Source organism: Pituophis catenifer, unplaced genomic scaffold, assembly GCF_029215685.1.
Source record: "Pituophis catenifer annectens isolate HBS135680 unplaced genomic scaffold, rPitCat1.0.hap2 SCAF_1, whole genome shotgun sequence".
Taxonomy (NCBI): Eukaryota; Metazoa; Chordata; class Lepidosauria; order Squamata; family Colubridae; genus Pituophis; species Pituophis catenifer.
In genome coordinates, this window is record NW_027256881.1 from 149566187 (window position 1) to 149688971 (window position 122785).

A 122785-nucleotide genomic window follows, 5' to 3' on the forward strand; every position below is an offset into this window, starting at 1 on the left:
TTCCTTGAAGGAAGCTCTAGTCTAGATGGTTTCTGACAATGTCCTAAGAACTTAAGTCACATTTCTAACACTTGTTTTATTTATTTACAGTTGCATAAGCAGATCCTAATAAAGGCAAAAGGAATAAAATAGCCTGCATCAGGAATCTTAAGGCAACCTTACAGATTGCTTCCAGCCAGGGCTATAGTTTTGTTTCCATTCAGCTACTAAGTCCTCTGGCCTTCTATCCTATTCTTGTTTTTCTTCCTTTCTTCATCTTATTTGAAATACCATGTTCCATCTCTAATTAGTATTTATTCCAAAAAGCTGGAGTGAGATCTCCAGCTTACAAGAGATCATCCTGTATTCTCAAGGAACCATATTAGGCCATTCATCCAACAATCTGCTATACTATAATTTTAAATGTAGTAGAGTCTTCCAGAGCAATTTTGTCTGTAAAATTGTAATTAATGTATGTCCCGTCTTCCTTTCCATAGGGCACTGAATACAGTTACCAATTTTTCAAAGCAACATTTATGGACAAATTAGTTAAACTCACGAGTCACTAATTGAAACAGAACAAGCTGGGATAAAAATGAAGGAGTTTCCTAAAAGCACAGAGAGGTGGGGACTGAGCACTCTTCAAAAATGATTCAAAATAAGCATTTTGGATCTCATACAAATGGAAGGGTAGAGCTGGGCTTGCATGAGACTTGAAGCAATTCTTCCCAATCATTTTGAAAGTGTGCTCAGCCCTAGTGTGTTCCTTAACTTGACAGTAATAGAAGATCTTCTAGCAGTGGTGAAATCCAATTTTTTTGTACTACTGTGGGCATGGCTTGGTGGGCATGGTGTGGCTTGGTGGGCATGGCAGGGGAAGGATACTGCAAAATCCCCATTTCCTCCCCACTCTGGGACCAGCCAGAGGTGGTATTTGCCAGTTCTCCAAACAACTCAAAATTTCTGCTACTGGTTTTCAAGAACCTGTCAGAACCTGCTGGATTTCACCCCTGTCTTCTACCCAGAAGACAGATCTTTAAGAGCAAGAGCAGGGCCTTCTTTGCTGACCTTCTGATCTGGATAGCTTCATAGGAAGAGAAGCAAGCTTTATAATACGTTCGAGCAGAGCAAAGAACTTGAATGTGTATGCCATGACCCATCTTAAGAAAGTTAAACTATCGGGACAATTCTCTCTTAATGTCAGAGCTTGTGTCACTAATCTCAAGAATGACACCTGTCTTGACATGCCTTTCTTCTGTAAGAAATGTGCCTAATGTGTAAAATTCCCTGAATGCCACCTCTGATCTTCTTATCCATTAATAGATACAAATACAGATGAATGTACTGAAGCTCTATATTGCTAGGTGTTAAAGTGAGGAATTCAAGGAGCCACAGTATTTGAAAGATTCCCCAAGTAATGAACCCATATCATCAAAGCCAACATGTCACCAGATGAAACCCTAGGGCCATTTACAACTCCCAAAGGCCTGGGATATAGCCCTCAGGTACCAAAAGTTTTTCCCTAATTGCACTTTTATTTTATTTTTTAAAAAAAGTTTTTTATTTTGAACACATTAAAACAAAACATAAAGACACCACACACACACACACACACACACACACACACACACACACACACACACACACACACATATATATATATATATATATATATATATATATATATATATATATATATAAACTTATTCCTTCAGCTATTTCCAGGTGATCCTTTCTTGCTATTTACATCTATTTACACATATTTTAACTTTTGTCTTATTCAACAATTATTTTCTATCTTTCTTTATTTCTTCTACATTGCTCCTTGATCTTCAACATTTCCCCCCCCCTCTCCTTTATTCCTCTTTCTCATTTTTCCTATTTTCCAACCATTCATACCATCTACATCACACTTTGTAATATTCTGTATCCTCTTTCTCCTTGAGTTCTTTTGTTAATTTGTCCATCTCTGCACATTCTAACCTTTTTCTAATTAAATCTAATTAAATTTCTAAAAAAAAAAAAAAAAAAATTTCTACTAGGGATTTCCATAGAAAACCATTCCAAGGAAATACATTATTTAATATTACATATACTGACAGCAGCCCGCATAGTCTATGCGCAAAATTGAAAGAAGGAAAACCTACCATCAGAAGACGACCTAATTGCACTTTTAATGTGAATACAGGACCAGGGAGTAACCCTGATAATTATATCAGATATATATGAAATTAATCCAATTTAACTTTTCTCTTGGCTTTACCTACCTTTTTTAAAAATGTGCTGACCTGCATAGCACTAAAAAAAACCCAGATATGGCCATCTTACTCTAGCACACTATTATTTCGGCATTCATTTATTTTCCCCCCACTATCTATTTTATAGTTTTTATTGGCAGTCAGGCAGTGGAAACTCCAGAATACATGTCTCTCCCAGCTGCCCCTTCCTCCACTCCACTGATTACTCACCAGTTCTGATGGCTTGCTCCACGGAGTCATCTGAGTGATAAATTAGGGCCAGCATATTAAAATGAAAATTCAATTGGTGTGATTAACCCCAGACCAAGACTTGGGAATGAGCAGTCTCTCCAGAACAGCGGTCTCCAACCTTGGCAACTTTAAGACTTGTGGACTTCAACTCCCAGAATCCCTCAGCCAGCTGGCTGAGGAATTCTGGAAATTGAAGTCCACAAGTCTTAAAGTTGCCAAGGTTGGAGACCTCTGCTCTAGAATTCCTGGTGAACACAAAGTCTTAATCAAAGGACTCCCCAGTGAGGTATTGTGGTGAACATTCATGCTGAAGGTCTGCACCCACCATTCCTGATCTACTTACTGCCTGGAATGAAATGGGATCCCAATTAATAAAGAGAAGGAAGAGGAGCGGTAACTTATATGGAAAGGAAGAACCTGAATCCGAAAGGGGTAGATGTGGGACTTAGCTGGAAAGAGAGGTTTCTATAAGGAAAAGCAGTCTAAACAATAAAAATATAATGTTACGGTTTTAAGTAATTGTTAATTGATGCTTAAGTGAAAGTAAGAACAAACTTTTCCCCCTGCCTCAGGAAAGAGCCAACTTCTGGAACAGAAGAATGTATAGAATGAACTCACACACACACACACACACACACACACACACACACACACACACAGAGAGAGAGAGAGAGAGAGAGAGAGAGAGAGAGAGAGAGAGAGAGAGAGAGAGAGAGAGAGAGGCAATAGGGCTTACTCACCATAAATCAATATACATTTGCCATATAAAAAGACTTCCATTAGCCTCAAAGTTTCAACTTCATGTTCAAGGTATCTTCCCTGGCTAAATTTCCCATTGCTGGCAGGCAGAGAGTTTTCTGTGTTAGCTTTTCTGCAACTCTGAAAGATGTCACTTCTAATATTTGCATTTCCTCTGTGTGAAAGCCACCTTGCCATGTGGCACAAGGCCCGTCGAAATTAAAACAAACAAATGCATCAATTCCAAATCCTCTCGGGCGATTTGCCCTTGCTGTGCAACTCCTCAGAATCTCAGAATTGCCAGCCAGGCTTTGCCTGAATGGGAAGGGGGAAACCTACCCTGCATAATCCCCTTCTTAATGAAACTAATGAGAAAAGATTTCCAGGAGATGATAAATGTATTTTCCTTGGACTTTGCAGTTGCACAATGCTGATGTCAAGAGAAGGAGATTAGGCCTTCCCTTCTACTCTTGCTCCTGTCATGGCTTCCATTGAGGTTTAAGAAAATGAACGTGAGGCTCCCGGAGTGGTAACTCAAGCTGCCTTTAACAGGGCAATGGCTGTTCGGACCCTTCTCTATAAGAGCTGATGAAGAAGATCCATTTCAGAGTGTTGCCTGTGGCTCTAGAACAGTGATGGCGAACCTTTTCAGCAACAAGTGCCCAAACTGGATCGTGCGTGCAAGTGCGCACACCGGAGCACTGGAAACCTGAAGACCAGCTGGCCAGCGCGTGCATGCCTGTTTTTTGGCCATTTTCAGGCCATTTTCAGGCCATTTTGGGGGCACTTTGGGGCCATTTCAGGGCATTTTTCAGCACTCCAGCACCCACGAAGACCACCTGGCTGCTCTGGTGCCCACGAAGAAAAATGGCCCAAAAATGACCTGAAAATGACTTGGAAAATGGCCTGAAAACAGCCCGGAAAACGGCCCAAAAAATGGTCTGGTTTTTGGCCGTTTTTGAGGCCGTTTTCAGACTGTTTTCCGGCACACCAGCACTCACGAAGACCAGCTGGCCGGTGCACACACGCATGCCGAAAACCAGAAGAACAACTGGCGATGGCGCGTATGCCCACAGAAAGGGCTCTGTGTGCCACCTCTGGCATGCATGCCATAGGTTCGCCATCTAGAAAGTTGTGTGGTAACCAATGCAAAAGAAAGTTCCCCATTCTTCTGAGTGCACACACACACACAAATCTTTTTCTGCTCCCCTCCCCTTCCTTCCATTATACCGTCTGTCTCTCAAGCCATATATAGGGAAGGTTGGAACAGAACAAGACATTCATAACTGGCTGAAGCAGCATTTAGCAGTATGCGAGCAGGCTGCCTAGCTGATCTTGCCAATAATATCTGCTTGCCTCAAAGATTAATCCATGCATGTTGAAGTACACACAGGCCTCAAAATGAAACGGCAAAAAGGAGGCATAAAGGCTTCTTGGCCCAGGTCACTTCATAATAGCCCCGTCTCTGCAGATGCCAAAAAGAATCAAATTCAGTTTCATTATAGCCGGGTTAGATTTCCGTTTGGGCACAATGGAACAATCAAAATTGGAAAATAAAAATAATTCTGTAGGACGGAAAAGCCTGGTTTGAAGTGATGAGCTGTACTCCAATTAAAGCTTTTTTCTGTGTCAGGGGAAAAAAAAATAAGACTGGAACAAGAAGCAACTTTTGGAAATCAAAAAAACTGTTTGAAAAAGACTCTTGACTTTACTCCTCCATATTTAGCAACATGAGTCTTAGCCTAACTACTTTCGTGCAACTCCTAGTCAGCATTACTTGATGTAGGCCTAGATAGCCTTTCCCACATTCTATCATCTTTCTAATTTATGACCTTATCATCTTTCTAACTTCCTATGATGCCAGCACAGGAGTGAGGGATGACATCCCCAATGAACAGGCAATTTGAAGACAGAAGAGGGTTCGCACTGCTTTGGCATTCCCTGCCCTGTTTCTGGTGCCACAGTGCTATCATTGCAACAGAGAAGACTTTTATCTTTTCTAATATCCTGAGAAAACCCAGGAATACTTAGAGTTGGTCTCCTTAGATAATAGTTTGTACTTTGGTGATGATGCTATCTGATCAATCATGTCTGACTTTTGGTTATTTGATGGACTAACTTTCTCCACATTTTCCACTCCTGTATGGCTTCTTTCATTTTTTTAATGATAGCAATAGCACTTAGACTTATATACCGTTTCATAGTGCTTTACAGCCCTCTCTAAGCGGTTTACAGAGTCAGCCTATTGCCCCCAACAATCTGGATCCTCATTTTACCCGCCTCGGAAGGATGGAAGGCTGAGTCAACCTTGAGCCTGATGAGATTCGATCTGCTAAACTACTGGCAGTCGGTGATCAGCAGAAATAGCCTGCGATACTGCACTCTAACCACTGCGCCACCACTGATCTGGCATGAAACAGTCTGTTCTTTGCCTCTTCTTAAATATATTTTCTGTTTGTTTCTCTCTGATTCTATGTCTTATCCTACTACCATTATAAACTTTGGTTAATTTGGCCCTTTGTTGCTGAACTATCTAACTGCCTATAGATTTTATAGCCATTATGCATGCTGCCCATAGTTAGTATGCATGGCTGGGATGTAATTTTGGATCATTCCTTTCCCACCAGCATCCCACAAACACCTTGAGAAATGTGAGAGAAGCTGTGGTGGCATTAGCATCTTGCCTTTATTTTTATCTCCCCACTTTCCCTGTTTTTTTTCTCTCCCTCTTCTGCAAGGCTCTGCATTCTGCTCTTCTCGATCACCCCTGCCAATGCAGGGTGTTGTTTTTTTAAAAAAAATCTCGTAGGAAAAATTCTCACTGTGATATTTTGAGCCATGCTAAGTCTGTACTGGAGATTTGTATTCAAGTCAGCCTTGGCATCTGTTTTATTGACATTCACTGCCCCTTCCTAAAACTGGGCTTTTTACAGCTTCTCTATGACAAACAGCTTCAAACTGCTAGCCTTTGAGAGGAGGGATAAGTAAATGGCTCACTGGGATGTGGTAATCTGACAAACTATGTTTATTCCAATAATTTTAACATGGTCTCAAAGTCTAAAAGTATCATTGATAACAGATGGGTGCATGTGCTTCTGGAACCTTAATCATTTTTGTCTGAGCGAGACATTAGGTTGTGGCATTTGAAAAGTATGAGAAGCCTTAGAATATAGCAGGGATTCTCCAAACTTGGTAACTTTAAGACATGTGGATTACAACTCCTAAAATTCCTCAGCCAGCCATGGGAATTCTGGGGGTTGAAGTCCACAAATCTTAAAGTTGCCAAATTGGAGACCCCTGGATTATAGCATGGGGGAGCAACTGCAATTCCATAGAGATCCTCAATTCCATAGATATTTTTTATAGCAATAGCACTTAGGCTTCTATACCACCCCATCATGGTTTACAGCACTCTCTGAGTGGTTTACAGAGTCAACCTATTGCCTCCAACAATCTGGGTCCTCATTTTACCAACCTCAGAAGAATGGAAGGCTGAGTCAACCTTGAACCAGTCAAGGATCGAACTCCTGACTGTGGACCAAATTACTGCAATACTGTTATTGTTATATGTTACCACTGCACCACCATGTCCCAGAGACCCTCCAATTACACCCCAATAATTGAAAATTATTTCTATCTTAAATTCTATTAATAATTTAAGTAGGAAACTCCCTTAGAAGAGATTTTTGTCAAGGAGCCAAACATATTGGTCCCAATCTCTGGGAGTTTCAACTCAAGAGGTACCATAGTACAGCCATTCAAGACCAGTTTAGGAGCACACCTGTTTTTCCAGAATGAATAATGAGATGGCATTTCTTTTCCATTTCCCTATATAACTGGAAGCCAAGAAATGCTCTAGCCTCCTCAGTTATGTCTAGAAGTAGCATACCAGAAGGCAAGATGTATAAAAAAAATCTATTCTCTACTCTAATTATTTTTAGCCACCACCCAATCTGAGGCAACCAACTCATTCTGTTTACTTATCTCTTTTATAAGGCTTCTTATCTGATTCTTTGGATCTGTCTTAAGCAGAAGCCAGATAGGACTTATGCTTTTGTTCTGTGAAGAATGATATTTCTTTTTCAGAAGAAATCCTTAGGAAAACTGAAAATTACACTTGTCCTCATTGATTTTCTCTTAATTTGGGGGGTCCTGGTTATTTGCATTTTATACTAGTTTTATTTTAAACACATTGGAAAGCTTTTCACCCTTAAAGATAGCTCAGGATTAATTTATTCTGGGGAGATGACAAATATCTTCATTAAATAGTTACTACTACTGGATATGCTGTAGCATTTCTATTCTAATATCTTTACTGATGTTCCATAAGACAGGTCTGAAAATCTTTCTTAGTAACTGAAGCTATGCTGGTTTTTTTAAAATCAGTTCTAAATCTCCTTGAAACTAGGAGCACTGAGTATCCTTGAAAGAAAGGGGGAAAAAACCCACCTCTGTAGAAATTCATAATTCCTATAGGATTTTTCTTCAGTTTTTCATCTTTCAAATGTTTCATCATTCTAAACTTTTCTTCAAATTAAGGTACATTAAAGCACCCTATTTTGATTATTTTTGTTGCCTTTTGCTAGCTTTTGCATTTCTTTGGCCACCATATATACCTCACCCTAATTTTGATCTTGAGATATAAATGCTAACTGGATTAGGGATATTTAGAATGGGAAGTAAAGACAATATTGAGGGACTTTGAAATTTGCAAAAAAAAAAAAAATCCATAGAGATTCAAGGAGGTGGGATATTCTGATTCCTCTCCTTACAACCTAGAAATGTATTTGCCTGTAAATGAAATACAGGTAGTCCTCGACTTACAACCACAATTGAGCCCAGAATTTATGTTGTTATGTGAGAAATTTTTTTAATGAATTTTGTCCCATTTTATGACTTTTCTTGCAGTGGTGGGTTGTTAATGGTTCATCCCAGATCGGGTGAACTGGTAGCGGCAGTGGCGGGAGGCTTTGCCCATGCTTCTGGATGCTTCTGTGTATGCGCAGAAGTGTCACACGCTCACATGAGCGTGCGCGTGCCCATGAGCGAACCAGTAGCGATGGATTTTGAAACCCACTATTGTTTTCTTGCCACAGTTTTTAAGTGAATCACTGGGGTTGTTAAATTAGTAAAAATTCTGTTAAGTGAATCTGGCTTCCCTATTGACTTTGCTTGTCAGAAGCTCACAAAAGATGGTCACATGACCCCAGGAATACCATAACTGTCAAAAATATGAACCAATTGCCAAGCGTCTGAATGTAAATTACATGAACTATGGGGATGCTGCAACGGTCATAAGAGTGAAAAATGGTCATAAGTCCCTTTTTCAGTGCTGCTGTAACTTCAAAGGGTCACTAAATGAACTGTTGTAAGTCAAGGCCTACCTGTAGTTTACAATAACAATCTAGGCCAGCTGCAATTTATAGCCTGGTAGGCCAGGCATTTCCAACCAGCAATCTATCAGCTTTCTGCAATGGCTGCTCGCTTGGTCCTAGAAACTCAGGCAAGGCCTAGACTAGAGAAAGAGAGCACACGCTCCCGTTCTGCCTTCAACTTTATGATCACTATTTCTGACTTGACCTAAATTAGTCAATTTGCAGGGTCAGCTGTAAGGAAGCGTCTTATTATGGCATCTTGCATTATTCACAGCCTGCTATACTCATTCAGTTTCTGTCCTGCTTTTCCTCCAAGAGCTCAAGAGGAAACACACAACACACTGTGCTCCAATATGCTCTCTCCCCACCCCTGCTGCCATTTTGTGGCTGGGCTGAGAGAAGAATGATTGGTCCAGAGTCACTCAATGGCTTTCAGGGCTGAGGGCAGATTTGAACCTGAATCTTCAATGTCCTCACAACACATTACTGTGTGTGCAGCTAGACATGTAGCTAAACCCACATATCCTCCAATAAAATAGTGTGTAGCTCTGGATGCTTTATTAAAGGAACAGGATAGATGACACAGAGATGCTGTGCGTAAGGGATGTGGATTTTTGTCCTCGGATGAATATGCGCCACAGATTAGGCTGGATTCTTCCTCGTGCTTCTGTTTCCTTCTGAATGCTAAAGGAAATGGAGTCTGGCTTCCCAGGTTGCACTTGATTTGGGAGTGAGGGTTAATGGGTAGATAATCCTTAAAGGGCTTCCAACAATACAGATTGGTATTTGGCCCTGGCCACTAGATGGGGCCAAAGAGCAACAATATATACATAAATTATATACTGGGGCATGACACTCTCCCTCCCCCTGCTGCCATTTTGTGGCGGGGTTGAGAGAAGAATGAGTGGCCCAGAGTCACTCAATGGCTTTCAGGGCTGAGGGCAGAGCTGAATCTGAACCTTTAGTACAATGCTTTCCTCATTATACAGGTAGTCTTTGACTTACAACCATAGATTTAGTGACTGTTTGATGTTAATGGCACTGAAACAAGTGACTTATGACCAGTCCTCACACTTACAACTGTTGCAGCATCCCCATGGTCACATGATCAAAATTCAGGTGCTTGACAATTGACATATATTTATAACTGTTGCAGCATCATATGATTCCTATGTTTTACCTTCTCAGCAGGCGTTTGACAAGCGAAGTCAATGGGGGAATCCGGATTTGCTTAACAGCCATGTGATTCAATTAACAACCATGGGGAAAAAAAGTTTGTTGAATTGGATGTAATTCACTTAACTGCCTTGCTTAGCAACAGAAATTTTAGTTCCAGTACATTGAGAACTATCTGTACCACATTGGCTCTCTAGCCCGTTATTTCCATCTTTGGCCTGGAAGTTGGGCTATTCTAAAATATTGTGGTAGGAGAGGAATTTTTAGTACCACAAACCAGAGTGGAATTCCCCACTCATGACTAATAATTTGTTGACTCTCACATTATTGTCCAAAACAAAGATGGTAACTATAAGATGTCCATGATGTTGTTTCTTTGAAAGGGCTCAAACTTCACACAGAATTTCACCTGATACTATAAATCTGTGGCAGCTGCTCTTCTTCAATTACAACAAGAAGAGAAGTTTAAATCAATCAAACAAGTTATTATTCACCTTCCTGCAATCAAAGAAAATTTTGGAAGATTAAAATCAACAATTGTCACATAGACATACAGATGCATATATGCATAACACACACACATACACAAAAACATTTAAACCAGTATCAGTGGATTCACAGACATCACTGTTGGAAGAAATGTGCATCTGGGTTCAGTTCCAAGTGGGGAGAAAGTCACTGGAAACATGGAGGCTGGTTGGAAAGATGGTTTAATGGTAAAGCGGAACCACCAAACCCATGTGATTCTAGATAGCTGACCGCATGGAGTGGAGAGTGAGAGGTATTTATACTCTCTCTTGGGCTTTGAACTTGAGCGTCCTGTTCCTGTGCCAAGAGCATGTATTCTATTGGTTGCTGTCAGACTCCCATGTGGCCATGTGGGGTCATGTTTGTCTTGAAGTCAAGTTTGGTTGAACCTTGGGCTGATGTAATGTAGGGGCTTGGTTGTGCATGTGGTGAGCTCTGCTGATAGATAATCCTATTATGTCCTGGAGGGTCATATCTTAATCCCATCACCCTGGAGCTGGAGTTGGAGGCTTTTTGTCTTGTAGATAGGCTGGCCCAGTCTTTCTCAATGGGCTCTAAATATCTACTGGGGACAGGGGGCTGCAGAGAGCTGCTCTTTGTCTTTAAAAACATGTTTCTCCTTTTCTAATCCAGGAAAATACAACATTCAGCCTTTTTAAAAAATATTCCTCAAAATATTTTATTCTTCTAGGAGCCAAAAGCAAAGAAATGGCACTGTAATATAGTATTACAACCAGGATGGACTTCTGAACCTTTCCTATCCCAAGACAAAATATGCCAGTTCTTTAGGCACCCTGAGCAGAAAATCCAAATATGCCTCTTCCCCAGCAATTAAAACAAAAGACTAACAAGAGAGAAACATTTCAGCCCTTTCCTAGCTCTTTAACCAGCTGCCTAAGGGAGCTTCCTCATTCTGCCTAACAGTTAGGTAACCCTGTCAAGGGAGCCAATAAGGGAAAAGGAAAAGGAGAGACAGGATATACTGAAATATCTTCAGAAGCTGGTTATTATAAAACACCTCCACACAAAACTAGATGTAGTACAACGACATTCTTGATTGCTAAGGTGAGAGAACTAGGATTTTCTAAATAAAATCATAAAATAAAAAAATCAATGCCAGAACGAAATAACCAGAGATATACTACCAAGGTGGTTTCAAGGAGACAATATATAGGTGAATGTCAAAGGGAGTAACTGGCTTACTTACTTAGGGGAGCAAGGAATGAATGAGAGCATGGCTTTAATCATAGCAAGGCTGATTGCACTCAAGGCAGCTCATTCAGCACAGGTCAGGGCTGAAGTAGATAAAAGAGAAAGAAACAGGAGTAAAGGCTACAGGAAGCCTTTCAAATCCTTCAGGGAGCTGGTTTTGGAAAGCTAGAAGCCTCCGTGAATAGGGGAATTATTGTATTGGCTCTCCACGCTGCCTATAAGCAGGCAAGGCTGCTTGTAAGCAACTGCAGGGATTTCCTGCATTAGAAACATTGGGAATGATATAATCAACAAACTCTTGCTCTGCCCTGGGCAACAGACAAAGTAAGTTACCAAGGACCAAGGTGATGTTTCCATGTTGCTCATGAGTCTTCCCAGCTCTGTGCTTTGCCTTACATATTCTGTAGCGATTTTGAGAAAGCTTGCAAAGCCCAGGGAGTAAATGTCCTTCAAGATTAGTTGCACTTGAAGGTTAAGCATTTTGGGGGGGGGGTGCGGGGGGTGCACAGGCAGAAAAGTGATTAGGTGGAGAGTGGGATCTCAGGAGCTTTATGATTCAGCAATTGTTACTCAGTTGTTGGCTAGCTAGTCAGCATTCAGTTTCAAAGCAGATGCTTTCTTAAAAACACTGGATGTTTTAAAGAAGAGTCTAGACCACGGGTGTCAAACTCAGTGCGTCATGTTGCCGTCATTTGACGTATCGTGATGTTTTTTTCCCCTTCGTAGAGCTGGGGTGGGTGTGGCCTGCACATGATGCATCTGGCCCATGGGCTGCCAGTTTGACATTCCTGGGACTCTAGACTTAAGCAGGGGGCTGGATTAGAAGACCTCCAAGGTCTAGTCTAATCCTGTTCTGTTCTGTTCTGTTCTGTTCTGTTCTGTTCTGTTGAAAAAAAAATCAGATGGAAATACCATGGCATGGACTGACCTAAGACATGGTGTCAGTTGCAATTTCGACTGGCTTTAAACCAGCTATGCCAATGAGTTATAGCCATAATGGTAGTACAAGAAGTATATCTCCAAATACCAGTTGCTGGACAATAGAAGCAGGAAAGCATTCTTGCCCTCATTCCACTTATGGGGTTATCAGAAAGGTCTCTTGATCCCTCTGGGGGAACCGGATGCTGGCCAAGACAGATGATTCCAAGTGCTTTAGCAGGATACTTTTTATCCTTATCTTAGATTGATTCCAGCAGTTCGGAAACCTCCCTAAATCATTGTGGTTTCCCTAGTGGCTGCATGCAAATGTCATCCAAAAGTCTCCTGGGGATTTATATGAATCATAATCTCACTACTCCTTTGTTGTCTTTCTTCTCTGGCAGTTTATAGCTAACGTAGCATTTATCCACGGGCTACCTTTGTTAGTTTTGTCCTTTCACGGATAGAGGTTCTGCCTGTCCATCTCTCTTCTCTCTCCCTCCCCACCTGGCTAGTCAATGAAGCAATTCACTGCATCATTTCTGAGCACGAGAGCTGCAACAGAACAGGTCATATCCCTGCAGGATTGAATGGGTAAAGAAGAGAGAGAGAGAGAAGAAAAAAAGAAGGCAGGCTGATAAAGATTACCTGTATTCAGTCAGATCTGATTCCCTTAGGACAAAGTAGTAGAAACAAAAGCATGAAACGGGAGCTCTGGGCAATGTCAGAGTAGAATTTGTGGGGGGTGGGGGATGGGACGGTATCATTGTCAGAAATTGTTTGCTTCCCTACCTGCTTGGGAAAGGGATGCAAAAACTGCAATAAAAAGGAACTTTATTTCAGTTTCAAATAGCTTGATATTATGGATCTGAGTTTGGATGGTATGAAGCGGAGGCAGATAACAGAATAACAGAGTTGGAAGGGACTTTGGAGTTCTTCTTGTCCAACCCCCTGCTCAGTCAGGAAACCCTATACTACTTCAGACAAATGGTTATCCAACATCTTCTTAAAAACTTCCGGTGTTGGAGCATTCACAACTTCTGGAGGCAAGTCGTTACACTGATTAATTGTTCTAACTGTCAGGAAATTTCTCCTTAGTTCTAGGTTGCTTCTCTCCTTGGTTAGTTTCCATCCATTTCTTCTTGTCATGCCTTCAGGTGCTTTGAAGAATAAATTTGATCTCCTCTTCTTTGTAGCAGCCCCTTAGATATTAGAACACCGCTATCATATCACCCCTAGTCCTTTTTTTCATCAAACTAGACATACCCAGTTCCTGCAACTGTTCTTCATGTTTTAGCCTCCAGTCCCCTAATCATCTTCATTGCTTTTCTCTGCACTCTTTCTAGAGTCTCAACATCTTTTTTACATCATGGTGACCAAAACTGAATGCAGTATTCCAAGTGTGGCCTTACCAAGGCATTATAAAGTGGCATTAACATATGAGACCACTATTTCGGTTGGCTTTGGGGCAAGTGAAATTATTTCTGTTTTGTCCACCAATGGGGCTACCAAGATTGGGGAACCAGAAGAAGTCACCGTGTTTGATCTCTATGCATATAGTGGCTGGTCCTACTGTGAGTTTGGGGTGATTAAACCTTAGTTATAGGACTCAGTAGGATACTACGAGACATGGTCTGTGGCTTACTGCCACACACTTCTCCTGCCTCAAGATGGTTTCTTATATCATGCATATATTTAAGATTTTTAAAGATCTTTTAAATCCCACCTTTATTATTTTTATAAATAACACAAGGCTATGTACCAGTGGTGGGTTTCAAAAATGTTTACTACCGGTTCTGTGGGTGTGGCTTGGTGGACGTGGCATGGCTTGGTGGGCGTGGCAGGGGAAGGATACTGTAAAATCTCCATTCCCACCCCACTCCAGGGGAAGGTTACTGCAAAATCCCTATTTCCTTCCAATCAGCTGGGACTTGGGAGGCAGAGAATAGGTGGGGGTGGGGCCAGTCAGAGATGGTATTTACCGGTTTTCCAAACTACTCAAAATTTCCACTACAGGTTCTCCAGAAATGGTCAGAACCTGCTGAAATCCACCTCTGCTATGTACAAACTTAAAACTCCTTTCTCTTTCTGTCAGGGTTCCACGTAATAAATCCATATCAAGCAAAACTCCATGGCCAGTAGATTCCTCAAAGAATAGCTAGCTTTATTGGAAATATCGTATTGGCACAGATCTGGTGAAAACCAACTCTGAAGGTTCCCGTGGTTTTCACCTAATTAAAAGTAAAAGATTCTCTACTTTCTAGAAAAAGAAAGGAAAATAAAAATAAGGATACAAAAGAGAGGATAAAACCTACAGATAAAAATTAAGTACCAATTTAAGAAGACAGTAAATTTAATACGTAGATTAAGAAAATCCAAAGAGATGATGTATTAGGAATAGAAGTATAAAAGACATATTAGAAATATATATATATATATATATATATATATATATATATATATATATATATATATATATAATTTTATATATACATAGGTATGAGCATAAATATAATCTACCAATGCGACAAATCAGAAAAAAGTTGTAAAGACTTGATTTATGTTTATTTGTTGTGTATGTTTTATTGTTGTATGTATGTTTGTATGTACTTTTTAACTAATAAAATATATATATATAAAAAAAGATTCTCTACTTTCTCAAAAGAATCAGTCCCATCGTACAACCATGGTGGACGCAGTTTAGCAACTGGGTAGCATCACTCCGCCTTCCTCTGACCAGGTGTAAGAATGTCCTTGGTTCCCAAGTGAAAATATATTGTTTTGGCTACAGCATCCCCTCTATCTCAAATCCCCCCTCCCTATCCCTCAGCTCCAATGTGGCAACACTGAAGAGGTCAAAATGGTTTCGGTCAGGTCAGTTTCAGGGTTGACACCTTCTATTTATTTATTTTTTAATTTGATTTATATGCCGCCCTTCTCCGGAGACTCAGGGCGGCTTACAATGTGCTCAGCAATAGCCTTCATCCTTTTGTATATTTATACAAAGTCAGCTTATTGCCCCCACAACTGGGTCCTCAGTTTCCCCATCAGAACAACCCGGTGAGGTGGGTTGGACTGAGAGTCAGCTTTCATATCTAAGGCGGGTTTCATATCTAAGGCGGGTTTAGAACTCACCATTTTTTGGTTTCTAGCTTGATGCCTTAGCTTTTAGACCAATAATTACATTCTTCCAATAGTTGAAAAACTTTATACAAAAGTACTCAATTTGTATCAAACTCAGGTTGCAGCTTCATCCAGCTGCAATTTTCCAAAGTATTTGAGGAATGTTCAAGGGATGCAGTTCAATGGTGACAAAAGCAAGATCCTGTGCTTAGGCAGGAAAAATCAAATGCACAAGTATAAAATAGGTGGTAGCTGGTTCAACCCCAGTCCAGTACCTGTGAGAGGGATTTAGGTGTCCTAGGGGACCGTAGGTAAGTATGAACCGGCAATGTGCTGCAGCTGTCAAAAAAGCCAATGCATTCCTAAGATACATGAACAGAGAGATAACGTCAAGATGATGAGAAGTGATCGAGTAGAGCAACAAAGATGATAAGGGTTTTAGAGCAGTGGTGAAATCCAATTTTTTTTACTACCGGTTCTGTAGGCATGGCTTGGTGGGCATGGCTTGGTGGCCATGACAGGGGAAGGATACTGCAAAATCTCCATTCCCACCCCACTCTGGGGTCAGCCAGAGGTGGTATTTGCCGGTTCTCCGAACTGCTCAAAATTTCCACTACCAGTTCTCCAGAACCTGTCAGAACCTGCTGGATTTCACCCCTGTTTTAGAGGCTAAATCTTATGATGAACTGTTCAGGGAACTAGGTATGCCGAGCCTAGAGATAGGCAATTAATTTCTCCCAAGGGGCCATATGAGAAATTGGGACTGTTGTGGATGACTGTTCTGCCCCAGCTACGGGTCCCAAGAAGTGTAGCACACACACACAGCTCCAAAAACTCCATTTAATATAAACAGACCCCTTTCAAAATGCAGGCTTTAACCACAAATGTCCTTATCAGCCTGCTATGAATTACAGAGATTAAACAAAGTCCGACAAGGGTTGGCAATCAGCCCAGAAACCAAGTTGTAACAAAAAACTCACTCTCAAAATGTTCTGCGTAGGACCAAACGTTGTTTCCAGCAACGTTTGCTATCTGTGTGCGAACTTAAATAGGCTAAGGGAGTGGCCAATTAACCCCAAGCCTTACTCTCGAGGAGACCTCCTCCTGAGTAGCCACTCCTGCCTTTTGGCAGCCCTGCATGCTCGAGCATTGAGAAGTGGCTCCTCCACTTCACTCTCTTCACTTGAAGGAGCCTCTGGAGGTTCTGAAGGCCCTGGCTGAGTTTCTGCCTCTGGCACCACAGCCTCTTCAGCCTCCTCGCTGTCCGACTCAAGCGCCGGCTGCACAGGCTGCTGGCATGACACCCCACCAGACTCCTCGTCGTTGGGATCAGCCACAATCCGCTCAGGCCGCTGGCGGGCCACAACAATGACTAAACCAATAGGCTGAACTTAATTCTGATAAATTATGTGCCTGATATACACTTATTTACATTTTATTTCTAATTTCTGATTGACTTCATGCTGTTGGAACAGGGACAATCATAAAGGCCCAATGTGGATCAGAGGGCTGATCTAATCAACATAGAGAAGGATTAGGGATGACCTGATAGTTGTCTTCTGATACTTGAGGAGCTATTTCAGGGAAGAAGGGGTTCACTTACAGTATTCCCTAAAACACTTGAGAGCAGGGCAGAAGCAATGGTGGAGTCTCATTAAAGAGAGATCGAATCTGGAAGTAAGCAGAGAAATTTCCTGATGGTAAGAATGATCAATCAGTTGAACAGCTTGCCTCCAGAGTTGTTGGTGTCTCATTGCTGGAAGTCTTCAAGAAAATATTGGGCAGCCATTTGTCTGGGATGCAATAAAATCTCCTGCCTTGGGCAGGAGGTTGGACTAGAAGACCTCCAAGGCCCCCTTCAGCCTTGTGATCCTTTGTTTCTATAGAAATTTAAATTTCTACAGTTTAGGAACAGGCAATGAGATACCACTGAGGGACATTCTTCTTGCAAATAGCTTCCCTAACAGCTTCAGACTTTATTCCCCAACTAGTTTAATTTTAATTTTCTAAAGATGATTTTAATTAAAATGAATACATGGGAAGCTAGCAGGCTGCAAAGCACAGAACCGGCACCAGGGGTAACCCCTTTTTTCCCAGGAATATTTCTGAGACCTGCAGACTCCAGATCTACAATGTTTGGAGGTGGGCGAGGGGAGTGGGCAGACAGATAATGTGGGAATGCTTTGTTTGGAAGACTGCTGCCCTGCTTCCCACAAGGCAACAGCATGGTAGATAGCATTGGAGAATGTGTCAAAGAACAATTTCTCTAGTATCTTTCTGGTCATGGATATCATGAGCAGATCAGTGGTGGGTTGCTACTGGTTCACCCCGGATTGGGCGAACCGGTAGTGGCGGTGGCGGGAGGCTCCGCCCACCTGCCTGGATGCTTCTGCGCATGCGCAAACAATTAGTGATGGGTTTTGAAACCCGCCCCTGGAGCAGATATTTTGTATTGGTGCTTCCGGCATACTCAAAATCTCACATATTTTGAGTATGCCATCAGCCCCAAACGTTAGCCTGCCCTGTTTTAATTCATTCTTGCATGAGATTGCAGGTACAACACAATCCTGCCTGATAACAACACAAATTTGTAACATTCCATTTTTAAATTTTCACATATGTTGTTTAACTGGGGCGCGGGGGGAGGGGGGGTTAGGATCAACATACTAGTGAATTTAATGCCTTAGCGCTCATAACATGCAAAATCATTTGAGACCATATTTTAAGTGATTTTTAAACAATTTGTGCTGTTCCTGTATACCAGTTTATGATTCAGTCAGGGTCTTAGCTACTTTGAATGAAGAACTGATGGTGAAACTTTAAAACAAAAAAGATGTAGATGTACGCAACTCTTTGGATGACTGTTTCAGCCCCTGGTGTGGGAGAATTCCTTTCGGTTGCAGGTTTATGCTCGGTGCCCCGGAGGAGCACAAAAAGAAAGCAGAGCACAAAAAAACAGCAGAGCTGACGCATAGCATGGCAGCGATCCCAGCAGGAAAAGCACAAAGCCAAAAAGCTGAAGGCAAGCAATCATCAGGCAGGTTAGCTAGCTAGATCTGCCATTCAAAACGAAATGGACTATGGTGTATTAATACAAGGAGTACAGCTGCCTTCTGCGTCCGCCTACATGATCGTCTTGCTTCTGCATACCAATTGAGCTAAAAGAGAGAAAGAGAAGGAAGGAGGGGAGAGGGAGAGCATCAAAATGTCAGGCTATGTAAACCTTGTAACCCTTTGATCTCGGGATGCCTGCAGATGAGTAATATATGATGCATATTAAGAGACCTGCTGTTGGAGAGACCCAAAGTAAAAAGCTTAAAAGCCCCCATCAGCCTTGTATTGGAAGACATTTCTGTGGCAAGATGGATGATGTGTGTGTGTGTGTGTGTGTGTGTGTGTGTGTGTGTGTGTGTATAAAACAATTCTGGAGAACCGGTAGCGGAAATTTTTAATAGTTTGGAGAACCGGTAGTAAAAATTCTGACTGGCCCCACCCCCATCTATTCTCTGCCTCCCAAGTCCCAGCTGATCAAGTGCGGGATTGGAGATTTTACAGTATCCTTCCCCTGCCACACCCACCAAGCCACACCCACCAAGCCATGACACACCCACCAAGTCATGCCCACACAACCGGTAGTAAAAAAATTTGAAACCTACCACTGAGATAGATAGATAGATAGATAGATAGATAGATAGATAGATAGATAGATTATATTAAGAGCTGCAGGAACTCAAAACATTATCAATTTTTGTCAACCCTCTAAGGCAGGCCAGACCAAGAAACAGACACCATGTATGCCTAAAGCTACTTTTATTAGAACAGCTATAAAAAACAGAATCTTGCGAGTCTGACTGTGCTTCTCTTCCTGCCTCTTTCATCTTATATGAACTGTAATTGGAGTGATGGGAAAGGGGGGGGGGAAATGCCTGTCCGAGACATTTTTGCAAATCACTTTCATGGTTTGGGTTCAAACCTTGTTTATCTGATTGTTGCCTTGGTAACAGATCTTCCTTCTGTCCTTCAAGGCCATCTTTTATACTGTCCACAATATCATACCAAAACCATGTGAATCAGCAAAGCCAGCCAAACACTGTATACCTTGGGATTTATCTCTTTATCAAAGTATAGTGATTAGAGTACCAAACTTTGATGTGGGAAACGGGGTTCTACCTTAGCTGAAGGGGTCCTGGGACAAAAAACCCCTAGTTCTTCACCTATTTACCTCAGATATGAGAATGATATTAATTAAGAGAGTTGGGCTAGCTTGGACATCATTCAGATTAACAAGGTCCACACCAGATATTGAGAACCATAGACTTAAATAGGGGTGAAATCCAGCAGGTTCTGACAGGTTCTGGAGAACCGGTGGTGGAAATTTTGAGCAGTTTGGAGAACAGCAAATACCACCTCTGGCTAGCCCCAGAATGAGGTGGGAATGGAAATTTTGCAATATCCTTCCCCCTGGAATGGGGTGGGAATGGAGATTTTGCAGTATCCTTCCCCTGCCATGCCCACCAAGCCACACCACGCCCACCAAGCCAAACTCACAGAACCGGTAGTAAAAAAATTTGGATTTCACCACTGACTTAAACTCCTTCAGCCAAGAAATCACACATACTGGATAGAGATACAAGTTCAAGAGTGAAACTCCGATCAGCCACCTTCTCTACACAGATGACATCAAGCTGTACGCTAAGAGTAATAGGATACCAACTTGCTGATGCACTTGACACGGATCTGCTTTGAGAAAATTGGGGTGTCATTTGGACTCGAGAAGTGTGGCCAGATGGTAGTAAAGAGAGGGAAGGCAGTTAAGACTGATGAGGTGGAACTACCAGTAGGCCATATAGCAGCTACAAGTACCTATGTAGACATAGTCACATGATAAGGAGGCTAGGGAGACAGCAATATCCAAGTACTACCAGAAGATCAACAGGTCCTGAACAATCAGCTCAATGTGAAGAACAAGATCCACACCATCAACATATATACCGGTTATCAGATACCCTACTGGCAGTGGTGGGATTCTACCGGTTTGGACCGATTCAGGAGAACCGGTTGTTCACACTTCCTGCCAAGAGTGAACCGGTTCTCTGTTGCTATGAGAATGGCCCGCCCACCCGCATCCAGGTTATACTGACCTTTATTTCTTCTTTCGAAGCGTAGCTGATCAGGCATGGCAGATTGAATTGGGTCTCCTCAGCTGTTTTCCTTGCTCCTTTCCTTGTCTGCAACGTGAAAGTACAATTTTAAGGAAACTGCGCATGTGCACGGAGCAAACTGGTTGTTCAGCCGGTAGGATTCCACCCCTGCCTACTGGTATAGTGAACTGGCCAAAGGAGGACATGGAAGTTCAAGCAGAAGAAGCGCCACGGCAAGACCAGATCCTGTATGAGATGTACCATCCACAGAGAGCTCAGGTAGCTGACATTGGGAAATCCTACCAGTGGCTGGAAAGGGCTGAACTAAAAAACAGCACCTGAGGCATGAGCATAGTAGCAGCACAAGAACAGGCACTAAGCACCAAATCCATAGAAGCAGCAGTTTACCACACTTTATATAGGACCCAAGGCACAGACTGTACAGAGAGGTCTCAGAAACAGTCCAACACCTGATGTTAGGATATAAGATGCAGACATACACTGAATAGCACAACCAAATACTGTAGCTGGCATTATGTATTGGAACCTCTGCACAGTGTATGGGCTACAGCCAGATGGGAGATTCCACTGAAGGTCATGGAAAATCACAGGGATAAGATCCTGTGGGATTTCCAGATCCAGATAGACAGGCAGATACTGGCCAATCAACCAGACATCATAATAGTAAACAAGGACCAGAAGGTAGTGATGGTGATAGGCGTAGCGATGCCAAGTCACAGCAACATCAGGAAGAAGGTGTTTAAGAGCTGGAGAAATATCAAGGCCTAAAGGAAGAACTAGAGAGGATGTGGACAGTAAAGGCCAAAGTGCTCTCAGTGGTGGTAGAAACACTCGGGGCTATTTATTTATTTATTTATTTATTTATTTATTTATTTATTTATTTATTTATTGGTTCGATTTATATGCCGCCCTTTTCCGGAGACTCAGGGTGGCTTACAATGCGTTAAGCAATAGCCTTCATACTTTTGTATATACCTGCTTAGTAGGGCTTTCGCCCCCCCCCAAGCGGTGTTCTTTTTTATACAAAATCAGCTTATTGCCCCCACAAACCGGGTTCTCATTTTATCTACCTCGAAAGGATGGAAGGCTGAGTCAACCTTGAGCCTGGTGAGATTTGAACTTGCAGTAATTGCAGGCAGGTAGTGTTACTTAACAGTGCTTTAGACTGCTGCGCCACCAAGGCTCTTCTTTGCTATGACTCCTAAGCTGGGAGAGTGCCTCCAGCAGATGACAGGTACGATATCAGTGCTTTCTATTCAGAAGAGCACAGTGCTAGGAACAACTAAGATACTTTTGTAGAACCCTCAAACTCCCAGGCCTCTGGTAGAGGACCTGACATTGAGAAAGACAAGACAACCCACAAGAGTCAAGAAGGAATTAATTATATATATATATAGTCTCTCCCATACAGAATGTCCATTTTTTTATTATTAGGATTATAACTATCTAACTGTATTATAGTTATTTCTTCCTATATAACAGTATTGTAACTATCTAACTGCTACAAAAACCCCAACCCAACTCTCAAAGGGCTCCATAGTACAAAAAGGATAAGCATTCCTCCTTTAATAATGTGCATTTTATGTTCATTTTTTTTCAAGCCTTATGATTTTACAGCTACAGCCATCTGAAAATCCAAAAAGAACAGTTTAGTTTAAAAAAAAAAATCTTTCTTAAATTGGATTGAAAATTATGCAACCAACATTGCTATAGATTTGGTCTTTTCTTTTTCCTACGGTGCATGGGGGAAAAAAAATAACAGCATTTTTTAAAAGGAAAGGATATAACTCTTTTCTTCAAGGGCTCCTGATAGCCTTCCTACCCATTGGCTTTCTGCTACCCAGAAATAAACACCTTGATAGAATAGGGCTTGAACTATAGGAGTTCTATTGCAGCAAAAGGGCCAGGGACAGAATGTGCAAATTGAAATCTGAATGACTTCCATTCTGAGAACTGGCATTGATAAATCTGTGTTGATTTCATGATAAACTTACATTCTGCTAAGGTTTCTCGGATATTAGTCATTAGCTTTGCCAGGGACATTTTTCTAACTACCAGTTTGGAGAGGGATGTGAAGAATCTGTAAAAAGGCTTAAACATTCTTGTTTGACCTCGAACAGGCACTGAGATTAGGGGATCCCCGACATTAATTTGTAGAAGGACATTCAGCATCAGCTGGATACGTTATAGAGTGATCATTTGAAGTTCCGACAGACACACACACACCCTCCAAAGCTACTTACAACCTGATTCTGGAGGTCTACTGTCTACACACAGCCCTGCGATCATATGACCACATTTCACAGGCTTGGATACTGGCTCATTTTTCTGGTGGTCAGGTGACCACAGTTTACAATGTTTTTTTGCCAGTTTCTGGCCTTTTCAGCTAGTTTCTGGCAAAAAAAAAAAAATCTCCATATGGATATATGGATTTGCATTTGCTTAATGGCTGCTGCATTCGCTTAACAATTGCAGCATTTATTTAATGATTGCTGCATAAAAAGTCATAAAATCAAACCTGGTTATATGGGTGTGTCGACTTATGAATTACAATGGAAATTCTGAGCTCTACTACAGTCGTAAATTGAGGACTACCTGTACTCTTTCTTCACTTCAGTATTGCATCATTCCTTTTTCATTTACTTATTTATTTGTATCTTGCCCTTTGTTATTTTTTACAAATGGTTTTTTTTTTAAAAAATTGATTTATATGCTGCCCTTCTCCGGAGACTCAGGGCGGCTTATAATGCGTTAAGCAATAGCCTTTATACTTTTGTATATTTATACAAAGTCAGCTTATTGCCCCCACAAACTGGGTCCTCAATTTACCTACCTTAGAAAGGATGGAAGGCTGAATCAACCTTGAGCCTGGTGAGATTCGAACTTACAGTAATTGCAGACAGCTGGTGTTAATCACAATGCTATCAGTCTGCTGAGCTACCAGGCCCATTTAAAGAGCTGTGGTGGCACAGTGGTTAAAATGCAGGCTAATTCTGCCAATTGCCAGAAGTTTGATTCTCATGGGGTCAAAGTTGACTCACAGCCTTCCGTACTTCTGAGATCGGTAAAATGAAGATCCAAATTGTTGGGGGCAATAGGCTGACTCTGTAAACCGCTTTACAGCTCTCTCTGAGCTGTAAAGCACTAGGAAACGATATATTGGTCTACTCTAAGCGCTATTGCTATTCAAGTGGCTAACATATCCAAGGCACCTTCCTCCTCCTATTTTCAACACAACAATAACCGTGTGAGGTGGGTTGGGCTGAGAAAGAATGACTAGCTCAAAGTCACCCAGCTGGTTTTCATGGCTAAGATGGGACTTGAACTCAAAGTCTTCTGTTTCTAACCTGGTGCCTTAACCACTAGAGCAACCTGGATCATAGACCACACATGTTAGTCACATGAAGGAACTAAATATTCTGACATGGGCTGCTTGGGTTGTTATCTCTGAATGATGACAGGTGGTTCTATAGCCCTATCATCAAGTTGGGGATCTCTGAGCTGGGAACTCTTCATGACCTATCTGTGGGAATATATCTATATCTCAATCTATCTATACGCCCATATTTATGATAGATGTCTTTATGGAAATGGCTGGTCTTAGATACCTAATTTAATGCACGGATAGACTAAAGAGAATTTCCCATTATCTATACTAGAGCTACAGGCTTTTTGCAATTTTCCTCTTTCATGGAGTTATGTATGAAAGTGGATGGGGCGATTAAAGAATCTACTGTAAAAAATTGCATCTGATTCTGTCAATCTTCTTCCTATGAGTTCTAACTTTCCTACTTTTCCAAAAATGTAGACCAGCCTTCTCTACATTGATGATTTATATAGTTTGAACTACAGCGCTTGCAATAAATACAGGAGCTTGGGATTCTGGGGATTCTAATTTAAATATCTCTGAAGAGCACTAGACTGTGGAAGGGTATCTTTGGATGGGCCTTAATTCCTATGTATTCATGTCCTGGGCTTCTTCTGGAGGGGAGAGTTGGGATTGAGATGCACACTGGCTTCCTTCCCCAGAAAACCACGTGGCATGAGGAGAATCTGAAGTCCTGCAGTATTTATTACAGCTATTTCATTCTTATGTAACAATAATAATCTCCCTTGTGGTGTTATAAAGTGATGGCAGAGTAAAATGTAACACGAGACTGAATTGCATTATGAATGCATTCATAAGGAATGCATGATTATTATTTTTTTTTACCTTTTACACCACAGTTGCTATGTAAGTTTGAAGCCATTCTGCAGAAGGCAAAAAAGGGGTTAGGCCAAGCTAATTGGCCAAGCAGCCTTCCAAGCTAGCAATGTCTGCACGCTGTTGTGCCAAGGACAGATTTTTACTTCTGACTGTGTGAAACATGTTGCATTGGAAATATGTCCCATCAGTTTGAATAAGGCTTAATACAAGGGATCATACACACAGACACCCAAACATACAGAGAGAGAGAGAGAGAGAGAGAGAGAGAGAGAGAGAGAGAGAGAGAGAGAGAGAGAGACAGAGACAGAGACAGAGAGAGAGAGAGACAGAGACAGAGACAGAGAGAGAGAGACAGAGAGAGATGGAGGGAGCTCCCCAAGCAGAATGCCCTTTCTTGTGTTATTAGCACAAAAAAGATTTTTCTATTTCCCACAATACATAGTCAACATCTCATAGTCAACATCTCACAGTCTAGTTTAGGGTCAGGAAATATAGCCCAGGACTTTCCATTGATTAATTCAGTACAGCTTGCTGTACTCATTCAGCATCAAACATTTGTTTGTTTGTTTGTTTGTTTGTTTGTTTGTTTGTTTGTTTAGTATAAAACATGATTATGGATACAGGATAAGGATACGAATACATGGGGACAGTAGGACAGGGACGGTAGGCACATTGGTGCACTTATGCATGCCCCTTACAGACCTTTTAGGAATGGGGTGAGGTCAACAGTAGACCGTATTTGTTCATTTTGTACATGTTGTACATGTACATTTTGTACATACATTTTGTACATGTTGATGCAGAATGTTTGGGGAGGATTTAATTCTTGGTACCTATGGATTTCCCGTATTATGGGATGACATGTATAATATAATTGCCACTGAAAGAACAGATTGCAAAAGTGCATTATCTTAATGAAAAGCAAATTCAGGAGCAATTCACCTTCACCCTATCGATAGTTTAAAGGTATAGGACAGTGATGGCTAACCTTTTTGCCATTGTATGCCAAAAGCATGTGAAGCATGGGGAGGTTGTGCACGCGTGTGCCCACACCCATAATTCAATGCCACCCCGCACCCCTGAGCATGCGCATGTGACCCCCCCACGCTACCCTCGCTTTTGGCACATGATGGCAAAAAAGTTAATGGTGGGCCCGGTAGGCCCGTTTTTTGCCCTCCCCAGACTCCAAAGGCTTCCTTGGAGCCTGGAGAGGGTGAAAACAGCCTTCCCCAACCCCCCACAGGCCCTCCGGAGGCCAGAAATGGCTCATTTCCCGACTTCCAGTGGGCCCAGAAGGCCCAAAAATCAGCTGGCCGATGCGCATATGCATGCTGGAACTGAGCTAGGGCAACACTCACGTACCCACAGATATGGCTCCGGGTGCCACCTGTGGCACCCGTGCCACAGGTTCACCATCACGGGTATAGGAAGTCTTTTTGAAACAAAGCCATTGAGGCCACCACTAAACTTGAAGAGCAGAGACTAGAAATAAGCAACTTCTCTCATTTCAACTCTTGAGATCAAATGACATAAAAAGAGATATACATATGTGTACATGTATGGAAGTGCCATAATATAAAATGTACCATGGCTAAATTATCAAATAATCAATAGATCAGTTATGATTTACAGCACTTAGAGCGGTCCAACCATTTCCATACCCAAAAAATTGTAAAGAGGGAAGGCTTAATACCACTTCAACAATGGCTGGGTGGTGCTGCAAAATCACTATAAGCTGCTGCTGAGGCAATGGCCAATACAGGTAGTCCTCGATTTACGACCAGAATTGAGCCCACAATTCCTGTCGTTAAGTGAGACATTTGTTAAGTGAGTTTTGTTCCATTTTACAACTTTTCTTGCCACAGTTGTTAAGTGAATCACTGCTAAGTGATAAGTTAGTAACCCGGTTGTTAAGTGAATCTGGCTTCCCCATTGACTTTGCTTGTCAGAAGGTCACAAAAGGTGGATCACGTGACCTTGGGACATAAATATGAGTTGGGTGCCAAGCATCTGAATTTTGATCACATGATCATGGGGATGCTACAAAGATCGTAACTGTGAAAAAATGATCATAAGTCACTTTTTCCAGGACCGTTGTAACTTTGAACAGTCACTAAACAAACCGTTGTAAGTTCAAGGACGACCTGTATTTTACAACTCACCAATGTAATGTAACACATATTGCAGATATGAGAAAACTGACGTTATCATCTCAGATTGCCGAAAAACCCATGACGAATGTTTTTCCGCCAAAGAAATAAAATAAAATACAGAATCTTATTCCTGAATATCTGCTAACAAGACTGATGTTTGATTTAGATCAGGGAAATCCAACTTGAAATCCCAGATCAGTCCCAAAGCTTATTTGGTATCCTCTGTCAGCTTAACCTACTTTCCAAAGTTGCCGTGAGGATAAAAATGGAGGAGAGGCCGCATAACCACTCTCTGAGGACAAAAGGTGGGATGAGAATAAGAACAACCACAATAATAACAACTTTCTGTCATCAGAGAAGTGGGCGCTCTTGTCTCAGGCAGGAGGCAGAGACGGAGACAGAGAATTGCTCTCTATAATCAGCAATAAATTGGTACTTTGTGCTTATGAAATTCCAGCATGATTTTTTTATTTTTAAAGCCATTTGATTATGTGAAACTCTGTAAAGCAAACAGATGTACACCATACGGTAAATATTATTGTTGATATTAAGAATGATGCAATTGAAATGTTTTAAAAAGAGAATAAAGTAAAAAGCCGTTGGAAGAAATATCCTTCTGGGTTCAGTTCCAAGTGGGGAGAAAGACACTGGAAACATGGTGGCTGTTTGGAAAGACAGTTTTAATGGTGGACAGGATCACATGGCTTGAGCTCCTGAGCAGAAAAAAGGGAAGAGATGCTGGGAGTGCCTGGTTTTATGCCCTCTGCTGGGCCCCACCTTAGAGTTTCCTGCTCCTGTGTAAGAAATGTATTCTGATTGGTGGTCAGACTCCCAGGGGGCGGGGGTATTAGCTAACTTTGTAGGCTGTCTGTCTCCCAGGCTTGGTTGAGCCTTGCTGGCTGATGTAATCTCCCCAGGTGCATGTAGTGAGTCAATGGTGGGATTCAAATTTTTTTTACTACCGGTTCTGTGGGCGTGGCTTGATGAGTGTGGTGTGGTTTGGTAGGCGTGGCAGGGGAAGGATACTGTAAAATCTCCCTTCCCACCCCACTCCAGGGGAAGGTTACTGCAAAATCCCCATTTCCTACCAATCAGCTGGGACTCGGAAGGCAGAGAATAGATGGGGGTGGGGCCAGTCAGAGGCGGCATTTGCCGGTTCTCCGAACTACTCAAAATTTCCGCTACCGGTTCTCCAGAACTAGTCAGAACCTGTTGAAACCCACCTCTGTGGTGAGTTCTGTTGCTAGATGGGTAGAGGGGTAATCCTATCTTTGTTGTATGGAATAGACTGGCCAAGGCCTTAATGGCCCATTGACAAAAGTGGGGGGTTGAGTTTCTGCCTCCCTTTTAGGGGAAATACTCTGCCCTTTTAATATTTCCCAAAAGATCTCATTTTCCTAGGAGAGGGGTGAGTACTAACTTCCTACAAAGCCTAGGAAGCTATCTTGTATGTTAAATTATGCTAAGAAATTCCACCGGATTGCTCAAAAGTCCTCTTCCATGACTCTTCGTTGAAAAACATTTAATTCAAACATTGACAGACAACATCTATCAAACCATCCACTGCTGCAAACGTAAGGTAGATATTTTTTTCCCCATTCAGTTCTGCTTAATAATTCTTGTGCTATTGACTTGCATGAATTCCACAGTTCTTGATGTCTTGAAAATTCCCAACTGAGCCAAGCAGAACACATGCAGCCTCAATCTGCAACTGTTTGTTAAAATGTCAGCAGCGATGAAAAATTATATTGGAGAATTCAAGTGCTTTACTGTACGGGGGGTGGGAGGGGGAGGGAAATAAGGCTTAATGCAAGGAATCATATGTAGGACTGAAATCTAAAAAGCCACGATCAACTTGCCAGGGCAAGATAATGTCATGTGGAGGTCATGTTCCTAAGACAAGATAAAAACATGTTCTTCTTCCTAAGAAGAAAAGGATGAGCTTGTGGGAAGAAATATCCATCTGGTTCAGTTTGAAGCTGGGAGAAAGACACTGGAAACATGAAGGCTGATTGGAAAGATGGTTTATGGATGAACAGAACCACCAGGGTTTGTGGTTCTGGGCAGCTGACAAAATGGAATTGAAAGTGGGGATGTTTTGCACCTTCTCTTAGACTTGAGCTTCCTGTTCCTGTGGAAGAACATGTATTCTATTGACTGTTGTCAGACTCCCATGGGGTCATGTACAGAGGTGGGTTTCAGCAGGTTCTGACCAGTTCTGGAGAACTGGTAGCAGAAAATTTGAGTAGTTTGGAGAACCGGTAGTAAAAATTCTGACTGGCCCCACCCCCATCTATTCTCTGCCTCCCAAGTCCCATCTGATTGGGAGGAAATGTGGATTTTACGGTATCCTTCCCCTGGAGTGGGGTGGGAATGGAGATTTTACAGTATCCTTTCCCTGCCATGCCCATCAAGCCATGCCACGCCCACCAAGCCACACTCACAGAACTGGTAGTAAAAAAATTTGAAATCCACCACTGGTCATGTAGCAGTTATGTATGGGTCATAGCTGGCTCTATAGGCAAAGTACAAATCCTAGGTGTTTGTGTGAGCTACGTTTGGTTGAACTTTGGACTGCTCTGAGGGGAATGCAGTGAAGGGGCTTGTGTTCTGAAAGGATGTTGGGTAATTCCTATTGTGGCTTAATGGCTTTCATCCTCTTTTGGCTCTTGGGTTGAGGGCATTTGCTTATGAATAGAGCTATCTAGCTACTTGTCTTCTTTCAATAAGCTCTTTATCTCTTAAGTGCTGACATCTGCTGTGGGCTATTAAGGAAAGTGGGGGTTGCTTTCTGCCTCTAAAAAACATTTCTCTATTTCTCCCTTTGGGAAATATAATAATCTGCCTTTTTAAATATTTCTCAAAATATTTCATTCTTCTAGGAGGGGTGGGTGGGTGCTAACTTTCTACAAACCTTTGGAATTTTGTTATTTAAGATGTCTAATGGCAAAGGCAAGAGACCAAGATCCAATACCCAGAACATCCCAGATAAAAACCCAGAAATTTAGGGCAACAATAAACAATCCTAGCATTATCTTCTCTGGGCCAGCATGGAATTATGAATCCCCTGATTCAGCTGCTCATTGTTGAATCCTTGTGATACTATTTAAAAAACAAAAATAGTTTTAGACATTTAAAATCTACTTTAAAAATATATGTTATAGTTTGGACAGAGAAATGAGCACATATATACTCTAAACAGTGTATCACTTTCATCATCAAAATAAAATAGTGCTTTCCGTCAAATAATTTTGTATTGGGAAGATTCTGTTTTGTTCCTGGAATCTTGATAGTGCCATGATTTATGAGCTTAAAATGTGAAACTGCACATTACTGTCTTCTAATACATTGCCAGCATATTAGAAATTTTAACTAATTACAAAGCAAGAAATGGCAGATGAAGGGAAAATATTTTTAGATGCTTTACCATGGAAAGAGCAGGATAATAATCTAAGTGTATGTGCAATGAATCAAATCTGGATTCTTAAATTACTAAATTACATATTTGGCTTTAGAAGAACATAATTATTTTCACTGGTGCTCTGTGGAGAAAAAGTGGGTAGAGAGACATTAGTAGCCCTTTTACTTGAACCTTCCCATTACTCCATAGAGAGCACAAGGCCATGTTACAGCTTTAGAAAAACCTTGAGTATAATTCCCAATCCCAATTTTAATTTTTAAAATGACAGAAAATGATTAAGCATATTGGAAGCAATCCTACTGATGTGTACATTTAATTTTAATCAAATCGAGTTTAGTCCTAGCCTACCTCCTCCAGATGTGTTTATTTTGTGGTGGCCCCATTTACTTCCTGGACTGTGGTTCTTCACAGGGAATTTGAAGGCCGTGTACAGCTCTGGACCTACTAGATTTAATATGGAGAAGCTATTACTCAATTTCACTTGTAAATGCAAGAGAGAAATGCACCACTTGCTTCTCACAGGTCACTGCTGGAAATGGTGCACTGGAGCTAACAAACCCTTGATGAAATCTACCATCCCTGTCCAACATAGGAATTGAAATCCAACATATGGAAGGTTGGGAAAATCTAGTTGGAAAAATATGAGATAATTGGGGGAAGACAGGAGAGATTACCAAGCAAATGACCCTGACTAGCTTATAAAAGAATTTAATTAACATTCTCCTAATTTGTATAGCTGTCCTAGGGCTAGATGCTATTGAGTTTGTGGGCTATAGAACAAGCAAGATATAGAAGAATGGCCTAAAATTACTGGTAAGATGTTCTCTCTCATTCCCCTCCCCTTTCCCTCCCTCCCTCCTTCCCTCGCACACATGCACGCACGCATGCACGCACGCACACACATCATTATAATATATTAATTCTAAAAATAAATACATATGACAATAACGATGATGATGATGATGTCATTAATAATGAGGACCCGGATTGTGGGGGCAATAAGCTGACTTTGTATAAATATACAAAAGTATGAAGGCTATTGCTTAATGCATTGTAAGCCACCCTGAGTCTCCGGAGAAGGGCGGCATATAAATCACATTTTAAAAAAAACCAAACTTGGAACAGTTTATATCCTGCAACAAAATCTTATATCCTCCAACACCATCTATCTACAGTACCCAGGTCCTTGGGAAGGACTTGATAGGTGGATGCCAAATCTTGTCCAAACATCTGGCTGGCTGTACGATGGACCACAATAATATATTAAATCAATGATGAAGAGATAAAAACCCTGAAGAGAAAAATTCCATATAACAACATTTTAGTTATACTTTAAATTTGGAACCAGACGTTCTACCCTAAAGATGTATTAAAACAACATTAAGATAGGGGATACTGTAGAATACCTTAATGGGAAAACAAAGAACTCAAGTGCAATTGCTCATTGTGATTGGCAGTGGTGGAATTATGAAAAACTTGGTGTTTACAAATTTGAAGCCAAGGGAAGGAATGTAAAGTGATCTTTCCTCGGGAAATCCAAGGTACTCTGATGATCAAATACATGCTTTAGCTCTGACCTTGATTAACATAACTAAAAACCATATACCCTCAAATCTGTATGAAGAGATAAACATTAACTTTCTTTCTTGGGGAAAATGTCATTGGTGTCATTTCTATTCTAATGGAGCTTTTCCTATTCTCTGTCTGGCATTGGGTTTCATGGGGATAAAAAAAAATCATATTTGCTCTTTTTAAACTTAAAAAAATAATTTTCAGTGTTCAGGATTACATGGTTATTAACCTTTGTTTTAACATGGTTACCAGGTTGTACATACCCTAAAAGAATCCCCATTGACCACAGTGAATGTATTAATTAAATTTGAACTTCAGCAGGATCAAAAGTTAAACTACAAAGCTCTTCTGCTTTGATTTCAAGGGTTTTTTTTTTTTCTTTACAAAATTGTTTACACTGCCTATACATATGCAGTGAAGCTAGGAAGCTGGTGCTTATCTAATTTTAACAAAGCCGACAAAAATGATATCATCTAGCAAGCAGTTCTTAAAAGCATTTGAATGAATGTGACAACAAATAATTGCCATACGCTGTACTAGTCAAAAATAATACGATTATATAATGTTTGGATGACTTGCATTATCTGAAAATAATACAATTCTCCAAGTTGTGCAGTTTTTAACATAAACACAGTGATGCAAAGAATGCAGGGGCCATTGTAAACAACAAAGCTGGAAACCTTAATATTTTATGATCCAGATAATATTGTACCTGCTAAGTTCAAATTAAACAGACATTTCCTCCTTTATTGTGACACTTGCAAAATGCTTCATAATTATTATGGCAATAACCCAGGTGAGTTCTCCTAGCAATTAATATAGTCGGGCCAAGGGAAACTTCTGACCATCTTCCTTTCCTCGTGATTCATTTCCATTTCAGAAATAACCTACGAAACAGCATGGAGAAATGTTATTTTGAATGACTAATGTTTATTAAAATAAAATCCGATTTGACATTATTACGCCATTTTCTAGGATTATGGGCTGTTTTACTAATCCGCAATATAAACTTCTGTGAGATTGACCAATAATATTGCAAAGGAATGTTAGAAGCACAGCAGAGATTTCCTGTGAACATTGTCTAGGATCTCTCTTTTAAAACCTAAGTTATTTTGAAGTAACAATAGCCAGCCAGAACAGGCTTTCTACTTTTAATATGGTGGGCCATATTAATCTCTGGCTAAATTTCTGTAGGTCTAATGATACCTCTTTTGGGGATGCATCCAAGCAAGTCACATTATTTTCAAGATGTTTCCATTGTTGTTGCAGAGGATTCAGTTTGAACATTTGCAAATTGTTCATCTGAATGAGTAATCATCTGGGTTGTCCTGTTGTATGGACCGGTGTTGGAGAACTGAGCAATGAGTGTAAAATGTATATGGGCCAGGCTTCTCCCATTCAGTTTTCAGAGATACGGATTATATGTGATGTAGTTCAATATTCAAGCATCCAGAGGATGGCATTACTCTTATGTATCTGAAGCTCAAATATGCAGAGATTATAAATACTGTACTGGAATATAAATACCAGATTTTCTTTTTATTTTATTTTATTTCTTCTTCTTGGGAATCATCTCTCTGGCCTGATAAGACCTGGCCCCCAAATACTGTGCTCCAACCAACACCTACTTCCTGCTTCCTTTCTGGCCAAATCTGTTTCCTGTTTCCTCTCAAGCTCCCCCAGGATTGCTATCTCCCACCGGTCTTTGTTGCTTGGCAACAAAGCTGAAATCCCCGCCCCCCCTTAGTTTCTTCTCCCCCGCACAGCTGCTAGGCATCCTCAGCCATATTTTGATGTAACAAATGGAGACCAGATGGGATGATACATTTAATAACATTTATAAAAGAAAAAAAATGTATGTGCATGGGGCAAGCACTTGGGTGGAATAGAACCTTTACCCATGAAGAAAGAGGAGCATAGGTTTGCAACATCCATGCCGCCAAAGGAACAGTGTAAGGCAGGGGTGTCCAACCTTGGCAACTTTAAGATTTGTGGACTTCAATTTCCAGCATGGTTGGCTGGGGAATTCTGGGAGTTGAAGTCAAATGTCTTAAAGTTACCAAGGTTGGATATCCCTACAAAGGCAAAAGTGTGGAGGCATATGTTGGTGTGGGAAATGGGGAAATGGAAATAAATGGAAATCCACTATTAGTTTAGTTAGTTTAGTTTAGTTTATTTGATTTGTATACCGCCCTACTCCCGAAGGACTCAGGGTGGTGAACAGCCAAACAATAAAATACATAGATACAAAAAATTTAAAAACCAGATAAAATCGAATTAAATCATTTTGGCCCAGACAGATTAAAAACACCCCAATAATTTAAAAACAGATTAAAATTTACATATTAAAAGAGGGAAAAGATTAGGCCAAGCCCGCCTGGTGGAATAAAAAGGTCTTCACAGTGCGGCGGAAGGTGCGCAGATCCGGGATCCTCCGTATCTCCGGGGGGAGCTCGTTCCAGATGGTAGGTGCCCCCACAGAGAAGGCTCTCCCCCTAGGGGCCACCAATCGACACTGTTTGGCTGATGGCACCCGGAGGAGTCCCTCTCTATGAGAGCGTACTGGCCGGTGGGAGGCTATTGGTGGTAGTAGGCGGTCCCATAGATAACCAGGTCCTAAGCCATGGAGCGCTTTAAAGGTGGTAACCAAAACCTATTAAGGACATTAATAATGCCATATATCCTCACAGTAATAAACGTTGGCTTGGTTGCTTTGGTTTTATTTATTTATTTATAATTTATACACCACCCATCTCACAATTGAACAACTCTATTTGTGTCCTCATGCAGAGGAGGAGTTGGGCAATAGCTGTCATGGCAAACCTATGGCATGTGTGCCACAGGTGGCATGCGGAGCCCTCTCTGTGGGCAAGTGAGTCATAGCTCAGCTCAGCTCCACCGCACATGTGCATGCACCTCCCACCGGCCAGCTGATTTTTGGGTCTCTGGCACATGGACAGGGCACATGCGAAAGATGGCATGCATGCATGGGGGGGTGTCACATGTGCATGTCTGGAGGGAGCGGCACCCCCTGTGGCCCGTTTTTGGTTCCAGGAGGCTTCAGGGAGGCCTACTATGTCCAAAACAGGCCACGGGGGGGTCGTGCGTGCATGCGCAAGAGGGCAGGGGAGCATGGGGATCACGTGTGTATGCGCAGTAGGCAGGGGGGTTATGTATACATGCACGGGGGGCGGGGTGTGGGCACCCACGCTCCCCCCACTTTTGGCATGTGATGGCAAAAAGGTTAGCTATCACTGGGCTATAGGATATCTTATAACCATTCAACTCCCTGATATCTTTGCTACTCTCGTAGCAGCATAGGTGGCTCAGTAGTCCCCTAAGATGTTGCATGCAGCTCATCACCTGTGCTGGCATCTGTGACCTGGGCTACTGTTGATATGTCACCTTTCTGGGCTTGATTATGCTTGCCTATCAGGAGTATCCTGAACAAAAGCATTTCCAAGCTCAGTACAGGTTTCCCTTATTTTATGCTCTCTGAAAACCTTGCATAAAACAAACTCATATAAACAGAATCATTGAACCAATGGACAAACAGGAATAGGTTGTCACATTTTGTAACCCAAATGCATTGACAAATCTGCTCATACATTTTCAGAATCTTATTCTTCACTACTACATTATTCAAATGCATTTTCTTCCTTGTCTCATATTCTACGTAGCTATGTACTGTACAGGGGAAGCATTTTCTCCATCTTTTCTATTAATGCATGCGGTTATCATAGCAGACAAAGAGTAGAATGCATTTCATCATAATAGTACAAATTTGATTCTCATTCTTCGTTGTCTTGCTTGCAGTAGATTTGCTTGGTTGGTTAAAAATTCGTTCTAAGGCTGGGGATTCTTCACCACTTTTGAAGCAATGTAACAATCTAAGTTTGTTTTTAATGTTAGAGGGGCTTCTCCTTTGCATTTTGGGACTGTTTATTGGACAAGATTTTGAAGGCCACTTTGGTCCTGCAATAACAGTAATAACTATTGCAGATATTAAAATGAGAGACAGAACACACAACTAGAACAACAATTGTATAGGTGAAGGCAGAATGAGGTTTTGGTGGAAAAATATTCAAATCATTTTAGTGGGAAAAATAATTTTGGCAGGTTTTCATGTGCAAATTCACTGTGCTGACAACAATTGCATAATAGCATTTTTCCACATACAGTGAATTTTTGGATGCAAATTATAAATTACATGAAGGGAGGACAGCCTACTTTTGATAGTCTTATCATTATTTTGCTTCTGTTCTGTTTATAATTTCATTTTCTTCCTTTTTATTATTGTAAGCAGCCTAGAGTATCTTAAGGGTAGAGTGGCAAGATAGGTGGTAAATAAATTTAACAAATAAAATAATAATAAATAAGTTGTTCTTAAGCACAATTCCCCATTAATAATAGAGATAACTGGGCTATGTTGTGGTTGTTTGCTGTTTATATTCCTGTTTCATTGAATCGGAGCTTTGCTATTGTATTTATTAATACAGCTTGCCTTTAAAAAAAAAAGGCCTGGGTAAAATGTGCAATTAAACCACAATTAGAGTGGTTGTCTCAATTCCAGCCTAGCATCTTTTCCCCCTCAATGCAAGTCCTATAAAGGAAAAAGCAGAGTTTTACTGTTGATTTAGATTAGGGATGCTAGGGAGTTCTTGGAGTTGAAGTCCATAAATCTTATAGTTACCAAAGTTGGATTCCCTTGATATACAGGTTGGACTATCTGTGAATAGATGAACTTTTAATAGGACAAGAATTCCATCCCATTCTGGTCCCTTTAACACCTAGCAATAGCCACATTAACTGTGGAATGTTACATACACAACTCATACCTACTTCTGTGATCATCATTGTTTATTTTTCTTTTTTTACTTACCAGATATCCTCTTCACCTCATCTCAGAACATTTACTGGTATTTTTGTGAGGACAGAACTTTCTAAATATTCAGTGCATAGCCAATAATCAGGTTATTAGTGGGAAAAAAGGACATGGAAAAGGGAAAAAAGGACAAGGAAAGATTAAATAACGGTTGAATTAGGAGTAGAAATATAAGAACAAATGGGAAGAAACAAAAATTGTGGAAAGGAAATTGGGTACACGTTTATGTAAATAAAACAATTAGAATAATATAATACATTGTAGTGGTATATATATGATATATTAGAAATATATGTATAAAAAATATATTAGGATAAGAGAGAGAAAATGTATAAGTATGGATTACTGATGCGAAACTATTGAAAAGAAGAAAGTGTTAATATTTCTTTTTGTTTTTTTAAAAAAACTTTAATAAAAATATTTTTAAAAATAAAAAAAATAGAGGGACATATAACATTATTTCTACTTTCCTGCAGAGCTCCCAAGCCCACAATGCTTGATAAACTATTTTATTTTACTCAAGTATTTAATAATTGCTTTTCTCTCAGTTCTGCAACTCAGAATGGTCCTTTGTGAAAAATATGCCATTTCATGTCATCAGATTGTTTGCTTACTTACGGATGAGACAGAGATGCTTCATTATGATTGTTCTATAGTACAGGAAGATTTGGATTCATGTGTTTGAAGTCTACTTGTTTTAAATCATATCCTAGAAGTATTTTTTTATGCATCAGCTAGTTTTTGGTGTTATAGTTTTTAATAGCAAAGAAGCCTTCCTTTTAAGAAATAAGTTTCTGTTAACAGTTCAGCTTGCACTTTCAAGCTGAGTAAAATAAGTATAATTAGAGAGGATAAGATTTGTTCCATTGGTATACTATTTTTTTTAAAGGAATATATGTTTATTGAAAAGATTAGTTCTGAGAAAATCACATCTGGCAAAACTGCATTGTAAAGTACAGATTAACTACTGTATTGATTTAAGCAGTTTGATTCCATTGCTCGATGTAGAAAAAGATATCTTAATTTTTTGCACTATAACATGTTTAGAGACTCTCCTTCACTCTGTCAGAAAAGGTGATCTGTTGAAACATAGGAAACAATACAGAAGAAAAAACATACATAAAAATAGAAGCCCACGTCGACAGGCCATATATGGAGTTACTGGGGACTTCAGAGGGATACCCTTTCATTCTTTCTTTCAGGTTTTTTTTTTTTGCACCACCCCTTTGGTGAAAACAAATTACTACCGCATTATTTCTCCTTCTCTCCACTTTTCAATCAAACCTTCGCGGAAAAAAAAAAAGCTCCACATGGATAAGCAAAATCTATTCATATTATAGAATGCAGTCCAGGTCACTTCAAACTAACGTTCTTTACACAATTTGAAATGAATTTATCCTATTTAATAACAAGTGGAGCAAAATGCAAAGGATTGCGGTACAGTGCAGCAACAGCAGCTTCTGATGAGTCAAGCTCCCACAGACGCTAGCCTGCCTCCGCCTCCCCCCCGTCCTCTTTTCCTCTCCTCTCCTCCCATCCCCCTCTGCCTCTCAATAGATGTCTATTAAAAGCTGCTGACGTTGGGAACGACGGCCATCTTTGATGAGGGCACAGCTCCCATTCCATTGAAGAAGGAGATTTGGGGAGGTCAGGAGCGGCTGTTCTTACTTCCCAACTGCAGCAGCACACCCCAGTCTCATAATCCTCCACAGAGGCAACCGAGCAGAACTCATCTGGAGCCAAGGTAAGGAAACGCAGAGGCTGAAAGCCCCCTGCTTGCCTTCGGAAGCTCTTCCACGGCTAAAGCCGTGGAAGGAAGGGAGAACTATGGCAGGCTGGGAGAAACGGTGATATTTTTCCAACCATATTGTTGTTTCCGATAGAGCAAACGAGAGGGAAGGAGAAGAAAAGAAACGTTCGTTTCTGCGTTTGATTTGCTATTATTCTAAAAAGACTCTGGTGGTGCATTCTGTACACGTAAGAGTTCTTCTGCAGTATTTGTCTGTCTGTGTGTGAAAGAGTGAGTGCCCGCGAGGGAGAGAGGAAGATAGGGTTCAACTAAGTGATTGTGCTTTGCTGGCTGAAATCACTTTTCTTCCTCCCGCGTTTTGGTGCAGAATCGGTGTGACTAGCTATAAAAAGAGGCGGGGAGGAAAAATTGTAGATAGCGGAGGATTTTCTTGTACGCTGGGCAGCATTCTTCGACTACAGATTCCATTTCAGTACCCTGGACAGCAAACAGCACAGCTGCGGACTCTCGCAACGGCCGCAGAAATCCATCCAAGGCAAGAGTGCGCACCTAAAAGCCTCACTGCAGCAACGGGACTTTTGTTTCAGCACCTCGGACAGCTAAGGGCCATTCTCATGGGATTCCCCTGCAGGCAAAAGTTGTGATGATGAAGGGAAATCCGACGCCTTGGAGATACTTGCCTAAAGAAGGGAGACCGGTGACAATGCAAATACTGCAAAATGGGGGGGGGGCAAGGAGGAACGCCGGAGGCAGAAAACTGGCCAGAAGTTTTATATATGAAGAGGCTGCTCTTAAAGGGAGCGAGGGAATGGAGACTGATGCATTAAAATCGCTCGCGATTGAAGCTCATTATTTAGTTTCCAGGTTCCCTTGGTCCCTTTTGCCAATACTGATCTTCTCTGTTTGCACGCCATAGCCACCCTGCCTCACGACATCCGCATTCGTCGCCACTTAGGAAAGATGAACCTTTCCTGACTTCTTCACTGCAGAGACCTGCTGTGAAACAGTGGCACGCTTCCCTAGGCTGGGGACCTGTGTTTGTTTTGGAAAGAGGTGCTGTAACTAAACAGTATGTTGTGGTTTTGTTTTATTTTATTAAGAGGGAGGTTTCAAAGAAGGGAGCTTGAGTCTAAATCTTTTGAATCTATTTTTAAGAGGTAAAAGAGACCGTAAGAACAGACAAACAAAATCTTCCATCCTTCCTCGCTTAATGATCCCCAAAGACCACATTGCGAAAGTTCTGCTGAGTTTGGCGATCTCCCGTGAGCCCCAGCGATGTGCTATTTTCCTCCAAACGTGCTGGGGCAGTTTCATTCATCTTTCCGTTTTTGCCGCCTATAACGACGTGTCAAATGGCCATTCCTAAGTAGCACTGCGATAGGCGAGAACTCTCTTGAATGCGAGGAATGCTAAGCGAGGCAGTTTGATCAGTATCGAGAGCGCTTCAGGTACCTTTTCGTTTAGCGTGTTGATTGGGAAAGGTGGCAAAACAATTAGCTCTGTGAGCCTGCCATTGTAAAAACCTTTTGGCTGAAACGTATATGGTTCAACCCTTGCTCCTCTAGAGCCTCGCCGCCCTCTCTTAAACTGGGGTTATTTTGGAAGGTGTGGAAGGAGCAGGTCGTCCATATGCAAGTGAACTTCTGGAGAGGCTCACGTAAGAAAAAGAAGGGGGGAAGAAGAAAGGGGAACGTTGATATAGGTTTTCTCCATGCTTCGAAAGTGCTCATCGGGAGTCAGTGCGTCAAGGAAAAAGCTCTGCGTGTTGGAGCTTCAGTAATTGTTCTGCTGGTTTCCTCCCCCCCTCCCCTCCCCTCCCTTCCCCTCCCGGTAGTCTTCAGCTTTGCAAAAGGGGGGAGGGGAAGAGAGGAGGAGGAACCCGAGACTATTGACAAGGGAAGGCAGGAGATACAACGTATATGTTGTTTCCAAGAGATGGCTCTCGGATGGGAGGCCCCAAGGAGTTCTTTAGCGCTTCTTCGCAAACAACGCGGAAAGGGCGAAACGGGGCGGGTGGGAAGGGAAGTTGGTGGGGGAGGAAGAGAGAATCCAGGTAGCGTCCATTCACGAGTACAGGCGGGAGAAGCGCGTCTGCTCAACTGACGGATCAGAGCTAGGGTTGATTGAGATCAGCCCTGCGAGATCAGGCGGTAAAGCTCCCCTGGCGGAAGGCTTTTTGCTTTTTCGCAGTCACGTTTCCGCGTCTCCCTGCGTCCATCTGCTGTTTTAAAGAGTTGCGGTCGGAAAAGGCACGTTAAGCGTCGAAGCCGATCAGACTGTTTTAGATGAGATGGATTCACCCTTCCCCGCCCTTCGACCTCTTCCCTCGCCCCTGTATCCGTTCCAGCTTGGACGCCTTTAATCAGGAATCGCAGGATCCCTTTGGAAATTAACCGGAGCTACATGGATCGCGTGCTTCCTGCTGCTTCCGCCTCTTGGTTAATCATCAGGGGGCGTTATGATTCAGGTTTGCGGCGGCTGCCCAGCCCAGCATAGGCCACGCACGTAGCAAAATCCGAGACGGGCATGGCCTCGCTCCACGTGACTAGCTAAATAGGCCGAGGCAGCTTTCTTATTTTAAATCTTTCCCTGGAACTGCTGTCATGTTGGAGGAGGATGACAGGCCGTCTGGTAAAAGCAGCAAGGAGGGGGCCAAGGGGCCGAGAGCTGTCCAGATACCCTTGGAATTTTTCGTGATTTGGCCGAAGTCGGGGTCTGCATCCTGCGTGCTGCATAAAGCACCGTCCTTCCACTGCCTCGTGACAGAGCATGGAAACCCAAATTGTCTCGAGGAACAAGGAACAGTCAAGGAATTGGACTTCGTAGCAGTGAAAAAGCAGGGGGGGGGGAGCGGGAGAAAAAGCGTGCTGGACAATGCAGTGCTTACAGAGGATCTTGGTCTACAGCAGCTCCTAACAGCCCCCACCCCCAAGCACCAAATTTCAAGCCACGATCCTATTTCTTTGGGAAATAATGCAGGTATCTCTGAACAGATGCAAAATGCCCTTCTTGTTGTGAGTAAAAAAAAAAAATCACAGGAGACAGACTTTGGGGAAAGTTGCATGCAGGATTGAGTCCAAGGAATTAGTAATCGAACCCTTAGCAAGATGGAATGTAGAAGTGTCAATAAGAGACGAAGAGGCAGCAGGGAAGGCGATATTTAATGGCCATGCAGAACGGAAACGGACATGTGGAGTTGGGGATCCTTTCTCCAAAAGAGACTGAAGGAATTTTCCATTCAAAGCCACCAAATCAGTATTCCAAAGAGCTGGTTCGTTTGATTACCAAAAACAACTGCAGGCATTAAGAAGATATGGCTTTTTCTCTTTTGCACCGTGTAGATTAAACAGGTAAATTGTTTCAAGAGTGCAGGTGGAAGAATCTCAGGGTTCCCCTTCCAGATATTGGAGATAAAATAAAGAAGAAGAAAAACCACCATCCTACAATCATCATATGATGGAACTACACCCCTGCTGATGACAGTGACAAATCCCTTACTGTTAGCAAGAAAACTGTATGGGTGTATGGGCCATCAGGGCTGGACTCTGAAGAAGACTTTACCTTTACAGGACAATATAGCTTAATTCAGTCCCCCCCCCCCACTAGTGACATTGTCCTGGTTTCTCTTCCAGAAGCCAGGAGAGTCCACAAAGAACTGTGTTTGAATAGGAATGAGACACTCTCTCTGTTTAGCCCTTCAAATGAATGTTATTAAAGATGTAAACCAAGAACTTCAGTAAAATGAACAGGCAAGCTCCACAGCAGCTAAAAATTGAATGTTGTATCTTGTGTATGCAAGGCAGAGCCTATTATCTTCCCACCAACAGCAACTCTGATGTAAACAAAAGTCTACCCAAAGCTGGGCTTGTAAGCCTTCCCAGTTCTCTCTTAGGCTTTACCCTATTGCTTTTAATTAAAAACCATCTGAATATAGTATACACATGGCTGTTAATGTAGCCATAATGCCCCATTCAGTACTTGTGTGCCTGTGAGACAGTTTCCTTTATTTGTATGGATTAGGCGTAAGTGCCATTCCTTATGTAACCAAAATAGGCAGCTTCTCCACCCAGATAGTAGGGATGAGCAAAAGGGGTGGGGAGCGCGGAGTTTTGCAGGTATCTTCTAGGGAGAAAGCCTATTTAGCTGCTGTAATTTTTAAGGAAAAACACAGGTGGCTGGTTAGAAATGGGCCTTTGCTATGAGTGAGAACAGTGAATAGAATTACATTCATTATACAATCTTTTGTAGAAGGTTCTGTTTAAAGAGCCCCACTGTAAAAACAAAATATCCAAGTTTAACATTTACAATTTTATGCCACTGTTCCTTTAATGTTTTACTTTGGACTCATTAAACTATTGTTTTTAGAAAATGTTACTTACAAAGAAAGGTTATAGTAATGGAAAAGTATCTATTAACACTTATGCTGGGAAGTCAGGAGCTGAAAATATCACAAGACAAAGCATTTTGGGTCTGATTTAAAAGTCAAGGAAGAACTTTTGTGAATTCTACTTAGATCATTTCAAACAATGTCGACTGGCGGCCCCCAGGGGGAGAGCCTTCTCTTTGGGGGCACCTACTATCTGGAACGAGCTCCCCCCGGAGATACGGAGGATCCCGGATCTGCGTACCTTCTGTCGCGCACTCAAGACGTTCTTATTTCATCAAGCTGGCCTGACTTAAGTTTTTCCCCTTTTTAAATGGAAATTTTAAATTTGGTTTTAAATTATCGGGGTTTTAAATTTTCAGCCAAATTATTTAATTCATTTTACTTTATTTTAAATTTTGTATTTATATGTTTTATTCTATGGCTGTTCACCGCCCTGAGTCCTTCGGGAGTAGGGCAGTATACAAATTGAAAAAATAAATAAATAAATAAATAAATAAATAAATTATATCCTCCTTTGAATTATACCTTGCTGGGTGATGCTATTCTTTTCCCAACCCATTTCCAGTCCAAAATAAATATGCCCAACTCTTAACTAAAGTGTATTGGGAAGCTTTGCTTCTGAACTGAAGTGTAGTATAGTCTAGGTGGCAAAAATCTGCAGAAGACAGTTTAATTCTCTGCCTAAGTGAGGTGGAGTGGCATCATGCTGGGAAGAGATTGATAAAATGTCTGAATTAGCTTAGTGTAGAAATTGTCATCAAAAGGACACGGGTGCCTTATGCTGCAGGATTGGGTGTGCAGGGTTTTTATTCAGGATGGACAAAGTAGGGTAGACTGGATTGGGGCTTTCAAAACCTGCCCTAAGTAAACACTAACATTTTACCCTAGTATCCATTGCTTGTAAATAGGCCCCATTCATTTCTTGATAGACTTAGGTTTCGATAATTTTCTGCAATGGGATAGTAAAATTGTTAATGGAACAGAATTGGAGGGGACCTTGTTATATACTTGATCAAGAAGGGAAGCATATGGATATGGTTCGGTTAGATTTTAAATCTTGAGTTGTGCAATAGCTTAAATTTATAGGAAAAACCAGCATTGGCAGCTTTATGTGATTGATCTGTTGCTGGAATGTACTATCTCGGATTGCTAGTGCCCCTGCTGGCTATATGGACCTTACTCAGGCATCCAAAATTTCCATATTCTTTTTGGAACAAAGATACTTTATCATCATCCCTGTCTTTAATTAAAATAAGTGGAGAACGGGTATTTGCATATCTCACATTTTGCATATCTCACTTTTCTTCCTTTTCTAGCGTAGCACAGTCCAATCATTGACATATCAGATAGGGCTGGTTGATTATGAAGTTTGGCTGGTCGATACGTCTTACTGATATCATTGAATTTGGGCCACTAAAGGCTTGGTGAAGGCTTGGTGTATATCCCTGTTACAGAATCTAGAAATGTCATTACCGGTGTATATTGTTTGGCGAGAATATTTCTTTTTTTGTCCTGCTGTAAGGGATGTGTTTTCATCTTAAACCTGTCAAATTGTTTGAGCAAATTAAAATGCAGGCATTTAAATTCTCTGAAAGGGGAGAACAGTATTTATATATAACCTCTGCTGATCTGCTGTTTTATTCTGCAGCTGAACAGTAGCTTACAAATATACTTCTGTGAAAAACCCTTGCCGCGCAAAATGTTTAGGTTTGTTTCTGTTGGATGTGAAGATGAGATTAGCACAAGTTTTCTTACTCTTGGCTCAAGACCCAGTTTGGTTAAACACCCAGTTTGGTGTAGTGGTTAAGGCATCAGGCTAGAAATTAGGTGATCATGAGTTCTAATCCCATTTTAGACATAAAACCAGCTGAGTGATCTTGGGCCAGTCACTCTCTCTCAGCCATAGGAAGGAGGCAATGACAAGTCACTTCTGAAAAACCCTGCCAAGAAAACTGCAGGGGCTTGTCCAGACAGTCACCAGGAGTCAACACTGACCAGAAGGCACCAAAATGAATAAGAGCTGAATGGCACAAAATACTGTCTTTCATCATAAGCGTGTAATATAAGTGGAAAGGGTATATACCCCACCATCAGTTCTCAGCCGCTTAAGTCTGTTGCAGAGTTAGAATCCTAGGATAATTTCCGTAATATGTTAAAAGTTCTTTCTGGAACCTTCCTTGATCAAATATACTATTGCTATGCTGTATCTCCGGAATATTGGTTGTGTCAGAACTTTATTATGTTCCTTCTTTGGTAATGATAGATACGGTGTTTCATCTTATGCAGTAGCAGAAGCTGAATATTAATCAAGGGAAGAGAACAGACTAGGAGCAATTTATCATGAGGGTTTCTGTATTGCTGCAGATGATGAATGCGCTTCTGGCATGGTTAATATTAAAATCATGTGGCTGCAACCATTGCACACATTTCGCTGTTCAGCTGGAACTCTAGCAACTCATGTATATTTTTTGTGTGTGTTAAAGAGACCACATTAAAATTTAATTGAATCCAAGCCCCAACTTCAAACAATTGCCACCATGGCAATTCATGGGCAATAGATTCAATTTTCCTGGGCAAATTGACCCAGGTTAGTATTTGTTTCACTTCAATACATGTTTATCTTTACATTCTCCCAAACGGATGATTACAGATTTGTTCAACTCTTAATTTTAATCAGCTCTCGACTTACCTTTCCATGCTTTGTAGAGTTTGAAAAACGAGTCGTACCCCAAAGTCAGGCCCCGTAGGTCCAATCACAATATATTTTATTAAATGAATCACATTCAAGATTTTTTTTTCCAGAGGTGCCATATGCTAAATAATTGTTTTTCCTGAGAAAATGTTATTGTACTTGTTCAAAGACCAGGCGTGAAAAAGAAATGAAGAAGACTTTAGAAGAAAATGACAACCAGTTCAAACTTTTAATGTAATTTGTTGTACATTTTCTATAGGGTACACTTTGTATAACAGATTCAGTATTGTTACCAATGCATAGAACGGTGGGTTTTTTTTCTTTTTCCTCTCCAGTATGTTTAATTTAGATGGTGTTAAACAAAAATGAAGATGCTTATGTTCCTTGAGTAACAAAATTTATTTATTTATTTATTCAACTTGTATGCCGCCTTTCTCCGAAGACTCAAGGTGCATTGCACTTACAATGCATTTAAAATCCACATATAAAAACATTAAAAATTAAAATATTAAAAACAATTAAAACCCATTCACACTATTCATGGCCAGATCTCGCCAGATCGCAACAGCGAGATCAACGGCCCCAGGCCTGCCGGAAAAGCCAGGTCTTCACCGCTTTTCGGAAGGCCAATAGGGTGGGGATGGTCCAGATCTCAGGAGGTAACTGGTTCCAGAGAGCTGGGGCAGCACAGAGAAGGCCCTCCCCCACGGGCCCACCAGCCAGCATTGTTTAGCTGACGGGACCCAGAGGAGACCAACTCTGTGGGATCTTACCGATTGCTGGGAGTTATGCGGTAGAAGGCGGTCTCGAAGATAACCTGGCCCTGAGCCATGTAGGGCTTTAAAGGTAATAACCAACACCTTGAATTGTGACCGGAGACCAATAGGGAGCCAGTGCGGCTCACAGAGAATTGGTGTAATGTGAGTGTACCTAGGTGCACCCATGACAGCTCGCGCGGCTGTATTCTGGACCAACTGTAGTCTCTGAACACTTTTCAAGGGTAGCCTCATGTAGAGCGCGTTGCAATAATCTAACCGTGAGGTGACAAGGGCATGAGTGACTGTGAGGAGAACCTCCTGATCCAAGTAGGGTCGCAATTGGTACACCAGGCGAACCTGTGCAAAGGTTCCCCTAACCACAGCTGACAGATGTTGCTCTAATCTTAGCTGTGAGTCTAGGAAGACACCCAAATTGCGGGCCCGTTCTGAGGGGGATAATTTCTCCTCCCCCCAGAACCAAGGAAAAATAAAAAAAAACATGCAAAACTGTAAATATGTAATATGTTTGCATGTCGGTGTTTCTGCTTTTTTCTGGGACTGTATGCCTCTTCCAGTTTTTGGAAGTTACCATGCATGGACAGACAGAGTCCTGCTACACAATTTCTTCCCAATATTCCATTAGGTTGAAAGAAAGAAAAAATTCAGCGAGAAAGAAAAATCCATGACTTAATGTTTCTACATTGTGATCAAATGTAATTACGAAATTCTGGCACCTCTGAATTAGAAAAACCTCTACTTTTTATAAAAGGGTTGACATATGTAGGAGTGATATAGCATTCGTATGAAAGCCAGCTGGGTACCTTGGGCCAGTCACTCTCTCTCTCAGCCCAATCACAGGGTTGTTGTGGGAAAAATAGGAGGAGGAAGATATGTAGGATATGTTAGCTGCCTTGAATTATTTGTAAAAATAATAAAGGCAGGATGCAAACAAAATATATAGATTTATAGGAAATGAAGCAGTTAATAATCCTGGGTTTTGTGGCGAATAGAGTTTTTTTTTCTTTTAATATTTTAAAGGCAGGGTTTAGCCCAATCAGGATTATATATGGTTTCGAAGTTTTCATTTTATTATTTTGCTTGTCCATATTTAAATTCCTGCGCGAGCTGCACTAGCTCCCAGTGGTCTTCCGGGTGCGATTCAAGGTATTGGTCGCCACCTTTAAAGCGCTCCATGGCATAGGACCTGGTTATTTACGAGACCGCCTTCTGCCTCCGATAGCCTCCCACCAACCAGTATGCTCCCACAGAGAGGGTCTCCTCTGGGTGCCGTCGATTAGACAGTGTCGACTGGCGACCTCCAGGGGGAGAGCCTTCTCTGTAGGAGTACCTGCCCTCTGGAACGAGCTGCCCCCGGAGATTCGTCGGATTTCCGACCTCCGTACCTTCCGCCCTTAAAACGCTATTATTCCATCAAGCAGAGCTGGCCTAAAATATTATTTTAACGGGTTATTGTGTTTTAGATGATTGGCCAAACTATCTAATAATTTTAAATTGTTTTTAACTTTTATATTGTTGGTTTTTATCTTGGCTGTACACCGCCCTGAGTCCCTTTGGGAGAAGGGCGGTATAAAAATTTGATAAATAAATAAATAAATGGAGCTGAGCCACAAGTAAAAACTTATCTTCGAGGCTATAGAGATAAATTTCATTATATTTTAGTAGTGTTAAAGGTGCTGTGATTTAAGCCAGTGCACTGTGTAAACTTGCAAGTGCTCAAATACAGGGAGTCCTTTTGACTTACGACCACAATTGAGCCCAAAATTTCTGTTGCTAAGCAAAACAATTGTTTAAAGTGATTTTTGCCCCATTTAATGAACCTTTCTTGCCACATTCGTTAAGTGAATCACTGCAGTTCTTAAGTTAGTAACACAGTTGTTATGTGAATCTGGCTTCCCCATTGACTTTGCTTGTCAGAAGGTGATCGCATGTCATAAATACCAGTCAGTTGCCAAGTGTCTGAATTTTGATCACCTAACCACGGGAATGCTGCAACGGTCGTAAGTGTGAAAAAGTCGTAAGTCCCTTTTTTCAATGGTGGTGTAACTTCAAACATCTCTAAATGAACGGTTGTAAGTTGAGGACTACCTATATTTTTGGTAACTCCTCCCCCCACCTCCCCATTTGTAATAAGTTATTTGGAACCCAGACACAATTTTGAAGCACCAAGTGACAATTTGGGCAGGGAGGAGTGGAGCCCTGAAATGTCAATTATTTGTCCCTTTATCTACTCTAAAATAATCCATGTAGGATGTTGCATTACCTGCAAGGAAAAATGGCTTGGTACTATGAATTTATTTTTTAAGAAATTCTCACGCCTTCGACTTGCAAAACTACAGTTAATCAGTTGAAAATATGGTGAGGTTGCTTCCCAAGGATAGATTCCGAGTGTCATGAAAGGACAAACAAGGTTATCAAGTTTATTTGGAAATGTATGTTAGAATTCAGCTTTTTTTACTGATTATCAGTGTCTCCTACCAAATACTGTATAGGTATTAGAGCTCCACCCTCTGGTTTTCTATTATGCCAAGAATGTACTGCAAAGCAATCTGATTGTATTATCCATCTGTAAATGAATGTTGGGAAAAAAGTTTCTACAATGAAAAAAAAACATTAATTGATTTACACTGCAATGACTAAAATAGTTTTTTGGGTCAATTCATTATGCAGTTGTTATCCTTAAAACCCTGCTGCGTTAGGATCCTGATATGCAAAGGAATGTCTTTTTCTATCCTATTGAATTTTTTGTTGTTGTTGCTTCTGCTCTAAATAACTGAGGTGGGAGATAGTCGGATTGCTTTTAAGCAGTAACTCTTCAGTTATAGAACATTCTCCTCATAAAGATTCCCTTGGGACCTTCATTACCTTTTGGTATCAAGCAAGCACCTCCTTTGTTCGTTTAGGATTTTAAAACTGTCGAAATAGTTTTGCTGCGACATTGAGTTTTTGAGTTTTTCTTCAGTGTTTTTAAAAAGAGCTTGATGTGGCCCCTGTTGCTTTCCGCTGATTGTTGTTCTAAATTAGTTGGACGAAAGATTTAGATTTAGATTTTAGATTTATTAGTTTTCTATATCACCCTTCTCCCGAAGGACTCAGGATGGTGTACAGCCATATTAAAACACATATAAATTTACAAAATTTAAAAACAATTTAAAACCGAATATATAGAAATTTGGCCCAGAAAATTAAAAAACTAACATACACCCCTGCCCTAATGAACTCTTATTTAATATGGCTCTACAGACAAATGGATACTTCATTTCCCCTCACCCCCAAGAATCTCTGCTAGTAAAATCTATACTGCAATTGTACTGACTGATGTCCTATAGTTCTACACCTGCTTCATCTTATTATGCTGTATACCCAAAAGACAGAGAGAGAAAAGGCAGAGAACAATGTTTTCTGACAGCCGTGGTGGTGCAGTGGTTAGAATGCAGTATTGCAGGCTAATTTTGCCGACTGCCAGCAGTTTGATTCTCACCAGGCTCAAGGTTGACTCAGCCTTCCATCCTTCTGAGGTCGGTAAAATGGGGACCTGAATTGTTGGGGGCAATACTCTGACACTGTAAACTGCTTAGAGAGGGCTGTAAAGCACTGTGAAGCGGTATATAAGTCTAAGCGCTATTGCTATGGCTATTGCTTCTCTTTCTAAATTTGACAGAACTGGAAAAGTTGACTTTATATAAATATACAAAAGTATGAAGGCTATTGCTTAATGCATTGTAAGCTGCCCTGAGTCTCCGGAGAAGGGTGGCATATAAATTAAAGCAAAAAAAAAAAAAAAGTTGTGTCTTGTCTAATTAATATAAGATAGTTTTCATTGTATCTATGATTTAACCATCATGTTGTTTTAATGGACTGCAGATGGATCCTGGTGAGGGTGTGCTTACTGCATCTGTCGGCATCTCCATGAAGAAACTATGTGTTTTCCTGGGTTCACATGATAGCAGTACAGTTCAAGGAAAATATGTATTTCAGTTAAAGAGGTTCTAGCAGGTATCAACTTCAAGGCCAATTGTAAACCATGGCTTTTATGAATTCCATCATACCGTGATGGCAGGCCCATCTACACATTCCCTGGCTGGCCCAAAGAATTGAGTGCTCAGGGAAATTATTGTTGCTGACACTGAAAATCAATTACAGTTATAAATTCACTCTGGACTAGTGAGGTAGTCCAGTTCCAGTAAAATGACTCTAAATCTAAGGTTACATCCAAAGACTGAAGAATTGCAAGTCCTCTCCAAATTTACCAAATTTTAATTTTTAACATGATAAAAGGGGAAAATTGTCCCTCCCTCCCTCCCTCCCTCCTCCCTCTGTTTGTCAGAGGTAGTTGAAGTAATTTGCTAAGTTTTCATTACTTTTAAATGTAAATGAAATCAAATCACAAGTGCTAGTCGTAAATATGGCCGGTATAATATTCATAGTCTAAGTCTTCCAGTTTGCTTCTTGAAAAATCCGGTGGAAGTTGGCAGTGCGGCTCGAGAGGCTCTACAAGCTGCAAGGGGAAGAGAAGATTAAAAGAGTCTTTTAGATTAATGAAAATAATCTTGCATAATATTAGATGTTGCCCTAAAAAGTCTCACTGTAGGAGATGTTGTTAGCATGCTTTATTATAATTTTATCTTGTTAGTTTGGGTTATGATCGCTTAAAGGAATTGACTGTGTCTGATTCTGCCTTTCTAATTATCAATTTTCTTTCAGTGAGTCATACTGGGTAGTTTGCTTTTCTCTGACTGATCAAATCTTCCATAATATTTGACTCTATCGGGACTCTTTGTGTCGAGAAGAAAAGTTCTAGATTGTGCCCTACTCTGTTTCACTGCCTTTGGGCCCTTTGCCTATTAAGAAGCCTTCAGCAGCATAAACACTGCCCAACCCAACTGAGGTTTGCCTGGCCACATTGTTTTTGATTAAAACCATATATCTTCAATAGCAAGAGTTGTTTCCAGTCAATACCTCCATTCTAGTTGTTCCCCCAGCTCCTGCGGCAATTTAAGACTCGGCCTCTGAAGCCAACCCTTTTATAATGTTTCCTTTTCTCCCCAATGGGTATGCTTGCTATGAGAAATTAAATGAAAGTGTATTCCCAGTTTCTCCTTATCAAATAGCTAGCACAAAGGTTTCTGCAACAGGTAGATGAAGTAGGAAGCTATGGCTGAACACAAGCTATTGTAGATCCTTTCCCTTTCCCTTTGCTTTTGCTTTTTGTTTTTTTAATTTATATGCCACCCTTCTCTGGAGACTCAGGGTGGCTTACAATGCGTTAAGCAATAGCCTTCATACTTTTGTATATTTATACAAAGTCAGCTTATTGCCCCCACAATCTGGGTCCTCATTTTACCTACCTTTGAAAGGATGGAAGGCTGAGTCAACCTTGAGCCTGGTGAGATTTGAACTTGCAGTAATTGCAAGCAGTAGATGTTAATAACAGTGCTTTAGTCCACTGTACTACAGGCTCTTTGGAAAAAATGCTGGGGAAGAATCCACTTCCCCAGGCCTTTCATGGGTGTTATTAGTATTTATGTCATAGACAGCAATTTCTGGGTCAGTTCCATATTTGTAGTATGCAGTCTACTTTTCGATAAAAGGTTGGCCAGAAGGATGGCTGATGGATGGCTCTGAGATGGTGGCCAAGTACTTTGTGGATTAAATCATTAGCATTTCCTCAAAGTTGGAAGTTTGCTGGACAAAGTCCAAAGAGGGATTGAACATTACTATTTGTGACATTACCAGCTAGGAAGAAGTTGAAGCTGTTGATCCTGAAGAATTAGCAGAATCCTTCGTTAAGATGAACTCTGCCACTTGCAGGTTGGACTTCTGCCTTTCCTCATTTCTATCTGCAGCTTGAGTCTGGGACTGGGCCTTTGTGAGGGTTTTATTGTCAAAGGGGAAAATATCAATGTCCCAGAAGAGGCTTGGTGTACCATCACCAGGCTGCCTTCAGACCCATCTTTATTAAGATAATTATCAAATAGTTTCTAACCTTTGATTTTTCAGAGAAAGTTGTTGAGAAAGTAGTGGAATGGTAGCTGTAAAGAATTCGGGGAAAAGCACATTAGCTGGGCCCTTTTCATCCAGGGATCAAACTCAGGCATGAGACAGAAACAACAATGGTGTCTCATTGATGATCCACAGTATCAAATGGTTGGAGGAAGCATGACTCTGTTAGCCCTGCTGGACTTGTCAGAAACCACCAGTACCATTGAGAATAGTATCCTTCTGGACATCGGTCAGGAGTGTGAGTTACAGACATCAGTTTAAAGTGGTTTCATTGAGCAGATTTTTTAGTTGTTTTGTGTGGGGAAGGAAAGATTGAGCCCTGGAGCACTCCAGCGTGGGTTGTCACAATGTTAAATCCCACATAGTTGGCTAGTAAAAGAAGCAAGAAATTCGGGGATTTCAGAAAGGCATCTTTAATGCTCAGTTGGGATAAAATATAATATTGAAAACCATAAGAGTGAATTCCCAGTCACATTTTTAGTGAGTTAATTAAGGTAGTATGTCTTTCAAATGCTTTCTTTTCACAGCCCTTACTTCTGAGCTGTATTGTTTCTCCATACCTAATCTGCATTCCTTTGTACATTCACACACTCTCATGCCCAGCTTTCTCCCACATTTTCTTTAACAACTACACAGAACCAAATGACATATTATTTGATAGTTGGGCCCATTATCCCCAATATGCTGATGATGCCCAGCTCTACATCTCTACCACAGACCAACTGGAAAATCTAGTAGAAGTTAAACAAGGTGTCTGGAAGCTGTAGGGGTTTAGATGGGGAGAAATAGGTTGGTACTTACCGTGTTTCCCCAAAAATAAGACCCTGTCTTATATTTTTTTGAACCCTGAAATAAGTGCTTGGCCTTATTGCCACGTGCTCAAAAGCCCGATTGGGCTTATTATCAGGGAATGTCTTATTTTGGGGAAAACAGGGTAACCATAGCAAGATGGAGTAGCTATTGATTCAGAGACTGACTGAGCATGGGATAAGACCAATCTTAGTGTTTTGATGGGCTTTTACTCTTCAATAAAGAACTGGTATATAATTTGGGGATTTTCCTGGACTCTTGGCTACTATTAGCCAATCTGGTCCAATAGTTAAAGCATCAATCAGGAAACCAGGAGATTGTGAGTTCTAGTTCCACTTTAGCTATGAAAACCAGCTGGGTGTTTTGAGCCAGTCACTATCTCTCAGCCCAATTCACCTCACAGGGTTGTTTTTTGTGGGGAAAATAGAAGAAGGAAGGTGTGTTCATCCCCTTGCGTTGTTTATAAAAAAAATAATAAAGGCAGGATATAAAAAATAAACAAATAATAAATACTAGAAAAATAATTGTGAGTATGTCAGGGGGGTATTTGCCCAGATTTGTGGTCATTTCTGGAACCGAATGTATTGGCAATAATCACTCAAATCTTTGCCAATGCTCGGTGAAATGACTGTAATGCACTCTACAAGGGAGCGTCCCTGAAGATCATCTAGAAACTGCACATAGTTCAAAATGTAGAAATAAGAACTATAGACATAAAGCACCAGTATTATGGAAACTCCATTGGCTGCCAGTTGGTTTCCAAGTGCAATTCAAACTGCCTGTTGTTACTGACATGGCTTGGGGTCTGGTTAGGATTGCTAACACCAAATAGAATTTGCCCATTGAATACATGATGGCAGAGAGGACTTGCTAAAGACCCCAAATTCATGTAAAAAAAGGGCTCCAAGGAGAGCATTTTGTGCAAAAGCTCTTCTCTTATATCTCCCACCAGATATAATGTTGACAAACTCTATCACCCTAATATTTAGAAACCTGCTGAAAATCTGATGATTCCAGAGAGCATTTGGGGTGATTGAGTGAGGAGTTGGCCCATTGATGAGTGTTATAATAGTATGTATGTGGATTATTCTTAGGATATTGGACTCATAGCATCGGCCTGGCTGAAACTCAAAATACTTCCTTATTCCTTTTATGTCTAGCATTTGATTGGTGTGCTTTTAATGCAAAAAAAAAGGGGGGGGGCTTTTGATCTATAATTTTACTAATCTGGTTCTTCCTAGATAGTTTACAAGTTCAACAGCAGCATCCAGTATTTTTCCTCCCTAGGAATTTTGACCTACCAAGACAATGAGATAGTTATGTAACTTACTGCTTTCTCATACCACACTCCCCCCTCCCAGTATTATCATTCTTTTTTTTTTCATTTTTAATATTCTGTAAGGCAAGAAGAAACAAGAATACAAGATAATAGTCCAGGACAATATATCTCAACATTCAGTCATAATTTCCCCATAATGCTAAATTTATTAAAAGAAAAGTTATTCTTAGCATATCTTATATAATCTTTCCAGATCTGATAAAAAAAAATGTGATCATCTCTCCGAGAAGTCAGTATTTGAGTTTTATCATTATTATTTTTTCCCCATTATAGCAATTGGCCTTACCTTTCTATACTAGTCTTAAAATCTGGTTATCGGTAAACGAACCTTTATTATGTTAGTTTTTAGCACAGGTGCACCTGCCCTGATGCCTGTAGCAAAACACCCTGTGCTCTGAGCAACCATTGTATGGCTGTTCAGTTGGAGCCTTATCAGAGAAGGAGGCTTGTGAACAAAGCCATAAATATTGTCATCCAGGTGGGCGTGGCATTTGAAATGCAAAGTGTTCTGTCAGAATATCACAGTAGCATACCAGCCTTCTGGCCTGGCTCGGCATAAAACATCAGAACGAATGTGACAAGGGGTTTGATGAGATAGGACAAGTATGCTTGTTGGGATCCTGAAACAATTCCATCTTGGCAAATATTCAAAAGTCATTTTTTAAAAAAACTTAAGTAACAAAAATAAGGCCATTTACCTTAGACCACTTTTGCTACTTAGTCTATTTTACTGTGGTAAGCCATTGCATTTGCCCAACAAATATTCAGTTCAGTTTTATGAGATTAAACACTGTCCCATGTCAGTTACAAGTAACATTGTGTTTTCTCTGTACTTTTCCTATGATTGTGGGGGAAAAAACTCACCTTTGAATGAGGATATCTAAGGCAACAAGAGAGGAAACGATTGTGTTTGTCCATACCTTGTCTATCTGAATATATAAAGCAGGCTTTATATGTCCACAGAAGTTGTAGATAAGCATTCAAGCAGGAAAGAACATCATAGGGTTCTATTTAAAATTATTGACATCTTTAAAAGCTATGGGAAAGTGTAGGGCACCAGACGATTTTGGCCTCTAATATTAATAACAACTCCAAGCAACTCTTGGTGGTTTTTACTTTCATGGTTAATGGAGATTAAAGGAGTTATAGTTCAACAACATGTGGAGAGGCACAGATTTCCCAGTCTTTCCTTGGATATTTTTTCTACCTTGGTCAAAAACATTTCAATTCCCTTTCTGAGAATGAGGCAGCCACCCCACCAACTTGAAATGATGAAAAATGAGCAAAAGCAGTAGGGCATTATAAAAAATATATAGGAAATTGCTTTATGTCAGATATGGTCTCTTTGACGAAGGCCAATATTTCCACTGCAATGTTTGGATGCTCTCCAGACGGAAAGATCTTTCTTATCATCTGATAAGTGGTTAGAGCACAAAGATATGAATTTTGCAACAAATACAACCTTTACTATTATTGAATCTTCCGTGAAATGCCTGGCAGACCTTTCTCGGTTAATGGGCTAGATGGGATCAGACTCAACTAACCACAAACGCCTACTGCAGGAGATTTGCAAAGCACTTTAAAGATAAAATGGTTCACGTCTACTCCAAGTAGATGCCATAATTAGTAAAAATGCTAATGTCTTTATGGGAAGCATCTTCTGGTAAGAGTTCAGGGGATAAATTGCTTCTGTTTGTGGACTTCTACAGTTTTTTTACCTCTCCTCTGGAATATCTACATGGAATCACTGATTATCTATTTCTACACCTGACTGAATCAGGAAAAATTGGATATGTGTCTGACTGTGATGTCTTACAGTGATGGGCTATATAATCTAGAAAGAAGGAAGGAAAGCAAATCAGGTAGCCTACTCTGTAGTTGGATAGTCAGCATAGTCTTTAATTATTCCATTGTTTATTTATTTATATTTTAAGAACTGCACTTCCTATTTTCCTATGTTAGAAGCTGCAAGTTTTATTCAGGACTCTTGCTCTGTCTAAAAGTAAGCCAGAGCTGTTCCAAATATTCTGATATGTCAAAGTCTAAATTGGCCCAAGAGACAAATCTCTGACCCTCCCAATGTTGTTGAACTATAGTTTCTAGCAACCATTTGTGTAACCAATAAGGAAGAATGGGGCTAGTTCTAGCATGACAATATCTGGAGGACAATAGATGTCCTAATCCTGGCCAAAGTCAGCTTTGTACATAATAACTCAGACTGGTACCATGGGCGACAAAGAATAGCATGAACAGACTTAGGCAAATCTCTATTTTGGGGTGGGGGTGGGGGGAAGGCTAAAACAAACCAGCTCAACTTTCCACAAATTAAAACCTTAGAGTCCGTAGAATAGGGAGACTGCAGTTGTGTATGGTTCAGCATTTCTTAAAACCATGATAGAAACACAGTCTGGGACACATACAGCACAGCTATTTCCTACTCTTCTGTAAGGCAAAGCTGTACAAAATGGCTGCCATCCATGGAATCTACCCAAGTTTTGTCACAACAGAAGAACTACTCTTGCATAACTTTCAGAGTGGAAAAAGGTTTCTGGTTTTCTGAGAAAGGTTTCAGTCTCCTTTTCTTTTCTTAAGCAGTTCTTAAGCAGGGCTGCAATGTTTTATCCCAATATTTATAATTTTCTAAACAGAGATCATGCAGCAGATGGCAAGTTCATATAAAATTCATGTCGAAGAAAAAAAGGCTAACTTTAATAAAGGAGAACATTTGTAGCTCAGGATTGACATGAGGGATTCTTGGTGCTCTCTGACCTTGCTTGTTTTCTTTTAGACGTTTCATTATCCAAACTAGGTAACATCACCAGTGATGTTACCTAGTTTGGATAATGAAACATCTTCAGGAAAACAAGCAAGCTCAGTGAGCATTAAGCACCCCTCAAGGCTAACATTAAATATTACATAACAGCTTCAAAACATTTTTAAATCTTATATTATCAAATGAGACAGCAGATTCTATTCATCTACCCACTCACCCCAGTCTATGTAATGAGTACTGTATTCAGAAATGCATATTATACTACAAGCCCCTGAAAGATTGAATCAGAGCATAGCTCAGGCAATGTATCTGGATTTTTAGCATTAAATGTACAGTTGACACAAGCTCCACTATTGTCAGTGATGTTTTTACTGCTACAATGAAGTTAATGAAGTTATTTTATCTGCAACTGAGGTTCTAGCTTCTCTCTTGTCTTATATTATAACATGATGGCTCTCCTTTGCTGCAGAAAATAAATGCCAAAGGAGAAACCAAGAGCATTATTTTTTTCAACATTCTTTCTAAAATTCTATACAAATAGATATATTTGTGAAAGTATTGTACATGTGAAAAGTAGTCATACAATCACAGTAATCCAAAATGGTTGGTCCTGGATATATGTTTCTGTGTGAAATGATGGTCTCAGGGGTGGGCTGCTAGGCGTTCGCAGGGGTTCGGGAGAACCTCTAACTAAGATTCTGTGCAGTTCAGAAAACCCCCAAATCTCACTCCTGGCTGGCCCTGCCCACCCCTCCCCTCCCAGGAGTTCCCATGCAGCCCATTTTGGATGCAGGTAAGTGCAGGGCGCGCATGGAGGCTCAGGGTGGGCGAAAAATGGGCCTACCGGAGGGCCTCCAGAGCCTCCAGAGTCCATTTTCACCCTCCCTGAGGCTCGAGAAAAGCTCCGGAACCTGGGGAGGGCAAAAACGCCCCCCACCATGGTGCAGGAGGCCAACTAGGCCAAGCTCACCATGGCCATGCCCACCCAGCAACCGGGCAGAGAACCCCTTGCTAAAATTTTTGAAGCCTACCCCTGGACGGCCTGCATAATATAAGGATTCTGAGGAAAAATCAAGCATGGCTGTTCTGTCCTGAATCAGTCAATCAGCAATTTTAGGACTGTGATTCTAGCAAGCTAAGTCAGAATCATATCTTCATATCATATCATATGAACACATAATCATATATGTTCAAGGGGCATAGTCAACATTCATGAAGTACAGAAGTGTTCATTATCATTAAAGTAAAGGTTGTGGTTTCTAACAAAAATAGTAAAAGCTTGAGAATATGAAGAACTAGCTACAGAGTGGTTTCAAGCAAAGGGCACGGTCTACAAAATTAGACTGATATAGAAAGTTGTTCTGGCATATTCAGGTCCGGTTTTAAATACCAGGAAGTGTTCAGTCACCAGCTGGCACTCCAGCAGTATCAGGCTGCTCCCAAGTGTCCCTGCTTGTGTCATATCCTTCTGCACAGCTGAGCACTCCTCTATCTCCCCACTTTCTGTCTTTTCACACAGAGCTGGCAGTGTTCCCATGGGCTGGGTGGATGAGCCTCCAGTTCAACATCTGACTCACAAGGGCCAGGAGTAGGGGATTCTGTTGCTACGGCTGGGACTCCCTATTCATGACAGTCTGATTGCCTCATCATCTTGTTCTTCCTCAAGATGATTTTTCCAGCCAGGTGATGTGAACCCTTCTTCTTCTTGTTGTGCCATATTCCTCATCGGACGTTGGCGATCATGTTAGCGATCCTATTTTTATCAGCAGTCGCACAAAAAAGTGCTGCTGAGTTCTGTCCAAACCAGTCTCTTAGATTTTGAAGTCATGATGTTCTTCTTCTGCCTGGGCCTCGTTTGACTTCCATCATTCCTTGGAGGATTAAGTGAAGAATGCCGTATTTTTCCAGGTGTTGCATCACATGTCCAGAATATTCTAACTTTCACTTTTTAATGGTTTTGATTATTTCCCTTGGCTTTCCTAGGAGGCTTATCACCTCCTCATTTCTAATTTTGTCAACTCAGCTTATACGTTAACAGCCATCTGTAAATCCACATTTCAAATACTCATGTGAACCCAGCTTTCCCAATCTTGATGTATTTAATCTCCTAATGTGTATCCTATTAGGAAAAACCAGGCCATTCACACATTCATACTTATCCTCATTTCCCACTAACAGCAGCATGATGACATCCTGTGAAATGTTTTCAGAGGACCAGTCCTCATGATATGGCTTTCCTCTCATCGCCAGGCCACTGTTAAGGCAATTTACATTCTTCCCTATTCCACCTTTAAAGCAGCATTCTTCTCCCAAATGCAATTTTTTTCACAGATAAACATTCTGAGAGTTCCTGATTTATATATATATAAAAACATGATTAAAGTAGAAAAACACATTTGCATTCTTTATTTCAAGCTGAGTTCCTTAATAACCAAAACATACAGTTAAGCCCTTTAAACAGATTTCTTCACAAAATCACAAATCCCTTTTAAAGCTTTCACAAATGTCCTTAAACCATAAATGTTCTGTGCCCCCACTTTATCAGGATATACACAAGATGTGGTTTAGTGTTAGGGTATCACTGGCTTCAGGGTCTTAATATTCATTGACTGTTACAGAGCTTCTACAAGAATCAATGTCCCTCTGTTGCCCTAGAAGCAGGGGTGAAATGCTATTGGTTCGGGCTGGTTCGCCCAAGCCGGTAGTAAAAAATGCTACTGATTCGCCGAACCGGTAGTAAAAAAATGTTTTTAAAAAGTTCCAACGAACAGCTGAGCGATGCGCGATCATCGGAACTTTTTTTTTTTTTACTTTTTAAGCATTTTTATACTACCGGTTTGGGTGAACCGGAGTAAAAAAATGCTTTAAAAAGGTTTTAAAAAAGGTTCCCAAGATCACAGCTGTGGCACGCGATCTTGGAAATCTTTTTAAAAAACTTTTTAAAGCATTTTTTTAATACCTACTCGCCTGAACCGGTAGTAAAAAATGCTTTTTAAAAGTTAAAAAAAGGTTCCCAAGATCGCGTGCCACAGCTGATTCCCCCCCCTCCTGCTGCTCTACTTACCTTCCCAAGCCTCCTTTTGGTGCGTAGTGCGCATGCACGCACAGTGCACATTTGGTGTGAACTGCACATATGCGGCCAGCGAACCAGTTCAGATTTCACCAATTGCCTAGAAGTAATGCTTAGTATTGATTCCCTCATGTGAATTATCCTCAATTCAATCTTTATTTTCTTAACCTTTATTTTACATCATTTCACACTGTTGATCTTGCAAGTGTTTGGGCTTGATTAGAAAAACAAAGCTAACTGCTGAGCAAACTTTGCTCTTTCTTGCATTTCTTCAAAACCTAACATGTCAGCTTGGCAACACACAGAGAAATGATATTTGCTATGGGAAGTTAAAATCAAGTTTCTGATTTTACCTGTAATATTAGTAGCTTAGTTATGAATCCGTCCCTTCCCCCAGTATATTGTAGGATGTTCTAAGGGTCCTTAGGTATCCAGGTATCAATGTCCTATATATTAGTTTGAATATAAAAATGGTTATGAATTAGGCGTTTGCAATCTTCAGATATATCTAGTGTGCCTGGATGGAATGACCTCATTATGTGACATTGAAAATGTATTTCCAAACTTGGACCCAATGTATCTTGAATATTTATTTCTTAATTTATTCTAATCAGATGTGAAGGAGGGTGTTTCTCAAAATAGTTTGATCATTGACCAAGAACTAAGAGATCGTAAGGGGTTCCTATAGAACCTGGGTTTAGCAATAAAAAGCAGCTACAGCATTTTGTGCAAATTCTAAGTTAGGAACATTCTATTTATTTATGTAGTTATACATTAATAGATCATGATAATTCATATCTTGCTTTTTCTCCAGGAGGACAAAGAGCATTCGTAGGATTTTCCCCACTGAACTCCTGAAGTTGGTTAGACTGAGGATGGGGAGGTAGCTTAAATTAACTCAGTGAATTTCTATGGCTGAAAGTAGAAAGTAGAGTAGAGAATTTCTATGGTTGAAAGTCTGGGCTGCCCAGGTCTAGTTTAACAGTGGAGAGAGAAAGATGTTTTGGAACTTGACAATTCAAGGGAGTTTTACTGCAAACTGCTCATTTATGCTTCATTTGTATTGGAAAGGTAAACTTCACTGCACTTATTTTTCCACCTTTCAGCATGACTGTACAATAATCTTATACTATGGATCACATTGCTATTCCTATTAGAAGATGAAACCATCAAGTTGAATTCCCTATAGCAAGAGAACTATAGTTCAAATTGTCTTGACATGAGAATATTTTACATTGGATTTAATGGACTTTACAATTTCTAAGTGGAGTTGTACTACTTTTCAACTAAAGCAGGAAAAAGTAATTTAGTAGTCTCTGTGTGTTTTGGATTACAAAGCCATGCATGGCCATGCTGGTTATGGCTGTTGGTGAGATGGGTGATGTAGAAATTTAACAAACAAACAAATAAAAGGATCTCAAAAAATATGCTTTATTAAATAAAACTTGCTTGAATATCATTGATTATGAAATCATCAGTGTTTTCGTAAGCCAAGGCTCACATATTTTACTAAACCTTAAGTTGGTTTTGATTTCATATGATGTGTTTGGTTTGTAGACCATGGTTTTAGCAAGTTATTCCAACTATTTGTGATGCTGGGTACATTTGGAATTTTGAAGGACCTGCTCAAATGTAGGCATTTTTTGCAAAATGGGGTTGCTTGTTCACAAAGAACTAGTCACACAGAGTGATCTAGAAGGGAATGGATTGCTTGAAAAGAAGAAAATAGTTGAAAGGAAAATGTTGATGGATTAATGTTAGTCCCCATTAATGCTATTACTTTCAGTCCTATTTCTGCCTGCTTAACATCTGATCTCTTTGGCCACATCATATCTGTCAGGAATATTAGCTCACCCTTTGAAAAATGGATGGGGTACCAATCAATCAAAGGGAGTAGTTGTTCTCTGTCTTTTACTCAATTTGCAGTCTGGTGTTCTCATTCCATCTGTGGTTACTTTGGGAAAATATTTGTCCATGGGTAACATGCTACTTACTACTTTCCAGTCACAGCCATCAAATGCTCTTCTAAAGACAGCCGTGAGTCCAGGAGGATACCCAAGTTGCGAACCCTCTCCGTGGGGGCCAACGACTCGCCCCCAATAGTCAGTGATGGCACCAACTGACTATATCAGGACGTCAGAAACCACAGCCACTCGGTCTTGGGTTGAGCCTGAGTCTGTTTCTCCCCATCCAGATCCGTACAGCCTCCAGGCACCGGGACATCACTTCAAGGGCATAATTGGGGTGATCCAGGGTGGAGATGTACAGCTGAGTGTCATCAGCGTACTGATGGTACTTCACCCCCAAACCACGGATGATCTCACCCAGCGGCTTCACATAAATGTTGAACAGAAAGGGCGAGAGGACCGACCCCTGTGGCACCCCACATACAAGGGGCCTCGGGGTCGACCTCTGCCCCCCTGTCAACACAGACTGCGACCAGTCGGAGAGAAAGGAGGAGAACCACTGCAACACAGTGCCCCCCACCCCTAACTCTTCCAACCGGTGCAGCATGATACCATGGTTGATAGTACTAAAAGCTGCTGAGAGGTCTAATAGGACCAGGACAGAGGAGCAACCCCTGTCCCAAGCCCTCCAGAGATCATCAACCAATGCGACCAATGCCGTTTCCGTGCTGTATCCAGGCCTGAAGCCTGACTGGAACAGATCTAGATAAGCCGATTCATCCAGGTACTGAGGAAGCTGTCGCGCTACCACGCTCTCAACAACCTTCGCAATAAAGTGAAGATTGGAGACTGGACGATAATTAGCCAATGCTGCCGGGTCCAGGGAAGGCTTCTTGAGGAGAGGCCTCACCACCGCCTCCTTCAAGGCGGCGGGGAAGACACCCTCACTCAAGGAAGCATTAATAATCCTCTGGAGCCAGCCTCGTGTAACCTCCCGGGAGGCAAGCACCAACCAGGAGGGACACGGGTCCAATAAACATGTGGCCGCGCTCAGTCCGCCCAGTATCCTGTCCATGTCTTCGGGAGTCACAGGATCAAACTCTTCCCAGATAATATTCTCAAGACCTGCCTCCATCATCCCTCCTGAATCTACCCAGTCAGAGTCCAAGTGTTCCTGAATCTGAGCGATTTTGTCATACAAATACTGTACAAAGTCCTTGGCTTTACCCTCCAAGGAGTCCTCCCGCACTCCCTGGTGGAGCAGGGAGTGGGTCACCCTAAACAGGGCGGCTGGGCGATTATCTGATGATGCAATAAGAGCAGAAAAATAATTGCATTTTGCCGCTTTTATCGCCACCAGGTAGGTCTTAATATGAGACCTTACCAGTGTTCAGTCGGATTCAGAACAGCTGGCTCTGCAACTGCTCTCCAGGCATCTTTTCCAGCGCTTCATCTCCCTCAGCTCCTCGGTGAACCAAGGAGCCAGGTGAGACCGGCGCCAGGTCAGATACCACAAAGGCATGACCCAGTCCAAAGCTCCAGGGGCCGCCCTATCCCAGGCGGCCACTAGGTCTTTAGTCGAGCCATGAGCCAGAGCCTCAGGGAATGGCCCAAGCTCCGTCTGGAACCTATCCGGATCCATCAGGCGCCTGGGGCAGAACCACCTCATCGGTTCCGCCTCCCTGCGGGGGTATGTGGCGGTTCGAAGGTCAAAGCGAAGGAGGGAGTGATCCGACCATGACAAGGGCTTGATCGCTATATTCCTTATCTCAAGACCACTCAGCCACTGATCAGAGACAAAAACCAAGTCCAGGGTGTTTTCCCCCCGTGTGAGTAGGGCCATGAACTAACTGGGTCAGGTCCATAGCCGTCATGGAAGCCATGAACTCCTGAGCCACCTCATACGCCTCACCGACGGATGGCAGGTTAAAATCCCCCATGACCATAAGCCTGGGGGTATCAACCGCTACCGCGGCTATAACGTGAGCAGCTCAGCCAGGGCCGCCGCCACGTGACAGGGAGCCAGGTACATAACCAGCAGGCCCATCTGTACCCCATGACCCCACTTCACAAGGAGGGACTCACATCCGGCCGTTTGAGGAACAGTGGCCACCCTTGGACCAAGACCTTTTTTAATGACAACCGCCACCCCCCCCCGCCCCATCCCCTCGGCTGATGAAATGTGTGAAAACTGGGTGGGCACATTTCAACGAGGGGGACCCCCCCTCCTGGCCCAACCAGGTCTCCATAATACCCGCCAGGTCTGCTGCCCCCTCCTGAACAAGATCGCAAATGAGGGGGGCTTTATTTACCATGGACCTGGCATTGCATAGCATCAGCCGAAGGCCCAGGGCCTGAGGGTCTGTGCAACCTGGGGAACAAGAGGAGCTTTGGAGGCCAGAGCGCGCCACCGCTCGAAGACAGCGAGCACGCATTCCCACAACATGATATGGCCCCCTGCTCCCGCCATGTCTGCCCCTCCCACCCACAGTACTGATATAATGTCCATCAACAACACAAGCTCTAACCCCCTCCTTGACCCCGAGTCCCGCACCTCCCGTGCCGCGCTCCTCAGCCGGACCAGGCCCCCTCCCCCGTGGGTTCTCCCCATACCCACACAATCCACCCCCCTCCCAGAATCCTTTAAAATTTTGTTACAAAATTTCCCCAAAAAACCCCCACAGCCCCCTCCTCGCAACATGCCATCTCTCGGGATTCCAAAATCCGTCATCAAGATAGGCCCTCGATAGAGTGGAGGGCCAAACCTGCAAGAGGGGGGAGTCTCGCAGGGGAAGGAGCTCAGACACCAAGTACATCCGATCATTAGGGGTGAAAATAGTCCATGGTCGGGAGACCACCATGGTGTTATAAGTCCACAGGGGAAAAGTTCCAATCCATGGCACAAGCAACCGGATTAATTTGTTATTAATCCATTACATTTATTAATATAATAATAATTGATTATTAATTAATTCCACCTATTAATCAATGGAATGGCTTGCCTTCATTAATCAGTGGAATGGCTTGACTTTGGAAGTTGTGAGTGCTCCATCACTGGAGGGTTTAAAGAAGAGATTGAACAGTCATTTGTCTGAAATGGTATAGGATCTCCCTAGAGGGGGTTGGATTAGAAGACCTCCAAGGTCCCTTCCAACTCTCGTTATTCTGACTGTAATTTCAGCGGAGGCAGAAGAGGACATGGAAAGAGCTTGGCTGTGCTGCATGTGAAGCAGGGGTGAAATCCAGCAGGTTCTAACAGGTTCTGCAGAACCAGTAGCAGAAATTTTGAGTAGTTCGGAGAACCGGCAAATACCACCCCCAGCTGGCCCCAGAGTGGGGTGGGAATGGCGATTTTGCAATATTCTTCCCCTAGGAGGGGAGGGAATGAAGATTTTGCAGTATCCTTCCCCTGGAGTGGGGTAGGAATGAAGATTTTGCAATATCCTTCCCCTGCCACACCCACCAAGCCACGCCCACCAAGCCACGCCCACAGAACCGGTAGGGAAAAAAATTGGATTTCACCCCTGATGTGAAGGGTTGGAGTTGTTAGGAATAGCACTCCTACTCGTTTGATGCTCCTTGAATTTCTGTGTGACTGCTTCCTGAACAGGTCAATCAACTGGCAAGCCAGAGGTTAATGTATTACTATGGGGCCCTTCCGAAATGACACTAGAAGGGCATTGCGTTCCTCTCAAATGTAGTTCTGTTGCCAGTTATGAGAAAACAAAGGGAGAATGCCTGCCCTGAGATTTGCCCCATGAGTCTGCAATAGAGCATCCTGATGGGGCTAAAGAACCCTATGAAAGGATGATTGGATGATATGCAATTTATGACACTCCGTTGGAGGACAGACTGCCTCAGGGCAAAACAGAGGGCGGGGGGGTGTACCAGAGGGTATTGTTTGCTCAGAAACTCAGAGCAATCAGATTACCATAGGTCTCACCTGGTGACAACAAGAGGCAGAAGGTGCCTCTTTGCCACCTGGAGAAATCTGTTCTACACTGTTCTTTGCATAGTCATCAGTAGCAGTGCCTGGCTTCCTGCTGTGTTTAGTGAAGTCGATGTCAAATGCAGCATTTGTCTTAGTCAGACCGCTCCGGAAACGCAACCTACTTTTGGAAAGCGTTCTCCCGATAGCATTGTAATAGCTGTTAGGATTTGTCAAATCTTCATCCTCTTCACAGCAGCTTGGTGACGCAGCTGGAATTATAAACCCAGCCTTCTCAGCAGAGGACTGTGGTCAGCCTGACACCAAAAGTTTTTGTGACTCAGGCTATGCTTTTGCTTTCCTTCCCAGATAGCCTGCTGGCCCTGAGTCATGGCCCCCATGTCTTTGGTGGTTATTTCTATTTCTATTAATACTACTCGAGCGCTTCAAATGGAGCTCTAATGCCTCGTGACAAGAGTTTAACACAACTCCGTTTTCCCTCCTTTGGATTTTTATCTATGTAAATAGGAACATCTCAACCTCTAAAGCATGTTGAGGCATGGTGATTGTTTGTTTGTTTGTATTTAAATTAGTTTATTTGCTCACAAATGGGGCTCGCTCCCGGTTTTGCGCGCGCGCGCGCACACACACACACACACACACACACACACACACACGTCTGCTAATCGGTAGCCTTCAGTAGATTTGTGGGTATCGGTATCTATCAACCTGCAGGACAGGGATTTCTGAGTACTGCCAAGTAGCTGTTTTGATTGCTGACATTACCTTGATACTTGAGGATATCATGGGAAATTAAAATGGCACTGCTCAGAACATGAATGACACTCCGGTCTCTTCCTCAGGGTTTCTTCCCATCCACACCCGTCTGTTCCTCCTTCCAGTTGGAGGATGGTGTGTTTGTTTCCTGATAGGCAAGTTTGTCTCTCACACCTCTTCCCTATACACAGAACAGGCTATGTTTGGCAATGGTTTTGTCTCAAGCTAGATCTATGGGTTTCCCATTTCTCCTTCAATTTCTCTCCCAGCATGGAGATCACCTGCGCTGGGAAAGGTGTCATGTAGAGGGGAGGCTCTTCCATCCCAGATCTCCTGACACCCTTGGGTATGAAGGGGTGCAAACCATATTTCTACTCAAGCACGTTAAACCCATATTCAAAAGCAATCTGAATGACAGCTAACAGGTATTGGGGATGAGGGAAGCAAGGGACAGTGATAGAAGTTCCTCTCTCTCTTTTTCTGCTGTTTCATGAAGCAGTGTCTTCCCCCTGCCCTCCATTACTGCTGATAAGAAGGGGCATCCAGGTCTCCAAAGCTGGGAATAGGCTTAGAAATTTGATATGTCCCGAAAAGAGTCCAATTCAATGAACAGGATTCTCTTACTGCCCACAACAGAAAAGCCATGAAGGAGGGGAGGGAGGGCTACCAATATCACTCTAAGGAAGCTAATAGATGCCAAGCTGATCCCACCCTTTAGAGCAGTGGTTCCCAATGTGGGGCCCATGCCCCACAGGGAGGCAATTTGATTTTTAATGGGGGCAATTGGAATCTTGTTTAAACCAAGTTAATGGCCTTTTAACTTCCTCTGCATGAGTAGGAGTCACTTTTTGAATAGTAAGAATTATATATCACGGGAGGGGGGATCAGGATTTTAGAGATGCTTAGGTGGGGCATGGCCAAAAAAGGTTGGGAGCTACTGCTTTAGTGGTACCTGACAACATCTGTGGCTTGGCGAATGGCAAAGTGTATCCTATTGTTAACCAAGGACAAAAGTGCTTCTTTAACAATAAGACTGCTAATGACGATTTTGCCTCAGGTTTATGTTGGAAGCAAAATGAAGGCAATGCCATGGCAGGAAAAAGAGGATATCATGTGCCTGTGAATAAATTCCCACAATAGGCTGTGGAGGAGAATCAGAGGGAAATCAACAGCTGCACACTGAGACCCTAGCTCGTTATGACATGTTCTGCTGTTAGTCTTACCATAATAAAACATAAAAAAATAACCATAATAATAAAAAAAAATTCCCTCAGGTCTGATTTCTAATAAAGGGACTTGAGCAATGAGAGAGCTGTGTGTACAGCCATGTTGCATCAATCAAATGAGCCTAAGTGTCCGCTCGGAGAGAGAGGAGGGCCACTGAGTAACAAGTTGCAAACTCTGCCCCTTGGGTGCTTGCATTGTGATTTTACGTGCAAGTCCAGAAGTTGTTTTGTGACATCACAATGCATATGTCATCATTTTGATGAAAATGTTGGCTTGCTGCAGATGCCCCTGCAAGAGAGTCGTTATTTGCAATCTAAAGGGGCAACTAACTCAATTCAGTGTTAGACCTTGGATGGTCAACCTGTTGCAATATTGAATGCTAATGCATATAGCTGTTGTCGTTTGTCAGCCACCAGCCCCTCCAGCAGCCGAGTCAGAGGAGGAGGAGGTGTGGGAGTCAGGGTCAGCAACAAGGCAACCTGAGAACTCCAAGGGGGAAGAAGGAATGGAGCTATCAGCAGCCCCCAGGTCTGGGGGTGGTTAATGAAGAAGAGGAGGAACAACTGGGTCCAGTGCCTGACGTGCAGCTGTGCAGAAGAGCAGTGGAAATCCATGGGCCGATCCTTAGGAAGGAAGAGCCACCGCTGCTAGTGAAGCCCCACCCTAGCTCTGGGGATAAAAGGCAGGGAATGAAAATGAATAGATGTGTTAGCCAGTGTTGAGAGAGAAACTTTTTGCTGGGGCTGCTGGCGCTCCTAATAAAGGAATCTTTGAGTTAACTTTAGAGGGTTTGTTGTGTTTGGAGAGCTGGGTCAGAACAATAGCCTTTCCTTGGGGTCTCAGATGTAAGCCAGAAATGAAACTCAAAGCTAGGAAGTTCCAGCACTGTCAAAGACCTCAGTTTGCCAACATACCTCCCTACAAAATAATCAGCGGCCAGGTTGTTAATGGAAGTGGAAAACACAGACAATCAGCTCAATATACCAGTACTGTACTTAGGAAGACAGAATCAGCACGAATAGAAATATGCCATCAGACTGATAACATGGGTTGGCGATGATATAATTGATTCTCGCATACCATGTTTCCCCAAAAATAAGTCCCTGTCTTATATTTTTTTGAACCCTGAAATAAGCGCTTGGCCTTATTGCCATGCGCTCAAAAGCCCAATTGGGCTTATTATCAGGGGATGTCTTATTTTGGGGGAAACAGGGTATTATATTAATTAAAGGGGGATTACTATACATTTTTCAGTCTGACAATAGCATAATGATAAAATTCTGCTGATAAAATCATGCAAATGTCTTTAAAATGAACCCTTTAAAATTTTGTGCTATTAAAAATCGCAGCAATTTTGCAACATTTCAGTTAAATATAAATACCATAAAAGCCTGTCTAATTTTAGTCACTAGTGTCGGCTCTTAGCCTTAGGCAGAACAATAAAAGATGAATCAAAAAAGGGTTTTATTCTGAAATGTGCCTTTTTTTTTTTTTTACCCATCTATTCCTAGAAAGCCTGGGTTTTGGCACTTTAGTTATCTGAAATAATTTGGATTTGTGTTGCTCTTCACAAGATTTCACATATTTTCCTGATTCTAACAACAACCCTGTCATACAGGTCAATCTGTAGCGTTATTTTTCATATGCATCTCATTATGATAAAAGAAACACTCAGAAATGTTGCAGATGTCTTTTTCAATACAGTACTGAGAAAATTCCTAAGTTTTGAGTTAAAAAGGACAGAAATTGTGGAAGTTAGCCTTGATTTGATCAATCTTTTAGGAAAAGAAAGGCCCAATAAACAAGGTTTTTTTAAAAAAATCTTTTAATGACCCCATAATCCCTTGCATCGGGGTGGAGTTGAGGCAACTGAATGGAGCTGAATGTTTACTGGCCGGCTGCCTTTCCTGTCACCAATGTAGAGTTCGCAGCTGCTATTTACTCATTGTGCCTAGAGAGAGAAATATCAGCCACTACCCTAGGATGGAACTCACAGCCTCCTGATTGTGAGGCGAGAGCACCACCTCTAGGCCACTGCACCTCACACCCAATAAACAAGTTTCAGTTCTATAAAATAAAAATAAAAAAGATAGATAAAATCCATTGGAGCATCTGCAATTAGAAGTAGTAAAAATAAAGATGACTTCAGCTTAACTGTGAAACTAGAATGATTAATAAGAATGGGATATCTTCTGGCTTAGTATCTACTGCCAAATTCATTTTGTTACCCTAATTGCTTTAAAGGGTATATATATATATATTGGCTCTATCGATTACCAGTCAATCCCAAGGAAATATGTGTTTAATTGAAGGAAGTGCCTAGAGCAGCAGTCTCTGGACCTGCGCATTCTTCAAATTGCCTTTCTTCATTTTAATCCAAACAGCTGTATGGCCTGAATATCCACCAACTGTGGTAGCTGCAACCCTGCTTTTTGTAAGCCACAAGAGAAATTACAGCTGTAGCAGGAATTATAGTAGAAAGAAGCAAAAATGTCTCATGCTGAATCAGACACAGAGCTGGTCCATGACACTTTGCAACCTCAGGCAAGGAACATTTCATGCCAAAAAAAAAAAAAGAATCTGACTAGCTACGAAGCTGAAATTTTCCACAAAGTAAGCAAAGGAATAATGTTCAGCATCACTAAAGCAGGAAGCTAACTAGGGCACACATGGTACATTTTGTACCTTACATCTTTTTACCCTGCTGCCTGCGATGGCACCTCAGGTTGATCAGAATCAGAACGTCAAAGTGCCCACCCTGGTATTATTTGCAGAAATTAGCAGTAAAGCTCCAAAAGATTACCACAGAGAATTTATTGGGGGATTTCTTAATGCAAGGTACATGACCTCCAAATGAAGAAACAAAGCATTTTTGGAATTCTGTAATGAATTGTCTGGTTCCAGGAATCACTGGGAGGAGGTTCTGAGAAACAAATAACCCATTTTTAACCAAGGAAAGTTTATCTGTTCTGCCATTCCGTCTTCTGCAATTTACAACTTCTGAAGCAGCAGAAGGTACAGCTTGGTAGATATTCTTATTGCTTTACATAGCAAAAATTGTTACCTGATTTACAATGGTAGAAGACACAATCGGCATCCATCTTGTGCCAATTGCTCTAATTACAATCCCAGGATGTAGCAATAGGTAGCACTGAAAGAAATAAAGAAGGTGAATATGGCTTTGTCAGCTAGTTTAAGGATAATACCGCAGAGTGGAGCCAGTGAAATGGTTATATAACAGTTAAGGGAATGTGTTCTCTGCTTCAACCAAATCTAGAATACAAATCTAGAATACAAATGGTTAATAATTTTAAAAGCTAAAAAAACATAAAATATAGAAAGCTTTTTTTAAAAACTATCCGATATGTGTATAAAAACAAAAATCTAAAAAAAAAATCCTATAAAGATGGATAAAAATTAATAGATGGCCAATTATTATGATAATACAGAGAACTCAACTAACTAATCAGATGCTCATTAAGGCTGGTTTGAGGCACAGGGCATCATCTGGCAGATTTTGATCGCTGGTGTGCAAAACTTGGCAAGGATGCGTTCTCTCTGCTTGTTTTTCTGTCATTTTGGTTTTTCTCTTGTTTTTTTTTTCTTGGGTTTTTTTTTTAATTTACACAGATTGTTTTAAATGGTTTTTATGCACTCTTGATTAGTTTTATGTATACTGCCCAGAGTCACTAAGTGAGATGGGCACCTGTACAAATGTGAGTAAGTAAATAAAACAAATCAAGATATCAATAAATCAATAAACCCTCCTGCATGGGAAGCAGAAGGCTTCAATTGGTAAATGGAATGGACTTTGCTGTATCTTTCCACAAATTGGCTGACCATGTGACTGAAACGAATTACTCCCTTCCCCCCACAGCATGATCCATATCCATGCCGGGTTGCAGAAGGGAGGGAAAATAAGGTTATGTGTCTATATTAATAAAGGATCAATCTTTCCCTGCCAGTTTGTGATTTAATGGTTGGCTACACAGAGCAGGGTTTGTATGGAGTACAGCATGAGCTGGAAATGGAAGTTTCAATATCCTCTGGTTATGGCCTGACCTGAGAATATGTAATGCCAAATGCTATTATATCCTGTAGTTCACCCTTTGAGCAACTTCTTCATAATAAGATTCCTGAACAGAGTGTACCATAACCAAGAATTAAAACCCATGGAAGCAAATAAGCACTGTTCTCAGGAAATGAGCAAGTAAACATTGCACTTGGCTGCGGTCTATTGAAAAGTCTTGGAGCTAATATAATTTTCTCTTTAGACCCCAGATGCCAAGTGCTAGAAATTGGCAAGGTGAATTATTTGATAGGATAAATCTACACCATTGCAGGAGCCTTCCATTGACCTCCAATGAATGGTTTGGGGGTGAATGCTTTGATGATTTTGCCATTGAAATCGATGAATGGACTTGCTCCAGGAATAGTGATGTAGCTTAATTGAATCATTTGTATGCTTTAATGAATTGCTCCCAGGAATCTGGAAATGTTCTTGATTGTTACTATTGGATGGTTATGTTTACAACCAGGTGAGCCTTTGTGTACTTTTTCAAGACTGGCATAGTAGCCAACACAATAGGCAAGACCTAGGATCCAAGAATCATTTCAGTCAAATTACTGTCTTCTTGTTCTTTCTCCCGAGGCTGATTAACAAAAGCATGTAGGTGTAGTTTATTTGGGGCTTAACTTTAAATAACCTTATATAGAAACAACTCCTCATTTTTTGCCTTCATTTTGGACCATAGTGACAGTGTCTCCCATTTTGTGAGTGCTATTATTTCAGAATTCATAGAATGGAATCTCCAATTTCAAGAAAGCCAAAAATAAAGAACTAGAACAGGTTTTGAAGATTCTTTGGGAAGAACTGACTGTTGAAATTTTCTTACTTTTCATATACTGTACCTGTATCAGTGCTATTAAAGATTCTTCAGGCTATTTATTAAACTTTTTGGGCTAGTTGTTTTTCTGATGTCTTCTTACCTTTGGAATTATTTTGTTTGTCCCAAAACTACTTTTTCCAGTATAGTTTCATAGGAAAATTACTTTTATGATCTTATATTGGACTTTTTGTGGTCAACCTCAAAAGACCATCTGAGATAGATAATACATAGATAGAGGTAGGTAGGTTGGTAGATAGGTAGATAGATAGATAGATAGAGGTAGGTAGGTAGGTAGGTAGGTAGATAGGTAGATAGGTAGATAGATAGATAGATAGATAGATAGATAGATAGATAGATAGATAGATAGAGGTAGGTAGGTAGGTAGGTAGGTAGGTAGGTAGGTAGGTAGATAGATAGATAGATAGATAGATAGATAGATAGATAGATAGATAGACAGATATAATTTCAGAGAAAAAACTCAGATTTCTTTTCTTCAACAAAGACAGGTAATAATATATTCCTCTTTTAATGTCCCCTGGTTACAAACTGGTTGCCTGAATCATACCTTCCTAAATTGTTCATGCAAGGGATTGCAAGATTGTAGAAGCATCTTGAGAAGACTGATTTTACATCTGAGATAGGCACTGGTTATGCAAAAAGTTTAGAATGTCATTTTTGCACTTCCAAAGGCTTCAGAAAGAGACAGGGAAGGAAGGCTAATCTTTTGCTTTTCACAAGTCGAACAAGTTATACAGGCACAATTAAAATTTTGGCCCATACTAATTAAAACACCCCATTTTTAAAAGCAAATTAAAATTAAAATTAAACAGTTAAAAGGAGTTAGGCCAGTCCAGCTTGTTGGAATAAAAAAGTCTTGAGGGCACAGCGGAAAGTGCGTAAATCCGGGATCCTCCATATCTCCAGGGGGAGCTCGTTCCAAAGGGCAGGTGCCCCCACAGAGAAGGCTCTCCCCCTGGGGGCCGCCAGCCGACACTGTTTGACCGACGGCACCCTGAGGAGCCCCTCTCTGTGGGAGCGTACTGGCCGGTGAGAGGCTACCAGTGGCAGAAGGTGGTCTCGTAGGTACCCAGGTCCTAAGCCATGGAACGCTCTAAAGGTGGTAACCAATACCTTGAAGCGCACCCGGAAGACCACAGGAAGCCAGTGCAGCTTGCGCATCAGAGGTGTTACATGGGAGCGCCATGTCGCTCCCATAACCACTCGCGTGGCCGCATTCTGGACCAGTTGGAGCCTCCGGGTGCTCCTCAAGGGGAGCCCCATGTAGAGAGCATTACAGTAGTCCAGGCGGACTACATACAGCAGAGGGAGTGAATCTATGCCTGTATTTTCCGTGTTTGAATTTTAAATACTGAAGATCTCCAGAGTTCTTTCCACCTCTACAATTCTATGTATTCAGACATGTCCACATGTGTCGAGGTGTGATATCAGACGTCTCTGAAAAGCAGCTGATTTATCTGTCTTTCCCTGCTGGCTCTCTCTGTCTGACTTGACTGAAAACAATACTACCTTCTGCTTAAATTATTATGAAGTTATTATTGATTGATTGATTGATTGATTCGATTTATATGCCGCCCTTCTCCAGAGACTCAGGGCGGCTTACAATACGTTAAGCAATAGCCTTCTTACTTTTGTATATACCTGCTTAGTAGGGCTTGCACCCCCCCCCAAGCGGTGTTCTTTTTTATACAAAGTCAGTTTATTGCCCCCACAAACCGGGTCCTCCTTTTACCTACCTCGAAAGGATGGAAGGCTGAGTCAAGCTTGAGCCTGGTGAGATTTGAATTTGCAGTAATTGCAGGCAACTGGTGCTATTTAACAGCACTTTAGTCTGCTGCGCCGCCAATAAAGTTTCTAGCAATTTTGTAGGAAATAAATAGAATAAACATCTTTCCCTATTGTTTCTTTATGGTAGTTTCTCAGCACTCAAACCAGGTTAACAATAAACTATGTACTACAACTCTTGTCTATCGTTCTTGGATTGCAAATCAAAAAAAGGGCTAGCACCAGGGTTGGGATTCAAACACTTTAGCAATCAGTTCTCTGCCCGGTCGCTGAGTGGGCGTGGCCTTGGTGGGCGTGGGCTACTCAGCCTCCTGCACCATGGGGGCGGGGGGCGTTTTCACCCTCCCCAAGCTCCAGAGGCTTTCCTCAAGCCTCCGGGAGGGTGAAAACAGCCTCCCCCAGCCTCTGGAGGTCCTCCAGAGGCTGGAAACAAGACTGTTTCCAGACTTCCAGAACTTCAGGGAGGCCTGTTTTTTGCCCTCCCCAGACTACAGAGGTTTTCCTCAAGCCTCCAGGAGGGCAAAAGCAGCCTCCCCCGGGCTCTGGAGGCCCTCCAGAGGCCAAAAACGGGCCCATTTCTGGACTTCCAGAACTTCTGGGAGGCCTGTTTTTTGCCCTCCCAGAGCCTTCGTGTGGGCCTTGCACTTACCTGGCATCCAAAATGGGTCACATGGAGACTCCTGGAAGGGGCAGGGCAGGGTGGGCGGGGCCAGCCAGTCCTTGCAACTACCAATTCGGCGAACCAGATGTAAAATTATCATCCGATTCGCCTGAACCGATCCAAACCGGCTGAATCCCACCCCTGGCTAGCACCACTCAATAAGCTTTTTCAGATTTTTGCTGACAAGTAGTTTATTATCCTGGAAACAATGCTGTTTTATCGTGAACCACTTGTGAATATTTGAGCTTCAGTACAAACTATGGTACATCACAAACCTTTAGTAGCCCATTTTCTCCCAGCAGTAACACTTTCCAATTTGGAGTACACGGAGTCTGAAGTGTATTTGCTTTGGAGTTCATATTACTTTTTACATGAAATGGAATTAGGAGAACCATTCCCAGCTCAAATGATTCAGATAATGAAACAATCCTGTCTATTCTTTTAAAATCTATGTATTCAGAATTGTCCTCCTGGGCAAATATCAGTTTGTTTGTTTTTCATGTGAGAGAGTGAGACCATCACGAACTACTTACATAAATGAATCAGAGACTTCAATAGAATTGATTGCTAATCCCAGCTTGCTCCCTCCCACCCCATGTTTGTGGGGTGGCAATTATTGTACGTCAACAATCCTTGCAGTTGCCGCTTGTTCATTTTTAATTAGCACAGATACATGCTTCACAAGGAGAGTCCTGTCTCCTACGGAAATGACCTGCCAGCGAGGGAAGCCAAACATTAGTGAGAGAGCTGAAAATAATGCTTGGGGTGAAATTCTACTTACTGTGGAGGCCCAAAGCTTTCAGAGGAGTTTATTCTACCAGATTCGACAGCCTGACATTTTGTGTGTGTGTTGTGTAAATTTTACATATTTAGATTACACCATACCTCTCTACTTCCCTTCTTCCTAATTATGGTATAAACTGTTAGTGGAAGAATGAAATTGAATGGATTACTGTATAATTCTCTTTCTTTGCTTTCCAAGCACAATGATGTTATATAGGCAAGGGCTTCAGCATGTCTTTGGTGAGCCCCTCAGCGCTTTTGCTCTGTGGGACCCTCCCTCCATAAAAATAACAGTATTAAAATTATAGAGAGCATGATAGCTCAGCGGTTAAAGACACTGAGCTTGTTATCGGGAAAGCTGACAGCCTGGGTTTGAGATCTGAGTGGTACGCGATGGGATGAGCTCCTGTTACATGTCCCAGCTCCCGCCCACCTATAGTTCGAAAGCATGCAAATGTGAGTAGATAAATAGGTACCACTTCGTGGGAAGACAACAGCGTTCCGTGCACCTTGGTGTATAGTCATGCTGGCCACATGTCCACAAAAGAATCTTTGGACAATGCTGGCCCCTCAGCTAAGAAACAGAGAGAAGCACTGCCCCCTAGAGGCAGACACAACTGGAAGGGGAAACCTTTACCTTTATTATATTTCATATGATTTTCAAGGTTTTCTTCATATTTGTAGAGAAACAGGGATTACTAAAATCATAGAAGTTTTTTATAATATGATAATAAAGTCAGTTTTACTGATTAATTATGAGATCTGTTGTGTATCACCATAGTTCCTAAATTTTAGAATTCACACTAAATTTTATTATTCATATTAAATTAATTAATTGCACTAACTATAGGGTATGGATAGGTTTGATGTTCAAAGTCTGTCTGTTTCTTGTTTCTTTTTTATGAAAGAGTATGAAAAGTACATATTTAGTCAAAGGCATGGCAATAACTTTTACTTCATTTTTATTACTTCTTATTTTTTAAAAAATCAAACATGTTTATACTTAATGATAAGTTGGTCCTGTCTAAAGGGCACATCCAGATAGCCAGTGACCTTTCCTCTACTCCTTTAAGCAGCACAGAAAAATGCTATTATAATCTGTTGTATGTCAATAGCCATTTCTCTTCTACCTCAGTAAGATGTCACATTACAATTGAACAAATTAGGTCACCTTTGTGGTAGTTCTCTTGTCCCCTAAAATTTCACTCATTTCCTACTCTTCCTGTGAGAGGATAATAATATTGAAGTGTCATCAAGTTGGTGTTGACACTTAGCAATGATATGATAGACTTTCTCTGGCCAATGTTCGCCTTCAGGTTTTCTACTGGTGCATCTATTGTTACTGTGAGCAACTCCACCCATCTTACTGCTAAGTGTCCTTTTTCCTTCCATTTTTCCCAGTATTAGAGATTTCCCAACAGAGCTAGGTTTTTACATAATGTGTCCAAAATTGAACCTGATCATTTGAGCCTGGGATGAGAACCTGTTTTGATTTATTAGGAGATCCATGGTAAGAGTCTTCTCCAACTCTAAATTTCAAAAGCATCACTACTCTTCCTGTTTTGCTTCTTTAAAGTCTAGCTTTCACTTTCATAGAGTGTCACAGGGAAAATCATTACCTGAACAATTACCTGCAGTTTTTCTTATGAGAACTAAAGAATAATATCAAAAAATAAAGCAGAAAAACTCTTAATGGTCAGCCTCCTCTCATTTACATTTTAAGACCAATCAAGCAGAAAATTTTGACCTTTGCAGTTATTACAGAAAGTAGAGTCAGTCTACTTATAGTCAGCGAGATCACAGATAAGCGTGCTTCCCCTCTTGTGTGAGAAAAGTATTTTTTATCCAGATCCTTCATATATTTGGTGGCCCTCGTGTTCTTGTCTCCTGTTTTTTGCTCTATCTTGTCAACTTCAAAGTATTCTAATTTTGGGCACATTCTGCGAAGACCCAGCTCTCTGCAGAAGGCTCTAATGTTGGGAAAGGTGGAAAGGAAGAGAAGAAGAGGACAACCAGCAGCAGATGGATGTGATGGATGCATAATTGGAAGACCAGGTTGGAGACAGATCATCATGGAGAAAATCAATCTAAGGGGTCTTTGGAAATTGAAAACAACTGAAAACAGCACATAATCAAGCAGTCAATGCCTGCAGAAAATTTATGGAAGATTCAAAAGCTTACATGCTATTTTCTGATTACCTAACAATTATCCTATGATGGAAGAGAGATTTTTTTCCAATGAGTGTGCGTGCATCATAAAAACATCCATTGTGTGGGAAATATCAAGGTTGCAGTTAAAAGCATTTAGTTGCATAATGGGTTCTGAGAAATCTAAGAGGAAGCCCTTTCTAGAATCCATAGTCTCAAGGATTACAACTTCTCCCTTGATAACAGTTAGAAAAACATAGAGATATCTTTTTTTTTTTTTTTGCTCTTGCCATTGCTTTTAAGAAACAGAAAAAGGAGAGAGGGAGAATTTGCATACATTACAAGATAATGTATAGTTTGGAGTGACGGCTGATTTCTTCTCAGAGTAAATCAGGTTTTGAATACATGTGGAACAATCTAAAGTTTTATTTTCTTGCAACCAGTTTTGATTTGGAAGCTCATTCTCCAACATGTTGCTTTTCTTACAGAATAAAACTTTGCCTATGTAATCTCATTGTGAGATTAATCTCCACTCAGAATTTGGATTCTGGGAAATTGGAATAGTTGAGGGACTGTGATTTTTCAGTTCCTTGCCAGTAAGAGAATTTCAACACTTATTTCAGTTCTGGAGAAATGTGGAAGATTTGGGACAAAACTAGTGCAGATACTTTCACTTAGTATCCCTTCTTTTCCTGGCCTTGTTGCTTTATGAAAGTTGATCAGTATTTTTATGAGACAGAAATGAATCAGTTCTGCTTCGTGATTGCACCAAACATACATTTGGGTTCCTATTCAGGAGAATGACTAATGGCCCAGGAATAGCACAATATCACCTTGGGAACAATTGATGAGAGCTTTCTCACTTACAAACATTGCCTGCCTCAGTTAAATGGCTTTATGAGGAAAGCCATAAGAGTACTTTTGAAAACACAGGTATTGACGTACAAGTAATCAGAAACAATTTGGTGGTGAGATCACTAATCTGATGATGTTTTTCCAAGTACTTGTTGTAATATGTAGATATCTAGCTTGCAATATGTACAACTTCAGTTCAGTATTTATTCCTCCCTAATACTGTAATACAGGGGTGAAATGCTCCCGGTTCGAACCGGATCGCCCGATCTGGTAGCGATGGCGGCGGGTGGTTCGGAGAACCGGTAGCAAAAATCCCTGCGCCCCCCCCCACCATGCTCAGCTGAGCCCCGTGATCATCAGAGGCTTTTTTTTTACTGTTAAAAGCATTTTTTCTACAACTTCTTCCAACCAAAAAATGCTTTTAAAAGTAAAAAAAAAAGCCTCTGATGATCACGCAGCTCAGATGGAATCCTCAGAGGCTTTTCAAAGCATTTTTTTCTGCAACCTCTTGACCGAAGAGGTGGTAAAAAAAAATGCTTTGAAAAGTCTCTGACAATCCCAGCTGAGTTGCCTGATTGTCAGAGAGGCTTTTCAAAGCATTTTTAAAAATGCCTCTCTGACGATCCCAGCTGAGTTGCCTAATCGGCAGAGGCTTTTCAAAGCATTTTTTAAAAAGCCTCTCTGACGATCCCAGCTGAGTTCCCTGATCGCCAGAGGCTTTTCAAAGCATTAGAAAAAATGCTTTGAAAAGTTTTTTTTTAAAAAGGTTGGCCACACCCACCCAGTCACATTACCCCTCCCCCACCAAGCCACGCCCACAGAACCGGTAGTAACACATTTTACATTTCACCCCTGCTGTAATATGTATATTCATCAAGGTATTGTTCCTCATGATTTATTGTAGCTTTTCCTTTTATTAAGAGAGCCAGTTTGGTATACAGGCAGTCCTCCACTTACAACAGTTCATTTAGTGACCGTTGAAATTTACAACGGTACTGAAAAAGTGATTTATGACCATTTTTTACACTTACGACCTTTGAGGTATCCCCATGATCATGTGATCAAAATTCAGATGCTTGGCAACTGGTTCATACTTGTGACTGTTGCTGTTTCCCAAGGTTATGTGATCACCTTTTGCAACCTTCTGACAAGCCAGCTCAATGGGGAAGCTTAGCAATTATGTTACTAACTTATCAACTGCAGTGATTCATTTAACACTTGTGGCAAAAAAGGTCATAAAATGGGGCAAAACTCACTTAACAAATGTCTCACACAACAACAGAAATTTTGGGCTCAATTGTGTTCATAAGTCGAGGACTATCTCTAGTGGTTAAGGCACCAGGCTAGAAACTGGGAAACCATGAGTTCTAGTCCCATCTTTGGCACAAAGTCAGCTGAGTGAACTTGGGCCAGTCATTCTCCCTCAGCCCTAGGAAGGAGGCAATGGCAAAGAAAACCTTGCCAAGGAAACTGCAGGGGCTTGTCCAGACAGCACCCGGGAGTCAACACTGACTGAAAGGCACAAAATAATGATGATGGTGGTGATGATAATGATGATGATGATGATGATGGTAATAATAATAATAATAATAATAATAATAATAATAATAATAATAATAATAACAACAACAACAACAACAACAACAACAATAATAATGCTTATATTTTTTGTGTTTTTTTAATTTCTGCATTCTAGGCTTGCAGACAGGACAAAAGGAACCAATTGATCCCGAAGCGAGAGCCACACACTCACAGCCACAATGGCAGAAGATGCTGATATGCGCAATGAGCTAGAAGAAATGCAGCAGCGGGCTGATCAGATAACTGATGAGGTAAGGAAAAGGACAGAAAAACAAGTGCAATACAAGGAACTGAGTACCTCTGAAAGACAGGAAGTTGGGAATACTGCTTTGTTTATTTACCTCTCATGTGTTGCCTTTGAACTGGACTAGGGATTAGAACTTGAAATTTCCCAAAGGTGCTTTTTCAAGAGGCAACTGAAGAAGCTTCTTGGAAGAGAAGCAAAACTTCTTCAAAGAAAACCCAGAAAATCCAGTTGCCTCTTGAAAAAAACACCTTTGGGACAACCATGACCTGGATGACTGAGACTCTCGAAAGACAACTTGAAACTTCCTTATTAAAACTAATTTCTGTCCAAAGGCCAATGAAGGGAATTTCCCCAGTTGCACCCAATAAAATAATGAACATGTTTGGATCACCTACCCTGTTTCTCCTCCAAATAAGACATCCCCTGATAATAAACCCAATCGGGCTTTTGAGCGCATGGCAATAAGGCCAAGCACTCACTTCAGGGTTCAAAAAAATATACGACAGGGTCTTATTTTTGGGGAAACACAGGTATTTTTTCTGCCCTGTCGCCTTCATGCTGCTGCCATTCTTACTTTAGGCAGCCTTAGATCATCCTTGGCTTTTTAGCTTTAAAGTAGCATTTCCCCCCTCAAACTGGCAAAAAGATGCAGCAGTTTTATTCTTGCTGCCAATCTGATAGGCTTCACCAACTAACTTAGGTTGGTGTTGCAGTCAGGGTCTGGCTAAGGAATGGGATCAGACCAGCAACTTTTGGCCATCTTAGGCTGGGATGGGCATTTTTCTTCTCCATGCAGTCCAGTGGTGCGTTTCTACCGGTTCACACCGGTTCAGGCAAACCAGTAGCGGCAGCAGTGGGAGGCTCCGCCCACTCACCCAGACGTCATCATGGATGCTCTGTGCATGCGCAGAAGCGCCGTGTGCGCTCCCAGTTCTGAACTGGTAGCAAAGGTAAGTGAAAACCACTACTGCTGCAGTCCATGGGCAGTGTCCTATGGGGCCATTCAGGCTTGTGCAGTGGGGAAAGAGATCCAACCTCTTCCCTATTTCCTATTTCTCTGAGTTGATCCCTCCTTTTGAAAGAAGCATAAGCCCAACCAACAGATAACAGGCCTCCCCTACCTATTATCAATTGGCTGGGTTAATTTAAACATGATTTTAATTCTTTTTCCAAAGAGTGCTAACCTTTTTTGAAAATAGCCCAAGAAACAACTGAGCGGGCCTTGATGGTTGGGGGATGGAGTGTGAAATGATATCTTCTCCATTTCAGTGTGGGAAATCCTAACTACCCATAAGGGGTAGTTAAGGGGCTTCAGTGCCTAGTTCTGAACTGATCCTTAAGCTGGGAGAGGAGGCAGGTGAAGCTGAAAGTGCCAACTGCCGGCTTTGTTTAGCCAACCCTTTCAGATTTGGCATCTGATCAACTCCTTGGGATCTGAAACCTGATGGGTAGAACTGATTTCCCCCTTTATTTCCTGTGCTTCCTGTGATTTATTCCTGTATTTTGGGATAGAGCCATGCTGGCACAGTGGTTAGAATGCAGTATTACAGGCTAATTCTGCCAACTGCCCGCAGTTCGATTCTCACTGGCTCAAAGTTGACTCAGTCTTCCATCCTTCTGAGGTTGGTAAAATGAAGACACAGATTGTTGGGGGCAATATGCTGACTGTAAACTGCTTACAGAGCCCTGTAAAGCACTTACATGAAGTGCTATGTAAGTCCAAGTGCTATTGCTATTGTTATTGAAAGCTTGGGCAAAGCCTGAGACAGCTTTTCACAGATGGCTAAGCCAGCGAATTTAACGTTTCTTTTGTACCTTCTTTTCTATTCATCCAACTCTATTCCAATTAAGGAAGGTGATGAGTGGAAGTTCTGCCAGCTGGGGATGTTTGGAGGAAAGAGAAGGAAGGAAAGCTGGGGGAATCTTCCACTCGCTTTCCTTAATTTGTCCTGCATTCAAATAATGAGAACACTAGTATAGGTGGACTGGTGGATAGCACTTTGATTTACAAGGAATTGCTCATTGTAGTAAAGTAATTCTAGCAGGAATACTGTCCAAAAGAAAAGCATATCCATGTTCCACAACTGGATCACAAAGCTTTCACTGAAGATGAAAGAATGCCTTGGTATTATTCATACATAGCCTTTTGTGCAGGGACAAATAGAATAAAAGTTTTTTATGTTTATAGGAGGTATTACTAAAGATCAGACATTTATATGCAGGAAACTAATATTGATCTAGGAATCTAACAGGATAAATTAAATTAAATTAAATTAAATTGAATTAAATTAAAGAGTAAAGAGACTTTTGATCTGATACAGCTGGGTTCTCCTTATGCTTCTGTTAGCTATAGATTTATGTGTAAATATCTACAATATTATTTGGTACCTGGAACATTATTTCAAGTGAGAAAATTGAATAGCTTTCTACTACAAATCGGATTGGCTTCTACATTATTGATTTTCTGTATATTTTAAAAGCTGAATTGTGCAGAGAGCATCTGGAGAATGAAATGACACAGTTGTTGTTACTGTATAACTTTATTTTACCCCGTTAAATTTCTTACGAATGTTATGCTGTTCTTCTACTCAAATCAAATCAAATCAAATCATGTTTATTACAGTCAAAGAACCAGAAACCAGAACAAATAAAAACACTCAAGGAATATCCAGTTAAAAATTCTAGAATAAAATAATAAACAACAGATAAAAATCTATATTCAAATCTCAATTTGGCATCTAATGTGTCAGTTACACATGGCCTAGCTATACTATAATATCAATCCTTAAACTGTGAGGCCCATAGTCATTAAATACTAAAATGCAAAAGAGTAGTAATGCAAAAAGGTTTTGCTACATTAGTTGTGTAAAATAGCTATGGTGGATTAATCATGTCTTTCCGACGAATCCCCAGTGCTGCTAGCTATCTGACTGTTCTTCTATTGTATTTTTTACTATCAATTGCCATATGTTTTTTGTTAGCTACTGAGAATCTGTGGATACCAGCAGGTATAAACAAAATAAACTCCTTCTAACCATCAATAAGATGAAATATAGATTCTTAAATAAATAAACAAGGCTGTAATGCAGTGATTTCCCCAAAATTGAAGAAATGTGATTTACGTTTCTTTCTGCTTTTCATACTTAACATTTGTCCAAGAATAATTTTTGACATTCAGCCACATGTGAAGCAATCATAGTTTATGCAATCTTTGATCAATGATTCTTAGATTAATCTATATTGCATGGTTGCTCTGAGAATAAATCCTAACTCCTGGCAAGGGAAATATAATTTAAACATAATAAATGGGATCTTCTCTATAAACAGGAGATAAACATAATGCTATTGATTTTATCTTCTTTTCATGTTTTATGCATTTAAGAAATGTATTGTCTGCCCTCTCATACAGTGGTTCTGCAGGGCTTCTAATAAAAATGATAAAAGCATAATAAAAAGCATAATAAAAAGATATCGAAAAGAGGAATTCCTAAAATTCAAACATGAGTACTAAATAAATTTCTATACTCCTCCCTTTGTTCCAAAACATGGATCCTGTCTCCGAAAAAGCAGAGTTTATTGTCAGTGGTAAATGTTTTTGAGCCCAGCTAGGCACAGATTAATAAGCGGTGGCTCAGTGGCTAAGATGCTGAGCTTGTCGATCGAAAGATCGGCAGTTCAGCAGTTCGAATCCCTAATGCCGCATAATGGGGTAAGCTCCTGTTACTTGTCCCAGTTTCTGCCAGCCTAGCAGTTTGAAAGCTCGTAAAAAATGCAAGTAGAAAAATAGGAACCACCTTTGATGGGAAGGTAACAGCATTCTGTGTGCCTTTGGCGTTTAGTCATGCCGGCCACATGACCATAGGAACGTCTTCGGACAGCGCTGGCTCTTCGGCTTTGAAACGGAGATGAGCACCACCCCCTAGAGTCAGGAACGACTAGCACATATGTGTGAGTGGAACCTGTACCTTTACCTAGGCACAGATTGATAATGATCTGCGCAGGATGGAGTATTTGACCAACATGATTGGTCTTATCAACATATAATTTGAAACATTTTGTTAATCTTAACATTGTTTTGTTTCTTTTCTGCATTAGTCCCTTGAAAGCACCCGACGTATGCTGCAGCTTGTTGAAGAGGTAAGACTGTTATGATTTATCTTGACTCTTCCTTCTGGTTAGCCAGAGCTGAGGCTTCTCAGTACATGACAAAGCATATCCATGTTAGACTTACATAATGACTTTTCCAAACACAATGAAAATGGTTACTTTAAAGTGGTTTTCTATAGGTGGATATATACACGCACTGCTAACATAAAGCCAGAGGTTTTTATATGTATGTGCCTTCCTGTGAAACCATGACTGATTTTCATAAGGAGCATCCCATGAAAATCCTTCATAAAGCCTCCTGCGGTTGCTTTTGATGGCACAGTACATGCATATAACATTTTCAATACTCTTGCACATCCTGTAAAATCAGAGGGAAAATTAGAGAACAGGGACTGCTCAAAAGGAGCAGTGTTTACTTGGCCGATGAGACTGGCCTTCACCAGTCTCATTTAACTCTGTTAGAAATATTTTGAGATTAGAACAAATAAATCCCCCAGAATTTGAAGAAGGAGCTGTAAAAGATATTGGATTGGACCTAGTCACATTTAAAGTAGAATGATTAAAGTCAATGGGATTTAAGTTGGTTACTTTAAGCCTCACTAATTTCAATGGTTCATTTGATACATGATTAAAACTACATATACATATCAGTCCCACTGTTCTCTTTAATGGCCATCAGTCTTATGCAAAATGCCCAAAATGAATTAAAAATTATTGGAAGGAAGAAAAATGAAGGTAGGAGATAGATGGGGGGTGGGGGGGGGAGAAAATGGAAATATAATTAAATCTTGTTTTTCACTACAAATCATACAGGTAGTCCTTGACTTCCGACCACAACTGAGTCCAAAATTTCTGTTGTTGTGTGAGACATTTGTTAAGTGAATTTTGCCCCATTTTATGACCTTTCTTGCCACAGTTGTTAAGTGAATCACTGCAGTTGATAAGTTGGTAACATGGTTGTTAAGTGAATCTGCCTTGCTCATTGATTTTGCTTGTCAAAAGATTGCAAAAGGGGATCATATGACCTTGGGTTAGTGTTGAACCAGTTGAACCCTAAGCATCTGAATTTTGATCACATGATCCTGGGGATGCTACAAAGGTTGTAAGTATGAAAAATGGTCATAAGTCATTTTTTTTCAGTGTCGTTGTAACTTTGAATGGTCACTAAATGAACTGTTGTAAGTCAAGGACTACCTGTACTTTGCATACCATAGTGAACCTCACCGGGATCAAGGTTGACTCAGCCTTCCATCCTTCTGAGGTTGGTAAAATGAGGACCCATACTGTTGGGGGCAATAGGCTGGCTTAGAGAGAGCTGTAAAGCACTGTGAAGCAGTATATAAGTCTTAAGTTCTGTTGCTATTTGGAAGTGCTCTGTTACATTGACAAGCCTATTTTAGCAGAACACAGATTACATGCATAATTTCTATATGCTAGCTCTCCACATGAGACAGTTTGGTCTAGTGGTTAAAGCACCAGGCTAGAAAGTGGGAGACTGTGAGTTCTAGTCCCATCTTGGCCATGAAAGCTAATTGGGTGACCATGGGCCAGTCAGTCACTCTCGGCACTACTGACATCACAAGGTTGTTGTTGTTGGGAAAATAAGAGGAGGAAGACGTTTTTAGGTATGTTCTCCACCTTGGTCTCCACCAAGAAATAGATAGAAAATATTTCTAAGGATAGAAAATAAACACACAAACAAACACAATCACTTTGAAAAGTCAATACTTTGAGAATGGTGGCAAAGCTACACAAAATTCCAGATTATCATTGGGATCTGGCATTCAAGCAGTTAACTTCATTAACTGTCTTAGAAAAATCTTAGAAAATTATAAACTATAGTAATAGAGCAGAGGAAATGAACAGCATCTATTTATTTGGAGCTCAAGTTGCCTAGAGACCAGACTGAGGCAACAAAACTCATCAGCTGACCAGTAATTTCAAAGTGGTTTGTTAGCAGATTGGGGTTAAATCCTTTTGTCAGCGCATGAAATGAAAAGATTCCGTGAAACAGGTTATCCTGGAGGAGTGTTTTAACAGCAGTGTTTTTTTTTTCTCCCTGATTTAATAATAACATCATTTATTTGCAGTAATGAACTGGGCAAACACACACAGAGAAAAAAGAAGTAGAATACTGTAAAATATTCCAAAGTTTTTCATATATATAAAACCCTTTTGTAACCCATACATTCACACTGGAAGATTCATCAGCATTATTATCCTTGTATTGCCGATGGAGATGAGAATGAGAAAAAAAAAATACACTTAGCTTTTTTTTTGACCATGTAATGTTCTGGTTAAAGTTTAGAGAAACAAAACAGCAGGGGTATTAACTTATTAAATATTCTGTTTCCCCAAAAATAAGACATCCCCTGATAATAAGACTAATCGGGCTTTTGAGCGCATGGCAATAAGGCCAAGCGCTTATTTCAGGGTTCAAAAAAATATAAGGCAGGGTCTTATTTTTGGGAAAACACGGTATATAATTTAATTTTGTATTTTCTGGGTGAGTCCCCCCCCTCCCATAATCTAATGGGAGAATTTTGTCTTCTGAAAGAAAGACTACCTTTTCTATACATTTTCACCAACTAGAAAATTTGAAATTTGTATTTTCTCTCAGTCCCTGTGAAACATTCAAGAACTAAGATTCAGATTCTACAGATTTCATTATGTTAACTTTAAGTTTTTTCAGCCTTAATGTCTGCACATGACACTATGTGCTATGTACACTATGTACATGACACTATATACATTAGTGTAACTACACAGTCAATTATACATGGACTCCTGACTAAAATAGGTTGATTCAGGAAAAAAAAATTAAGAAACATCAGAATTAGAGAAAGGTTTCTCTGAAGTGAGGCACATCTGAAGCTTTCTTGGTAATCTGGAGATTCAGAGACATAGATGGAGTTCCCATTTTAAAAAAATCACAATAGAGAGGAAAATAATTTCATTTTTTTGTGACTAGTTTGTAATCACAATAAATAGTTTTCACAGTGGGATATTGTAGAAAGACTCGAAGGACTGATATATTGCAGGACTGAGCCAGTGTTTTGTTTGGTTCTGAGAGCTTAAAATTTTTTTTGGTTGATTCAGAAGAGTGCAACATTGGATATGTAATACTTTCTTTTAGTTGCTACTTAAATAGAAAATGTGACAAATGGTACTTGTTTTTTATTCATTTTAATTTTGTAGTTCCTGCAGCTACTCTCCTGCAATTGTTCTAAGAAATTATTACAATGAAATACATCACTTTCATACAAATTTCCTGAAAAATAAGCATAGGAAAAGGGAAAAAACTACAATTCATTCATTCATTCATTCATTCATTCATTCATTCATTCAATTTCTGTAGTTACCCATCTCAATCAATGACTCTGGGCAGCTTACAATCAAAAATATATTACAATGAAAAGCACTAAAGACATTTTTAAATCAATAGAAACATCCAAAATAAATATACATAGCAGCTGAGATATTTGGCCAGTTAGCAATATAGCCAGGAAACGGGGCTTAACACAAAGTTCCTCAGCCTTTCCGGCTTTGCGGACCAGCGGGGTGTGGGGAGAGGATTGTTCTATGTGAATGGCAGGCCTGCCACTTGCGCAATGGAGCGCACACATTCGCCCGCTCTTTGTACAAGTGGGGATGCATGTGGGCATACGCACTCGCCTACCACTTCTGTGGCCCGGTTCAGAATGGCTCAAGGCCTGGTAATCAGCCACGGCCTGGGGATTGGGGATCCCTGCCTTAACACATTCAGCATCCCAGGCTCAGGAAAGTAGCCAAATCCTTTTCCTCATAATTTTAAGACTCTTTAACTTGCCTCATCTATCATCTATCCTTATTAAAGGTTTTCAAATGTTTTGTTTATTCATTATTATTACCTTATGGGAGAGAAAACTAGAAATTAGTTTAAATGAGATTTTCACCCTTACATACACGTGTGTTTCCTATCCTTTCGTTCCTGATTCAACTATCTACACTTATCGTAGTCAAAATCCTATCCTACTTCCATATTGGATAGTGTTCATGTTTTAGCTAAATATTTACACATATTACCTAAATAATACACAAAAAAGATTTTACATATGTATACTGTATTAAACACACTCATATGGACATCGGTGCCATGTGTATGTTTGTGATCTAGCTCCAATGTCAATTATTGAAAGAAAACAAACTAGAACAAATAATCAGAATAATTTTGGAACAATAGGTTCCTAACTTTTGCAGAACCAAAATTGAGCCATCATTTTCTAATGACTCCTTCTTCCTTCTGAAATTATCTGGTGTTGCCATGAGTCCCAAGGTGAGTCATTCTAATCTGATGTCCTCCAAATAGCAACACCTATTTTGTTTCTAATCAGCCAGGTCATTATTTAAACTACAGAATTACCCTCCAATAGTTCCACTATAGGGACTACAATTCTCAGAAGACCAGTAAGTATCCCCATAGCTCAAGATAGGGAAGGCTATCCTAGTAGTACTGATGTGATATCTATTGCATTGTTTCTTTAATGCTTATGACTGTAGCCTTTACTCCTTCTTATTGCCTTCCTTCACTGTTTAACTTTGATTTGAACTTAACTATTAGTTCTTTCACTAATTTCTTTCTTTCTCTATCTCTGTGTCTCTCTGTTTCATCTTCTTATTCTCCCTGGAATATAGAGCAAGGATGCTGGTATCAGGACCTTGGTTATGTTGGATGAGCAAGGAGGTAAGTTCAGATTGTTTACCCAAAAAGCATCTTTTAGGAACAGTGAACTTTAGACTTTAATGGTCTTACCAACACATGTATATACTTGGGCAGGTGTTTGTTTATAGGTCTTGATCTGAAGCCATCTAAACTATGAAGATGTTCCTAGCACACAGCTTTTTACTAAAATGAACACAAATCCTCTAATCAGAGCTACAGTATTTAAAATTTTAACATTCCTTAATGTTTCTTTGAAGGGCAGATTAGTTTCGGGATCAGGTTCTCTGCATTCTGGAAGAAGAAGGAATTTTGATAGTGAAACTTGAGCAAGCCAGATAATGAGATACTCAGCACAAATGCCTATAGAAAAGAGTCAGATCTCTTTATAAAACTTTCCAAAATTAATATTGGTAGTTCTTTTAAATGCAAAACTGTAGGTCATTCAAAATATGGAAATGTTCCATATGCTTTAAACACTTTTCTGTATACGTTAAACAATTTGGATTCCCTTTGGCTGCTTTTATTTTATTTCCATGTTTGATTAATTATATTAGGAATTATGTTTAGGAAAGATGTAATTTTTATATTGGCACAATTGGGACAGGCTATGCTTCCATTAGACCATGAATGTCTTACAGATAATCTGATTCATCAAATGATGCGAATCTCAAAATTATGAAATTGGGCTCTGATATGGATTGTTTGAATGCTCAGTTGACAGACCCCTTCCATTTCTTTTGGATCTTCTCCTGACTCTTTAGGTTTCCTAGATTGCTTGTTTATTTTGATGTTGAAGAAAATTTACAAGGCTCAGCTGTCCATTTCAGAATAATGAGAACATTAGAATGACTTTACTGAATCAAGCCAAGGCCCAAAAGGCATTTTGTTTCTAAGAGCAGAGAGGCAGATGCCTCTGCAATGCTTGGGAGGAGATGCATCCTCCATAGCTTTTGTTCCTGTATGACTGGCATTTGGAGATAGCATAGTGCCCCCAGTATGTCTTTAAGATGAATTGCTTCTCATCGTCCTGTTGTCCGTGAATTTATCCATTTCCCTTTAAAATCCTTCTGATTTAAAGGCCATCAGCATGTCTTGTGATAATAATTTCCACAGTTCAATTATGAGCTGTGTGTTTTCTATCATCTGTTCCAAATCTCCTTCCAATCCATGTTCTGAAGGAGAAAGAAAACCTTCTGCACACCACACCTAATTTTATAAACTTTGATTATATTGTCCCCTTGATAGTCCTTTCTCCAAACCAAATAATTAGCTTAGATTAAGAGTTTATTTCTGCCTTTAAAAAAAATAATCGCCAGTTCATATGTAAGGAAGTTCAAGGTGCTGCCCACATGAAAAAAAAAAATACAGAACATTGTTGAACCACAGGCCACCAAAGAGAAACAATAAGTGGGATTGAAATCTTCATGGATTTGCAGGAGGAATGTGAGGGAAGGAACTGATACATTTTCAAGAGATATTGAGGTACCATGTGGTAATAAATGATGTCAAAAGAGACGGGGTTTTGCTCATTCAGCCCTGCCTTCTATTTTTATATTCTTGACACTCACTGTGGACACCTAACTCCACCCTCAATATAACAACTGTGTAACTTCTAGGCAAGTTTCTGCTTCTGAGTTTTGTGAGTTTAAGAACCATTTGGTATTAGTAATAACTGGCTTTGTATTTCTTGATTCAGAAGAAGAAGCATAGATACCCAGAGGGGATTATTTGACCCATAGCCTAAAGTTCAATGGAAGTTAAATGCTACTACTAGTATCACATGAAAATTACCTGTACAACACCCAAAACTCAAGCACATGCTCATTTAAGGTATTCTAGAGGCCACAAGGCTGATCCTTTTTTAAGACACAAACTGTAGCTATAGTCAGTTGGTGAATCCATGAATCACAGCTCCACAAATGTATCTCAGAAGGCTTTAATTGCCATGAATCCACAAACATATACTCCAAAATCAATGAAATTGAAAATTTTAAAATATCAGTATTTCCTTTGGTGAACAACCTATGGCCCTTACACTGCATTTTTTTGTCCAGTGGTGCTGCTGAAATTCAGCGATACACTGAATTATGTGGGGGCTATTTTAATATTTAAGCCACAGGATGTTACCCATAAAATGTGTGTATTTTCCAGATATCTGTGAACAACAGGGCCTTCTATGTAGAAATTAACTGTCCGTTGCATCAGACATTTGCTTCTTATAGTCTTTTGTTTCCTAGCAATTGTCCTTGAACTGGTACTGAAATATAAACTGCAGCTGCTACTCTAAAACCAACTGTACGTCATCCTAGATGACATCATCCTTTTACATCTGCATTAACTTTCTGTAATCATGTTTACTAAATGTACACTTGCCAATTAGATAAAAAGCCATATCAAGTACACAGAGTTAGGGCTGCAGATTTTTTTCTTTTTTGAAGTAATTTTGCTTTTAAAATTCCTGGAAAATCCACAATACCACCTAACAGTCATCTCAAGTACCCTTGTAACTCATGCTGCTCTTTCAGGATGGATTTTGATGAATGGATAGTTCCTTCTTTATCCAACTTCCTCTACCAAATCCTTATCTCTTATCTGCCATACAGAAATTGAAGGGGGGAAAAAAAACCTCAGAAACCACAACACTTTTTTCCTCTAAACCTATTCTGTGATTTCAAAAGGCTGGCCTTTGATTTAATGTCTACAAATTGTATTGTCCCCCCCCCCCTTCTTTATATTTAGCCATACAAACACAAACATTTTATTTTCTGTGCAGAAAATACAAATAGAACCTGCTTTGTGTTGCTAATATTTCTTCTTCTTCTTTTCCTTGTGTTAAATGGAATTAGTTTTTTTTTCCTTTTTAATTAAAGTGTTTCTTCATTATTTTGTTTCCTTAGGGTGAAGGGTGGGAACCAAGGTGTCATGCCATTGAAATGAATATGTTATGATAGTGGAAAATAACTGAGGTTCAGAAGGAGGCACCAAGGGGACAATTCTATGTGTACTTTGCCGGAAATAATTATTGCTAAACATGATGAGCATTTTTTTTCTACCTAAATATTGACTGGATCGAGCTGTATGATTGTTTGTGCAGTCTCAAATGTTTACTTTGTGCTATTAGGCATATCTTAATAAGAATAGTGATTCTCAGCCACTTTTAAAAGGCTATCTGTAACTAATTCAAGTCTAAGCCAGCACAGGCTCGGTGGCATTTATAAAAGTCACTTATTATTTGCATATAAACCCAAATAGTGGGCTTGATTTTTATGTTATACTGTTCTAATGCAAATCAGGTGTAACTCCATTAAAGTGAAAGGAATTACATTAACCTAATAATGTCCTGGAATCCATGGGGAGATCAGGTAAGCAAGAAATAATGCCCACCAATGAGGAAAAAAAGATGGTCTTCTATTAAATTTTTATCTAACTATCCATCTATTTATCTATATATTGCATCTGCTCTGAGTCTCCCTTATTCTATGGCAGTCTATCCATCTGCTTCTCTGGACATGGAATGGGGTCCTGCATTTTATGTAATTCCTTCTACTCCACTGGGGTCACTCCTAGCATATAATAATGTCACTGACCGAGGAATAAGATCCATGGTCTTCTCTTCTTTAGAGATGGACCTCGGCCCAAAATTCAGATCTGAAGAGCCTCAGTCATTGAAAAAAGTTTGTATCTGGACATGGATCTTAACTCAGCTACTCATATCCATTCTAAACACCATTATTAACTGTATACACTTCCACCAAGCAAACCAATTACATTTTCAACCATCATCAAACTCAAAGACATTTGTAAGTGGAAGTATTGTAGCTATTATCCATGGAAGGCAATCATTTAAAATTGTTATTAATGTACACAAATGCATTACAAGGTAATAATCCCATTTCTTTCTTTTTCTTGGATGTCATTTATGTCTTAGTAACTGGATGTATTGTATTATGTTTCTGGATTCTGAGGTATTTGACAGCACCTCCATTTTTTTTTTTTTTTTACATTTTTATTCTAATTAGCAGACATCAAGCACTTCTCCATTTCTTTTTTTTTTCCTATATGGATGTATGTGTGCTTTATCAGTTTAGTAAAAGGGACTGTTTTTTTTTTTTTTAGCCTCTAGGGTTGCTTCCATTTTTGCTTCAATGCATCAGCTGCAATTAATGCATTGAGATGCCATCGTAATAATTCTGTTCCTCCATACATCATTTTTTTTTCATTTTCTGTTGAAGACAAACAGCTACGACTAAAAAAAAAAAAAAAATCAATTCATTCCATACTGTCATCCCTTTGTCCTGACCAGAACAACTCGATCGTGTTGAAGAAGGCATGAACCATATCAACCAAGACATGAAGGAGGCCGAGAAAAATTTAAAAGATTTAGGGAAATGCTGTGGCCTTTTCATATGTCCTTGTAACAAGTAGGTACTTGGTGCCAGCGCTGCTCTGTAGTGTCCAGTTCTTTGTCATGAGTGAATGTCTGAAGTTTTTTTTTCTTTGTCTTTTTTTTTCTTTGTCCCTTTCCATCTGCTTCATACTGTGGGGATAAATTGCTTGTGTTTAATCAGAACAACTGGAACGCATCGAAGAGGGAATGGACCAAATCAATAAGGACATGAAAGAAGCAGAAAAGAATTTGACGGACCTAGGAAAATTCTGTGGCCTTTGTGCCTGTCCATGTAACAAGTAGGTGCTGCCTGCCTGCCTGCCTGCCTGATTTTTAGAGCACTCAAGGCTGACCTCAACAGAGCCTTGTGACGCTCATCCTTGCTTAAGGCACCTGGGCAGGATGAGCATGTGGCATGCAGAGAGAACACTTCTAGTTCCAATGCATTCATCTCATAGTGTAGACCAGAGGTTCCCAAGCTTTCTGACTAACAAACCACTTTGGCCCTGTCTCTAAAATCCCTCTTTGGCTACCCGCGACTCCGGCTATCAGCTTTCAAATTTCCACCTTCCAGGGAATCAATGCAGTGGGCAGCCATCTGTCTCACCATTTGTTCCCAAGACATGTCTTACTGCTATTTCCTGGAAATGTGAATGCTGACCCAGTGGCACATGGCTTCACATCGGTCCCAGTACAGAAGAGTCAGTGGCAGTTCACATGTCCCTTCCCCTCCATGGTGTGCCACTGCTGTAACACGTTGGATAAGAGGAGAAGTTTGGTTGTGTGAACTGCTTACTGCCGTCTCTCAGAGTTCAACAGTGGCTTGTGTATTTACAGATTGGGAACCACTGGTGTAGACAATAGTAGGATTATAGATGCATTAAAATCAGGCATACCATAGTAAAATTTTGACTGTAGGCCCTTTTCAGTGATGACAATTTCAACATTTTATAGTGTGTACTATGCAGCATTAAACTATTTAAATTTCAAAAATTACAATGACCCTATGTAATCTTTTCTTCCTCTGAACAGCCTTTAAAGGAGTACTTCTTGACCACAATTCATGGCTCAGAAACACATAAAACAATTATTTCAATGAAATGCAAAAAACCAAAAGATTTGGAGATACATCTTGTTTTTCTTGTTGGATCCCAAGCTACGGGAAAGTAAAATATTATCAGGGGAAAAAAAAAAAAAACCTGGATCCATTTTGCTCATAAGCAGCTCTCCACTGTGTAGCGTAACACCAAGAAAAAATGTTGAAATATAGTAGACCTGCTTCCATATTACCGCCATGAAATGAAAGTGCAGCATAACAAAATGAATGTATCAGCTTTAAAGGGAGCACATAGAGGAGAAAGAATGCGTGCTTGGATAAATAAGAGATTTAGTGTGGGGTGAATTACTGTACGGATGAATGATTAAAGCATTTATAAATATTAAAACAGGCCTAGAATGGTGAATGTCTGTTTGCATGTGAGCATGTACCGTTGCATGTGGCCTTGTAACATACTGTAGCTTTGGGTTTATAATGCAGCCTTTGTTTATTTGCTTAGACATCTGGAATGAGTAATAATTCTAATAATTAAATTGCTCCATCCAGTATTCAGATTGTTTTATGATATGTGGACAGGCTGGGAAGATTTTTTATTATTAAAAATATTTGGGGGCTGCTATATTTCTTACATTTAACCAGAAAGACGGAATCCGCCCCTCCCAAGTAATCCTGTTTAAAGCCTTATAAACCAGTCAGGTGTCTTAAAGCAGTGTTTCTCAATACTCCCAGAGAATTCTAGGAGTTGAAGTCCACTCCTCCTAAAATTCCCAAGGTTGAAGAACACTGTCTTAAAGAATATAGAGAGAAGTCTAAACCTGTGTAGTTTTTCTACACATATCCCCTTTCAGACCCAACGATTCAGTGCTGCCAGTTTGATTTAAACTTTCTGCCCTGAGGATTGGCTTCCCCCCTTACACTCAATTCCATCCCAAGTAAAAAGATTGCAGTGGAACTTTGGGGCTCAATTGTGTCATTGAAAGGCAAGGATGTGAATGGGAGTAGCAAGAATTCTCGGGAAATTCTAAAAAGACAAACAGTACTGCTGAACATGATAAATAGTAAGTATATTTTTTTTTCTTCCATTTAGTCATATCTGACTCTCGAGAACTGTCTGGAAAAGTCCGTTGGCAGTTTTCTTGGCAATTCCCCGCCCCCCAGAAATGATTTGCCATTGCTGCCTTCCTAGGGCTGAGAAAAAGGGTCAGGCTTAAGATCACCCAGCTGGCTTTGTGTCCAAGGTGGAACTAGAACTCAAAGTCTTTCTCCCCACTCCCCAGTTCAAACCTTTAATGTCAGAGTACAACATGTGTACTATGAGATTGGCTGACCCTCCCTTCGTGCATCCCCCCAACACAATACAACTCACAGGCTTCCGATTTCAAGCCTGATGCCCAGGGATGGGCTGTTGGGGGTTTGCAGGGGTTCAAGAGAACCTCTAGCTAAGATTCTGTGCAGTTTGGAGAACCCCCAAATCCCACTCCTGGCTGGCCCCTCCCACCCCGCCCCCCCTCCCAGGAGTCCCCATGTGGCCCATTTTGGATGCAGGTACGTGCAGGGCGTGCATGGAGGCTCGGGGAGGGTGAAAAACGGGCCTATCGGAAGTTCAGGAAGGCTGGAAATGGGCCCATTTCTGGCCTCCGGAGGGCCTCTGGAGCCTGGAGAGGCCGTTTTCGCCCTCCCGGAGGCTCGAAGAAAGCCTCCGGAGCCTGGGGAGGGCAAAAATGCCCCCCCCCACTGTGGTGCAGGAGGCCGACTAGGCCATGCCCATCATGGCCACGCCCACCCAGCAACCAGGCAGAGAACCCCATGCTAACATTTTTGAAGTCCACCCCTGCTGATGCCCTAACCATTTCACCATACTGTCTCTCATTAAGTCTATATACTTTATCAATATATGAGTTTCAGAGCAACTTGTATTTATCGAGAAACAAAAATCCTGAATGGGCCATGGAAGAGCAGACCAAAATGGTTAGTCAAATGGTGATGTAAAGAGAAAAAATGTAGTGAATCAGCAGCTCAAGCAGAAGTGGGCAAATGTGTGGCCTTCTAGCAATGCCTGAATGCTACCTTCTATCATCTCTGGTTAAGATGACATACTGTTCATGTCCAATTTGAAAAAAAAGTTCCAATTATTACTGTGCATGGGGCATACCTAATTTCCTAAATAGCATTCCACTATTACTGCTGTGTTTAATCCAATTTAACAGCCTCGGCTTACACATTAACACCAAAAACTATTGTAGCACTATCGTAGCACATAGTTTTTATTATTTTTGCATGCATGTTCCTTGGAGCACATCTTGTTAGGTTAACCAGCAAGGGACATGCATAGGACTGGAGCTCTGCAGTATAATTCTACTCATGTACTTGCTCAAAAGAAAGTCAATTGACTTCTGACCAAAAACAACGATTACAAAGCAACATCTAGGCTGCGAAACATGTTAGCAACTAGCTCTGCTTGAAATGAGAAGCCAAAGGAATGTTTGAACAGATGTGTTCACTGTCCTTAGAAAGCTTTTAAATAGTGCCAGTTTGGGCATATATTGGACGTTTATTAACATGGCTGGACATTTTCTGTTTTGGAGGAGAGCTTGTTTTCATGTGCAAACTTAAGGAACATGCTTTGCTGAAACTGATGCTGTTTAGGCTCTAACAACCCACCCAGTTTGACAGTAACTTCAATTTGTAATCTCCAACACTTCTACCATTAAAATATACAAGGATGCTGCACACATTAATACCATATTGCTTGTTATCGCTGGTATGCCTGGATTTTAATTATCCTGTGGAGACTCAGTCAAAGATGGTTCCTCTGAAAAAAAAAATTGCATATTTAACTCACCAAAATACTTTATATGACCTAATGTTGTAGATTCTCACCGTAACAGAAGATCCATTTTTGCCTGCATCCCACTTGCTGTGTAGGCTGTATAACTGCTAGTGTGTTAAGAGAATGTTGGACCACGGGGGCAGCTGTGCTTTCTCGAGAATGCTTCTCACCTCTTATTCATGCCTGAACCTGGTGCATGAAATATCTCTCTATATATATCTACGTAGAGGAATTTCCCTTTCTGAGGCTCAACCACTACACATGCTTGCATTCTTTCTTTATTTCCCTGCATTCATCCCAATATGGCCTGATTTTACTTACTGTCTCTGTGGATAAAGGTTTGTACATCAACTCTAGATCTATAGTTACTCTCTCCAAGTACCGATATATTATTAAAATGTCTTGCCAAATTGCCCCATCACACCTTATGGCAAAGAAGCCTCTGTGAATCTCCATTCTTCTAGTATCCCATTGGAAAAATTGTTGGATGTAAAAGTTCTTTGTGCCACACGATCAAGAAAGGAGCCTTGCTTAAAAGGAGGCTGAGTCTGTTTTTGTTTCATTTTGGTCTTTTTTAAAATCTAAGACAATGTCTCACTGTGGTGTGATGTACACACTTCCCTTTGCAGTTCTGTTTTCTTGTCTGTCTAGAAGTGCGGTCCCTGCGTTTCGTGTCCAAATATACATGTGTCATGAAAAAAACAGCTGAACGTTTCCTAGTCATGTTTGTTTATTCTTGTGTAAATCAAGCAAGTCCACCCTCCAAAAGCCACCAACTTGGCCATGATGATTGACACTATTGGAAATGAAATTTGCAAGCATCAGAGTTGTGGCAACAAATTAAAAAGAGACGTTTTTTGTTCCACTTTATGATATATCGGTATGCCAGAATGCCCCCTTTATCAAAAACAATCCATTTGCTTGACTCAGCTCTTAGCTTGAAACAAATACTGAGAAGATGTTTTGTGGTTGGCTCTCCCCTCTCTTGCTGCCTTGTTACTCACCTCTTGTTTTTGCATAGGCTTAAATCAAGTGATGCTTACAAAAAAGCCTGGGGCAACAATCAAGATGGAGTTGTAGCTAGCCAGCCTGCCCGTGTTGTGGATGAACGAGAACAGATGGCCATCAGTGGTGGATTTATCCGCAGGTGAGGATTTTGAAGATTTTATTCTTCCTTCCCCCCCCCCATTTTAAAAATACAGTCTTCCCTTCCTTCTTTCCTGTTACTGGCATACTGAAGAAGTGTCTCCAGATGGTCCTATTGAGAGTGTTAGTCCTGTTTATTCCCAGTTTGTACAGCCAAAATACATTAGTCAAGCTATACCAGAAATTTCCATTGACATTCTCTTGAATATTTAGGAGGGATTCTAAACATTAGCATCAACTGGGAGACTCCCCACCACCACCCCTTACCCAAATTGGTAGATATTTGAAAGCTAGAAACTTTTTAGTGGTGTATCCCTAGAGCCAAGAGATTTAGTAGGGATGGGAATGTCAAGGCAATCAAAGATCCTCCGTCTTTTTAAATAGATAATAATGCTAACAAATGTTCCCCAAATGTTCCCCTTCAACTAGAGAGGGGTATTCGACCAGGCAATTGCCAACAGCAGGATGAAGGGAAAGGATTGAAGTTTGATACCTGTGAAAACATGGCCTTGCCTGGCTCCAATTGCAGTTAATCATGACACTGTCATATGCCAACCATTCCAGCCTTCTCCCTGGAATTGTTAGATTATGCATCCAAGCATGAGTAACTCATCCTTATCTCATGGAAGAAACATTCTTAAGCCATTTCTAAGTGCACAAGTGGTATTTTCCTTCCTAAACCAACACTATCCTACATTATCAAATTGTGTAAAATCTGCCTTTGTCACCCATTAGCTTAAAGGCAAGGGCATATGACATCTGGTAGGCATGACCCATAATATGTTTTGTAGTCATAGGCAACTCTTCTTCCTTTCTGGTCTCTGGTCAGCCTTCGCCACTAGCCAGCTGTTTCTGTCCAACATTGACCTTCTCCATTTGCACTTAATTTTTTGAGGTGTTTTTTCCCCCCCATAATTGATTGTAAGTTGCCTAGAATTGCCGTTGGCAAGGTGGGCGGCATATAAGTTTAATAAATAAAATAAATGATCATGTAGTAAACAAATTACTCTTATACCTGTTATCTTTCCATGTTTCTATTTCACATTGCTTCAATTTGGCACTTGTCCAGGATATAAAAAGTGGAGCAAACAAGCCAATCTTGAAATCTCCATCCCCAAAATGTAAAAGTCAGCCTTCCCTACTGTTAGGTGTTTTCTCTGTTTGTTGGTGTCACAATGAAAAGGGGTGGCAACAAAACCAGAAAACTAATCGTTTTATGTATAATGTGTGCAAACCAGGGCAACGTCTTTTGCATTGACTCAGACAGATGTAACTGATGAAACAAACAAAATGTTAAAAAGTTATGATATTTATGTAATTACTTACCAAACACATCTAAATTATATTAAAATAACCAAAATATCTTCACAATCCCCAAGGCATGACACAACTTTTGAGCACACCTAATGTTTGGAAATTGAAAGTTGAAAAATTTGACACGCCCTACGTATTGTAGGTTAGGGAATGTTGATGGGAAGAGTAAGTGTTATCCTGGCATTGTTTTGTGCCAGCTCAAGGGTGATGGATGGCACTTTAACTCAATAGTGGGAATACTATTAGTAAATTTATTGATTTTGTTATGAAATTTATTGTCTGCCCATCTTATCACATGGTAGTAGTAGTTGTTAAGGAACAGTTATTCATATAAATCTCTAGGGCTGGATAAAATGCATTCTAGGATGGAGGGGAAAATATTGATGTTCATGTTGAGCCTCTTCATATTATCTCTGGGAAATTCTGGAGAACTTGGGAACTGCTGGAAGAAAACAGATAATGCCCCAATTTCAAAAAAGGGGGGAAAGAGTGGTTTGGAGAAACTCCAGACCTCTCAGTCTAGCAAATACTTTGGGGAAACTGCATAGCAGATCATAAAGAGATAGATTTGTAAACATCTAGAAAACAATATAATAAATACTACAATGCATATTCACTTTTTCTTACTCTTTGGAATCAAGTACCTTCGTTAATACATTACTGGAGAGTTGTACCAAAGCATTTCACAAAGTCCACTGTGACATTCTCAGTAGCAAACTAATTAACTATGAGCTGGATGGCATGACAAATAAACACATCAAATGAAAATCAAATGAGTGCCAACAGGCACATTCGAAGGTCCTATTCTCTGCCTTATTTTTATTAATGACTTAGGTGAGAAAGAGATTGTCAAATTTACAGATGACCCAAAATTGAGTGAGATAGCAAATTTCCTAGAAGCTGAAAGTGCAAAACCTTGTTCATATGACAGGGAAATAGGTGGAAATAACAAAGTTTAACAAGGGCAAATGCTGATGTTCTTAATCAAGTGGAAATCATTCTATTGGGGGGGAAATTGTGAAACATCTAAACAGGAAATGGGAGTGCAGTATAGTTAGGGGTAAATGCAGCTTTAAACTTCTGAACATCAACTGAAGTATCATTTCCAAATAATGGAAAGTAAAATTCTCTTTTCTGCTGTGGAAGTCAGATCCCATTCCAACTATTGCATCCAGTTCTGGATTTCAGATAAACTGAAAAAAGGTTGAGAAAAGACAAATTGCTAATATAAAAATAGAGAAATAGGGTTAGTCTAGTGGTTAAAGCATCAGACTACTAACCAGGAAACTGAGTTATAATCCAGATGTAGGCATGAAAGGTGACTGGATAATTCTGAGCCTGTCACCCCCTCTCAGTCCAACTCACCTTACAGGGTTGTTAGGGGACAATAGGAGGAAAGAGTATTAGGTATGTTATGTTTGCTGCTTCGAGTTATTTGTAAAAATAATAGAGGATAGATAAATGAGAGATGAGAGATGGAAGGAGGGAGAGATGGAGAGAGAGAGAGAGAAAGATGGAGATAGATAAATGAAGATGATTGGACATTAGAATCTAAGTTCTTTGAAGAATATACAGAAGGGAAAAGGAAAAAATGAATAAAATAGCATCCTCCCATGTTTGGAAAAAATGTTGCATAGAAGAAAGTCAAGAACTATTCTGTATTCTTTCAGGGGTACAGAATATAAAATAATGGCTTTACATTTCAAGAAAGCAACTTCTGGTGAGCTATTAGATAAAACTTCCTAACAGTAAAAGTAGGTTGGCAGTAGAACCATTTCCCCAGCTGAATATCATCCCCTCAGTGGATTGTTCAAGCAAAGGCTAGGCAGCCATCTGTTCAGATGCTTTAATTAGGATTCTGGCACTGAGTAGAACATATGGCTTGATGGTGGCTTTATCCAGGTCCATCATCTTTTCCTTCAGAAAAAAAAAATCCTTTGAGGCACCAGGAAACTCTCTGCATGTAATGTCACTTCATTTGCTAATAACATAAAGTTGTTTTTTTAAAAAAAACCCTCTACAATGAACCAACATGTAGGTTTGCTCTGATAATGTTTACTAAATATGTGCAGAAAGGAGTGACAATGTGCCTGAGTATTCCCACTTATTGTGTCCTGACATCCTGCTGGTTCTTCTGTGACTTCTATAATTAGCCTAAAAGGTATGCCTATGCATACAGAGCAGTATTCTGACATAAGATTCAATTTGTGGAGGTTGTGGAAGATTATATCCTTCAACCTTTTATTTTGCTGTGTTTGTCTTTATACAAGCCCAGAAAATCTTGGATAGATACGGCCATCAAATAGCATTCCTTTGCATTAATAAAGAAGCTTTACTTTTGCTTTGTTTTTGAATTGGGAGAGGATTAAAAAATACTATTATTTGAAGATTCCGGTCTGGATATCTACAATTGAAGCTTTTTCTTATCCTGTGGTATTTAAAGGGGAACAAATCATTAGATATAGTGAATTATTGGACGAAAAGGGTGAACTTAAATTAAAACAAGATCTGGAAGATCAGGGATTTAAGATGGACTGGTTTTCATATATGCAAATATTTTCCAGATATCGAGAAGATCTCAAACAAGAAGTTTTTTATAACACTCTGACTACCTTAGATAAGATATTAATGGAACACTTGTTTTTTGTTAGAGGAAAGAACATTTGTCATATAATGAGATTTTGAAAATCTTAAAGCACGAAATGATTTTAACCGATCGAAATACTGTCTGTAACTATTTGGAAGGATGATGTTTTTATGTTGTTTTTGTTTAAAAAATAAAAAACTTTTTACAAAAAAAAAAAAAGAAGCTTCACTTTTGGATAAACACCCAAGCCTTGGATATGGTTCAGTCCAGTTTTAATTCTCATCCTTTCGCAGGGTAACAAATGATGCCCGAGAAGGTGAGATGGATGAAAACCTGGAACAGGTTGGCGGCATCATTGGAAACCTCCGTCACATGGCTCTAGATATGGGCAATGAGATTGATACACAGAACCGCCAAATGGACAGGATCATGGAGAAGGTAAGAGATGAGCTGCCACTGGCATCAACATTCATAGTTGATCCAGATGCTTTCTGGTTCAAAACCGTTCATAAAATATTTTTCTAATAGCTTCCAATAATAAAAGAGAATATTTGTGGCTCAGGATTGACATGAGGGGTCCCTTGGTGCTCTCTGAGCTTGCTTGCTTTCTGGCAGGCGTTTCATTACCCAAACTAGGTAACATCATCAGGAGTAGCACTGATGATGTTATCTAGCTTGGGTAATAAAACGTCTGCCAGAAAGCAAGCAAGCTCAGAGAGCACCAAGGGACCCCTCGACTTCCAATGAGGCCGGGATTAAAACCATTTTTTTACGATTTGAATCAGCTGAAATATTTTTTCTTTTATTTCAATCATCATTGAAATAATTATGCATAAAGGAGACAGATGAGCATAACAGGAATGGTGTTGATGTGTGAAACTGAGACATTATTCTACAAAGCACCAGAGGGCAGGACAAGAAAGAATGGCTGGGAACTAACCAAAGAGAGAAGCAACCTGGAATTAAGGAGAAACTTCCTAACAGTGAAGACAATTAACCAGTGGAACGGCTTGCCTTCGGAAATCATGGGCACTCAATCACTGGAGGTTTTTAAGAAGAGACTAGACCAGTGATGGCGAACCTTTTTGGCACTGAGTGCCCAAACTGGAATGTGCACGCATGCGCTGGAGCACCAGAAACCTGAAGACCAACTGGCCGGTGCTCATGCTGCGTGCACCAGCTACCTGGTCTTTGGGTTTCTGGCGCATGCATGTGCACTGGCCAGCTGGTCTTCACGTGGGTCAGAGTGGCGGGCATGCGCGCACCGGAAACCAGAAGAGCAGCTGGCGATGGCACGTCTGCCTGCAGAGAGGGCTCTGCGTGCCACCCCTGGCACGCGTGCCCTAGGTTCGCCATCACGGGACTAGACAGTCACTTATCTAAAATGATATAGGTTCTCCTGCTTGAGCAGGGGGCTGGACTAGAAGGCTTCTAAGGTCCCTTCCAGCTTATTCTATTCTATTCTATTCTATTCTATTCTATTCTATTCTATTCTATTCTATTCTATTCTATTCTATTCTATTCTATTCTATCATTCTATTCTATTCTATCCTATCCTATCATTCTATTCTATTCTATTCTATTCTATTCTATTCTATTCTATTCTATTCTATTCTATTCTATTCTATTCTATTCTATTCTATCCTATCCTATCCTTCTATTCTATTCTATTCTATTCTATTCTATTCTATTCTATTCTATTCTATTCTATTCTATTCCCATTCCCATTCCCATTCCCATTTCCATTTCCATTTCCATTTCTATTTCTATTTCTATTTCTATTTCTATTTCTATTTCTATTCTTGAACTACTACTCATATAGCCTGCATTAGACTGTCACACATTTCTGGGACTGGATCCCCAGATACCCATTTCTCTAGTACAACTTTCTTGACAACATTGTGATCTTGACCCTTTTCCTCCATGCCTCTTTTCTCCAATTCAGGCTGTTTCCAACAAAAACAGGATTGATGAAGCCAATCAACGTGCAACAAAGATGCTGGGCAGCAGTTAAAGGCAACCAGGGGCCGATCCTTCTACACACACTGTCCCCGAGGGCAGCAATCTCATGCTTTTTCTCATGGTATTTACCAACTAGGTTTGCATACGTGCACATATCATCCCCTCTTCTTCCTTCCCTCTGTAAATGTTGTCCTGTGTAAGTTGTCAGCTTTCCAAAAATAATACTTGTAAATTTATTTTTATTTCCCAGACCTCTTCCTTTCCAAAGGTTGTATGTATATAGTACTGATTTAATGGCTATAACTCATGACTATGTTCTATTTATTTGTTGGGTTTTCCCTGACTTCCTCCCTCCCTCCCTCCCTCCCTCCCTTCATTCCAGTCCACCCCTTGCATTTTCTGTCCATTTTTGATTAGTGGGTTTGTTTCTTTTTTTCTTTTTTCTTTAAATTATGACGTTTCTGCTAAATGAAAAAACAAAATGTAGGAATGCTCAACGTGCTGTTAAACCTTGAACTACACAGTATTGTTCTTGTAAAACTGTTAACATTTCACAGAGCTGCCCCCCCAGAAGTCTCTTCTTTGAACATCATGGTTGTTTAAGCACTTAAGAACCCCATGTTCCCTCAATTTCTCCATTGCAGTCATCCGTTGTTCTAAGTTCATAATAAGACAATGTGGAATTATATAACTTATAACAAGCATTGCACTAAGCAAAACAGTGATGTGATTTATGCATTTATTGCATGAAAAAATAGACTTTTAGACTCTTTAACTTAAGTGAGACTTTTCCATGGCAGTAATAACATCAGTGACAACAAAAGAAAACAAAAAATTAGCATGCTTGGTATTGGGACCCTGTCAGGACTATGTTATACCAGCAAGTCTGCAGTAGCACCATCTTATTTTTCCATATAAAGATGTTAGTTCCCCCCCTTTTTTTTTTTCATTCTTTTCGTTTACCTCATTTTAAGACCAAATAATTGGATCTGGCACTTATCATTTCATCATTGCCAGCAAATAAAACATTTGGCTGAAACACAACAACAATCAACAACAAAAAAAGCATCAGCAAATAAGATATAAGTGTAATATATAGAGTTTGTCTGCTGCTTTCAAAAATTGTCTTTTTTCAGGGGGAGGGATGGCTATCATATGAAATGTTGCAGAGAAATGTAATTTTTATAAGGCTGTATCTTTCTAGCTCTCTCTCTCTCTCTCTCTCTCTCACACGCTTTAGCGTGCACGCACACACACAAACACACACACACAAACAGACTCCTTTTCTTCTTTTCTTTTCTCCCCTCCCCCATGTGGTTTGTTATTAATACAGTTCTCTGTTGCTTATCTAGAGCTATGCATACCAAAATCACGGCGATGTTTAGTAGCTGTTATTGGTTTTAAAATAAAACAAAATAAAAAATAACTTACGTGAATGAATTCTAGATAAAACTGTGAGATTAAATATAGTTGCCGCATGTAATATGAAATTCCTTCTGTCTCCTGTCAGTTTGTGATGTGATTAACATTTTGTAGCTAGTTTAAAAATATTAAAAACTATAGCCCTCTGACTTGCTAAGCCCTTTTTCATCCATCAGTCTGTCTCACTCCTACCTAGTTATTTTCTGCTCGCTGGAAATTGTGTGCCATGCCGAGGAGTGTGAAGTGATTCCTTTGAACAATCTCACAAAATATAAGTTTGGGTTTCCCTGCGCAGTATAAATAGTTTTAAAAGCAAAACTCCCACTCAAGAAAACAAATTCTTGGACTAGAGAGATGTTATTTAGTTGTATTGGTGTACGATCACCCAGAATAAGGTGGAACTTGGGTCAGAAGGAGTCAAAAGAAATGCATTCCAATCCTTGTGAGATGAGAATAAAAATTAAGATATGACACTCAGAGAACATTTCATTTAGCCCTCAACAGTAAGTGGAAGGAGAAAATATATTCTGATGTAGCAACACAGAGGAACAGTATTATTATACTGGTAATACAGAGAGAGGAAGGAAAGGCTTCAGTTTTGATTGAAGCACAGAGGCAGAGAGAGGGAAAGTTATTATTTGCATGCTTTCTCTAGTCTAAACTACTTACACCAAGATATTTTTTTTCCTTCTGTAAGGTAGGGAGGAAAAACAAGGGATAGTTTTATACACACATGCGTGTTTCTAGTAGGCAGAAACAGCTGGGAAAATGAGTTCACCTTCTTCATTTCATCTGCCTTTTAGCAGATAAACAATGAATAAAAGAGCTTCAACCAACTGAACAGTACCTTTTAGTCTTTGTTTAGAAAAAAACGATGAATGGAAACATTTAATCTGCTGCTATATATCAGTCTGGAAGCTTGGTCTTGTTTATTGTTTTTCTTTAACTCATGCGCTGGATATGAACTTGGGCACAAACTCTTGGACACATGACCATTTTCGCATGCCCTCCACCCCATTTGATTGCTAAGGTGCAACTGGAGATGCCAGCTCTTCTATTAGACTCCATGTTTCCCCTGTAATTCTTAGCAAAGAAAGGGACGTAGCTCCCTGAACTAATAGGAGCCCCAAATGAAAAACACTTTCGACATGTAATGTTGAGATGAGGATTGGTGTTAATAATCCTGCATCAAAATACAACAGAAGGAAGAATCAGGTGTTGCATTCTTCTCCCTTTCCTCTCCTTCATATATACTCTTTTGTTACACACACATATACCCCCTTTTTGGCTGGGGAAGATTTTACTTTGATTCAGATACCTCCTGCTTTAAACAGTTCGGACAGGATTGGGAAATCTGTTAGAAATTCTGTTTATATAAAGCATCACATAGAGCAAAGAAAGAGTACCATCACCATGTGCTTTACTGCTCAACCATATAACTAACAGGAAACTCTACTTAGAACAAAAGAGCATATATTTAGTTAAAAGATGAATAAGACAGAAATAGATAACTCAGCGCCTTCAGAAGATGCTGGGCTTGACTCCAGACAGCTTCAATTACATTGGGTGATAGAAAGTGGCTATGGGAATTATAGTTCAAAATTTGCAGATGGCACAAATTGCCTGCCTCTTCCTCCTGTAGGAGACAATCGTTTGACAAAAACTTCACTGAAGAACCACCCGTTAAACAGCAATTGGCAAAAACCAAGGAAGGAGGTCCAGTGTAGGAAATTATGGATACAGTTCAACTTTTGTAATCTTAGTCCATTAGCCTCCTTGTGGTGTGTTGGTATCATTAGTAGGAAAAATTAGTTGGATGAAAAGAAATCCCTTTGGGCCACTGCTTGGAGTAGCCAGATAAATATCCCAGAAGATCCACTTCTTTAAAAATAATTCTTTGATTTTATTATTAATTGAATTCGTGATATAGCTGCTCATACAACATATGACTGAAGACAGCTAAAAGCAACAAATAACCTGCCTCCATTAAACATAATAAAACATATTGCGCTAAAGGCAATTCAAATAATCAGAAGCAATCAAGATGGACTTACACAACCTCCTGACCAATGCTTTGGAAAAAAGGCAAGTTTTCAGAGTCCTTTCAGAAGTCACACAGGGTCAGAATCATCCAGATCTGGACGGGAATACAATTTCAGTCAGTGGATTTTTTTAAAAAAAATGAAGGTGTCCCTGGGGGTTTTACCCCAATAGTCATGACCAACTTTAGGGGACAGTGCTCATCTCTCTTTCTTAAGGCAAAGTACCAGCATTGTCTGGAGATGTTTCCATGGTCATGTCCCAGCATGACATCATGCCGTAGCACAAAATATATGGTGAAACATGGAATGCTGTTACCTTCCTGCATACTTATATGCAGTACCTATTCATCTGCTTGCATTTGCATTCTTTCAGACTGCTAGGTTGGCAGGAGCTGAGACAAGTGACAAGAGCTCACTCCATCTCGAGGCACTCAGGTCTCAAACTGCTAAGCTGTAGACCTTTAGCAGTCTAAAACCCAGTGTTGTAACCACTGAGTCACCTACATACAGTACAGGGGTGAAATGCTACCAGTTCGCACTGGTTTGGGTGAACCGGTAGTAATAAAAGCTTGACCCGGTATTTCCAATGATCAGCTGTGCCGCGTGATTTATATTCGCTAGAAAGCAGGAAACCCTGCTTTCTAGTGAATATAAATCGCGTGACACAGCTGTCCCCCCTTGCTGTTCTACTTACCTTGTTAAGCCTCCTTTTCCCGCATGAAGCGTGTGTTTGGTGTGCACTGCACATGTCCGGGCAGTGAACTGGTGGCAACCTGTGGAGGATTTCACCACTGATACAGTAGACCCAGCAACAGTGACATTCAAATGATGAAACCTGGAGCATGTCAGATCTTATTGTACAGGCAAAGGAAATTACAAGACAAGCACCTTAAATTGTACTAGAAGCCCACTGGTAACCAGTACAGCCTGCAAAGTAGCAGTATTATATAAGTGTACCGAGGTGTACTCACACTACTGTATTCTGAACTAATGTAGTTTCTGAATGGTCTTCAAGAGCAGTCCCATATATGATACACTGCAGTTATCCAGATGAGAGCTGACCAAGACGTGAATGACTGTAAGCAGGGCCTTCCAATCCTGAAAAAAATGCAATTACTACACAATATGGATTTATGCAAACACTCTTTGATTCATGGCTGCTCTTACTCTTCATACGAAACTGTTAGTCTAGGACAGTGACCCCCCAACCTTTTGAGCACCAGAGATCAGTTCTGTGGAAAAAGGTATTTCTGTGGACCAGAGGGGCAGTGGTGAGTTTCTACTGATTCGTCCCGGTTCGGGTGAACTGGTAGTGGTGGCAGTGAGAGGCTCCGCCCACCAACCGAGACATCATCACTGATGCTCTGTGCATGTGCAGAAGGTTCTGCGCATGCGCAGAAGCACCGCACGCAAGTGCTCCCAATTCCAAATCGGTAGCGAAGGTAAGTGGAACCTACTACTGCAGAGGGGATGGCCAATCTATGGACCGGAGGTTGGGGATCCTTGGTCTAGGACAGTGATGGCCAATTTATGACATGTGTCAAAAGTGATATGCTATGACATTTTAGGTGACCCACCAGTGTTTATCAATCCCTGACAACAACTGTTCTTGCAATCATGCCCCTTTCTTGCACAATTTTTAGAGACTTCAGAGGCTGAATGCGAATGGGATGTGTTCTCATTTGGTCTCCAGACCCTCTGGAAGTCATGGGAGCAGGCCGTGCTCTCATGTGGCCTCCAGACCCTCTGAAAATTGCATGAGAATGGGATGTGCTTTCATGTGGCTTTTGGAGGCAGCAGAGTGCTGGAAGAGCATCTCCAAAGCCACTTTACGGATGAAGATCTCATGCAACCTGGAGCAGCCTTGGGTAGGCTGCAGAGGCCTTTCAACAGAAAGAGAATACAGATTGAAAGTAAATGGTGCATGGCTAATCCCAGGGACCACTGCACATTGGGGGCAATCATGCCATTTCTTAAGGCTTGTGTGCACAAGGCACACCTATGTAATACTGGTACTTTGCATGGAAGTGCAAAGTGACTTTTTGAGTGGCAGCGGTGGTGCTAGGGCTAGGGCCGAACTCAAGGCCCAGGTCTCTACCTCATGCCCAGCCTTGGCCTGCCATGCCCCCATCAGAGTCTGAATCTGCAGAAGAGGGCGAGCTGGAGCTAGAGCTGATGGAGATCGAGGGAACAGCTTCATTGGCTTCAGAGGAATGTGGGAAGGAGCAGGATGAGGCAGCCCAGGGCCCCTCAGGATTAGGATGGCTTGTTAGCAGGGAGGAACAGAGGCAGGATGACCAAAAGAGGGCAAGCAGTGGAAATGAGGAGCAATGGAGCTCAGGCGTTGAGCAAGGACGACTGAGCCCAAAAGCTTAGCCATCACTGATCTAGGATGGCACTCCCAAATTATGCACTAGGTCTGTTTGTGTCAATACAATCCCCATCTAGTCTGCAGCCATTTTGTTCCCATAATAGACGAATGCCTGAAGAGACAGCAATCTTATCACATGCCTCTGCAAAAGGAACAAAGTAGACCATTCCCATCACTATAGATTTATCTTGTGGTTGGCTGGATTTTCTATACCTCTGAAAATGTTCTGCTATAAAAGGAGATGTTGGAAATTCAGCCACAAGACAAATACATGGTGATGGAAATGATGTACTTTTCACTTCTTGAGAAGGCATTTAAAATGACTGCTGTCTCTTTGGGCTTCCTAAGAGGAAATATTTGGAGCAGTTTGTCTAGCATTTTGAAGAAGAGGAGAACAAGTTTGAATTCTGACTAGGAAGTCCTGGGAAAGAAAAGTAATTCTTTTTTTTAAAAAAAATAAATTTTTATTTAATTTTTTCAACATTAAAAAACAAAACACAAATTTTCAGTTCTTACAGCATTTCCACATCGGTGTCAATATCATCCATAACATTCAAATTTACATAAGTTCTATTTCTATGGTTCATTATCCTATATTATACAGTCGTTTGAATTGTAGTAGTATTTACACATAGATACAATGCAATCCTATTATCATTGATATTATTTAGTTCTTATACAATAGTTCTACTCCTGTTCTCTAGCCATGTATACCATCTACTCCAAACTTGGTAGTACTCCGAGTCTTCTCTCTCTTTCAATTCCATTATCAACCTATCCATCTCTGCACATTCATATACCTTTCTTATTATCATTGCCTCTGAAGAGATATTAGTCTGTTTCCAATTTTGTGCGAAAATAATTCTGGTTGCCGTTAATATGTGTAATATTATATATTCTTTGCCATTTTCCCATCTAAAATACCCAATAAGAATAGTTCTGGCTTCAAATCAATCTTTTGTTCAGTAATTTCTTCCAACCACACTCTTATTTTATGCTAATACTTTCTGGCTTTAGGGCAAGTCCACCACATGTGGTAGAAAGGAAAGGTAATTCTTAAATGTTCATACAAGACAGAATACTTACTAACCAGCCAGAATTCTTATTAACCAAAACAGATGTCCGAGGGACAATTAGGAGTGAGATTAGCAAAATATGGTGAAAGAGCACCTGATCTCCAGTGGAGTTTTCTCTGGAGATATTAGGACACTGATATTGGCTGCTCTTGCATTGATTTCTGATGTAAAGCTGTCCAAATATTTTCACTTATTTGGACTGAATAACATGCCTCGGCTTAAGGCAGGCAACAATTTTATCAGAACATTGAAACCTGCCAAAATCATATTAAAAAGCATCTGGGTTTGTTTGTTGTTGTTGTTGTTTTTTGCCATAACAATAGAAGATGCACTTAAATGTCTGCTGAGAACCTGAGGAAAAAGAACCTTCTAAAGTTGAAATGAACAATTGAGTACAACTCTGAGCCAACAAGCATGACATAACATGCACAAACATCTGAAAGAAGTCTACTTGATGCTGAAATATTAAAATGGAAATATGTGTTTTGGTGGGCAATTGGCATCACTCCTGGCATTACAATTTGACAACTGATTTCATTGTCTCTTAAATCAGCCTTCGCTAAACTGGAGCTCTCCAGTTCGGTAAAACCACAACTTAATCACTGACTGTGCTAATTGATAGTGATGGGAAGTGCAATTCATTGAAATGGTACCGTATATGTGTGGCTGTTCCAGGAGATATATAATAGCTGAAAAAAGTTTGTCATGAGCCTCTGTCCTGTCCCCAAACTCCAGAGACTTTAGCTATGGAAGAGTTAAGGTAAGATTTCAAATATCTTGCAGGAAGTCCTGGAAGGAAGATTTATACTGCAAAATCAAATCATTATATTCTTTTTGTCCTAGAGCACATAATAAGGGAGAGAAAAGCAAAACAATAGAAATTATTAGATTTATGCTTAGGTCAATTGCTATTCTTGCTGCCAATGGTTAAGAAAAAGGACTGTTGGTAAATTATTGAACATCTCTGACTGTCAGACGAAAAATTCAGAAGAAAGGAAGGATCTTTTCCTTGGATTGCTCATCTGTCAATCTAAGAAACGGGGTGCCAGAAGAAGATAAAATTAAACTATGTTAGAGTTTGCAGCAATCCAACTACCACACAAGTAAATAATTCAGCAGGACTCATGTATAAAAGAAACTTCTTTCTATACAGTAATATAAAGCGTGATGCATGTACTGTATACAATATCCATGCAACAGAACTCAGAATCCAGAAGCACAGAATCAATGTAAACATAGAAGCACTCTTATATATATAAACAGATCAGTCAAGCTAAGTCATGCCTAGGCTCCAAGCTGACATGGCTCTCAGTCACCAAACAGTTCCCATTGGGTGACTTGTTGTTACGGCTATCCCAGTTCATAATTTCTTACACTGACAAACTAGTAGGCTAGTGGTTAATGCACCAGACTACAAACCAGGAGACCGTGAGTTCTAACCCTGCCTTAGCTATGAAAGCTAGCTGGGTGACTTTGGGCCAGTCACACTCTCTCGGCCGAACCCTCAGGATTGTTGTTGTGGAGAAAATCAGGAGAAAGGTGTGTTGGATACGTTCACTGCCTTGAGTTATTTATAAAAAAAAATACTAAATGCAAGATAATAATAACAACAACAACAACAACATAAATAACACAAAACTGGGATACCAAATCTCAAGCCAACATGGTAAGATAAACCATCTATTATACATGGATGTCTTAAAAATGTATGCAAAAAGCCCCACTGAATTTAAAGCAATACTCAGCACAGTTCAATTGTTCAGCAGCGACATCAAAATGAACTTTGGACTTGAAAAATGTGCTACATTATCCATGCAGCAAGGAAAAATGGAAAAAATAGAAGGAATGGAACTGGGAAATGGAAACATAGTGAAAGCATTAGCAAAGGATGATGGTTACAAATACCTAGGCATATTGGAAGCAGATAACATCTTGAATGGAAAAGTCAAAGAGTCAATGCAAAAGGAATACATAGGAGGGTCCGCAAAATATTAGAATCAAAGCTGAATGCTGAAAACATAATTAAAGCCATTAATACATGGGCAATTCCAGTGATACGCTACTCAGCTGGAATCATCAACTGGACTTTGGCTAAACTGGAAAACGTGGACTGGAAAACATGCAAACTTTTGCATATGTACCACGCTTCACATCCACAAAGTGACATCGACAGGTTGTACCTGCCAAGAAAAATAGGGGGCAGAGGACTATTGCAAATCCATCAAACTGTAGAAGAAGAAAAATGAAGTTTGAATGATTATGTGAACCAAAGTACAGAAAAATTGCTGCGAAAATGGAGAACATTATAAAAACAACAGAAACAAAGGCAGAATATAAGGAAAAACAGCTGGATGACAGATTAAATGGATGGAAAACCAAAGCTTTGCATGGACAGCACTTGAAAAACATTGAAGGAAAATGTGATGACAACTTTACATGGGCATGGCTTAGGATGGGAACCATCAAGAAAGAAACAGAAGGTTTAATACTCACTGCTCAAGAACAAGCACTACAAACTAATGCCATGAAAGCGAAGATACAAAAATCCACCGACAATCCACTGACTTTGCAACAACAAAGTTTAAACTGTTTCACATTTAATATGTGAATGCAGCAAAATCGCACAAACTGATTACAAAGCTAGACATGACCAAGTTGCTAAATTAATCCACTGGTCATTATGTAAAAAATATGACTTACCTGTATCCAAAAAGTCATGGGAACATAAAGTGGAAAAAGTTTTAGAAAATGAGAAGGTGAAGAGCTTGTGGGACTTTCGAATACAGACGGATTGTCATTTGGAACATAACACGCCAGATATCACAGTTGTTGAGGGCCGAAGAGTACAGTTTATTGATATTGCTGTACCAGGAGACACCAGAGTCGAAGAAAAAGAACTGGAAAAAATCACAAAATATCGCGACCCAGCCATCGAAACTACACAGCTATGGATGAAACATATAATAGTGATACTAATAGTCATCGGGGCACTTGGTACCATGTCCAAGAATTTTACAAAACACATCAAGAAATTGCAGCTTCCTGCAATAACACCAGTTCCGCTGGTGTTGCGCTACTCGGAACAGCCTATATTTTAAGAAGATACTTGGTTGATACCTAGGAAGCTGGCAGCAACCCATATCAACCATAAGCACCAGTCAATTGTATATGTGACACATTTTTAAATGTTCAGTTGACTGAGTTTCATGTTTAATAAATAAAAGAGATAATTAAAAAAAAACATTTTTCTCCCCAAATAATGTATCAATCTGCCTCAGACATGGGATATGCTCTATGCTGAGCTACTCTCCTTTCCTCTGACCTTCATAATAAGGCAATTGACAAAAATCCATGGCTTGGGATCATGAAATAAATGTTAGTTCTGGCTGAGTTTATTATTTATTTTATTTTATTTTATTGAATTTCTATGCCGCCCTTCTCCCGAAGGACTCAGGGCGGTGTACAGCCAAAAATAAAACCATGACAATATAAAAATTAAAAGCAATTTAAAACAAATAAATTGGCCAAAAAACTCTAATAAAACAACCCATTAAAATAGTAAAATGTTATTATTTAGGCCAGCCCTGCTTGTTGGAATAATAATGTTTTTAGGGCACGACAAAAGGTACGAGTTTAGTTGGCTTTGCCTGCTGAATGAAAAATGCTCTTTCCTGAGTTTGCTGTTTCCATGCCTTTCTGCTTTTCTCAAAGCCTGTCCATTTTCTTTTTCTTAATTTGCCCCCTCCCCTGGCTTGATTGGGCACAAGAGAAAAGACACAAGGTCTTTAACCACCATCTCTTAGGCTTAGCTCACTGGCATCTAACTTCACCTAACAGAAGAAGCATCTAGAATTATGCCAAGGTGATCTATACGTTCCATTATAGGTTGTCCCTCAGGGTTGCTTAATGAATGCTATTCCTTCCTTGATTTGTTCTCCCTGCCTTCTCTCAGAGCACTTCTGTTTCTGAGGTGTTTCCCCATGAACGGTGTCACTTATTTACAAGGTAAATAAGGAAATACGAGGGAGAGGATGGATCCTGCCCTTGGTCCTAAGCAAGGATTTACTGCTGGGAGCTGAGGTTGGTAAAACGATCACTCTTGGTGAGTTGCCTCGTTTCTGAAGGAATTTTTTGAACTCCAATGAAGCTCATCTTTTAGGTCATAGTTTCTGGTCTCTGGAGATCTCCATCTGTTGCTGCAATGCACGGACACACCATCCCCCTGATCTTCTAAGATCCTGGACCAAACAAGAATACTAGTTCCTTCTTTTTACTACACATAGCTCCCCCCCGACCCCTGTTCAAGCAAATAGTCCATTTTTAATCAGAAAAGTACAACAAGATGTTCAGCTTTCTTCCTGTTGATGCATATATGTTGCTATGGAGATCTGAGGGCTTTCATCTCAAAATATATAGGTGCAATTTCCTTCTTAAAAATATCCTGTTTGTTGTTGTCTGTAAGAGAGAAGAAAATAGCCCAGAAAAGTGGTGCCAGATCATCGTGGTTTCAATGCAGAAACAACAAAGAACTTTGGCTGGGTTTCTCCACACCACCATCATCATCACCACCAACTCTCCGCAATGCCAGCAGTCACCAACCGGTGGTCCGTGGACCACTAGTGGTCCGTGAGAAAATTTTGGTGGTCCGCAGAAAAATTATTTGCATTTTTTAGATTGCACTAAATACTATTTATCTTTTTAAAAAATTCATATTAGTGATCGGTCGGATTTAAAATTATGAATTTAGTGGTCCCTGAGATCCGAAAGGTTGATGACCCCTGCGCTGTGCAATCTGTCCATTTTCAAGTTTATGCAACTCATCCTTTCACCATAACTCATTGCTGGGAAGGAGAACATAGAGAGAGACCCATGTAAAGTACAACTCAGTGCTGGGGGAAAGGAGGAAAGGAATCCCTACGGATTTTACTCCTGCTAGTCATTGCCAACTACAGGGGGAGGCGCTTATCTTCGTTTTGAAGTCATGAGCCAGCACTGTCCAAAGACATTTCCATGGTCATATGGCCGGCATGATGTCGCGGAGTGTTGTGGCTCTGTTGCCTGAGCCTGGGCTATCGACAGATGCAGACTCTGAGAGTGAGGGGGAGGAGTTGGCAAGGCCTCCCTCTCCAGGACCCTCCTCTCTGGCAATGCCTCTGGAGGACACCGAAGGCCAAACGATAGGCTCAGAGCCAAGCACATCCCCGCAGCCACAAGTGGACAGCGACGAGGAAGGTAAGTGCTGGCTGGACCCTCGACAAAAGCGCAGGGAGAAGTGTGCACAGCAGAGGGGAAGGCGTGCCAGAGATTAGCTGAGTCACTGGACCACGCCCCACAGGGTATAAATGTGGGTGTGGTGGCCGGTTCAGTTTGTGACGAGCAAAAACTAGAACTAATCCGTGATTTCTGCGTTATTGGACTTTGCCTGCTTTATCGGACTGCATTTGGATTAATCCTGGTATTGTTGAAAACTCTGCCTGTTTTATCGGAATGCTGGCAGGCTAATCTTTGTTTTGAGTGAGTAAAGTCTGAATTGGCAGCTAGCCACTAGGTTGCTGCCAGCTTTATTTTCAAAGAATTTTGTCGTGTGGCTTATTAACTCCGGGCCATCTGTGGGGGTGTGTGAGTGGAACGGGGACGGAACACGGAGCGCTGTTTCTTCCCCACCAAAGTGTTACCTTTTTATCAAGTTGCATGCTTTCAAACGGCTAGGTTTGGGAAATGATACTTTAACTGGCCCGTTTTGCCACTTTAAAGCAATTAAGCAAAGATAGATGCTTACCTTGTTGTGGGATGCTCAGTTCTTGAACCTGAGTCAGCTTTCCAGCTGACAAGCCCAGGGTCTTAACTGATGAGTCGTTGTGCCACCTGGGGGTGAGGGGCTGGGAAGCACCTTTATCACTAATTTACCTTAAAAGTGGCAAAAACTGGCCGATTAAAGTATCATTTCCCAAATTATTTTAATATTTAGGATTTTTCCACCCCATTTCTCTTTCCATTGATTTCAATGTGCAGAAAGAGAAAAACTGCACTGACATGATCACAATCGCTTAGTCCAGAGCAAGATGGTGTAGGGTTAAGGGTTTGAGGCAGGGGTGAAATCCAGCAGGTTCTGACAGGTTCCGGAGAACCTGTAGTGGAAATTTTGAGCAGTTCAGAGAACCGGTAGTGGAAATTTTGAGCAGTTTGGAGAACCAGTAAGCAGAAATTTTGAGCAGTTCGGAGAATCAGTAGCGGAAATTTTGAGCAGTTCAGAGAACCGGCAAATACCACCTCTGGCTAGCTCCAGAGTGGGATGGAAATGGAGATTTTGCAATATCCTTCCCCCAGGAGTGGGGAGGGAATGGGGATTTTGCAGTATCCTTCCCCTGGAATGGGGTGGGAATGGAGATTTTGCAGTATCCTTCCCCTGCCACACCCACCAAGCCATACCACACCACACCCACCAAGCCACACCCACAGAACAGGTAGTAAAAAAATTTGGATTTCACCACTGGTTTGAGGTAGCAGTGGAGAGAATATTTATTTATTTATTTATTTATTTATTTATTTATTTATTTATTTATTTATTTATTTATTTATTTATTTATTTATTATATTTCTATACCGCCTTTCTCCCGTAGGACTCAAGGCAGTGTATAGTCAAGAAAAATAACTCAATTAACTCACTCTCATCCCAACTTATTTCATAAGGTGGTTGTTATGGAGGACAATAAGGGAAATTAATGTTATGCTAACAGCCTACATCTCCTGAATGAAATGTGGGATAGATATCTAATACGTAAATAAATAAAGATCAGCACTTCTGGCTCCCTATTCTCTCCTGGAAATCACTATACAAAAAAGAGAGGCAGTTTTATTAATGATGCACCCATTCTTACAACAGACTCTTCTCTGTTGCTGGCAACATGGCATTGTGGTCACATGTGCTTCGACCATTGCCTCTGCTGTCATTCTGCATGATTAGGAACTCAATGTGGGATCGCTTAGTCATATCACTTCTCAACTCAGCACCGGAGGTCTGGAGGTAGAGAAAAGAATAAGGAAATAATCAAGGTCGTTGCAGTATGTACAGGCTGCTATATAACTCTCAGGAGACTGAGCCAGTCATTTTTGTTCAGGGCATCAGTGCTGTAGAAGAGTTTTGTAAGGCTGAGAAAGGAAGAGGAGTATCTAGTAATCAGCCGATGGGAGAGACTGTAACTGGCTTATCAAAGAAACGGATTCTTAGTGCATCCTGCTGACGAAAAAGAATTTCCAAAGCTTCAAAGAGGCTCAACTTTAACATTCAAAGAAATGAGTCGCACCTCTTCCCCCATCACCACCTTTCTTCCCCTCCTCCTATTAGTCCTATTTTCCTAATACTTTTTTCTTGGTTTGCCGGGTTTCTCGTAACACCATCTCTCTGCCTCCCCCTCCTTTTTCCTCTAATTTCCCTTCCTTCTTCCTTTCTTCTTGGTTTCCCATGGTTTAAATATTCCTTCTAAAAGAAGGAAAATACTAAATAATTTAGTGAAACTTAATTATGATATTATTGCCTTCAAGAAACTCACATTAAAAAAATTCATGAGAAACTTCTGCTATGTTCAATACTTGGGAAGATGTATCATTCGTCGGCAGATAAGAGGAAACGGGGGGGGGGTATATGTGAAGGACCACATAAATTCTAAAGAAATTTTTAAAGATGAAGAGGGAAGATTATTGTTAATAAAATTAGAAATAAGACAACTGAAATGTTGGTTACTATTTATGCTCTGAATGGAAATCAGAAGTCTTTTTATGAACGTATATACAAAAAACTCATTGAATTAAAATATGACCATGTTTGCCTGATTGGGAACTTTAATGTTATATTGGACAGCAATTTGGACTATTCACCAGGTACTAAACTGCCGGGGGGAGAGAAAAAAATATATAGGAGGGGGTTGCCAAAGGAAGGAATCATGATGAGAGAAGAATTAGGCCTTCGGGACATATGGAGAGAACAACACCCAGAAACGAGACAATATACATTTCACTCTTGCAGGCATAAGTCATGGTTGCGGATCGAAATGGCCTGGATGACACTACAATTAGGGGAATACATTTCTGAGATAGAGATTGGGGTTAATGATTGGGCTGATCACAGCCCCTTGCTTGTAACATGGAGGGGCCAACAGAAAAGGAAAAGATGGAAGATAGATGTGAGGGTGCTGAAGGATGAGGAAGTTGTGACCTGGATCAAGAGAGAAACAGAATATTTCTTTAAAGAGAATAAGAAAGAGGATATAAGCCTGCAAAATAATTGGGATACTTATAAGGCGTTAATTAGGGGATTGGTAATAAAATATACAATAAGGAAGCGAAGACTGGAAAGGAAGGAATGATCAAATTTAATGGATGGTTTGGAACAGGTGGAAAAAGGATTACGAAACAAACCGACGGATCAGGCATTATTAGAGGAAAAAAATTCAATTCGCCATAAAATAAATTTAATGGACCAAGAAGATGTAGCTGAAAAATGCAGGTGGGTCAAACAAGGTTATTTTGAAAATGCTAACAAGCCGGGAAGATGGCTAACCTATAGAATTAAAAAGTTAAGGGAAAGAAGTAAAATAGGTGGTTTGAAGGATGCGAATGGAAGATGGGTAACTGACGGGGAAGGTATGAAGGGAATCGTACAGAAGTTTTTTACAGATTTATACAAGAGAGAGGAAGGGTCAGACCAAGAGATGGAGAAATATATAGAGGGGCTGGATCTTCCAAAAGTGCCAGAAGAGGTAAGACAAATACTTAACAGGGGAATTTCAGAAAAGGAGGTTGAAGAAGCAATTGGGAGGCAGAAATTAGGGAAAACTCCAGGGACAGATGGGATTCCTATGGAATTCTATAAGGAAACTCTTGATACAGTGGGGCAATATATGACTGAAGTCTTTAATGAAATCATCGTGGAGGGTCGGATCCCAAATTCCTGGATGGAGGCATATATTTCCTTGATTCCCAAGGCAGAAACAGATTCATCCCTGATCCACAATTACAGGCCTATATCCCTTTTGAATACCGATTATAAGATCTTCACTTCAATTTTAGCAGGGAGAATGAAACATTTTTAAAACTAATGTAATGAAGCGGGCTCTGATGGATGACCACTGGATAACTTTCTATTCACTCTATTCTAAAAAGCAATGCATCCGGTTGGAAAAAGTACAAACTCAGCCAAAATCCTTTTGGTTCCTCTAGGAGGCCTCTAAGTTGTCAGAAGAAAGGAACATTCTAATGACATATAGTTTAAAGGTTGGTTAGGTCAAGGGGGATCCACATGAGTTAAAAGTTGTCCATCGTCAAAAGATGATTTGAATCTATGCTTCAGTAATCTACAAAAAGAATTATAACTGTTTGCAAAGAAACTCTGTAATAAGGAAATGTCAATTAAAAATGATAAATGTATATGACCATATGAATTGCTGAGTTAACAGAATCCTTTGTCTAGAAGGGTATAAAACCATTGTACCTAATTTCTGTCTTTGTTCAACGCTTCATGTAAAGAGCCTTGAACCTATTGCGCAATATATAAAATCTGTCTCTGATTAATCTAAAAGTTGTGTTTGTCTTATTAAATCCACAACAAAACCACTACATACATAGAGACCAGAATGGGTTTTTGCCACATAGACAAATAAGGGATAATGTGAGGACGATAATAGATGCAATGGAGTACTATGAGACATTTTTGGATAAGGAAGTAGCATTCATTTTTGTAGATGCTCAGAAGGCCTTCGATAGGGTTAGGTGGAAATTTATGTTTGCCTTGTTAGATAAAATGGAATTTGGAGATAATTATATACAGGCGATAAGATCGATCTACTCAACTCAAATAGCTAGAGCTTTAATTAATGGGGAAGAAACGGGTAGGATTGAAATTGGAAAAGGCACAAGACAAGGATGCCCACTGTCCCCACTTCTATTTATCTTTACACTAGAACCTCTGCTATGGGAAATTAGGAAGAATCAGGGAATAAAGGGGCCGAAGGTGAGATCTGAAGAATATAAAACTCAGGCATTCGTGGATGATTTGGTTTTTATTGTAGAGGATCCATTAGAATCAGGTAAAAACTTGCTTCAGGAGATAGAGAAATATGGTAGAGTTGCAGGTCTCCGAATCAACAGAGACAAGACGAAGATTATAATAAAGAATATGACATGAAATCGTTGGAATGAATTGGAGAGAGAATTGGGCCTTCAAGTGATTAAAAGAATAAAATACTTGGGTATTTGGAAGTCTTCTAAAAATACATCTATTATGGCAGATAACTACACAAAGTTGTTAGCCCAAACAAAGACAGACCTAGAAAAGTGGGAGCACCTGCAACTCTCCTTACTTGGTAGGATAGCTACGATTAAAACCCACATACTTCCGAAATGGAACTACTTATTTCAGACTGCCCCCGCGAGACTGGATAGT

General features: G+C 40.6%; 1 protein-coding gene across 1 annotated transcript; it reads left to right on the forward strand.

The window, feature by feature from the left end:
* The first annotated feature begins 38591 nt into the window (after positions 1 to 38591).
* On the forward strand, positions 38592 to 106154 carry SNAP25 (synaptosome associated protein 25). The gene is made up of 8 exons (XM_070956337.1): positions 38592 to 38682; positions 81213 to 81348; positions 85440 to 85481; positions 90126 to 90174; positions 94722 to 94839; positions 99449 to 99574; positions 103768 to 103912; positions 105420 to 106154. The coding sequence occupies exons 2-8, from the start codon at positions 81277 to 81279 to the stop codon at positions 105486 to 105488; spliced, it is 621 nt and encodes a 206-aa protein (XP_070812438.1). The 5' UTR covers positions 38592 to 38682; positions 81213 to 81276; the 3' UTR covers positions 105489 to 106154.
* Positions 106155 to 122785: the final 16631 nt, after the last annotated feature.

Coding starts and splice junctions, on each gene's coding strand:
- SNAP25 (XM_070956337.1), top strand. CDS start 81,277: ATGGCAGAAGATGCTGATATGCGCAATGAGCTAGAAGAAATGCAGCAG. Junction 81,349..85,439: donor CTGATCAGATAACTGATGAG/GTAAGGAAAAGG, acceptor TTTCTGCATTAG/TCCCTTGAAAGCACCCGACG. Junction 94,840..99,448: donor TGTGCCTGTCCATGTAACAA/GTAGGTGCTGCC, acceptor GTTTTTGCATAG/GCTTAAATCAAGTGATGCTT.